Source organism: Pieris napi, chromosome 16, assembly GCF_905475465.1.
Source record: "Pieris napi chromosome 16, ilPieNapi1.2, whole genome shotgun sequence".
In the NCBI taxonomy this organism is placed as follows: Eukaryota; Metazoa; Arthropoda; class Insecta; order Lepidoptera; family Pieridae; genus Pieris; species Pieris napi.
The window spans coordinates 9,816,986-9,938,881 of NC_062249.1; the positions used below are offsets into that span (position 1 = coordinate 9,816,986).

General features: G+C 34.4%; 5 protein-coding genes and 1 long non-coding RNA gene across 17 annotated transcripts; 3 read left to right on the forward strand and 3 right to left on the reverse strand.

The window, feature by feature from the left end:
• The first annotated feature begins 35,687 nt into the window (after positions 1 to 35,687).
• On the forward strand, positions 35,688 to 75,701 carry LOC125057342 (pregnancy zone protein-like). Its single transcript, XM_047660990.1, has 29 exons — positions 35,688 to 35,884; positions 40,854 to 41,023; positions 41,378 to 41,450; positions 41,641 to 41,803; positions 45,709 to 45,879; positions 46,356 to 46,471; positions 47,319 to 47,511; positions 48,375 to 48,500; positions 49,227 to 49,412; positions 50,089 to 50,250; positions 50,761 to 51,108; positions 51,789 to 52,014; positions 52,658 to 52,821; positions 53,440 to 53,586; positions 54,847 to 54,954; positions 57,697 to 57,893; positions 58,780 to 58,862; positions 59,369 to 59,487; positions 59,945 to 60,083; positions 60,314 to 60,438; positions 61,021 to 61,143; positions 62,373 to 62,712; positions 63,638 to 63,795; positions 64,607 to 64,784; positions 65,340 to 65,497; positions 66,133 to 66,250; positions 73,741 to 73,928; positions 74,295 to 75,090; positions 75,463 to 75,701. Exons 1-29 carry the CDS (start codon positions 35,814 to 35,816, stop codon positions 75,567 to 75,569), a joined length of 5,253 nt encoding a protein of 1,750 aa, XP_047516946.1. The 5' UTR covers positions 35,688 to 35,813; the 3' UTR covers positions 75,570 to 75,701.
• Positions 75,702 to 76,705: 1,004 nt separating this feature from the next.
• LOC125057257 (F-actin-capping protein subunit alpha) lies at positions 76,706 to 78,359 on the reverse strand. The gene has a single exon (XM_047660837.1). The coding sequence runs from the start codon at positions 78,318 to 78,320 to the stop codon at positions 77,454 to 77,456; it is 867 nt and encodes a 288-aa protein (XP_047516793.1). The 5' UTR covers positions 78,321 to 78,359; the 3' UTR covers positions 76,706 to 77,453.
• Positions 78,360 to 78,854: 495 nt separating this feature from the next.
• Positions 78,855 to 80,121, forward strand: LOC125057453 (NADH dehydrogenase [ubiquinone] 1 alpha subcomplex subunit 11). Its single transcript, XM_047661160.1, has 3 exons — positions 78,855 to 79,199; positions 79,372 to 79,626; positions 79,983 to 80,121. The coding sequence occupies exons 1-3, from the start codon at positions 78,956 to 78,958 to the stop codon at positions 79,991 to 79,993; spliced, it is 510 nt and encodes a 169-aa protein (XP_047517116.1). The 5' UTR covers positions 78,855 to 78,955; the 3' UTR covers positions 79,994 to 80,121.
• A 713-nt stretch (positions 80,122 to 80,834) lies between these two features.
• On the reverse strand, positions 80,835 to 121,496 carry LOC125057451 (eukaryotic translation initiation factor 5B). Of its 12 annotated transcripts, XM_047661158.1 has the most exons (14): positions 120,943 to 121,493; positions 119,918 to 120,226; positions 105,210 to 105,367; positions 90,965 to 91,102; positions 90,144 to 90,249; positions 89,656 to 89,676; positions 88,636 to 88,727; positions 86,076 to 86,217; positions 84,808 to 85,055; positions 84,612 to 84,695; positions 83,306 to 83,431; positions 82,756 to 82,828; positions 82,378 to 82,433; positions 80,835 to 81,511 (listed from the first exon to the last, which is right to left on the reverse strand). In XM_047661158.1, the coding sequence occupies exons 1-14, from the start codon at positions 121,097 to 121,099 to the stop codon at positions 81,407 to 81,409; spliced, it is 1,815 nt and encodes a 604-aa protein (XP_047517114.1). In that variant the 5' UTR covers positions 121,100 to 121,493; the 3' UTR covers positions 80,835 to 81,406. The 12 variants fall into 12 exon arrangements, with proteins under 12 accessions (XP_047517114.1, XP_047517102.1, XP_047517106.1 ...); XM_047661146.1 differs by having other exon boundaries at positions 84,808 to 86,217; positions 120,943 to 121,489; XM_047661150.1 differs by having other exon boundaries at positions 84,808 to 86,217; positions 105,246 to 105,367; positions 120,943 to 121,488.
• Positions 98,206 to 100,074, forward strand: LOC125057454. The gene is made up of 2 exons (XR_007118205.1): positions 98,206 to 98,343; positions 99,096 to 100,074. It is a non-coding gene; the product is annotated as an uncharacterized LOC125057454 (long non-coding RNA).
• On the reverse strand, positions 98,343 to 100,532 carry LOC125057452 (myosin tail region-interacting protein MTI1-like). Its single transcript, XM_047661159.1, has 3 exons — positions 100,161 to 100,532; positions 99,930 to 100,033; positions 98,343 to 99,057 (listed from the first exon to the last, which is right to left on the reverse strand). The coding sequence occupies exons 1-3, from the start codon at positions 100,390 to 100,392 to the stop codon at positions 98,434 to 98,436; spliced, it is 960 nt and encodes a 319-aa protein (XP_047517115.1). The 5' UTR covers positions 100,393 to 100,532; the 3' UTR covers positions 98,343 to 98,433.
• Positions 121,497 to 121,896: the final 400 nt, after the last annotated feature.

A 121,896-nucleotide genomic window follows, 5' to 3' on the forward strand; every position in this document is an offset into this window, starting at 1 on the left:
TATAAAATAATCAAATCAAATCAAATCAAAATACGTTTATTCAATTTAGATGCTTCTTAGAGCATGCTTATGAATGTCAACAACGTTTACAAAATTCACGAAAGAGCAGGACTACGCCATCCGTTCGCAAAACTACCAGGAGGCCTTGTTCTGAGAAGAACGGGCAAGAAACTCAGCAAGTTTTGCCCTCCCTTTACATTACAATTATTCAAAGGAAAATGTCATAAACCACAACGTCATCAAAGTTACATAAGTAAAAAAAAATAAAAATCTGTTCTGTGATTTACCACATTCACCATTACACACATATTCATACACAATTAGAACTATTGCCAAGCATTTTTATCTTCCAGGTAGTCATTGACTGTGTAGTAACCTTTACACATTAAGGTTTTTTTGATATGTGTTTTGAATCTGTTTAAAGGCAGTTCCAATATTTCACTAGGAATCATGTTATAGCAGCGTATACTTAGGCCCATAAATGAAGTATTTATTTTCTGCAACCTGTAAGACGGCTGGAAAAGTTTTCCCTTATTTCTTGTATTCCTATTGTGAATGTCGCTGTTCTTTAAAAGAGAACTAATATTACTACGCACAAAAATGATACAGTTGTAAATATATTGGGAAGGTACCGTCAAAATATCGATTTTCTTGAACAAATTTCTAAGTGAAGTGCCTGGTTTCAAGCAATAAATTGACCTAATAGCACGTTTTTGCAAGATAAAAATAGATTGTATATCTGCTGCTTTGCCCCATAAAAGAATTCCATACGACATAACGCTGTGAAAGTAACTAAAATATACTATTCTGGCAGTTTCCTCGTCTGTGAGTTGCCTAATTTTCCTAATAGCGTATGCCGCAGAACTAAGCTTGTCAGAAAGTTTAGTGATATGCTGACTCCATTGAAGTTTTTGGTCTATTGTAATGCCCAGAAATACCGTAGAATCAACTAAATTTAGTTTTTCATTGTTCAATTTAAGCTCTATAGTTGTAGTTTTAACATTAGGTAAAATAAATCTTATGCATTTTGTTTTTGTGGCATTTAATTGTAAATTATTTGCAGAAAACCAGCACACTATTTCAGAAAGTGCATTGTTCACATCGTCAAAATTTGTCTTATATCTATTTACTTTAAAAATCAAGGACGTGTCATCAGCAAACAATACAATATCACATAATGGCTTTGCATAAGAAGGCAAATCGTTAATATATATAAGAAATAAAAATGGTCCCAATATTGATCCTTGCGGGACTCCCATTTTAATGTGTGATCCCGATATTTTTTAAAGCTATATTCCCGTCCTGTTATAGACCCGTCTTTTAAAGATTGCCTCGTGGTTAAACGAGTGTAGTGCGGTCCAACCCTGACTGTCCACATATGGATTGTTTTAATGTGACATTAAATTTTTTACTACAGTGACGTAAACTACAGTGAGAAAATGCCTCAAAGATTTTAGGCAGGTACAGAAGGCTGGTAATTTTCCAACGAAGAAAATTTACCTATAGTTCTACCTACCATTCATTTCTTTTGATTACATTATCTCTAGAAAATTTACATATTTTACATTGCAATCATTCGTTATAAAAATAAATCAGTGGCGCTACAACCTTTTTAGGTCTTGGCCTCAGATTTCTGAATCTGTTTCGTGATCATTTTTAAATCTAATAGGCAAGTAGGTGATCAGCCTCCACAGCCTGACACACACCGTCTACTTTTTGAGTCTAAGACATGTCGGTTTCCTCACGATGTTTTCCTTCACCGTTCGAGCAAATGTTAAATGCACACAGAGAAAGAAAATCCAAGGGTGCACAGCCGGGATCGAACCTACGACCTCAGGTTTGAGAGTCGCACGCTGAAGCCACTAGGCCAACACTGCTCATTAGTAATCATTCGTTAGACCCGCACAATGTTTATATATAAAGTACTCACTTAATTTGTTCAACTTTCAACTATCGGCAAACGAAAAGGAGGCTCTGAACTGAGACTCCAGGTTATATTAGAGGTCAAACATTTGTAAGTTAATGTCATTGCTTTATACAATTTATAACAATTAAAAAACTTGTATTGTAACAATTTAAAATTAAGAACTCTTGTCCATGTAACAAGCTACAAGGACGCAAGGAACGATGAATGTATCAAATAGACACTTCGTCCTTGCGTTTATCCTTCTGTGTAACATTATTGTTTAGCTTATAAGCTCATCCAAAACTCAAACGCCACTTTGAATCACACAATGCCAGAAAGCTCACGAGTGCGTGGCCGTCATTTTAAGAAAGCTCTCCTTGAATAATATATATAATTTATTAAAGTGTGAATGAATTGTAAATGCGATCACATCATAGTATCTAAACAATAGAAACTTCAAACACACGGATATAACTGTCAACAGGAACCTATTATTGTCAACTGCAGAGAAATAGATGGTTCTATCTCAGTAGAAACGAGGCAATTTATATAATGCAACTAGCTGACCCAGCAAACGTCGTTTTGCAATGTATATCATTTATAATAAAAAAATAGGGGTTGATCGTAGAGGGGTGAAAGTTAGGGTTTGTATGTATTTTTTATTGCTGTATCATAAAAAAATAAAAATAGAAAAAAATATCTAAAAATAAAAAAAAAATGTAGGGGTGGACTACCCTTAACATTTAGGGGGATGAAATAGATGTTGTCCGATTCTCAGACATGCCCAATATGCACAAAAAATTTCATCAAAATCGGTCAAGCCGTTTCGGAGGAGTATGGCAACGAAAACTGTGACACGAGAATTTTATATATTAGGTATATGTATAAACGCATACATATACAGAACATAGTTGATGTTTACAAGACAGTTAGTTTTATATAATTATTTATAATAAATTAATTATTAGGTTAGTTAAATAGTCACTCCAGAATCTGCCACTTTTCATCACCGCGTAATTGTTTTTTAAATATAAAAGAGGGGTCAAACGGCCATGGATACTCTCAATGCAAGAGTGCGTTGCAGACTTTTAAGAATTGGTACGCTCTTTTCTTGAAGGACCCTAAGTCGAATTGGTTCGGAAATACTTCAGTGGGCAGCTGGTTCCACATAGTGGTTGTGCGCGGCAAGAACTGCCTTGAAAAACGCTCAGTTGTGGAACGGCGGACGTCGAGGTGATACGGGTGGAATTTCATATTCTGCCTCGACGTCCGATGATGAAACTCAGCTGCAGGTATTAATCCTAACAACACAAAAAGCAGTGGAATAAGAATAGCTTTATTTATGAACCCCCATATAACGAGTTTATAGTAGTACATAGTATATCCAAATGCCTTTTGGTAATAAATATATGTTGAATTTTTTTTTAAATCGGTCCAGTAGTTTTTGATATTACCTTACATACATAATGTTTTCCTCTTTGTAATATTAAAATTGAAAAGAAAGTCCAATTGTTTCTGTTATCAAATTTCATTTTGATGTATCTTAGGTAATATCATCATAATCACCTCGAGTTCTGTGATTAGGTTATTCAAACAAAGACATTTCAATTTGAAATCAATGCTATTCAATCACTTTAAGGGGCCGGAAGTGAAGCTCTGTCTAGTTAACGATCCGTAAATCTACTATTCCAAATTTCGTTAAAAGAAAAGGTCGAAATCCAATTTTGATATGTAGGCTAATCTATACTTCTTTGTTATTGAGTGCGTTCATATCAGGAAATACTCGTTTGGATTGAGAAAGCGTATCTAAATTTATATTTCAACGTCCTGTGACCGATGCCTAGCCAAGCAAAAAAACTAACATTTTACTTTAGGCAGTCTTTATATCTAATTTTTGCTGAATACAATTTGTAATGAGAAACACCAATTATAGTTGGATTAGTTGGATAAGGCCGGGGGAGGTCCTGTGTACAAACTGAGGAAACGAGAGTTGAGACTTAGTGCTAAATGTACTCGTTTTTGAAGTTATACTTCTTTAGGCGCGTTATAAAAAATTGATGAGAGTGAAATTTTACGATGCGCGCGCACCTGAGACACAACATTGTCAGTGTGATTATAGCCGGCGCGAGCGAGATGGGAATAAGACAATCTGCAAGTAAAAAGAAATCGAATATGCGTGAAGTTAGCAGCTCTGCCAAGAATTTTGAATGACCATAATGACATTTACCTTTTAAACAAATAAAGTTGTTTTAATTATTTTTTAAATGGTGTCACATTTTATATCTCCCGTCTTACGACCGTACCATAACCTTTGGTAAAGATTCAGGTCATCAAGACCTACTTCAAAATGTCACGTTATAGTTCAAATCAGTGGGTGTATCATGCATTGAGGAAGGATGCTTTACATATAATGATGGCTTTACTTTGATAGCCTGAATTTGAAGCCCAAATAGTTATTTTTTTTTTATAGAACTGGGGGTAAACGGGCAGGAGGCTCACCTGATGTTAAGTGATACCGCCGCCCATGGACACTCAATGCCAGAGGGCTCGCGAGTGCGTTGCCGGCCTTTGTTAATACCAATGATGAAACCACAGACGTTAAGAACAAAAATAATTATTAAAATCCTCTTCGAAAAAACTTGACATAAGTTTCATTGACACATTTATATACATATTAACATTAAAAATATATATTTAATTAATTATCGTTGGCTAATTGAAATACATTTATGAACTGCCGAGATAGCATCTATAATTAAATTGTAGCTTTAAATTTTACATTAATTACACACATTGTACAATATTAATTGCGAGGATATAAAAATCAATCGCCATAGATTATTATCGACGTAATTTTAAAGTTTAAAAATGGCCGTAAAAATATTATAATTTAAAATTGGTAATTTTTCCTTACTAAGATTGCCTACAAGAGGTCTCTTGTACGGTCGACCTCATTATGAAAATTTCCAGATCACTTTTATTAATGCATAATATGCAGCGAAGTGTTAAAAACGTATATGTGAAAAACAAATTCTATATTCTATAAAAGGATACCTTTGGTTAATTTTTTGAATAAAAAAATGATATAGTGTTTACTAAAAACCTGAAAATGGTCATTTGTTTTATTTGGACCATAAAATTAGGACCAACACAAATAAATTGACGTATGTATATGCAAATATAAGAAAAGCGGTGCCGTTCCTACAACATGCGGACGCGACCAGCGAAATCAATTACAAAAAAAATTAATATAGTATTGTCTTTGATTAACATAACTCTTATTACACATTTAAAGAAAAACGCTTTTACCGGATTAAAGTATAACATAACTTTAATCCGGTAAAAAGCGTTTTTCTTTAAAAATTAATATATTTTTCGTCTATCGAGCAACCCACGCTTTTTCACAATAAAGCCAGTATTTTTTGTTCATTACCATTTTCAGCCTAAATTAGGAATTATTTTTCACTTTTTAGTTTGATGTGCTTTAAAAGCGTGTTTTATAGTTTTTTTTAAACTATATTTATTTTCCACTTTTTAGTCCTAGCAGCAATACGTGTTGTCTCAATTTAATCGTATTGCTTTGTGGACTTAAAAAAAATTCATTATTTTTTCGAGATAAACCTATGAAATTATTATATTGTCGCTGATTCTTTATAAGTGTACAAAGTTTGAATTAAATCTGTCCGTTTAAAGTGGGTCAAAATCGAGTCCGAAGGAGTCGGTTACATACAGGTGAAGCTAATATAAAGCGTGTAAAAACAATGATATTACAAATAACTATAAAAACTGTACAAAATAAATCAACTAATTTGTCTTTACATAAATCCTTGAAAAAAATACTTATCTGATAATGTTTATTTTAACTTTGTTAGATGCTGCAAAGTATTTGAGTGTACGACCAACCAGGCTCCAAGAAAAACCACTCCTTATATGGAAATTGTAATCGTTTTTACAACAAAGTCCGAAGCGAAATTAGAGAATTATCGCTAAATAAATTCAAAGCCCTCGTTATACGTAAATTAATCAATAAAGCTTTTTATAAATTTCACGAATACTTAAATGATCCTAATCCTTGGGTTTGATTTGCTCCAGTTTAAATAATTTTGTATGATAATACTTGGCGATTAAAAAGAGTGGCGGAAAGTTTTTTGCCAGTTCTCTACGCCCTTGACTTGCGAACTGGAAGTAAATGTAAATTTACAATTAATTTAACTTCTTTTTGACGATTCATAAGTGTACTTGTTTGCCTATATGAATAAAGATATTTTGAGTTTGAGTTTATTGAATTATTTAAACCTACATAATCTACGTTATATGTGCTAAGAATTGTGTTGTTTTTACTGAAGTACAAGTGACGTGATACTACGTAATAAATATATAATAAAACAGCAACTGTATCGAACTCGACATAACTAAATTATTTCTCTGACGACGCCGGAATTATGTTAATATCACCCGGGTACATTTGCAAACAATATCGCGAACACATGCCTCGGTAAATTTTAATAATGGCAACATTCGCTTCGCACAATCAAATACTTATTTATCTTCTGTTCTTTGCAAATATACGAGTTTTTACTGCTTTTTATTCATACGAATATACACAATACCTTCAGGTTATTTAATTTTAATGTAGACATTCAATTACAGATACATTACAGACAATTCTACTGAGGGTCTTCGACTTCAAAAAGAGCGTACCAATTCTTAAATGGCCGGCAACGCACTTGCGAGCCTTCTAACAGTGTGAGTGGCTATGGGCGGCGGCATCGCTTAACATCACATAGATCACATCTATCTACTTCCTATTCAATTTTTTTATAGAACAGGGGGCAAACGGGCAGGAGGCTCACCTGATGTTAAGTGATACCGCCGATGGACATTATCAATGCCAGAGAGCTCGCGAGTGCGTTGCCCGCCTTTTAAGAATTGGTATGTTCTTTTCTTGAAGATAACTAAGTTGATTTTTTTGTGAAATACGTCAGTGGGCAGCTGGTTCCACATAGTGGAGGTGCGTAGCAAAAACTGCCTTAAAAACGCTGAGTTGTAGAAAATTAGATGTATAGTTAACTAACATTAATTATATTTAAAGGCAGACTGTAAATATTGATCAGGCCAACATTACCAATTCAATTAAGGTCTGAAATTTATTTAACCTCGAATTTCTTGCTTACTTAAGCAAGTGCTTAAGTACTTACTTAAAATACCGTCTTTTTAAACGGCGATTAACTTGTGAAATAAATTGATTATTGTAAATGCAATTTGAGATTGATGAATGGTATTCCTAATCACACAGCATGAAACTGCAGTAGTTTTAGCCTGAGACTCCAACCCTGAGGTTAATCGTTCGAATCACGGCTGTGCAATGGATTTTACTTTCTGTACGCAATTGACCCTTCTACGGTGAAGCTTGGTGAAGCAAACATCGTGAGAAAACAGGTGTGTGTTAAAAATGTACGATGTATGTCAGAGACAGAAAACTATCAAAGAAATGGATGTTATTGACAGCCTATGTGTGCATATTGTGGCGCCACTGGATTATAATGGGTAAAATCCAGGGTAAACGGCGTGTTGGTGGAAGAAATCATGGCTTCGCAACGTTAGGGATGGGTAAGGTAGTCGATAGGTATTGCAACTGCGGAAGAGTTACTGCATCTGGCACAGGACAAGACACGCTTTAAGAGACTGACAGCCAACCTCCAGTAATGGAGAGGCACTAAAAGAAGAAGAAAATAAAGTTTCTATCATATTTTTGTCAGATTTTGTTTTTTTTTCTAATGTAAGGGGCTGTCCAATAATCACGTGATGTTTTTTAACCCCTCCCTCCCCCACCCCCCACAAAAAATCACCTGTATTTTTTAGTACCTACAAAGAAACTTAAGTTTTTTATAATATTAATTTTAAGTACTGCCGCTTTTCGGTTTAGAAATCACGCGTTTGACGAAAAAATAAGTACACGTTATATCTTACTGTACCCCCCTCCACCTTGTAATATTTCGTGATTTTTGCGACCCCCTCCCCCCGCCCCTATCTAACCTCACGTGATTAATGGACAGCCCCTAACAGACATTACAAGTGGCATCTAAAAATTCACATATCCCCAATCAAAGCCAGTATGAATTGCACGAAACTAGCAACACATGTGTTATTTATCGGTATTCCGGGAGAATATCGGCGCATGTTTTTGAAATAGCACTAGCAACACCGTGTGATTTGTGTTTCTGCATCGGGATTAGGTGTGATACATTCAATTTATTTCGATTTTGCCAAATAGCTCGCGCACTTCAAATCACTTTCTGCTTTAGAAGTATTCTCTAACCTAGCAAAAGATTTTAAACGATCCAGTTTTGATGCAGTTTAGGTCCTTAAATTGTTTCGGGTTATTCAATTTATATATTGAACAAAATGAAGGAAAGATCAACCTCTGAAGTCGTGTGAAACCCTAAACCGGCCAGTATTTCATGTGTTAGGGCTAGTTGATCTGGTTCTTAGGGTAGGAAATTAAACACTCCAATGATGACTTGATTTACTATATTTCACACACTGACCCTACGTAAAATGTATAAACACCAACTTGAACAAAGGAATTGCCTGTGCGCATGTGCTACAAGCTGTTTTATCCTTTAGTCCCCACTCTGACTCGACCTTCCCACTTCGGGCAGTTATTCGAGTCAATTCGTAACAATTCGTAAATAACCGAACGAGTCAAATGAGTAATTATTGCACATGCGCACTTGTAGCAAAAGAATATGTTTCATAAATTATTTAGAATATTATTAAATAAATAATAAAAGCTAACAGTCGGCCTTTCCTGACAATGTTTGCGTCTCGCAAAAAAAAGAAAAACAAAAACAATGCTTTGTAAATTACAACTCAAAACAGAAACAAAATTAATTCTATGTATCTTTTAACTTTCATTCTTGAATTACATCTCTTTAGTTAAATTGAACCTAAATTTAATTTATGTTTATTTATAATGGAATAAAAGATACAGGTATCACCTATTTCACGTCATTAAATATGTATCGGTAGAAATCCCTATTCATCGGCAAAGAAGACATGGGGTGTAGGCCGAGAGAAAAAGCCGGCGTAAAAAACTCTCGGTACTCTTTTAAAATATCAAGTCATCAATAATTAACAATAGTCTTATCATATCATATCTACTGTGACCTCTTCATATTCACAATAGTCTACTGTGACCTCTTTACATTCACAATAGTTTACATAATATCTAAAATCTACTGTGACCTCTTCACATTCACAATAGTCTTATTACTTATATATCCAATCTACTGTGACCTCTTTACATTCACAATAGTCGGACACATCCAAATCTACTGTGACCTCTTTACATTCACAATAGTCTTACATACATACATAACTAAATCTTTTGAGATCTTTTTATGTTCACAATATAGTTTACATGACTAAATCTTTTGAGATCTCTTTATATTTACAATATATTTTACATTAAAGTTCACATCACTAAATGCATTGTGGTCTCTTTAAATTCACCATAAAGTTTACATAACTGAATCTGTTTTGTGATCTCTTTTTATTCACAATAAAGTTTACATAAATAAATCTGTTTTATCTCTTTACATTTAAAATAAAGTTAACATAACTAAATGCATTGTGATCTTTTTAAATTCACAATAAAGTTTACATAAGTAAATCTGTTTTATCTCTTTGCATTTAAAATAAAGTTTATATTACTAAATGTATTATGATCTCATTAAATTCACAATAAAGTTTACATAAGTAAATCTGTTTTATCTCTTTACATTTAAAATAAAGTTTACGTAACTAAATGTATTGTGATCTCATTAAATTCACAATAAAGTTTACATAAGTAAATCTGTTTTATCTCTTTACATTTAAAATAAAGTTTACGTAACTAAATGTATTGTGATCTTTTTATGCATTGTGATCTTTAAAATTCACAATAAAGTTAACATAACTAAATGCATTGTGATCTCATTAAATTCACAATATAGTTTACATAAGTAAATCTGTTTTATCTATTTACATTTAAAATAAAGTTTACGTAACTAAATGTATTGTGATCTCATTAAATTCACAATAAAGTTTACATAAGTAAATCAGTTTTATCTCTTTACATTTAAAATAAAGTATACATAACTAAATGCATTGTGATCTCATTAAATTCACAATAAAGTTTACATAAGTAAATCTGTTTTATCTCTTTACATTTAAAATAAAGTTTACGTAACTAAATGTATTGTGATCTCATTAAATTCACAATAAAGTTTACATAAGTAAATCAGTTTTATCTCTTTACATTTAAAATAAAGTATACATAACTAAATGCATTGTGATATTAGATTTAGTTATGTAAACTACCCATATTCACAATAAAGTTTATATAACTATATCTATTGTGATCTCTTAATATTCACAATATAGTTTACATAACTAAATCCTTTGAGATATCTTTATATTCACAATAAAGTCCTACATAACTGAAACTACTGTGATCTTTTAAGATCACAATAAAGTTTTACCAAACTAAGTCCATTATGATCTCTTTATATTCACAATAGTGAATTTATCATGTGAAATTGATATTCGTATATGTTTTAATTGTACTTTATAATTTATATATTTTTTGTAAAACTTATGTTTACATTAATTGTCACACATTCAAGATGTAAGATTTTGTAAAATAATTAGTAGATTTAGTACTGTGTGTGATGTCGTAAGCTTATTAACTAAATAAATAAATAAATATTCTAGTCTATGTCAATTATACGAATAAATAGTGCGTAAGTACAAGGTACACATGTCAAAAGTGAAACTTCTTTGTAGATTAATTATTGAGTAATTAAGCTGACCAAATCCCATAATTTAATTTTCCCAGTCTTTCTATATTATTAAATGATACCAAGGCTAATTAAAAACCAGAGCTAAAATTAGTTAAATTAGTTCAATAATATAAGAAATTACTATCATAATTGCTAACTAATGTCCACATTTTGTAAAATAGCCAACTGGGTCTTAGCAAAAGGTCCAAACCAACAAAAAAAAAATGGTAATTTTTTCCCATAATAAAATAATAATGATATTGATATGTATTAAAAACACCATCGGTGTTCAAGTCTCAATCGCTCTCTCCCTCTTTTCTTTGACAAAAACGCTGCAGATTTTCGTGCAGACTTCAGAAAAAATACTTATCGAAAGCACAACAAATACTTGAACTATTACTACTACAACCCTACTTCTTTAGAGTATTATTTTTCATCAACATATTTCAACGCACTCAAAACTTACTTATTATATTAAGCCATCACTTTTATTAGGATACTATCACTTCTGGAGATGAATTAAATGTGAAATTACTTTATCAAATAATTTGACATTACTTTGTCAAATACAACCTCATTGGTAACCGATCAAGATGATACAATAATTTTCTTACATTATTAAATTTCATTACAACATTTAATCAATTCTGTTTTAAGATATTTTATCATCAGACATAATGAAAGTATTTCATATCCATTATTAAGACCAATAACAAAAATAAAATAAAAAAAACTAACCAAGTATTGATTGGTTTGTAGGGAATACATAATATGTTAAAAGGTCATATGTAATTTTGAATTTCTAAGCACATAGCCACAGTACACAAAAAGAACAACAGCCTTAGCAAGCAAGTTAAATTGTCGACATGACGTGACATCGAAGTTTCAGATTTGTTAATGAAATTGAGACTTATGTCTGTTTGATGCTGTATCAAAAAGCAACCCTTTGTAATATACCCAAAGTGAATTACCGCAAAAGAAATGTCATGAAAGACTAGGCTCTGCAGTATGTTAACATTCAGCAGAGTCTTACTCATTTGAAGTAAATCAAACTTCTTTATCAGCAATGCCAACTTTGAATGCTCCCATTTAACATGGTGCATGTAAAATTGACTACGGGAGGATTACTAATTCCTCCTTAAAACCTAAACTTGCGAATGCTTGCTTCTTATATATTTTAAATCTCTAAGCAGCAAAAAAAATATAATAATATTAATACCTCATAATATACAGTCTTACTGTGTCGTTGTCCTATAGAGTCATCTTACCAGGTCATCTTTTCATCTTTGCTACTCACTTGCTTGCTCTCACTTAAAACCAGAAATACCATCAGCTTTCTAATAGTACCCTGATGCGAGGCCCTGTGTAATACAACACCCATGACTGAAATATTATCCAATTGATTATTATCGATTCGCGGTAGAGGGCTCGTTTGTTGTTCTCATGTTAAGATCTAGAAAAATCAAAGCAAAATCAATTCTATTTTAACGGGCAAAATGCACAGCCTAGGACAGTGCACAAATTACCAGTCCTTCAGTTCTGGTTTTTTATTTTTCCGTTCCCAGTTTGATACTCTGTAAGGCCGTATTACGGGTAATATAATTGTCGCTTAGCTTTATCTTAATTCCTGTACAAGTTTTAAAACCAATCCCTAAAAATTATTTGAAGAATCCCTCAACAAATAAGTATCTATAGTTTCATTCCATTTCCTTATTAACGTTAATCATTAATATATTAACAAATTAACGACTATTCAACAGTAATAGCGCTTTTACTGTTATCATTCTTATTAAATTCATTTCACCATGTCAAAGCGCCAAATGGCGCCAATGTCGGCTGCCATTATCACAATATCGCATTAAGCAATCAACATCAAATTCATAACTATTAATACCTGCGGTATAAACGAAAGGTAGAGGTAAGAAAAAATAGACCGAAGCATTTTATTACTACTTCAATACCTATGAAACTGAAAAACAATCAATGTTAAACTCATCATTTGACACTCAAAACATTTTCGTTTCCTCTTGAGATTCTAGACATCAAATTTGTTCTGAATCTTTCTTTGAAGTAACGCTACATTTGTCCAATCGATTTTAAGAAATATCTTCTATGTTTGGACTAACGATCTACTAATTGTCTCGCCACGGACTTAAATTTGTAGCCTTTTCGTGAGATATACGTAAACTATCATTTAGACCGTACACCGATATTATTTTGCGTCACCTTACTTTGTAGTGGCAACGCCTGCGTAGCCACTCGATCTGCTGCAGCTTCGTGGTAAGTTTAACTTACGACTGCCCTATAGCCTGCACCTACTGCATTGGAAAGCAAGCTGCTTTAGTCTCACCAATGAAACAACCATAAGGTTCGACTTTTATATGCCTCGTCCCTAAAACGACTTCGTAACTCAGGACTAAAACCCTGGATTCTTATTGGGTCTAGTCATACTGGAAACAATCGTTACACAAAAGAAAAACATTGTACATTATTACTCCAGCCATCTTAATCTATAAGGATTGGCGTCGATTCTAAGTAACAAAGACACTCTATAAAATCAAATAATTTTTTTATTAATACATATATTTAAGATAGTTTAGAATATTATTCAACGTAGTAATAAAAAAAAAATATTGTTTGTATTGATTATATATATAAAACATTTAAGCTTTAATTACCAATAAAATATACTTCAAACAATACGTTTGTTTAAACAATTATAGTTATATGTTCAACAAATAGATGTCGCCTGTGGTTCCTTGAATCGCGGTATGTTTAAATTATTATAGTTTTATGTTGAACCAATAGATGTCGCCTGTGGTTCCTTGAATCGCGGTATCGTTATGATTCAAAAATAGTATAAGTATCTCAATTGTTTTTGTATTAAATTGTCAGGCGCCGTTGACGACATGGCGGAGTCCATGACGCGGCAACTCCAGGCGGCTCTGGCGGAAGCTACCACGACGCGTCCGCCGGAGGTCATACGCCCAGACCTCGCTCCCCACGTGCAAAGACTGATAAAACAGAAGCGCGCACTCAGGAGGCAGTGGCAGCGCAATCGCTGCCCAGTGCTGAAGGCGCAGCTGAACCGCCTCGCCGAGCGTGTCAAGGCCGAACTGGCGACACACGCGCGGCGCACGTGGGAGCACTCACTGGGAGAGGCCACTACAGAGCCTACTCGCCTCTTCCAATTATGCCGCCGTCTCTACCGGACTCCAGAGCCGAAGCGTCCACTGTATGACAGCAACGGCGTCATCACCTACAATGACACCGATCGGGCCGAAATCTTCGCCGAACACCTCCAGCGCCAATTCTCGCCGAACACCGCGACATCCCCTACGCGTGTGGCTGAGGTAGAGAGCGCTGTCGAGGCCCGGTTGTCGAGCCCGATCCCACCTGACGAAGCCGGGATCTTCTTCTCGCCATCGCAAGTGCGGAAGACGATCCGACGACTGCCGCTGAAGAAGGCCCCAGGACCGGATGGCATCACCCACCAGGCGCTGCGCCATCTGCCGATGAGGTGGATTGTCGCGCTGGCGCGCCTTTTCACGGGAATCCTCCGGACCCTCCACTTCCCGAAGACCTGGAAAGAGGGCAAGGTGATCCTAATACCGAAGCCCAGGAAGGACTCTACCCGACCTGAGAGCTACCGGCCCATCACTCTGCTCTCGACGCAGTCGAAGCTGTTCGAGAGGCTGCTGCTGCAGAGGATCCAACTTTACCTGCAGCCAAGGCCCGAACAGTTTGGCTTCCGCGGCGAGCACAGCACGACGTTGCAGCTGACGAAGGTGCTCTTCACTGCAGCCACGGCCCTGAACAAGAAGAACGCGGCCGCAGCCGTCATGCTGGACATGGAAAAGGCCTTCGACCGTGTCTGGCACGATGGCCTCGTGTTGAAGCTCGCCGAATCTCCACTGCCCCGCCGCATAGTCGCCGTACTCCGCGCCTTTCTCACTGATCGCACGTTTTTCGTAGCGACGGGAGAGGCTGCGTCGAGACCGCGACCTATCACGGCGGGTGTACCACAAGGCAGCGTGCTGTCTCCAATCTTGTATGCCACGTATACTGACGACGTCCCGTGCCCAGAAGGGTGCACCTTGGCCCTCTACGCAGACGATACGGCGTACGTGGCCACATCCCTAAATATAAAGCACGCTGCGGTTAAGCTCCAACGCGCTCTGGACCTCCTGCCAGAGTGGCTAGAAAAGTGGAGACTAGCCGCCAACCCTAACAAGACACAGGCGATTGCCTTTGGCCAGAGTAAGTTGCCGCCGCCCCTGAGATTCCTGGATCAGGACGTGCCGTGGAAGACGCCGGTCACATATTTAGGGGTCACCATAGACCGGCGACTCACAATGCGGCACCATGTCAACAGGGCAGTAGGGAGAGCCAAGGGTGCGACGTACGCGCTCTACCCCCTACTCTACGGCAACTTACCCCTCCAGACCAAGCTCGCGCTCTACAAACTGTACGTGCGCCCACACCTAACGTACGCGGCACCGGCGTGGTACTCCTACACAAAGGAGACCCACCGCCAGAGACTGCGCGCCGTACAAAACATCAACCTACGACGCGCAGTGGGGGCCCCCCGCTACGTTAGGAACACCACCATAGCGCGGGACTTGAGGATGGAGTCAATCGACGAGTTCGTCGCACGGCTCGCCAAGGGGATGTTTGATCGAGCGGACGCCTCTCAACATCCCCACCTCAAGGACATCGCGCCGTGGCACTCCAGGCCACCAGACAAATACAGGTATCCGCGTGAGCTATTCTCCGCGGATACCCCAACCACCGGACGTGACACCAGGGCAGCAACCGCGGCTACGACCGCTGGTCGCCTCGCTGGGCCTCCCCCGGGGCCACCGGGGGTCTCACCCGGCGGAGCTTGACCGCGAGCCGCGTAGCTGCCCGATACCAACCATTGAGACACCAGGGCCAAGTCGAGAATACTCCTTGGCCCCAAACCACCGGATTGACACCCCGGAATAGACCCCATCGGCTGCGCGCAGCGAGTTGAGGCCAACGTCTCCTTGCGCGCTGCAGCCCCCACCAAGAGGAGAAACCTCGACCCCGTACCGCCCTGTATTAGCAGGGCGCGAGAAGTCACACCACCCGAAGGGGGCATAGCCCCGAACGGGCTTAAACACACCCCTCTAGAGGGAGTGTGTAACAAAAGCAAACGGTATTAAATTGTCTCAGCCTGGGGATTGGTGTTTTATTTGTTCATGGTCCTTCGAGCCGGATACAGCAGTGATTGGAAACCCTAGTGTATAAAAAGTGTAAAATAAGTGATTGTGGTGTGTGTAAGTGTAAAGGTGACTAAAACTGTAAGTACTTTAAAACTTTGCCTAACAAATTGGAAGTCTAATAACGCAAGTAAAATAACTTAGAAAAGTTAAGGCAAAAGTGGTTAACCACGGGGAATCCATGCCCGATTTTGCCTAAGTCGAAATTATTAGGTACACCAAACACTTAGAAAAATTTGCGATTTGGAACTTGGAAATTTTACAAGTGTAACTTAGAAAAATCACAATGGAATCACTTGTAAGAGTACAGAAAGATATTAACAAAACATTAAAAAGGGCTTATACAAATTTTAAGAAAACACCAAAAGATAGAATTACAGGAAGTTATTTGGAAACCAGATTGGAACAATTAGAAAAACAATGGTCAACATTTGAAGAGACACACAATAAATTAATATGTAACTATGGTGAGGAAGATTATGATGAATCGGAGTACAGTTTGAAAGATGTATATGGAGAGACGGAAGATTTATATAGTGAATACAAAATTGATATAAAGGAAAAACTTACTAAATTTAAAAATAGCCCTATAGTTACGAGTGATGTAGTAAGCAACATTAACAGTGAAGTAAAATTACCTAGAATAACAATACCTACTTTTTCTGGCCACTATTCACAATGGATCACGTTTCGTGACCTGTTTAAGTCATTGATACACAGCAACAAATCGTTGCAAGCAGTCCAAAAGTTGCATTACCTAAAAAGTTACCTGACCGGTGAAGCCGAGCAGTTACTACGACATTTGCCGGTTACAAGTGAAAATTATGAACTATGTTGGAGTATGTTAGAACAACGTTTTAATAATAAGAAATTTATTACAAATAGTATTTTAAAAAGATTTTTTTCTCAAAAGAATATTGTTTCCGAATCTTCAAATGCTGTTAAAGAATTACTAGACACCACAAATGAATGTTTAAATGCATTGAAAAATATAGGAATAGTAACTGACAATTGGGATGTTATTGTTTTATATATTTTAAGTTCAAAATTAGATACTAAGTCTAGAGAGTTATGGGAAACTAAAATTTGTAATTTAACAGATGAATTGCCAACATTAAATCAGTTTTTTGAATTTTTAGAGCAAAGGTTTAGGTCACTTGAATTTTTAATAAACAAACCAGTCAAAATCACTCAATCTCATCATGTAACTTTTAAGGAAAAATCAAATTGTGTCTTTTGTTCAGATAGTACGCATAAAATAGGAAATTGTAAGAAATTTGCTAAGGGTAACCTTAAAACACGTCGTGAGTTTGTTCAAAGTTCCGCCTTATGCTTCAACTGTTTAGGCGCTAATCATTCGGTTGAGGCGTGTCGTTTGCCCACCAGGTGTAAGATTTGCAAACGAAAACACCATTCACTTTTGCATTACAACGCTAGTGTATCAACAGATAATGTATCAGCTAACAACCAATCACCAGAAGAAATCAATGTTGTTGCAACGGCAACAACATCGAGACCAGACGAGACCAACATTGAAAATATTACCACTTGTTTTACTAATACCAGAAAACAAGTTCTATTGGCAACAGCCCTCGTAAGGGCCAACAATAATTCTGGATCAAGTATGACACTGCGAGCCTTATTAGATCAGGGCTCACAGGCTTCATTTATTACGGAGTCTGCAGTCCAGTTGCTGGGGCTAAAGAAAATCAAAAGCAACAGTGTCATATCTGGAGTTGGAGGTGACGGCAATGCCCCACTTGATTCCAAATATGTAGTGCAGATTAATCTGCAATCAATTCAAGATGAATCATTTACTATTTGTGTAACAGCTCATGTTCTTAAAAAACTAACTTCATTCCTCCCTGTAAAGGAATTCGTTGTCCATCTGTGGCCAAATCTACCAAGGATGAAGTTAGCAGATCCAAATTTCAACAAACCAAGTCATATTGATATGTTGCTTGGTGCTGATGTCTATTGTCAAATCATAGCTGAGGGTCTAATGAGAGGACCACCAGGAACACCAATAGCTCAGAACACTAGGCTAGGTTGGATCTTATCTGGAAAAATTGAGAACGATCATCACGACCAACATGGTTTGGGTTGCGAAAACATATTAACAATGCACACTCAAATTAACAATGATGATTTTAACCTTAAACAATTTTGGGAACTTGAGTCTGATAACTTTAACCTTAAAAGAACTCACCTCACTCATGAAGAACAAAGATGTGAAGACATCTATAAAGAAACCACGAAGCGAGATCTATCAGGAAGTTATATCGTTAAACTCCCATTCAGAGATATCGATCCGAGCTGCAAATATGGTAATTCACGTGAGATAGCAATTAAACGATTCTTAATGTTAGAAAAGCGTTTATTGAAATCACCCGATTTAAAGAAATCATATACAGATGTAATATCAGAGTATTTGAAGTTGGGACATATGGAGTTAGTACCTATAGAAGAAATTGACAAAAAAGAAACGGTTTACTTACCTCATCACGCGGTCGTTAGAGCTGATAAATCGACGACTAAACTCAGAGTTGTTTTCGATGCATCCTGTCGAGACCAGAACGGTGTATCACTGAATAGTGATTTGATGGTCGGACCGGCGCTACAGCCTGACTTACGTCACATTGTTTTAAGATGGAGGCTACATCCTATTTGTCTGGTTGCCGACATAATCAAAATGTACCGTCAAGTGAGGGTAACAAGAGAAGATGTAGACTATCAACGTTTAGTGTGGCGCACAGATACTACAGAAGATTTACAGCATCTTCGCCTTTTACGTGTCACTTTTGGTACTGCGTCTGCTCCTTACCTTGCAGTTCGAACTCTGCAGCAGGTAGCACACGATGAAGGAGGAGAGTATCCCGTCGCATCTGAAAAAATCTTAAAGGATTTTTACATGGATGATTTGCTTACTGGGTGTGAATCAGTTTCAGAAGGAAAGCAATTATTTAACGATATTACCAACCTACTAAAGACAGGCGGCTTCGAACTCCAAAAGTGGTCAAGCAATGATGAAAATCTGCTAAAGGAAATAAATAAAGAAGGTTTAGACTTAGATATTAATGTAGAACTGAAATCAAATGAAATAGTTAAAATTTTAGGACTTACCTGGAACCGACGAAACGACGACTTCGAATACTCCGTGCAACTACCTCCAATCAGCATACCTGTAACAAAAAGAAAGGTTATATCGGATATTGCAAGGCTATACGACCCAATGGGATGGATAGCTCCAGCAATTGTGAAAGCAAAAATATTAATACAAAAATTGTGGCTTTCAGGCATCGGATGGGATCAAGAATTACCAAATAATTTACTTGATTATTGGATTACTTACCGTGAGGAACTCCTGGAACTTACCAAATTTCGACTCCCACGCTGGATAAGTACTAAAGCAGATGTCACACTGGAGCTCCATGGGTTTAGCGATGCTTCAAATGAAGCTTATGCTGCTGTAATTTATGTTCGGGTAGTTGATGGCTCTAGAAATGTTCATGTCCATCTGATAACGTCTAAAACAAGGGTAGCACCAATCAAACAAGTTTGTATTCCAAGGCTCGAACTGTGTGGAGCTGTTTTACTGGCCAAGTTGTTACAAGAAGTTGCAGAAGTTCTGCACGTACCAAAGGATAAACTTCACGCTTGGACTGATTCCACGGTTGTGCTAGCTTGGTTAAGTAGCCATCCCAGTCGATGGAAAACTTTCATTGCTAATCGTGTTTCGGAGATTTTAGACATTTTAGACGCAACTCAGTGGTCACATGTTTCATCTACCGACAATCCAGCAGATTGTGCCTCTCGGGGAGTGACACCATCAGCTTTAGTAAACATGGAAATGTGGAGAACTGGTTCCCCCTGGCTACAAAATAAAGTTATCAATTACGAAAGGAAAACCATACCAGACACTAATTTAGAAGAAAAAGGTGTGAAGGCATGCCATGTGGTGGATAGTAGTCAAAACATTTTATGGACAAATTTTTCGACTTTAAGGAAATCATTGAGAGTATTTGCTTACTGTAGAAGGTTTATAAACAAATTAAAGCGAACTGAAGAGAGTTTTCCTATATGGTTAACTAATAAAGAACTAAATCAAGCATTACATATTATTATAAAAGCATGTCAGAATGAGTACTTTTTTCTGGAAATCAATGATTTAAGAAATAATAAACCAATTTATAAGAAAAGTAAACTTACCGTATTGACTCCTTTTCTGGATCGTGAAAGTATCATGCGAGTTGGTGGTCGTCTTGAAAGAGCTGACTTCAACATAGACAAAAATCATCCAGTGATTTTGCCGTCAAAATCACATCTTACCGACTTGATCATAGCCGACGCCCATGAAAAAACTTTGCATGGCGGGCCGCAATTAATGATAAACTATATTCGGTGCAAATACTGGATTTTAGATATTAAAACTCGTACAAAGTTATTCGTTCGAAATTGTGTTCGATGTGTACGATACGCTGCACAAGCAAGAGACCAACTTATGGGACAGTTACCTCCTTAACGTGTAACTCCAATTCGTCCTTTTCATCGAAGCGGCCTGGATTATGCGGGTCCTATTTTAATAAGAACATCCAAAGGTAGAGGCCATCGAGCATACAAAGGATATGTATGTTTGTTTGTGTGTATGGCAACTAGAGCAGTACATTTGGAGGTTGCAAGCGACCTTACAGCGCAAGGATTTTTGGCCGCATTCAAGCGTTTCGTGGCCAGACGTGGGCATTGTGCTGACCTATACAGTGATAATGGTACAAATTTTGTAGGTGCCGCACGCGAACTCAAAACATTGTGGTACCAAGAAAAGTCATCATTGGCAATAGAAATTGCTGAGAGTTTGGCAACAAATGGAACAACATGGCATTTTATTCCACCTCATGCTCCACACTTCGGTGGATTATGGGAGGCTGGAATAAAATCCACCAAACACCACCTAAAACGAGTGATAGGTACTCAGACGTTGACCTTTGAAGAGATGAGCACTCTTCTGTACCAAATAGAAGCCTGTCTCAATTCCAGACCATTGTCACAATTAAGTGTGAACTCACAAGATCCTACACCTCTCACCCCAGGACATTTTCTTGTCGGCGAGCCATTGGTTTTACAAAAAATGGTTATTAGGTATTATAACGGATAAACATGCAGGTTCGGACAATATTACGAGGGTTGTTAGCCTTAAATGTAAGGATGTTATCGTTAAGCGTCCTATAACCAAATTATGTGTATTGCCTGTGACGAAGTAAGATATTTGGGTAAATCTGATGTTGTTGTTTTTTATTTTTTATTTTTTTTGTTGTTGTATAATATAATAGGTATGTTGTCGCTTCTAGCTACTGTGAAAGGCTTGTACGAACTTTTTAAACTCTATTACAGTCCACTACGATTACTTGTTCACAGTTTATTCACGGTGGGCGGAAGTGATGTACATTCTGTCCATGGTGGGCGGTATGTTTAAACAATTATAGTTATATGTTCAACAAATAGATGTCGCCTGTGGTTCCTTGAATCGCGGTATGTTTAAATTATTATAGTTTTATGTTGAACCAATAGATGTCGCCTGTGGTTCCTTGAATCGCGGTATCGTTATGATTCAAAAATAGTATAAGTATCTCAATTGTTTTTGTATTAAATTGTCTCAGCCTGGGGATTGGTGTTTTATTTGTTCAACGTTTCAATTGAATTTTCGTATAACAAAGTCATAATATGATATTAAACTAACCTTCTACGATAAATGGCGAAAATTATTGTAAAATTTATTACTTTTGTAAATACCTTAATATTAAACTAACTGAACTTCTAAAAATGAATAATTATTTTAAAGTATAAATTATATATGTAAAAACCTTATTATAATAACAGTCACTAAATAATTTCTAAAAATGGTATAAAATATATATAAAAAAAAAAATTGAAATAATTAGTTCTGTAAAAATATTATAATATTAAACAGACTTGAAACTTCTAAAAAATAATAAATTAATTAAATGTAACTTATTATAATATTCAACTTGCCAAATAATTTCAAAAATGGTAAAACATTTATAATAAAGTAGTCTGTAAAAATAAAACTTTATTAAAATATTCAACTCACCAAAGAACCTCTAAAAAAAAATGGTAAAATTATTATTATAAAAAATAAATTAGTTCTGTAAGAAACTTATTATAGTATTAAATCGGCTTGGAACTTCTAAAAATAATAAATTAATTAAATGTATCTTATTATAATATTCAAGTTGCCTAATAATTTCAAAAATGGTAAAACATTTATAATAAAGTAGTCTGTAAAAATAAAACTTTATTAAAATATTCAACTCACCAAAGAACCTCTAAAAAAAATGGTAAAATTAAAATAAATTAGTTCTGTAAGAAACTTATTATAATATTAAATCAGCTTGGAACATCTAAAAATAATAAATTAATTAAATGTATCTTATTTTAATATTCAAGTTGCCTAATAATTAAAAAAAAATGGTAAAACATTTATAATAAAGTAGTCTGTAAAAATAAAACTTTATTAAAATATTCAACTCACCAAATAACCTCTAAAAAAAAAAAATTGTTAAAATATGAGACAAAATTAAACTAATTACTTGTGTAATCTGTCGTAAATCTTAATATATAAATTACGTGTCACGTTGTTTGTCCACTATCGACTCCTGACTACCGAACCGATATCAAATATTTTGCACACCGTGTGCAGTTTGATCTAACTTAAAAGATAGGATAGCTTACATTTCAATTTATATTATTTTATTGCAAAATATTTGTTTATTATTGAACAGTCACAATTCTAACAGATGGCGCTGTGTTGAAAGTACCAACGTTTCACATAAGCTACAATTCAACGGCATAACAACCAATAAAGCATGGTGGTCCCCATGACTAGTGTTCTCCTACCGTCTCCCTTGAATAGTTTACTACTATGTAATATAAGAAAAACCTTAGCCACAGCAACGCGCTTGGCCGGTCTGCTAGTATCTTATAATAATGATTCAATTTATTTCAACTAAACCGACGGTAAGTATTATAAAAATATGTAATGTAACAGCTTTAAAATAAATAACGTTATATGTTTTACAGGACAGGTTCGGTGGCCGTCGATGCATAACTCATAGCAAAATCCCGAGTACATACCTCGCCATAATGTCTCCCTACCAGAACGTTTCTTAAACACGCACTAAACACTCACTATAAAATTCTAATTAGTGGACGTAACTACATATTATCAATTATAATTATCAAAAACTATATATACATCTAACGTAACTCGAGTAAATCTCAACAAAGACTAATAAAAACATATGAGGATCGGCCGAGTAAAAATATTTGGGATCACCCTCATCAAATATTATAAAATTATGTATTTCGAACACTCGTATAGGATTGATTTTCTTCCATTTATGTTAGGTAGGTATGAAGGACTTCAGCTGGGAAGTTTTGATTTTCATCGATATAAGACGACAAGACAGGGCCGACGGGTTATAGTTGGTAAAAAATTTAGATAACCTAAAACAGCACAGTCCCACACTTCCTACGCAATAGCACAGTCTTCCGTTAGTAAAAATACAAAACTTCATAATCGTAAGCTAGGTTTCATAACAAATGTAACTAATTTACCTTCAAAGGTGTAATAAAAATAATAAAAAAAAGAGTACCTACATCTTTAGGTTACAAAATGTAGAAAGGAAAAAAAAATCGCATACCTCGTGGGCGTTAATCCTTTACACCAAGGATATGATATACCATATCAGTTTACCTCGATGGCATCCCGCTCTTCTGATTTGTTAGGGCTAGTTGATCTGGTTCTTAGGGTAGGAAATTAAACACTCCAATGATGACTTGATTTACTATATTTCACACACTGACCCTACGTAAAATGTATAAACACCAACTTGAACAAAGGAATTGCCTGTGCGCATGTGCTACAAGCTGTTTTATCCTTTAGTCCCCACTCTGACTCGACCTTCCCACTTCGGGCAGTTATTCGAGTCAATTCGTAACAATTCGTAAATAACCGAACGAGTCAAATGAGTAATTATTGCACATGCGCACTTGTAGCAAAAGAATATGTTTCATAAATTATTTAGAATATTATTAAATAAATAATAAAAGCTAACACATGGCATAATTAAACGTCGCAGTTCAGTTAGAACATCACTTGCCTTGCAATATTTTTTCGTAAAAGGGGAGGTGAGAACAAAAACAAAAGACGATCGATTATCATGATTGGACAAACGGAATTGATATCATGAGGATGGTCATCATATTGCTATAAGCGATGCTGTTAACCAATCACAAATGAAACACTATCGTTTCCTCATTAGGGTTACTTTTTTTATATAACAGGAGGCAAAAGGGCACATATTATAATTCGGTGTATAACTCTAGTTAACGAATTACATATTTTAACGGACCTTTTTTTTGTCCGGTGAGTGAACTGACAAAAGTTATATTATTTATTATAGTGACTATAGTAGTTAGTTTATTATTTGTATTAGTTAGTTAATTTTGTAAAATTTCTTATGTTTGTTTTTTGTTTCGTGCTTAAATTTTATTCATTTCTTGTCTATTTTTGTCAATTTAGGGTTACCTGTTAAGACTGGATTGTTTTTTTATAAATAAATCACACTCACATTGTCAGAAGGCTCGCAAGTGCGTTGCATGCGTTTAAGAATTGGTACGCTCTTTTCTTGACCCTAAGAGTGGGTTCGGAAATATTTCAAATACTTTCCATTCAAACCTTTGATTGTCTGCCTTCATGTTTCAAGTGTCGTGTACCGATAGCCCTATTTAAATATTAACTTAACAAAATTATATAGGTGAATGACCCCGATATGACAAGAATGAGTAAGCGTCATTGTTGCGAGGAATAAATAAGAGTGGGGGTAGACATCATTACTGAAATAAGCGTGCCAGCCCAATTAAACATAGTACATATACTTTGCGTATATGTTGTTTAACAATTTAATGATAGAAAACAAGCTGCATCACTGGTTCAAGTCAATAATATGAGTTCCATTGTTTACCCTATTCCGTGGTTAATACAATACTGAGTTTACCTAATGTACATTGTACGCCTACGTTTGTTACAATTGATAATGATCAGTTTTAGTAGTATTTGGTTCAGCAAATCCTTCAACGTTATTTATCTATTTCGTTGTGTTAATAGGCTCTTTGACCTTAAACACGAGTCAAAATCCTACAAATTTTAAATGTAAAATAGTTTTATTTAGAGAATATTTAAAAAATGCTTCCTTTTAATTACCTTCAATTTCCAACATTTGAATAAATTAAATATTATTAATGAAATATATTCTATTACATGATTTTCAGAGAAATGAAAATCTTCACCCTACAGTTCTTATTAATGTACAGGTAATGTTTGATAGGTCAATAACTATTACTTTCTCGTAATTATAAGCGTACAAGGAACTTCAATATGCTTGTAAGTGATATTCTAGTGTTGGGTCGTTTAATATAATGGAGGCAGCATGAAAATGCATCATACGAAGCTGCCGTGTAAGCCCCAGATTCGACTATGATTTAACGCTGACCTGTGGACTTTAGGGTTTCCGCCAACTAAAGCTATGTCTCATAGTTGAACATACTAGAATTCGTTACTAAGCCGTCTTCACGATAAGATAAAACAAATTATTCATTATAAACAAATATTTCAGTTTCTTATTGGCATACATATATAAAACTAAAATTATATATATTATAATTAATTTAATAAACCTTAAAATACAGTATTTACAATTTTCTTAACCTATAAAGTAATAGTTAAAATAATTAAAAATAAATAAAATGAAAATCAAAACAAATTTAAAAAGTTTGGTCCTTGTGGCAGTGTACCTTTAACGCTGGCAGCATTTCCTCAAAAAAAAAACATTTTTCTGCCTTAACGTAACTCTCTTGACAATACACTTATTGTATGAATCACCACAAACCATCACCTGGTCATCTCTTGGTTCTGTACATCGTTTTCTTCCCGAACCAGGTCTTCTTTTGACCGAACATCTTTATTGTCTTCTCTTGATACCGGTGCCAAGTCCTCTGGACAGTTGAACGACTCACAATTAGCCGCCGAGACACGTAAGTTTGGGAACAACCTTTCTTTAAGTTGGGGTATAATTTTACCCGCCCTTATCGCTTTATCAGTCATATCTGAAAGTGGTATTTAATGTTAAAAGAATCAATTATTTAATTTGCAGAAAATATTCAAAAAGTTTTAAAGTAATTTATTTTAGCAATTCGCGTAAAGCAATTTTAGCAAGTTACAATAATCATAACTTTCCTTTTGTTAAAATCAAAAATTCGTAAGAAAAGAATCAAGCCACGATGGTGATAATTTTTTTCTCTACTTCAATGAATATTACAAGAAAGAGATTTTATTAATTTGAAGATCGTCATCAAATTATTGGTATGTTACTTGAATCATTCTGGATTTATTCTTTTCTTACGAAATTTTGAATTTTACATATACATTGGCCAGTATTGGCATTATGTAGTTTCTTGCTTCTAGAACTTTACCATATTTTTATTTATTGTTTTTCCTTATTATCGGAAAGACATCGCTTGTATGGGCTAAATGGCCTAAAGGCTAAGCAGGCATAAAACAAAGTGTTAAATATAAAAATAAAATCGCGAAGCAAAAGGTAGTGCGCAGTCCTACCGCTCCACAGTCCACGTAGCCCGTTGCATCGCAGTGACTTCGATTTCACTAACAATTTATTGTTTCCCAAGCCGTGTACTAAATACAGAACATATTCAACGTGCAACATTCAGTGTAGTGGCACTCACCCAATTTCGGCCCGGTATTTTATCGCTTACACGGATAGAAGCTTATTTTGAGCTCAGCTTTAAGCTCGAGGTGAAAGATCTGAAGTCAAGCTTTGCTTTAGTTATGTTTTAATTCTCTCTCGTAAGATATTATGCCATCAAAAACGTAACTTGTGAAAAAAAACAAATGATCACAGTTCTTCTACCGTAAAAAGTTGTAAGATCCATGCAATAGTCCTACTTAAGGGACCTTCTTTCTTAAGTTATTACGTAATTAGCTAACCTAACAACATCTTATTGTGACCATATCAATATAATCTTTATGTTTTAAATAAATACTTGACTTGGACATGGCATGGAAACTGTATCTCACAAGTAATACATATTAAGTTAGATTGTTAAAAAAAAATGATGATCGGTCAGTCGGTGAGTGAGAGACAAAGAAAGAAGAAGAAGAAATTTAACTAATAATAATTGAACTACTGGTTCAAATTGAATGAAATTTGAATTATAAAGTTGCTGCTGCTTGGTAAATCATTCAGGCTTGTAATTTTATCCCCAACGAAACTTCTTTAGGGGGTCCAAAATCGCCTGAGGGAGCGTTCAAGTATTACGTAACGCAATTTTTGGAGATTATTGGGGATTTCTGGGCGGAACATGTAGTTTTAGAAACGAAATAATTAAGATGGGCAAATCATTAGAGCAAGTTCTGTCATACTATTTCCGATTTCGTATCATATTAAAATTACTTGCAGCACGCCTAAAATCCGTCTTTATTAATGTAATAATATTTAGCTCAATCTATAGAAAATATTTATAAATAACTAATAGAGCAGTGTTGGCCTAGTGACTTCAGCGAGCGACTCTCATCCCTGAGGTCGTAGATTCGATCCTCGGCTGTTCACCAATGGACTTTCTTTGTAAATGCGCATTTTATATTCGCTCGAACGGTGAAGGAAAACATCGTGAGGCCTCCTTAGATAAATAGATAAATCCGGCTTGCCTTAGACCCAATAGGTCGACGGCGTATGTCAAGCACAGAGGGCTGATCACCTACTTGCCTATTAGATTGACAAATGATCATGAAACAGATACAGAAATCTGACGGATTAACCTAAAAGGTTGTAAACATACGTTGTGTGATATTGGTTCAAACATAAAAAATTACTACATATACATAAAGAAATAGATTTATGTATCCTAATTCAACGTTGAAGTCGCGGCTATAAAATACACCAAAAGTCCCATTATCCCATGAATTATTGTTACCGCAATGACATTTGTTCAAATCCAAGAATAAATTCAAAACTGAAATGGTGAATAACTGTAACACATGACAGCTCGACGGTACTATTTTCCAATTTTTCTCAGAGCTGTATCTATTTTGTGCAGGTGCGTTTAGACGACGTGTGGATTTGGCTTTTATACGTATATAGTACGATGTCTCCGTCGAATTGCAATAATGAAGTTTAATGCCGCATTATAATATTTGAATAAAGAACATCAAAACGATATTAAAAAAGGTTTTGCATGAATGAAGTTTTGACCAAGGAGTTTTTATTGTGGCGTCCAAGGAGATAATTGTATAGTCTATTATAAATAACAATTTTAGTTAATACTATCATTTTGGTTGCTTAGAATAATGCGTTTTTAAATTTAATGTGAATTAGATTAAATAGTGTTAGATACTGTAGTTCATACGTATTAGGTACATTAGTTTATTAAGACGGCACTTGCGTTATAATAACCCTCAGTAGTTGCAAATGATTATAATTTTATAGTTTTTGGTGATATTAGTTATTAGTTTTATACTAGCTTTAGCTTACTAACAGACGTGGTTCTGTTTTAGATATGAATATTCAATTCGAACCGACGTCTATGACTAACAACAAATATATATTTCCCGGGGCCATAGCTTATGCATATAACTCTTGAACTATCAAATGTGCGAACTGTCAAACGCGAAATTTGCCCGTAATTAAGGCGTCAATAAAAATAAATTAAGGAGTCGACGGTTTTTTTTTATATTTGACTTGTTAGTCCGTTGACCCGAAAGACTTGGTCCAGTACACGCGTGTTAAACAAAAAAAATCTAATTGTAAATCTTAACCATTCTCGAGTCCACTTGAACACACAAAAATTTCATCAAAATCGGTTATATTACAGACACACGCAACGAAGAACTATAAATTAATATTATTTTAAGATAACACCCAAAATCTTTAAATCACCACGAGTTTATGGCCATATCCAGTTAAATAAACGTTCAGTTCCCAGTTAAACAAAACGCTTTACTCGATTAAGAGACTTTAAAAATAAAACATGGTTTTCCCTAATACATACAAGGAAAACAGCAAGGGCAAGGTATAACTCCGTTTAGCTTAGAATGTTTCCCTAAAAAGATATTTTATTATTAACATTCGTAGCTCGTCTTGAAAGGAATGTCGTGATTTCATTTTAGAAATGTCACTAGATGTCGTTCCTTTTCGCTAAAAGAATTTTAATATACAACATGAGTTCTAATCTGAACACTTGCATTTGGTTTGTAAGGAAACTATTTTTCTAACGCCCGGATTTCAATAATAAAAATACTATGAGGCATTATTTATTCTATGTAAAAATGCGCTGTTATTTGCGAACTTGCTATCGAAACATCATTCATGGATTCATCGGAACTTGATTGTTTGTTTAACCCTGAGTTACGTGACTTTATTGAGGTTACTAATTTTTATTAAAGGATTTTTATTTCCAACACACAAATACAGTTATTTACAATATTCTTAGCTTCAATAGTAATAATTATATTAATTAAACATTAATAAACAGAAAGTTAAAAAAAAAGTTTGTTTTTTTGTGTATGTACTTCTTAGGTAGGTCTTATATTAGATTTTTTACAAAAATGGTATGCGAGTCTGTCATTCAGTTTCTATAATTTGTGGTAGAAATAATTCGTAAGGATAGGAAGATACTTAAAGAAAATAAATAGTAGTTATGTTCGGTTATTGAAAAAATACATATAAAGCAGTAAATAGCTTCTAAGCCTATACCGAATGACAGAAGGTAGAACATGGCCACAGATCAATCAGTCAGTAATGAGGAAAGTCGGTCTTGGTCTGGTTTGGGAGCGTGCTCACCACAGATTCGGCTCAACTCAACTGTAATTAACAGAACTAAACACTGTACCGTCAACCATAAATAGTTCGGAATTATTTTATAGTATATCAATTCATTTATTTTGTGTCTAATTATGTTTGCATTAAAAACACCACCGCTTAATATAATTTTAGAATTGTCTTGTCTAAAAAAAACAGTGGCTACCTACTCCAGGTTTTCAGACTCACAGTTTCAAAGTGGCTTCAGCGTGCGACTCTCATCCCTGAGGTCGTAGGTTCGATCCCCGGCTGTGCACCAATGGACTTTCTAATGCGCATTTAACATTCGCTCGAACGGTGAAGGAAAACATCGTGAGGAAACCTACATGTCTTAGACCCAAAAAGTCACCGACGTGTATCAGGCAAAGGAGGCGGTTCACCTACTTGCCTATTAGATTGAAAAATCATGAAACAGATTCAGAAATCTGAGGCCCCTAAAAGTTTGAAGCGCCACTGATTTATTTTATATTCTTAATAAGGTCCTACATTTTATTATCTTATTGACGTCCGTAATTCTGGTGACATTTATAACATTATGTCGACGGAAGACAAAAATGTCGGTCGCAAGCACAGATATAACAAATTTATATTCTTCAATAACATTTTTATAATTGATATTGTGTTTTGGTAATCAGATAAAATTATATTAAAATGTATGTGGCCCCATCATATAATAAAAAATATTACAAGACAGTGGGGATATGACTTATGACGGTAGACGGTTTTCTTCTATCCATACACAACTGTAGTTCACTTACTGAAATGTTTGACTAACTTGAGACTGGCGCTAACGAAGCGACTCTTCAGGATCAACAAATTGTTATAACTAAATTAATACATATTTTTATTCATAAACTACAATTTATTTTAATAATAAACACATGTATAACATATTTTAGCATTAAAAATGTATAATGTTGGAACTAAATTAATAAATTAAATATTTATTACCATTATAAATTGAAAAACAATAATTAATGTTAAATTGTCGGGAATTAATTGCAATTTATAAGAACAAAAATAAAAGCTATCAAAAAATATTCTTAAAAGGAGCATTATATATATATAGCGCTAAACAACTTGCATCATGAACACACCCTACATATCCTAACTTACACACCACCACACAACACACCCGAATTAGATATTTAATAATTTTTATTGATTTTTTCCTTTCTAAGTTTCGTAAATGTTTGAACCCTTTTGGTATATATTATATATTCCATCTATAGTATAATCGTTTTTTGATATATAATTTTAGTTAGCTGTACAAGTACGAAAGATAAATAAATAAACAATAAAATAAATATATAAAAGTATATAAAAATAATTAATTTGTAAATGTATGTATGAGCAGTAGGTCTAGTGTCTCAGCCCTGCGATTCTGTAACTCTGAAAAGGTGGAAGCTTGTAGTTTATTGTTTATTAGAATGCCAAATCATAAAATAACTGAGATAGAGCGACCGCCGATGCGAAAACCGCTGTGTGAGTTCGAAAAGTGAGTTACAGAATCGCAGGGCAGGCATGCGATTCTCATGAGGTCGTAAATGGATACCATCTCAGGCCCAGACCATAAAAGATTGTAGCGTCAATGATTTGTTTTAATAGTCACAAAAAAAGTATTACTATTTTATTGCTTTATATTAGAAATCTAGTCAAGTTCATAGACAATAACAAATTAACGTGTTTGCTTAACGCTTAATAGTACAATTCTAAAGTCTGAGGTCATGAGTTTGAAACGGGGAGGTGACCAAGCAACAACTAATGCCATTCCCAAATAATCACATAAATAGTCACGTCTTTTTTTTATGTAATAGGAGGCAAACGGACAGGAGGCTCACCTGATGTTAAGTGATACCGCCGCCCATGGACACTAACATTGCCAGAAGGCTCGCAAGTGCGTTGCCGGCCTTTCAAGAATTGGTACGCTCTTTTCTTGAAGGACCCTAAGTCGAATTAGTCAAAATACTTCAGTGGACAGCTGTCACAAAATGATGTTTCCTGAAGATCCAAATGGTTTTAGCGGTAGGTGTGTAAGTAATGACTGTTTAAAAAAACTTGGCAATTAAAAAGAGTGACGGAGAGTTTCTTGATACTTTTTCCTGTCCGTCCGCTCTTGATTTAAGAAGTGGTAGAAAATTTAGATTCACAATTTATTGACGTCCATATTAAATTAAATTAACCAATTTACCAATTTAATACCGTTACCTATTTTAATTTAAATAATTGAACGTATAAATTTCGTTTAATATGTCCACTTTCTGTATTATTAATAATATAATTAAATAAAATCCATATTTCAAAAACGCGTTGGTGTTTTTATCCCGCGACTTTTCACAAAACGTATGATATCCAATTCCATATACAGTGTAAACCATTTATTTTTTTTTTATTTTTTTTTTTTTTTAATGAAGCGCATCGTACAATCAGTCTTCTGACTATGAGCAGATGAGTTGTAGGATGGTTTGCGGGTGGAGATATTCCTCATTAGGAATATCTACCATAATAATATTAGCTCAGTCAATGCGGCTGAGCTCCAAGGTTCTTCGTCTTTTGTAAACCATTTATAACGTCTTTCGTTATAACGAAAAATATGAGTTAAATTTATTTGGTTTAGCCCAAGACCCATTCGTTAATACTCCGTATAACGAATAAAAATGCTCGGTCCCTTGAAATTCGTTATAAAGATTTTACACTGTATTTAAAACTCCATATTTGAGTGTATTAGCTTTTAAAAAACTCAATTGACGCCACAATAGCTTGTAAACTCGCTTTATATTTCATCGGAGTACAATGAACGAAGCGAAAAGGGGTGATAATTAATTTTTATTTGGCGCTTTGAGTTCAACGCTTGGAATATTGCCAGGTGAAAAAAGGCATTTCTAACAGAGTTTGAGCTTTACGATATTGAGATTATAGATTCTCATTTTTTATATATATATTTATTACTAGTCATTACCGATACCGTAACTTTGTTTTGCAGACTCTTAATGTGGTTTAAGTTTTCATTTAGTTTTGTTTATTACTGTTATTTGTTATTTACCTATCTTTTTAGTTTTAGTTTCAGTTTTTATTAAATTTGTGTTTTGTTTTATTTAATTTTTATTTTGTGGTTGTTTGTTTATTTTTTCCTTTGATATGTTCTAATGTAATTGATGTGTATGTGTGTTAAATTTATGATGTCATATTTTCTTGTATTTTTTTAGGCATACACATTGTTTTAGAATTATAAATTTATTAAAGAATATATAATTAGAATTATAAATTTATTAAAGAATATATAATTAGAATTATAAATTTATTAAAGAATATATAAATAAATAAATTTATAATTTTAAAACAATGTGTATGCCTAAAAAAAATTATTTTTATTATGAATAAATTAACACAACTATTATGGTTCTAAGCTATGTTTTCCTTTGTATATTCTTATTTTTTCCAATGTGTTAATTTAATGCTTTTTATTACTTTCTATTTTATAGATGTATCTGTTTTGTTTCCTAAATAAATAAATAGTTGGTTGGACCAGAGTGAAGTACCGTCATGCCTTGCTGAGAACACCAATTTTCTTGGAGGCTAATTTAGCCTTTTCCTCCAAATGACCGCGAAATCGAACGTCGATCGATATGCCAACGCCAACTACTCCGATGCTGCCTGTAGCTTTAAGAAGGGTGTCTTCGAAAATAAGGTGTTTTTTTTTTAATTTTAGAATTACGAAGATAATAATATTTATCATATCATATTACACGAGAATATATTTATTTTTATATAACTGCCCTCTAGGTTAAAAGATTCCTACTAACATAATATAACAGCGGTCAATGACAAACTCGCCATATTTGAAAACATACAAGGTTAGTTTTAATGTATAAAACTAGGTGTCGCTTTTATAAACAATAATTATTTAATTATTAATAAAAAAAACTTATTAGAATTGTAACATGCCAAAACAATATGAAAAAATATTTATTAACAATTTAAATGAATATAGGACAAAATTGAATAATTGTCTATTTTTGTTTCATTTGTCTGTCAGTCTAAATAATTATTATGATAAAATAAAACTTGGAAATAAGATATAAACATAAAGGTCTTTGGTTGCCTAGCAACGTGAAATTAATCGAAAACAGGGGTTAAATTAGGCAGAAAAGATTTGGAAATGCAACGCAAATTAATGATTTATAAATTTGAAACTTTTCATAGACTTACGACATTATTTGTTCTACTATGAGTTTGAGACGATTATTACGTTGGAATTAAATATTTATATGAAAACTATTATGGTAAGTCTCTTTTGCGCGTAACCATGAACCATGCGCGAAGGTAAACCAAAGTCATGGCATGGCACAGCTACTGGAAAAAATCTTAAAAACTAAAGATTTAAATAGTATTAATTAATAGTTGAATAATTATACGTTTGCTTCGGTCAACGCACGCTCTATTGACCTATTCAGAGATTGTCAACCATTTAATTAATTCATAAATAAATTAGACCACATTTAATATAATAATAACACAGGAACTTATATAAATAGAAATATAATAATTTTTACACATCGAAGTTTATACTTCAACGACATTAATACGTAAATATATTAATAAGAGTATTGTATATATAATAAATAACATCGCAACATTTATATTTTATTTTAATGTTAATTGTTGTTTACCATTAATACATTATTATATTTTAAATGGTTTTCTAAAACATTAGTAGTAGCATTTTAGATTTTCATACATTGTTTATATGAAATTCATGACGCAGAGTAAAAAGTTATTAATATATGAATTTATGAACTGTAATCACTTTTATTACAAGGCAATTTACGCTCATAAAAAATTCATTATCGTGTACCGTATGTCAGTCAATGCTAAAATTATTTGATTGTTCTAACTGTTTCTTATAGAGATATCGTGTTCATTTTAATTACTTATAGTTAATATGAAGTTATAGTTATGTATGTGATATTATAGTATGAAGTTGCATGCCTCAACGGGACTTGGGGGAGATTTTCATGTATTTATTTGAATATTATGATTAAGATTTAAACTGATACATCGTTCTCAAGTTATCTTCTCTCTACAGTAAAGCGCACTTACAAAAAGCAAATTGGTGTATAAACACTAGGCTAAAACTCCTGGTTCGACAAAATTGTTATTTTGTTTATTAAAAGATACTTAAAGATATAATCTATGGATTAATTAAATAAGTTTTTATCTATTTATAGATCTTAATTCGCGTAGAAATAGTCTTGACTGGACTTATTGTACTATAACCGCACCAGTGGGGTCCACAGTGAGTCTCTGTCGCGTTCGGTCTTCAGCCTCGTATTTCGCCTCGCTCCAAGTCTTCCCAGCTCACTTGTCCGCTTTCCTTGTGGATTCCAATCAAGTGCTCGCTGGTTTGCTGGGGGATATAATTGGAATCTCTTTGGAGTGTATGGTCTATCCATTTCCACTTGCGTCGCATGAACTGCTGGCAATTTTATTAAGGGTGTGTTACCATTACCAAATGCCAAAATTTTCTGTTTGTCACAGTTCCAGAAGAGGTTTGTGAACGACATTAACGACGCTTCAAAGACTACCAAACTTTGGGAATATCAAACATAATTTAACAGTTGTCAAAATAATTTCCTTTTTACAACACGCCAACTTATACTTAGCAGACTGTAATAGATGTATTAAAAGTAATCTGTAATGTATATTGTAGTTCATATAACTGTGATCATCTGTATAAAGCAAAAAATGTTGCAGACGACTGAACTCACACATTCGCAGCCGGAGTGGCGTTGCGACCGTTTGCGCGGACGCATCTTAATATTTAATTTTTAAATGTTTAACGTGATATTAAGTGCAAGTTATGGTTTTTGTGTATTGAAATTTTATAATGTTGTTTATTGTGATAATTTGTTTGTTTTTGACGCCTGTGTTTGCGAATTACGCTGAGAATATAACGAGGTTAGTATTTCAGTTGTTAATACAATTTCGATAAACAAAAATACTACTATTGTGTACAGTTCTATATAAACTTAATTTTTAATATAAGTTCTATAATGTATGTCTTGTAATAGTCTCCCTACAAACAGAACCTATATTATTGTACAATAATATATATTTTGATATATATTAAGTGGATTCTTCGTACATAGTAAAATCGCTTACAGTATACCTACAGCTTTCTAAATAATCAATAAAAAGTAAATCTATCTATGTTATAAAGATATTTCTAGTGTGCTTATATTATTCTTAAATAACATATTTTTAATTAATTCACAAGCTTTAATAGTTTCTTTAGGAAAAACAATTGCCAGAATTATTTTGTAACCCTTCATTTTTAATGGACTTTAAAACCCTCTAAGGTGGTTAACAATTTAACGTACATATTTGAATACATTATTATTATTTTATTTGACCATAACCAATGTTTTTTGGATTTATAATTAAATGTCATCGTAAAAAGTTTTTTATACATTTGATTTCGTTTAGGGAAACGATAATATTCAATGTATCTTCGTTCTTCTGCTTGGTTTTAAATAACTTCGAAATAATATTACATTTTTTCGAGGTAATCATAATTCAATCATAACATTACATAGCATTAGGTAGCAAGAATGACTCGGTTCTATAACTATATTTTTCCTTTGTTTTAAATAATTGCTTTGCAATCTCAATCACAAACTGATTGTTTTCCTGAGTACTGGAAGGTTGCTAGCAACAATAACCGAGTTTTAATACTAAAAACGGTTGAAGTACATTGTGCATAGATGTCACAGCCCACTAGCTTAATTAGCCGTTCAATCAACAGCCTAGCCTTTTAAGTAAACAGCTCCGTTTAACTAGCGGCCTGAAAGATATCAGCCAGTTGTTCAAACTGCTAGGCAAATGACTTGGATCGATGACGTTTCATTACTTGCCTAGCCTGTTGACTGTCAATTTAAATTTAGTTCCACTTTCTGCCACTCTCAAACTCGATACGAAATTTTTCAAACTGTCAATATGTCGTCGGCAAGCCACAACATTGATGGTGTTTTCTAAAGTTTAATGAAAAACAACAAGTACAATGTAAAAGTGCAGTGACAATAATAATGTGAATTAAGCTGTGACTGACTCAAGCAATTTAATTTTTAAATAATATTTTGTATGTCAGATGTTTCATCTCTTTTATTTCTGATGATCACTCTATCGTACGAATGGCCTAAGCATTAGCCAGCCAGTTTATAAAATGTTATCAACAAACGGCTGAATATCTTTCAGGCCGCTAGTTAAACGGCGCTATTCAGTTAAAATGCAAGGCTGTTAATTGAACGGCTTATTAAGCTAGTTGGCTGCAACATAGACACTGAGATGAGTCCCTGATAATTCTATATAGTAAAAGATAAACAATTAGGTATTAAGCTGTCTCTCTGACATTGAAATATGAACAACTTAGTCTAGAAGCGAATTTTGGCCCTCAAATCATGGGGACCACCATGCTTTATTGGTGGTTATGCCATTTAATTGTAGCTTTAATGTGAAACGTTGGTACTTTCAACACAGCGCCATCTGTTAGAATTGTGACTATCAAATAATAAACAAATATTTTGCAATAAAATAATACTGCGGGTATATAATGTAAGCTATTCTATCTTTTATGTTAGATTAAACCGCACACGGTGTGCAAATTTGATTGAAATCGGTTCAGTAGTTTAGGAGTCCATAGCGGACAAACAACGTGACACGTAATTTATATATATTAAGATTTGTGATATTCAAACAAAATTTCCAAATTTTCCAGATTCCGTCACTAATTGTAATACGTTGTCAATATTATTTTACAGAGTAGACCTGCTACTCCTAAGCGGTATGTTACGATAAAACTTTTTACGTAGTTTTCCACATGTTGAACAGCGACAATATACTCTATCGATTGTACGTGTGTATGTCACTGAACTATTCTCAATCTACTTGAACTGGACCTATTTGAACCACTTTTTTGTATGCGTTTGGGTGGCGCCCTGGAAGGTTTAATTTCACAAATCAGCCCGGCAGATGGTTCTGCAGTCGGTATCTAGGTAATTAATCTGTACACCAAATAAACAGCTGGAATATATATAAATCTTCTGTGCATGTGTTAATTAAACGCCTGGACGATTTAAAAAAAAAATTGTGTGTTTAAATGGAGTCGAGAATGATTTACATTATTAATTTTTTTTTATGTAAGACGTGAGTACAGGACAACGTCTGGCGGATCTGCTAGTTTAATCGTTGGCTTAGTGTCAACTGCATAAACTGTTGCGGTCAATTTCAATTGCAAACAAAGAAACCTTATAGTCACGGATGTGATTGAATTACGTCCGTTTTCTTTATAAACATATGTATTTAGTAACATATAATAATGGATGTATATTTATATGGAAATGGAATATTAGGCAATGTAGAACATAACGAAAAAACCACCGAAACACATTAAACTTATATTTATTTATTATTATCTTCACGCTTTTTTCCCAAAGGCAAAGACCTAGGATCTCCACTTGCTGCAGTCCTAAGAAACCACTCTCATTTCATTCACATTTCACGGTTGCCTTTATATATTTAAACTATTTTTCATAATTATCTACACATGATATGTATAATATATATGGATTATTTTTTATTTGTAATAGCTAAACTCTAAAACTACTGTAATTATAAAAAAAGGTTACATCGGCTACTATATCAATGGAAAATATTGCATAATGTAATATTATTATTAACTAACTTATAATCCGCTTATAAAAAATTAAACGTAACGGAAAGTTATAAAATACAATGAAGCGCCGAAGATGATAAAAATGATACATTGTTGTTACTCACTACCATTGCCGGCTATCAATACGAAAACTTATTAATATGTACGCATGCGTAACTTCTACGTCTAATTGTCTTTGGTTCTATGTGAGATGATATTTTATTATTTATTTACAAAAAACAACCATAAATCAACAAGAACGATAATCTCATAAAAATCACAGACAACATAAACAAACTTAAAAAAAATAATTAGGAAAAACAAACTAAAGAATATTTATAAAATTAATATGTAATATTAAGTAATTACTATAGGCACTTCCTCAACGGACAATAAAAAATCCATTAACCTATGTAATTCGTTGACTAACGTAACTAATCGATTAATTACAATGGACATTCTTAGAAGCTCGATATTTATGTATAAGTTGGATATTTATTAATTTCGTTAGGTTCTCCAAACAATATATGTGACTGTTCCCAATGGTTATGGTCAGGTGTGGTAGATTATGGTTTAAAATCTGAAGAAAAACGTAGAAAATTTTAGAAGAAATGCTACCAAATTAGAGGAGCTTCAATTGGAATGTCTAAGACATCCACCGCACTCCCCGGACCTTGCTCCAACATGCTACCATGTTTTTTTCGAAATTTGGATAACTTTCTGCTAGGTAAAACATTCAACTCTGATGGGGCTGTCAGAATGGTCTTTTAGTAAAGGGATCAATGAACTATGTAGTTAAGTGCATGGATAGCAATGGTGCATACTTTGATTAATTAAATATGTATATTATATTTAAAAAGAATCTACCTTTTGGTCCTCCCATATAAAACGCCAATTGCATATGTATGTATCTCTAAGTGTAACTAATAACAAAACCTATTAAAAATAGAAACGTAGCGTAGTTTATGAAAACATACTAGATTCGATTAAGCTTGGCTTAAGCTCACATAAAATACATATTTTCCATTAGATGTTCCGTATTCTGTAGAGAACTAGTTCAATAAAAACCTTATTTTAAGTTAGATGGCAAAAAAGTGCGCAAAAAACCATATATTTTTGTTAGCTGTGTCCTCGTGACCTCAAAAGCAACCTTGTAGGTGAGCTTGAAGCGTCACTCTCTAGATGGCATTGACCCACTCTCGGCCATTTCCTTATGATGTGCGAAGATTCCTCTGTAATCTTCCGGTGTTTTATTGTATACAAGTATTTATTGGGAGTATAAAAGCTCAGTTAAATTTATTTAATTATCTATAACATATTTATATGACTGTACCACTACGGACAATTAGGGGAAAAAAGCACACAATTTTCAGTCGTAAACATAAAGGAATATTTAATACAGGAACAATGGGAAAGGTTACGATAATAATATTCTTTCTCATCAGTAGAAAGACAATAACTTACGAATACGCACAAAACACTGACGATATTGAAAAATTAAATTGAAATTGGCAAAAATCTAAACAATTACAAATGCGTCTGTCCAAACCAAAACAATAATGTGAAACAAAACGTTGGCCTTGTTAAAAAAGTATTTATAATGTGGATGCAAAAGGTTTAATATCTAACATATATTTAAATATTTATAACTTAGTATTGCAATTCTTTAGCAAACCATAATTTAAAATTACAAACAATTCCATGATAAAGTGCTTCAGTTACAATGTTGTACCGACGGATAATTTTATAGTGAGACTAAACAATTGATATGTCTAAAGAAAATCCAAGTCTAAAGTTAATAGTGTCATCCAAACATTTTTCATTTTGAGAATTACATTTTGAATATGGACGATTCAAATATTTTTTTAAACTGTGGCAACCGCTTTAGCGCAAGCGCGGTGATCTGCCTTGCGATTCTGCAACTCAAAATGACTGCTTCACGACTGATTTGAGCGCGACCTCCGCTTCGAAAACCGCTGTGCGAGTTCGAAAAGTGAGTTACAGAATCGCAAGGCTGGGCGGGGTCTTCAGATTTTTGGCGCCAACAATACTTTTAATGCCCGAATAACTTCTGTGTTTACAAGTGGTTGATAAAAGTCATTCTCTTCTTGACGTAATTTAATTTTTAATTAATCTTTAATGAATGGCATACTTTATAGAAACCTTAAAAGTAGGCGTGGACGTGTAAATTTTAGAAATATTGTCACATTTTTTCAGCAATCCATGTACAGATCAGAACCACTTGGTGCTGGTCCCAGGAGTATTGACAGGTGGAGGCAGTAGCCGCGCATGTGTCTCTCGCTTCTACCCAGATGGGCCGGCCAGGTTACTACTGACTTTGAATGTTAATGGCGAAACCGTTACATCTACAAGGCAACTGAATCCAGGTGAGAATCTTTAAAAAGACTATCACCAGGTACTTAGGCTGAAAATAGTATTTTTGTTTGAAAAGGGATGTTATGTGACAAATTTTTTTAGTTAACTAATAATTTTATAGTTAGCTATAAGCTGAATTTGGCTTAGAGGCGGTATTACCTAGATTTAATTTTTTACTTTACAAAAGGTGTAGGTACAATACAAATAATCAACATATTTTATAAGAATTTATATAAATATATGTCGTCATAAAATCAAATAGTATTGGACAGAAAAAAAATTGCGTCGTTTTTTATCTAATTATTCTAATTTGTCGATTTTCTATTTACCTTATGTAATGAAAAATATCATAAAAATGTTTTCAGGTGACGGAGGCTGTTTAGACATCTCGGTGCCGCTTCAGCCTAATACTAAAGCAGAATTAAGTGTAAATATCAGGTAAGATATTCTGTATAGACAAAAACAATTTTTCATTTATTTCTTCGAACTAAAAATATTAGATTTGTCACCATAATTCGCATATTCACCTCTCAATTTTCAGTCGCATCAGCAATTTTGTAATCAAATTTAAACAAAATTTTTGTTAAGTAAGAATATAAATATAGGTATAAAATTTAATATTAAACAGATATCCAGAAGTCGGTTGCACCTGGGAGCGTCACTTGCCAATCCGAATTTCCAGCGGTAAACTGTTGGTCATTCATTCTGAGCGTGCCCGCTACAGACCTGGAGATTCTGTGAGATTTCGTCTCCTGGCTTTAAAAGCAGACTTGACGCCGGCACACACTACTGTAAGTAGCACCTATATAATAATATTTACACGTATATAATATATATTTGCCCCCGAACTTCGTTTCGCCAACATTGAAAGATTTTGCTATGCTACCCCATAGAGATTGTTAACTTTTTCGGAATAAAAACGTGTTTTTAGGTTTTTCCGTGCAATTTTCCAAATAAATCTCAACATAAAAAAACCTTCCTCAGAGTTTAAATAAATAAAAATTACTCGAATTTGTCCAGCCATCTTTGAGTATTGCGCCTAGCAACATATTTTGTGATAACTTTTTATTTATATAGATTAACAATCAGTACACAATAATATCATGAAAACATATTTACTATATTACATATAAAATAATAGTAAACTTTTTGAAGTGAAACTTCTTTAGGCGCATGAGGGTAAAAATTTTACGGATGAAACGCAATAATAATATTAGCGTCACGAACATGTGCAGCGTTTTTGTCGAAGAAAAGGGAGAGAGCGATTGAGATAGCGTGAGAAGGGCGAATTACCATATAGAAATTCTATTTTTAAAATTAAAATTTCGTAAAGAGAATTTATGAAGTATTAGTATTTTATATTTTATGCAAAATAATTTATTGAAATCTCAAATGACGAATTGTAAACGCAGATTTTTATTTTTTTATATTATCATTAGCACGTATATAGTGTGAATATAGATTTACAAAAACATGGTGTGATCATATACTGGTACATGATCATCTATTTTACCTAAGTAATAATTAATTTACAAAGAAGTTTCACTTCTGACATGTGTACTTTGTACGCACGCACTTTTTTTTATTTTACATCAGTTTTATAATATTAAGTACATATATTTAAATTAGACTTTTTGAAAACGCGATACTTAGATTTAAATTTCTTTAATAAACCTCTTTGATTTTAGTACGGACTATTTAAACTCCAAGGACTGCAAGGACACAGGTCCAATGCGCGATAACTTATCTCGTTAGACGACATTCTTTTATATTAATAAACACTAAATTAACTGGATATATGGCTTAATTCTTCAAATGAAAATAGCGTTAACTCAGACAAATAGTTTAGTACAATCATTCATTCTTCGTGACACAAATGGTTGTAAAAATTTTGTTTTATTTACTTTATTCTAAGTTTATATTACAATGGTATTCAGTTATAGTTGTATGGAGAATATTTATTAATAAGATCTCGATGAAGTATGGGCAGTGGCGTAACAATAGGGTGGCAGGGCTGGCAAAAAGCCACGGTCCCCCGACCCAAGAGGGCCCCTGCCCAAGAGATATTGTTTTCTATGGATGAATGTGAAGTGTCCAATACGCATTGGGATAGCGTAGGGACTACAGACCATTCCCTCTCGCCTTAGTCAGGAGGCCTATGGCAATTAGTGGAACATATACAACGTTTAATTGAGTACGCTGAAAATCTCGAAGTTTAGATGTTAAAATTAAACTGACTGAGTAAAACGTGACGATTTTTACTGACAGGGCCCCATCAAAAGAATTGCCACGAAAGAAGATTTGCCACGGGCCCCAGATGGTATAGTTACGCCACTGAGTATGGGGCGGACATTTTGTGCGTTACATTGATATAAGTCAATTTTTAAACGATCTTTGAGATTCGCAAGTTAAATTAGATTAAATATATCTTCAGTAAAAAAAATGTTTTTAAATATATGTACCTACTTTAGTTATATGTTTATCCGTTTTGAATTATTATTAGTACTATATAGCTTAAGAATATTGTAAATACCCTATATAATATGTGTTATTAAATATTAAAAAAATAGTACATATCTTGTAAAAAATATATACTCAAAACGAACATTAAGCATATAGTATTATATTATACAGTTTTTAAATTTCAAATTTAAAAACAAGAAAACTGACCTTTTTAATTTTAAGAGAAATTAAAATAAACATTGAAAAGAGAGTTTAACTGTTCATTAGAGTCACAACTCGTATTAACAGTATATCCATTATTTGAAAAGCCTTCCAACCGGTCCTGCGGTTGTATTCATGTTGCCGTCAAATGTTATGACTTTCATAAAATAACTAAATATTGTACGGATTTTGTTAGGAATAACATGTGTTTGTTAACCCTCATTATACGACACTAGATTGTACATAAAACTTTTAATTTTCCCTTCATGTCTCAATAAATTTCATGTCCAAAACCTTTATATGCTATTAATTGAAAAAGAAATGTATACCGTCTTTTGTTTTTCTTTTCTTGTTTTGTCTTTTGTTTTGAGCGATTAACTTATTCCCTTATAAATTTGGTATACACCAACATACATATGTATTTGCGTAGGATAATTTCAATTCACTCAGAACATGGCACGCGAGTTAGTAAGATTTCGCCATGGAAGGAAACTTTTTTTTAGTAGAAGATACTTAAAAATCAGAAACAAGACTATCACCACTGTATGTCAAAATCGGATACGTTTTTGATATGCCAACTAAATATCTTTATATTATCTTGAAATACAGGCGTTACCGTGCACTATACTTTATTAATTAATTAATCAACGCAACAACTGTTAAGTTTACATTTCTTATTATATTATTTTAGAACGTATAACTAATACATACTACGATAACACATTAAGATATGTAAACACGATATGTACGTGAACATATTAAGATATGTAAACTGCAACTTAGTGGACCCAAAATATGCCCATTTGCTCATGCTCTTATTTTCGAGATCTTTGTAAAAGGCCGGCTTCAAGTTTGACTACAGCATATTTATAAAAGTCTGCGTCACACTGACACAGTTTAGAACACGCTCTGCACGTATGCAAATAATTTGTTTACTTAATTGATCACAAGTATTATTTATTGCAACGTTTTAATATGTCAGCCAATACATTTCCTCGAACTTTCTAATAGGAAAAATATCATACATAAAATATACTTCCGGGTGCATACTATTGTCGTAAATCTTTGTAAAAAGTTAAAATTAACACGAACGAGTAATATGGTTAAATATTCAACTAAAACAGGATCTAATCGATGATTGAGTTTTGAAACATTAACAGGAGTTCTTTGGGTATTCAGAAACGAGATTTAATAATAATAATAATAATAATCCTTTATTTGCCAAGATTGTGGTATAAAATAAGAAAAAATCGAACAACAAGAAAAATCCGCACAATCAGCCATAATAGGCATGCAAATGTCATAATAAGAAGCTAAGTCATTTATAAGTAATTGTCAAATTTATGTTCTAAATATTCGGTAATCGGTCACGCTATAAAATCACCTTGACTTTAAAAACCTAATGACCTTCCCCTTGAAAACATTACATGGTAGCGATCTATAACTTTTGCCATGACTATTCAAAGTATATTTTTGACACATACAGAATCGAACTCTTAGCGCGCTTACGTCCTTAGAGTCATCCATTAAAGGCCGCTTTCTATACTCGATCTATAATCTAAAATTATTTCCAAATCAGATTTTCGCAAATTTAGATTAATAAATGTCAGAATTCGAACTGTCGAGTTTAAAGATATTTTACAAAAACGGTTATTGAAAAGTATTTTTTGCGAAATGGATTGAAATATCAATCTCTAGCAGTAAAATTGGGATGAGTACAGAAAGCGGCCGTAATTTAACAGAGGCAAATTTTGTGTAGATGTTTCAATATTTTAAAAATAAATTTAGCTTTTGTTACTTAGAGTTCTTATGGTGAAATAATTTTTGGCATCTGTCAAGCCATGACATCTCAGCTGGGGCTGTGTGAAGAGCGTAACTCTGCCGCGAATAGTACAAGGGCGTTTCCGGCTTTCCTATTTGGTCCGTGGGGGGAGACTTGCCTGAAGGGCAGGAATCTAACTGGAATGAGCGAAAAAAATCCGTTCTAAAGGAGTTATGAAGAAATATTTCAACATATCTGGGAAATTTTCAGCTTGATGAAGTATGGTTGGAAGGTCCTCGTGGTGCTTGGGAGGGTTCGAGACTAGCTCAGTGGTCACATGTGAGGACTCGGCTCGGAGTGGCTCAACTTCAGTATCAATTAGACGAGCTGTCACCAACAGGGAAGTGGACTTTGAGAGGCAGACTAGCTGATGGGACTCAGGTTAGCATTAAAATCTTTTAAAATTACTTACCAATATAAATAAACATATTTTATGTATATACAAGTACTATTATTATTATGCATAGCTAAATTATAATGAATCTTTTACAAACTTAAAAACTACTATGCAATCTTTTGCCTAGCTAAAGATAAAAGTATATAAAAAAGAAAAGAATTTTGAAGATAATCTTGACAAATTTCGTATCCAAGATCTGATAATAAATATCAAAATCTATAAAATATTTTTTTAATACAGTGAACTATTAAAGCAAATCGTTTAAAAAATCATTACTGTTTATGATGTAACAAATTCCAGAGACAAAAAATATAAAGATTTGATTTGTCTATGTTTAACCTCTCGAAAAAATATCTACGCGAAACAACCATCTAGCAAAGCTATCATTTTTATTTATAACACATTATATTTTTATATATAAAATTAACTTAACTCAATATTTAAAACCTTATTATTTCAGGGATCAGCCGTTTTTTCAGTAGGAAACTATGATTTACCGCCATTTCAGTTGACGGTTCGACACGCGCCAAGAATACTCCGAACAAGCGAACGGCTTGTATGGACGGTCTGTGTGAGGTAAAGTAATTTAAATTTTATATATGACAAAATATGGCGTAATAAAAACTCCAAGAGCCTGTGTTTAGTATTATATATTTTATACTTCTACGTAAAACTATATTAAAAAGAGAAAATATCAAATTAAGAAAAATATATAAATTTGATTAAAGTAACAGAAAAAAAATGTGTAAACCTTTAAGATATCACCAGAAACACTTAATTTTAATTTCAAACACTTAATTTAAGTTTCGAGAAAAAAATTAAAAACCATTAAAGTAATAATGAAACTATTAAACAAATTTAAGATATTCTTTCCTTCTTTTTACCAAGAAGGTTTCATCATCTATAGCAAATTCCAAATTTAACTTATCTGTGGCAGCGCCGACTTTGCGCATGCGCTGTGCCATACTGGATTATGGCGCTATTTACGTTTTGATTAGAGGAAAATTGCGGACCAGTTTCGCGAGGCCGTTGAATTATTAACATTTTGCTAAATATTTTTGTGCCACGCAGAATTTTGCAGAATAATATATAAAAATATTTGGCTGTGCAATCTATACAGTCCTGACCGGAATTCGAAAAATAATAATAAAAGTATTTATATTATTATTTATTTACAATTAATTAATAATTAATAACAAAAAAAAACAGTAACCAACCTTAAAATATAATAACTAAAATATATTATTAGAAGGAGGCCCTTTTGGCAAGGTTCTGAAGATACTGGCAGCATTCCTCGTTTGAATAGCTAAACATTATTTAATTAAGGCTATAATAAATTTGACGCAAAATATATTTACGTAAAAATGTCTGATAGTATTGGCGATTAAAGAGCTCGCGTAATTTATACTAAACGTGGTTTAAGATATCCCTGGTCCGAAGCAGTAGAAGGAATGCTGGTAATCCGAATCCGTGGAGCGGGGTCATCGGGCGGTATCCGAACAGCGACCCGTATCCGCGCACCAAGGGCCTGCCACCGACATGCGGCCGCCGCCCGACGCATCGGCCTATTAGGCGACAACCCACCAGACGTCATTGTAGCAGATTTTTCTTTTCAGGTAATAGTTAAGAGTAAAGCCAGTTCCAAATTTGCCCATGGAGAGCTCAAGTTTTCCATACTTTTAATTACTGTTCTATTATTGAAACAATTTGAACTATTACTAAAACTTCAATAACAGATATAAACGCGCATTTATTTCTTTGTTAAGGGTTTGCTATAGCTAGTTAATTATAATAGTTAATATAATAATAATAATTTTTTCTGACAAAAATCTTAGCAGCAGTTGGTAAATGTTCAAATAAAATCTGAACATCACTGAATTAAATCGGAACCAGCTGCCAACTGAAGTATTTCCGAACCAGTTAGATTTAGGGTCCTTAGGGTTAAGAAATGAGCGTACCAATTCAAAAAAGGCCGTCAGCGCGCTTGCGAGCTGGCAGTGTAAGTGTCCATCACATCAGGTGAGCCTTCTGACGGTTCGCATTCTGTAACATATAAAAAATTATAATATACATACATTATTTCTGACACACGATCGTACGAATGGCCTAAGCATGAGCCAGCCAGTTTATTAAATGTTTTAACAAATGCTACGTCTGAATATAATTCATCTTTCAGTTTAGGAAAGACGCTAGGCTGTTGATTGAACGGCTAATTAAGCTAGTTGGCTGCGACATAGCGACACCTACAATCTGCGCTTATAAATCATTGCGCTGACGTCATACCCTGAAACGCGGTAAAAGAAGGCGGTTAAAGATTACGTATAACTTCTCTTAGACACTAGGGCCTTCGCGCCAGGGTAAAAATATATCAAAATTATTACTGTCGAACTTTAATGACGTAATAGCGTTACAACCTAGAATACCACGGTTCCCTTTCCGTATAGATTTAAAGAAATAAAAATTGTTTTTAATATTTTAGGAAGAAGGTACTAGGGTCTGGCAGAATACGACTGTGGTTTCTGAAGTTGTTGATAATCCCGTCACATTGGAGTTTCTGACCAGGCAGAGGACGGTCATATCTTCAGGGTTACCTTATAAATTAAAAGTAAGTGATTTTACACTGGCATAATAAAACAAGTGCGTGCGTACAAAGTACACATGTCAGAAGTGAAACTTTTTTGGCAAACTAATTTTTAAGTATTGTTCATATTTATACAAATCTAAAAAACTCCGATACTTAGAGGGAGGGAAAAAGGAAGATATGTTAGGAATTTAATTTATTTAATTGTCATTAAAATATTAAAAGTTTTGGAAATTAATACAAATAATAAATTTATTTTTTTAAATTAGTTCTTCGATAATAAAAACACGTGGCATTATAATTTACAATTCGTCATTTGAGATTTCAACAAATTATTTTGCATAAAATATAGAATACTAATATTTCACAAATTCTCTTTACGAAATTTTAATTTTAAAAATATCATTTCTATATGGTAATTCTATACTCACTCTCTCTCAATCGCTCTCAATCGCTCTCTCCCTTTTCTTCGACAAAAACGCTGCACATCTTCGTGACGTAACCGTAAAAAATTTACCCTCATGCGTATAGAAGTTTCACTTCAAAATATCATTCAATTCATCTTACATCCATAATTATTTCTACAGATTAAATCATAACTCATTATTCACTCAGATATAATAGTGTATACGTAGTGTATTTAAACTTTCCTAAGTATGAAATTTTGCTAAACGAATATCACTTATAGCTGTAATGGTAACACTTTATTCATATAAAGCTGTAAATATAAATTAAAATTATCTATATTAGGTAAAAGCCATTCGTTGGGATGATAAACCAGCTTCAAACGAGAATATACGAATCTGCAAATCAGCGGCTAAATCTCTAGAAAAATTCATAGTGGATAATTCCTCTTGCATAGAGTCACTTACAGATGATAAAGGCATCACGAGAGTTATGTTTACGGCAAATGGAGGTCCGTACTACGTATTTCAGGTATGTGCTATACATTTTCTAAAAGTATGAATACTTACCAATATTGGAATAGGTTTTCGGAAAGTGAAATGAATTTGAACTTTAAACTCTTTTAAAAACAGGTTGGACAATTTCTTAAGATCCGCAGACACGCGCGCATCAGCTTTTTAAGCTGCTTGTGTGTTTATCTACTTAATAATATTAATAATATATGTTCATTAATATATTTCTTTGTTTTGCTTCGTATTTTATAAGATCAGATATAGTCCAATAAACACAAGGAAAAATCAATTCGAACCTTTTTAGGGCCTTCATTCAAGCTACAATGTTACGTAACGTGTTAAAAATATAGTATATTGTCGTGTTCAGATGGGATAGATAGGATTTATTTCGTATTAAAAAGCATCGACAAAGTTGAAAGTAAATTATTATTGATTGTCAAAATAAATGTATAAGTTAATGTTAATGTTAAGTAAAGTTAAGTAAATGGAATGTTAATGTTCTAGCCTAAAATTTTATAACTGATTTGCCATTCTTTAGTCTTCACTCAACATGAACCATTCATAAAATCTAAATCAATTTTTGTCTCTTTCTTTTAAATCGTGTTACACTGTGTACTTAAATTACAATCGTCCTATGGGACTGATTTATTTTTTATCATCGAGGATAATATACAACATTTTTGGCACATTTTTAGGCTTCATGTAAAAATGCATCAACAAGCCTGCAGTTGATAGTAGGTTCGAGTACTGGTCGCGCGGCCTTAGGTCCGTTGCGCGCGCAATCTTCGGCCAAAACCTTAGTGCCTCTATACGTCAATCTAGACAACGTCGTACAACCACTCACTGTACACTTCGTGGTAAGTACAAATACGTTTTATACAATTTTAGTTGTGAATGTGTTTCATAACACTTTAAAAATAAATTCACGGAAAAAAACTAATGATTGATTTAGTTATTGCTATAAGCAGGGTAACTATGCAAAATCAAAATTTTCAATGATCGATTCAATAAATAGCTGGAAAAGTGTTTGTGCATGTTAAGATATTTTTCATAACACATTAAAAATTAAGTTAAAAAAAATATTATTTTAATAATTGCTATAAGCAGGGTTACTCTGTAAAATCTAAATTTTCAATGACTGATTCAATAACTGGCTGATATGTAAACGTTTAGATATTTTTTATAACACTTAAAAAATAAATTCAGTAATTCAGAATAATTATTTAAAGTTATGCTATGAGCACGGTTACTCTGTAAAATCAGTCTCAACTGAACAATATTCAGTATTCATACTGAAATCGAAATCCCTATTAATGGATTTAGCTTAAGAAAAGTGTACAATTCATCAAAACCCATATTACCAATAGGTAATCACCCGTGGAGGCATAATCTACCGTTGGGGTGCCACAACACAATGCCCATCCAGCTCCGACGAAATTCTTACCGCAAACAGAAACTCCAACTGCGAGAACCTTCGCAACAAACCTGGCAACATTGGCAAAAACTTTGACAGCTTCCAAAATTTAGTCGTTGGGTCTAATACAACAGATGCAATGGACTCCCTTCTAGATGGGAAATTGTTAAAGATAATGCTACCAATAAAAGTAACACATCAAATGTGCCCAGACAGCCATTTGGTTGCGTACTTTTATTATAATAATGAATTAATAAGTGCCAGCAAACATCTTGAGATGGACGAGTGTTTTGCTAATAAGGTATGTATGAGGAAATTAAAGTTATATTTCTGTTTTCAAAGAAGTATCAAAGACAATACGTAATTGTGGTTAGATTTCAGAAAAACCATTCAAATTGTTAAATTCTAGTGACCTTAAACGTGGATTAAAGTTAGGACATTGTTAGTTACCATGGTTACCATTCATTTGATTCAGGACGTTAAGGTTCGTAAAATTGAAAATCAAAATGGCGTGCATATTTTTGGTTACAAATTTAAAATTTCAAGCAATACCTGACCAGAGATTTTACACTTGATTAATAAATTTTCTGAAAGAATTCGTCGTACAAGGCATTCAAAGTTCCGTATAAACCCTTTGATGAGTTGATACGGTATTTTTTTAAAGGACCTTATGTTATTTTAAATCGGTGGTAGCTTCCAGTCTTTGTTTTTACCAAATAAAATATTACACTTCTAATTTTAGTTTTTTCTAGTAAGGTTTTTTTTAAATCTATCTAATATGTCAAACTAGTATTGTAACTAAGTATTGTTTTTTCTGTTGTATTCGACTCAGAGGCTCCGAATCAGAGGGGCCTGAACTCATAGGTAGGTTTATAGTGTTGTCAGAATTCTTCCCTCTTATAAACTTGAACTACCCGCTATTATGTAACTGAAAACAATTGAATTTGACAAAACAACAGTGAAGACTAATGAATACTTTAGGTGGAAGCAACCTGGTCGAATCGTCAAACTGCACCAGGATCTATGGCAAGCCTTCATCTATCAACTCCAGGACCGGCGCTTTGTGCCCTTTCGGTACTGGATACCGCATCAAAATGGATTCAGCCAGGAGAGACTATTCGGGACCTCATCATGAAGAGCCTTAGAAAATTGATTGACGGACACAGAAATATGACTGAATATGACGCAGCGGGGGAATGTTTCTTTTGTGAGTTATTTCGATAGAATATGGACATTTTTTTAGTATGAAACTTAATTAGAGTATTTACTGACTTATGTAGGTGACATGTTACGGAGCAGTGTTGGCCTAGTGGCTTCAGCGTGTGACTCTCATCCCTGAGTTCGTAGGTTCGATCCCCAGCTGTGTACCAATGGACTTACTTTCTATATGCGCATTTAACATTCGCTCGCACGGTGAAGGAATACCTAATATGACGACTCATTGGTCTAGTGGTCAGTACCCCTGATTGCGAATCCATGGGTTCCGGGTTCGATCCCCGGCTGAGACGAACATCGATGTGATGAGCATTTGGTGTTGTGCTTAGGTCTTGGGTGTTTAAATATGTATTTATATGTCTATCTATCTATAATATATCCGTTGCCTAGTACCCATAACACAAGCTTCACCAGCTTAGCATGGGACTAGGTCAATTGGTGTGAATTGTCTTTAAAAAAAAAAATAACCCAAAAACTCGACGGCGTATGTCAGGCTTAGGAGGAAGATCACCAAATTGCCTATTAGATTGACAAATGATGATGAAACAGATACAGAAATCAGAGGCCCATGTGAAATGGCCCGATGATGAAACTCAGCTGCAGGTATTAATCCGAACAACTATAATTGTTTTCAGCTTCTGAAGAACTGTCCCAACTGTCCAGCAGTAACTTAGCCGAGATGTGGTTAAGTAATGCCGGAGTAAGACTTTTGGGAGGAAAATCCTTCCGGAAGCAGTGTGACACTCCACCAGCCTTACTTACAGCCGATGACAATCTGCTTAGGAGTGACTTCTCTGAGGTACAGTGCTTAGGTTTTGAGAGTCTTCTGAGCGCATAGTATGTCTCCCGTATTTCAACAGCGTGTATACGCTGTTGTGCCATATGGCATTCATAATATATAGTTTTCAAAGAGACTTAGAACGCACAATGGCTCACACTCAGTCCCTAAGACAATAAATTGAGAAATTTGGGGAATATTCGATTTATTAAAAAATGAACATTTTAGCTTGAAACAAGCAATTAATTCGTAAAGATAATATTTTGGTTTTGGAGGCGTAGTATAAATCCTGCTTGATTTTTCAGCGGAATAATTTCCATGAAATTCTAATTAGCATTGCAAGAAATTTTTGCCAACCTGATTTCTGTGCTCATGCGATCATGTCATATCACGTCTTCCTGATTCTCTCATTACAATGAAATATAAATAAAGTAATATCTGGACATGTTTTTGAACTACCCTCATTTTCAATATCCGAGTTAAGATTTAATGCTGAATACATTTCTAACATTTAAAAACCTATCTCTACCGAAAATTTTAAAAATGTACTCCATTACCCTCCGTTTTAAATTTTCGATGGGTAGTTACAAAAATTTCCTCAAAAAAGATTGTCATCTAGTGGTACAAAAATAATTTCAGTCGTGGCTATGGAAGCTTGTGATGGTAGGCGCTAATGGTTCCGTGCTTGCGACAGCTCGTGCTCCAGACTCAATTACACGGTTCGAAGCTTCCGCCTTCTGTGTTTCCAAAACCGGGGTCGCAATATCACAGCCTGCTGTTTTACAAGTAAGTATACCTTTTTTATTTTCTGATATTATATAATATACTAGCGACTCGCTTTCGCACGGGAAACGGTGTACCGTAAACCTTAGAAATTATATACCTAAAAATAAACCCTCCTCTTGAGTCGTTTTAGATATTGGTAAGAACCATAATAAATTCCGTGCAGTAGTTGAGTTTATAGCGAACAAACAGATAGATATATGTGACATTATCAGACTTTTAATGAAAAAACTTAACAATTATTTAACATAATTTTAAATTTATCCGACGTTTCGCGTGCTTTACAGCGTGCGTGGTCACGGTGACTGAAGACCAAAGGTGTTAAATGTCAAAAAGTGTCACAGCTGTAGAAAAAGTTGCATTATCTGTATTTGTTTCCCCGGAGCTGGTATCGACTAAAAGATGGAGGGTTTTGGCAGAAATGGCTCACGGTGTCCTCTATCTAGTTTTTTCTTTAAATGTGGAAAGGTTATGTCAATAAAAGACAATATTATCAGGCTTTACTTTTCTTTAGAACTCAATTATATATCTCTCATTGTTAAGGCAGCCTTCGTAAACGTTTTCGTTCGATCGTTTTTTCTTCGACTACTTTGCAAATCCGACTGCCTTTTTGCCTTTCTGACGCATAAATAACATTGGTAAAAAACACTATTGGTACAAAAAGTTTCAAAGACATCAGTAGATTCTGAGATTACCCTCTACACAGTACACACTCACAAACTACTTAACTTTACCTCTTTATATACGGCAGGACATGTTTTTTTATAAATTCTCAAAGAACTTTCTAAACCGGTTCAGTAATCTTCCAGTAATCTTTTTTTCTTTATACAACAATAAAACTAGCGAACTGTTGATCGAAGAGGGTCTTCCCTGGGAGATACGACCTCCAATTGTTTAAAAAAAGGGTATACTCCTTCCTCAAAGGCCGGCAGTGCACCCACTAAAATTTCCCCCTATCCTATAAAAAAATCTAATACATATATAAAATTCTCGTTTCACAATGTTCGTTCCCATACTCCTCCGAAAGGGATTGACCGACTCTTATGAATTTATGCATATTTAGTAAGTCTTTCGTGATAAGGGGTGTCGTCCCCAAAAAAAAGTCTTTTTTATTTTTTCGACAAATTTTTTGGTTTTTATTTTTTTATGATACATCACTTAATTTTCTCCCTTATACGATCAACCCCTATTTTTTATTATTGATAGTAATTTTATTGAATTTAATAATAATGAAATTTAGTTATTTAGAAAATGTTTTTTTAGGTATTTCGCGAGTTCTTCATTCATGCGGACGCATCGCGCAAACTGCGTAGCGGAGACGAGACTGTTTTACGATACCGACTCTTTAATTACCTCTACCAGCCTCTTAGTGTGAGTACATATCGTTATTACCAGTAATAAATTAATATTGTAATTTTATATCGAATAATCTCTACAAAATTTTCGTTGTGTCCTAATAGTTTATGCAACTATCATATAATGTTTGCTTTGTGATAATTATAGACCACAAGCCCATGAACAAAAAATACCTGTGAAATGACCCAACCTGAATTACGCTTAGAAGGCTGTTACTATATCTGAAAATAGCTCTGAGCACTATGCCGTCATTTCTGAGCGGTACATGTGAGTACGTGAGTGAATGGACTTTCTCATGTACAATGGGGGAATTTCGACTAATTATTAATGTACGGCTTTGTTATAAGTGTATAGATGTTTAAAAATAAATGTCGAAAAACCTAGTGCCGTACAAAAGTGATGGTGCCGGAAGTCGGTGCAAATTTTTAATTCGACGACAGTTGCAGAAGCAATATAGGTCATTTATTACTGTACGGCATTTGTGTGATTCCTTTTGGACACATATACAGATACTTTACCCGTAAACGCCGTACATATTTCCAACGGAGCGGTCGAGAGCCAAGGGTCGGAACCCTACCCCTACACCCATATACCCTAAGGTCATTGTAAAATGTACGGCAACATGTTCAAAATATTATTTAACACGGACAATAATGTTTTATAATTATGCCGTCCAAATATTATAGTTAATGTTTGTGTAATTAAATATTTATCGAAATTTCAGGATTTACCAAGTTCTTACTGCTGTAAGATCAGAGAATAATGTACGGCAACTTGTTTTTTTACTTAATGTTACTAAATATTACCGTTGTACATTATAGCCGTTCTTTATAAATGGTAACAAATAAAAATATTATGATAAAAAATATATGAAATTTCCGAAATTTAGACGACTTTTCAAATGCTCCTAGAGTAATATGGGGAGTAATATTTTCAAAGATTATTGTTATTTTATATGTAACAAATATAAATAAACAAAAAAAACCAGATGCCGTACATTTTACTCCAGATTATTCTTTACAGCTGATAAAAACTTCGACGACGTTTGAGGTGTCCCTTAAGGTCATTAATAACTGTACATATCTGAGTATACTACCATAAGGCTGTAAAGTATATTTACAGCCTTATCGTACCAGCAGAGAGAGGTAAAGGAAAAATATTTTTAACAAAAATATATATAATACAGGGCGTCCCAAAGTTATGAGACATGAAGGGAAAGTACCTTAAATATCGCAGATAGGGTATTTTACTAAAAGAAGACTTTATGTTATTTATAAAAGTTAGTAATTCTGCATTCAAAGATTTTTTAAAAACTACTTGCCTCGTCTGGAAATCGAACCGGCTTAAATTAAAAAAAAAACACCCCTACTTTTATGATGCCAATCGAAAGAATGGCCAAAACCTAATAACTTTTCTAAAGTAACAGACTCGTAGGGGATTTTTTTAGGCCGAATACGATAGATAAAGTTTTTAATTTGATTAAAAAGATATATTCACGCTGTTCCTTTCTTTTAAAATACTATGTTACTTAAGAAGAGTTATTAGTTTTTGGCCATTCTTTCGATTGGCATCATAAAAGTAGGGGTGTTTTTTTTTACATTTAAGTCAGTTCGATTCCCAGACGAGGCAAGTAATTTTAAAAAAATATTTGAATGCAGAATTAATAACTTTTAAAAATAACATAAAGTCTTCTTTTAGTAAAATACCCTATCTACGATATTTAAGGTACTTTCCCTTCATTTCCCATAACTTTGGGACGCCCTGTATTGGTAGGCGGTGGTAGCGGACTATCGAAAGTGTACGGCATTTATCTTTTATTGAAGATTGTCTAAAGTATTGATAACCTGTGTTATTGCCGTACAGATAAAAGTCACCGGAAAATGACTCTTTTCTGAGAAAAGAAATTTACCCCATACACCTATGTGTTCCACAAAAAATGTACGGCATGCTGGAAAATGTTATCTATTTGTGAAGTACTCTCAAGATCATTTAATTTTATGTTGATTCATATCATCATCACCTATATGCTAATCAGACATATGTTGCGACCCTTGGCTTTCGACCGCTCCGCTGGGAATATGTACGGCGTTTACGGGTAAAGTATCTGTATATGTGTCCAAAAGGAATCACACAAATGCCGTACAGTAATAAATGACCTATATTGCTTCTGCAACTGTCGTCGAATTAAAAATTTGCACCGACTTCCGGCACCATCAATTTTGTACGGCACTAGGTTTTTCGACATTTATTTTTAATCATCTACACACTTATAACAAAGCCGTACATTAATAATTAGTCGAAATTCCCCCATTGTACCTGAGAAAGTCCATTCACTCACGTACTCACATGTACCGCACAGAAATGACGGCATAGTGCTCAGAGCTATTTTCAGACATAGTGACAGCCTTCTAAGCGTAATTCACGTTGGGTCATTTCACAGGTATTTTTTGTTCATGGGCTTGTGGTCTATTACGTATATAGTAATAATACTCTTTGACTATATTTGGGTTTTATTAAGAAAATGTATGAACGTAAAAGAATGAGTAAAAGCGTTCACTTTTAAATTATTTACCGCTTTTTTGTATGTTTAATAATAAAACCTAAAAACATATTAATTTGAATCGTTTCATCTTAAATTTTAACTAAAACCACTTTTTGAGATTTTTAAAAATGATATAATATCTCCTAAATACAAAAGCAAAGTTTTTCATGGCCTAAAAGTAAAATTTTGTGTTGACGTGTAATCAACATCTCCAGGTCCAAGTGGAGATCATAACAGACCCTCACCTGGAAGCCATCAACGAGGACCCTAAACCCACTTGCATCCAAGGTCGTAGCTCCATTGGGAGGAGGGTCAAAGTCATCGCCAAGAGTCCTGGCGCAGCCTTCCTCAGTATTCGCGCGTCTACCGCCCAATCCTGTAATGAGACGAGGTTCACCTATAAACAAATTAGGTATGTTTGTGGGGCATGGCATTCATAACCTATGTAAAATAAAATAAATAAATAAGTGGCGCTACAAACTTTTTAGGTCTGGGCCTCAGATTTCTGTATCTGTTTCTTGATCATTTGTCGATTTAATAGGCAAGTAGGTGATCAGCCTTCTGTGCCTGACACACGCCGTCGACTTTTTGGATCTAAGGCAAGCCGGTTTCCTCACGATCTTTCCCTTCACCGTTCGAGCGCACATAGAAAGAAAGTCCATTGGTGCACAGCTGGGGATCGAACCTACGACCTCAGCGATGAAAGTCGCACGCTGAAGCCACTAGGCCAACACTGCTCTATTCATAACCTATATAGTAATATTAATAATTAAAAATTGATATTAGTTTTTTTATTTCCTTTTTTAGAAACTTAAAATTTTGTTGCTTACTCAAATATTGACTTTTTTATTATGACTCAGTATGACTTTGCTGTGGAATGGAAGCCTGGTCATCCATATCACAGGTTCTTACCTAGTTTGGAAACCAGTCTCCCAATACCTTCTTAATTGTAAACTGTTTGTTTCAAATGTTATATGGGAGAATATAAAGAATTATTATTACGAAAAAATTATTATTTTGAAACTACTTGACATTTTATAAAAAAACAATAAACCAATACTAGTATGGTTTAAGCTTGCGCGTTCATTCGAGTTGTAGAATACATAAATTTTCATTCTATGTACGCATTTAACATTCGCGTATAGAGAAAAACGTAATGAGAAAATCGGTATGAAGCTGATTTATTTGCTTATTAAAAAAATATCACGACCTCAGATTTTTGTGTACAAAAATATTAAATGTTTTTTATATGATTAGCAATATGTATGGTATATTAAATTGTATTAATATACTTTCAGCGACGAAGTCGTGGTACAGATTCAAGTGGACCCGGAAGGAGTACCTATACAAGAACATAAGTCTATCATGCTCTGTGATAGAGGTGAGATTTTTTTAAGTAAAAAAAGTAATTAAGGTAAACCTTATGTTTCAAGTAATTTGATTTGATAAAAGTTTTGTTATTGTCGTAGATTTTTTGAAATTATCAATGAATCCAGATCAAATTAATAAATTATGTATATTATATTAATACTTTGTATATTATTAATTTGAGTTGTATTTGATATAACTGTTATATATACACAAAGACTTCAATATATACAATATTTGTCATATATAATAATGCGCAAATGGGTATGAGACACTTCCGCCCATGGGCATACACTACCAACGCTGCCGATCTATTAAAAATCTGTACAATGTTTTTGAAGAATCATCAGTCAAATTCATTAATTATTTTTTTGGAGTAATCAAAATTACTAAAGCATATAAATTTAATTAGTCTAATTGCTATTAACTAAAGTATTTCCGTCTCTTTCTGTCATATTTAAGCTGTGATAGAAAGAGATGGAGGACTTTAGTTAAAAGCACTACGATCAAAATTTTCAGACGTACCTGGGTCGGTAAAGTCCAAAGTCCATTGGAATTGGTCAAGAGTGGATGTTGTACCGGGAACAGAATCGGTGACTGTATGGGCTGCGAGTGATATTACTGGACCTCTTCTGGCTGTAAGATTTTTTTTTAAAACTATTATTATGAATAGGTACGATTTTATTGTGTGTTAGTTAGCGCCAAAACTTTTTTTTATATATAGTCCAGCCATTAATTCTGTTACAAATGAAAATTCATATTTTTAATGTAGTAATTTAATATTATTAAAATTTAACCTACATATTTATTAAAGTCTCAGCAAAAAATTAAAATATATTCTATTCAAAATGGCCACCTTTGGCTTTTATACAGGCCACTGGCCAGGGGTCTTAGTCAAGATGCCTTAACAGTAGTGTATGTAGAAAGTCAAAAACTAAATTTGTATGAAAATGAGTTGGTGTCGAAAAGTTTTCATAAGATTTTAGTTTTCGACTTTCTACATACACTACTGTTTACGTAAATTGCATTATCAACCTTAGAAAACCAATAGATATAGCGATATAGCCATCGTAATTTATATTCGTCGTTAAATAGGACGCCGACGCATTAGTACTCTTGCCTCGTGGCTGTGGTGAGCAGAACATGGCTCGTCTCGCGACCAACTTGCTTGCGCTTGCGCAACTCCATCCCAATTCACCTGCTGCGTACACCGCAAAAGATCACGTCGCAAGAGGTCAGTATATTATATTATAATTATACATCACCTTTTTTTGAAGAAAAGAGAAGAATCTTCGTTATTTTTTTTTATTACTACGCGAATATTTCAATTCAATTTACAATTTATTAAATATTTTAAAAAAAACGTTCAAAAGTATTTTACATTTCTTTTAAAATTCTGATAAAAATGAAAAAAAATTTTTTTTTTTATTGTTTCCAGTATTACTTAAATAATGTTATTTCCAGGTTTCGCTCGTCAGCTCCAATATGTGCATACCTCTGGAGGCTTCAGTGCCTTCGGGTCTTCCGACCTTCTATCTTCCACCTGGCTTACAGCTTTCTCTGTGCGATATCTTAGAAGAGCACATCAAGTATGATTCATTTGTAACAAATAAAAATTACACTGAAAAAACCGCGTATAGAAAAAACTACTTAACCTATTTGATAAAACTCTCTGATTGTTCTCTATAATAAAATAAATACATCAGTGGCGCTACAACCTTTTTTTTTGAGGTCTGGATCTCAGATTTCTGTATCTGTTTCATTATAATTTGTCAATCTAATAGGCAAGTAGGTGATCAGCCTCCTGTGACTGACACACGCCGTCGACTTTTTGTGTCTAAGGCAATCCGGTTTCCTCACGATGTTTTCCTTCACCGTTCGAGTGAATGTCAAATGCGCACATAGACAGTCCATTGGTGAACAGCCGAGGATCGAACCTACAACCTCAGGGATGAGAGTCGCACGCTGAAGCCACTAGGCCAATACTGCTCCGTTGGTCTTGGATATACTTTTTAGTTTTTGAGAAATTTGTGGACATACATAAATACACTTACGAAATTAAGTGTCAAATTAATTAAGGGATTGGGGATAGTCAACTTATGTACAAAAAAAATACAATTCTAATACTTTTTAGTAAATTTTCTATCTATATATATTTTTATCTATCTTAGGTAATATCTCCAGGACAGCCCATACCCCGAGCAGTGGAGACCGCAGAAAAGTGGTTGTTATCTCAACAAATGGAGAATGGCTGCTTCCGGAATGAGGGTCAAGTTTTCCACAGAGAACTCAAGGTAACCTTTAATAGGAGAGAGAAAAATAGGTTCAGAACTTTAACTTGATATTCTTCATATATGGTTGACATTGATCTTTTATAATTCCACCATCTTATCAAAGATCAAGGAGTACATAGATCTGACCTCCCCTAGCTAGTCAGGTTCACACACACACACAGGTCGCAAATTTTAAATGATTTTGTTAAATCGCTATTCTTTTTTAAATAGAACAGAGGGCAAACGGGCAGCAGGCTGAGTGATAGTGGTTTAGTGATACCACCGCTCATGGACACTCTCAAAGCCGGTCTCGTGAGTGCGTTGCCGGCCTGTTAAGAATTGGTACGCTCATTTCTTGAAGGACCCTAAGTCGAATCGGTTCTGAAATACTTATGTGGGTAGTTCCACATAATGGTGGCTGCAAAAACTGCCTTAAAAACTCTCAGTTGTGAAACGACGGACGTCGAGGTCGATACAGACTATAAAAACAAACCAAATCGCTCATTTTTTTTTGACGCGATTTCTAGATCCGCCCTTTCATGATATCGTTAAAATTATTAACTGCATTACAATAATTCAATGCTTTAACATGAATGAGGAGCATAATGATTGCAGCAGCTCCTTACAAATGTTTAATTACCCTCAAAACCTTTTACCTTTTAAAAATACTTGGTGTTTTAAGAGTGACGAAGAGTTTATTGCCAGTTCTTCTTTCGTTCAACGTGATTTGAGAAATGGCAGTAAATGTTAGTTTAGGAATATTTACTTTAAATTAAATTCTTTCACACACTTTTAGACATATTCACACACCCACAACCACTCATTGTTATATTTTATTTTGTCTATTAGTTTAGTCATAGTATGTAGTACGTTTTTGTATATTTTCGGTCCGCGATGGAAGGCCGGACCAATTACCACAGGACTTCTATAGTAATATTATAGGCACAAGCTGCTCACAAAGATATCAATATCTGCAGCATGTAAATAAATGCATAAACAAATGTTCAGCAAATTAACATTTCAATGGACTAAAAGCTAAATGCATGTATTTATTTTATTATTATTATTTATCTACACAAATAAATGATATTTTCATTAATCATTTAAAATATATGTTTATTATTATGGAACATAAGATACATTCATACATATTTTCATTAATGATATCATATGATCTAAATTCTCGACCAATAAAATACGGGATACCAAGCTTGTCTGTACTGAATCTAAACATTTTATTTCCATATCAGGGTGGCCTCAACGAAGACGGAGAAATTGCAAGTGTTACCCTTACCGCTTACGTCATAACGTCTCTAATAGAGAGTACAATCCCAATTCCCCATAAAGTCATACAGAACTCCCTCTCTTGCCTCAGAGCAATGCCTCCTAAGAAGAATCCCTCTAGAGCATACGCGTATAGCATAATAACCTATGCCTTTATGAGGTTAAGGCGGTATGACAGAGAGTTGAAGCAGAGTAATGAGGCGACGAGTTGGGGATTAGGATTGGGGATTGATGAGGAGATGAGGGAGCTGGTGGGACTATTGAAGATGGCGAAAAGGAGTAGCAACTACGTGTGGTGGGAGAGTGGTAAGTTTTGATTTCAGAAGGTTTATTAAAGTGTAAGTTTAATTCTATGGGCGCATTTAAACATTTGCTCGTATTGGAGTGTTCAAGTATTACGTAACGAATTTTGGGGGGGGGTCCTTTTGTAAAACGTTACGATGCGGGGCGGGGATTGAATTACGCGTTATTTTTAATATTATTATCGACTTTCCAGTACTTTACACCACATAATGGTAACTTTTAGGTATAAAGAGTCACTAGGTGGTCACGAAACGTTTTACTATACTTGGGTACAGAAAAACGTTACGGCGCGTTACATGGGGGGGGGGTCAATAATCTCCAAAAATTGCGTGACGTAATACTTGAACGCAAATAAAGGTGAAGGAAGTCATCATGAGGGAACCGGCATGCCTGAGACCGAAAATTCGCAGAGTGTGAGACACTCCTTCAGACTCTCATCCCCGAGGTCGTAGGTTCGAACCCCCGCACCAATGACCTTTTTAAGTGCGCGTTTATGGATACTCGTTTGAAGGAAAGCATCGTGAGAAAACCGGCATGCCTTAAACGCAAAAAGTAGACTGTCTTTCAAACTAGCTTTAAGCTGCAGAAGGTCACTCTGTCTACCACTCTGTACTCTGTCTACCACCGGTACCTAGGCCTACTGGTCTCCGACCACTAGGCCTGTGAATATTACAGCTTTAATAAAAAAAAAAATATAATAATAATGTCCAATATAAATACTGATATGTAAAGAGATAGTGTTTTCCTCGCTCAACGAATAAGTATCGCAGTACATCGAGGAAATGCTGCCAACGTCAAAGGCCACAGAAACCAAACTTTTTTAAATTTATTATTATTACTATGTAGGTCGAAAAATTTGTAAATATTGTATATTTAGTAACTTATATGTAAAATCAAATTTTATTAGTAGCACCTAATGTTAATAAAGGTAGCCTAGCGACATCTATCGAAGCGACTGGTTATGCGCTGCTTGCGCTGTCAGAGTGCGTCGCAGACTTGCGCAATACATGCGCAAGCGACGCAACTCGCGCCACCTTGTGGCTCGCTACACACACCAACGCTGCCGGCGGATTCATCTCTACACAGGTATTTAATATAAATATGTTGTACATTTTATATTTCTTAAATGTCACCGGATTTTTTGCAGGTTTTTCTGTTGAATACTTAAAAACTACTCCATGTTTCACTGGTCAACTTCTTTTACGGATTCTTTGCTTTATTGAAGACAAAACAACGAGTTTGCAGGAATCCAATGAATGTCAAGTTTGAAGAGAGAAAATGTTTGTTTTGTAAACTATTTATAGCATATAATAGGTTTTAACTAGGTTTCAATTTACAAACAATACTAAATAAAATAAAATCTTATGAAACACCACGAACATGGCATTAGCCAGGTGGTTAGTTCGCTTCCCGGAGTAATAATTTCCTAAGAAAAAGAAACAGACGCACACATGTCCCATGCCTAATGACCAGAATTGACCAGATGTCCCGTTTTGAATGGGACTGTCCCTTTTTCCAATTACGAGTCCCGGTGTCCCCGAAATAAACGGTGGGACGCAAAATTTAAGCAGCAGAATATAAAAACAAAACTTCCCTAGAGTTTCATTCCTATTTGAAATCATCACCAGATATATTAAAACAAATTTGTTCTTCTGATAAATATAAATATAATTAAACACAATACCTATATTTTGTGTAAGTCGCTTTAAAAATGTTTTTTTTTTCATTGACTATTAACCTTAATTTAACCAATGTCCCGTTTTGAGTCGAAGAAGTCCAAGAAGAAATGGTCACAAGTTTATTATTATTTTAATTTTGTTTTCTTTAAATACTACGTTTTTTTAAATAAATGCATTCCAGAGTTTTGCTTTAAAAACTTACCATACAATATTCCTAGGACACACTAGTCGCTCTAGAAGGTCTCACGGCATGGCCATCAATCGTACCCGCAAACAGCAGTCTATCAGTGAGGGTGGCAAGTGGGGTGGTCAGCAAAACCGTTGCCATCACGTCATCCAACAAACTACCAGAGGTCATCAAGCTACCAGTTGGGGATGTCGATGTAACTGTTGATGGTAAGTCATCTTCTATTAGAATATTATAAGTGGTATGTTTCGATGTGAGCAGTGTTGTCCTAGTGGCTTCAGCATGCGACTCTCATCCCTGAGGTTGTAGGATCAATCCCCGGCTGTGCACCAATTGTCTTTCTTTCTATGTGCGCATTAACATTTTCTCGAACGGTGAAGGAAAACATCATGAGGAAACCGGCTTGTCTTAGACCCAAAAAGTCGACGGCGTGTGTCGGGCACACGAGACTGATCATTCGTTTTTCCTAATCAGCCTTTTGTGCCTGACCCACGTTCCACAGGGACGACAGTCGAACGCTAAAGCCACTAGGTCTTTAGACAGATTATGCTTAAGAACTTTATTCTCATCATACATCGCGTAACCATCGAACAGTTCCGTCTATCGTCAGCCTTCTAGGCTCAAATCTATACCTTTAATGCCTTCCTAAACTTAATACAGCAAAGTTTTGAAGCAATTAAATCATCGCATATCTTAATAGTATATCTTTAAATAATTTTATTTGAGAATGATTTTTATGTAGATTTTTAACCTGTTCCGCTTAGGTACTGGATGTGCATTAATCCAAGCAACTCGTCAATATAACACTCTAAAGCCAGAAGATAAACAAAACAAATTGCTCAAAGTACAAGTGGATGTACAGACCGACGGAACGTTTAACTGCGATGGAAATAATACCTGCTTCTGTGCTGCCGTTGTGGAGGTTTGGGTTATTTCATTATTTTTGTTGTAACGAATTAATGACTTTTGACAAATTCAATAAAATATTCTTACGCAAATATTAATATATATTAATATGTTATTTATATATTTTTATAACAATATTTTTGTAGTAAATCTAGGACTTTGGATTACGTCAGTCAATCATCAAAATATCGGAGCTTTCTTAGCATCTTCCATGATCAGCGTAGTAATTATAATTGAAAATATCTATTACACCTATGTTACTGCCATATTAAATAAAACACAAGTATCTAAACGCGGGAAAGATAACATAAGCAAAAACCTGCGCAAAATGTCAAATACCATACTTTATTAGTTGAAAAAATTTAAATAATTGAAGATATGTATTAAAAATAATATGCATAATCACGTTGTTATATTATGGATTGATTGTATAACAGAAGTTCACAGTCAAACCATAACTAAAAGAACGACGTCAAAGGTCAATTCGACCAAGTAGTTTTATTATTGTTTTTGGCGCGGAAGTTCTGTACTCTGTGGTGTTTTTAAATGGCGCCATTTGTTTATTAAATTTTATGATCATTTATTAGGTGAAGTGTAAACGTGTGAAAATTTAAAACACTAGCCAATATTTTTTTTTAAATATATATGCAGGTGTGTGCAGAATGGAGCGGGGTATTCCCAGAGATGGCGCTGATAGAAGTCTCACTCCCAGGTGGCTTTGGCGCCGAGACCAAACTTCTTTATCAACAACAACTTCGTACCAATACACGTAAGTAATTAGTATTGCCTTATATTTTCTTTTACTGCATAATACAGAGTTGCTTGGAAGAGATCGCTATACAGCGATAGGACCGCACGAACGTTTTTTTTTGTTTTATATTCTGTAAATCGTCTTTGTATTGTGCAAATACACACACAATATTTATGCGAATATTAAACATTTACAAAAGAATAGTTTATTCAGTAAACTTTACTGTATTAACAAGTTTAGTGTAAATCACGTGAAATATTAGGACACTTTATATCTTAAATAAGTTATTCAAACACTTAAAATAGATAAATAAGTGGCGCTACAACCTCTTTAGGTCTTGGCCTCAGATTTCTGAATCTGTTTTATGACCATTTTTCAAATCTAATGGGCAAGTAGGTCAGCCTCCAGTGCCTGACACACGCCGTCGCCTTTTTGGTCTAAGACATGTCGGTTTCCTTCACCGTTCGAGCAAATGTTAAATGCGCACATAGAAAGAAAGTAGGTACATTGGTGCACAGCCGGGGATCGAACCTACGACCTCATTTATGAGAGTCGCACGCTGAAGCCACTAGGCCAACACTGCTCATAATAATTCAAACACTTGTGTGCTTTAAAACACTTATGTATCTGTAAAGTCGGAGAATTTAAAGTAAGTAAAATTAAAATAAAAAAATAAAAACAGCTACTATTACTACATTAGGTTAATTTAAGTCCACGTCATTATGTTTTACACTAGTACTCGAACCCCGACGAAGTAAAGGCCTTCTCCAAATTCTTCAACTTGTCTCTCTTCCTCACCACAATTTCCAATTCCACCCCGCTACCCCTTTCATTCCATCTTCCCAGGTTTCTGGTATTCAATATTCGTATTATCAATATACATGCACGAATTTTCCGTAAATGATAAAAAACATAAATCTATTTTGGTGATAACAATAATATTAAGTATCTTCCCACTGGGCCATTCCAAGTAAAAAAGCATGCAAGCAAGTACTTTATATTATTGTATTCACGAAAATATATATATATTTTTTTTTTAATGCGAACATTTATTAGCAACTAAGTCGTAAAACGAGCAATTCTCAACTGCAGTCCGGTTGAACACCAAAAATATTTGTTGTGTTCACTAACTTGTACAGTGGCGAAATACATTCGTATGGAAATCAGCAAGTTTTAGACCCAAACTTTATGTGTGTTAAGCATCACTTGTCCTGGAAAACAGACAAATTGCGTGAACCCCTTGCGCCATTTGTCCCATACAAAACTGCATGACATCTTTATAAGATACTAGCTGATCCGACAATCGTCGTATTGCCATGTATATCATTTATCATAAAAAATAGGGGTTGATCGTAGAGGAGTGAAAATTAGGGGTTGTATGTATTTTTTAATGCTGTATCATAAGAAAAATATTATCTAAAAATTAAAAATAATTTAGGGGAATGAAAAATATTGTCCGATTCCCAGACATACCGAATATGCACATGAAAAACACACATTCATGAGAATCGGTCAAGCCGTTTCGGAGGAGTTTAACAACAAACACCGCGACACGAGAATTTTATATATTAGACTAGCTGACCGGGCAAACGGCGTTTTGCCATGTATATCATTTATAATAAAAAATAGGGGTTGATCGTAGAAGGGTGAAAATTGAGGATTGTATGTATTTTTGTATGTTGTATCATAAAAAAATAGAAATTAAACATTTTGTCTAAAAAATAAAAATAAAAATGTTAGGGGTGGACTACCCTAACATTTAGGGGGATGAAAAATAGATGTTGTCCGATTCTCAGACATACCCAATATGGACACAAAATTTCATGAGAATCGGCCAAGCCGTTTTGGAGGAGTTTAACTACAAACACCGCGACACGAGAATTTTATATATTAGATATAATAATTTTAAAACCCGCATTTATTTGTACATGAATATTCAAAAACGTTGATACCGCGTGACAGGATGCACCATTGTAACGAACACAAAGGAACAATTCACAACATCCTCAATATGAAGCATTGTCGCAAAGCTTTTTGGACCGTGTTCCGTAAATACTAAATGGTGGCATTATCTTTTGGTAAACTAAAATTTATTTTTAAAAACCATACTAGTATGACCTACCTACGATTTTTACGTAGATTAACTATGCAAATTGTTGTCTAGTATAATATAATTATAAAGAGGAAAGGTTTGATTTTTTGTTTGTTTGAAATGAATAGGCTCCGAAACTACTGGACCGATTTCAAAAATTCTTTCATCGTTGGCAAGCTACACTATTCTTTGGAATGCTTACTAAAACTTGAATAATCTAACCCAAAGGGTAAAAAAATAAACAAAAAACATCCTTCAATCGTGTGCGCTGCGAAAACTATTAATAATAGAACAGAATGATGTATTATAATTTTTCAGGACACATCACTATCTATAAAAAATGTCGCGACAGCATGTCTCTATCTTTTATAGTTACGTCACAATAAGCGTCCTTTTATTCATTTTTTTAAATTAAAATACCACACCTAGAAAAGGCTCTTTATTCGTACTTAGGTATTGATCCTTATCAAAATAATTACCAACGTTTCACATAAGCTACAATTTAATGGCATAACCACCAAAAAAGCATGGTGGATTGGTGTTCTCCTGCCGTTTCTCTTGAATAGTTTACTTCTATGTAATATAATATAACAAAAATCTTAGCCACAGCAGCGCTTGGCCGAGTCTACTAGTCTAATATAATATAAAAACAGAGCATGCAGTGTGTTTTTAGCAATATTATATCTAATATATAAAATTCTCGTGTCATGCTCGTTCCTCCGATTCTTATGAGTTTTTTATGCATATTCAGTGAGTCTGAGAATCGGCTACTATCTATCTTACATACCCCTAAGTGATAAGGGGTGTCCACATCATCATCATACAAAAATATATACAACCACTAATTTTTACCCCTATACGATTAACCCCTATTTTTTATTATTGTATTTAGTTATTTTTATTGAACTAAAAAAATGTTTCCTAGAAATAATATATATGGCAAAAGAAACGTTTGCCGGGTCAGCTAGCTATGTGTAAGGTTTTTATAGTTGGTGAAATTATTTATATAAAGTCTACATATTATGAATAAGGAAAAAGGTTTTTTTAAACGTCTTTTAAAATAACTTTAAAGTCAATACGCGTAGAGTTTCGTTAGTCATATTTTGTACAAAAACCAATTTACCTTCTAAACAAGGGCATAGGAACTTTGAGTTATAAGAATTAATTAGACCGGCTCATAACCGCAACTTACGTTTTTTATTTATTTCGTACTCCTACAGCTAATTAAAATTATATATAACTAAAGCAATTACACTAAAGCTAGAGCCATAGATGGAATACATAATACTTATATACAAAAAGGTTCGAACATGTACGTAACTTTGAAAGAAAAAAATCTATAATTATAAAATACATTTAACTAAGTACAACCTAATTCAGCTGTGTTGTGTAATGGCGTGTATGTGAGGGTATGTTTATGATGATTATTTAGCGCTGGATATTATCTTAAATTGTAGTAATATTTTTTTTAAATAAAAATAAAACGGTAGCGCTACAAATGTAGCTGTACCTGTTTTATGATAATTTGTCAATGTAATAGTAGGTGATCAGCCTCCTGCGACTGACGCCGTCGATTTGTTGGATCTAAGGCAAGCCGGTTTCATCACGATGTTTTCCTTCACCGTTCGAGCGAATGTTAAATGCGCACATAGAAAGAAAGTCCATTGGTGCACAGCCGGGGATCGAACCTACGACCTCAGGTATGAGAGTCGCACGCTGAAGCCACTAGGCCAACACTGCTTGCTCTGCACTTTTAACGCGCCCAATCTAAATGGCAGTTGCCTGTTTGAAGTTTAAGATACCGCATTACTCCTTAACAAAACATAAGGACGAAATAATTACATTGCCATACTGAGGCTTTTGAGATCAGCCCTGCGATTCTGTAACTCACTTCACGAACTCACACAGCGGTTTTCGCATCGGCGGTCGCTCTCAAATCAGTCGTGAAGCAGTCATTTTATGATTTGGCATTCTGAAAAGGTGGGAGCTTGTACTTTATTGTTTATCAGAATGCCAAATCATAAAATTACTGCTTCACGACTGATTTGAGAGAGACCGCCGATGCGAAAACCGCTGTGTGAGTTCGTGAAGTGAGTTACAGAATCGCAGGGCAGTCAATGAACATAACAAAGCATCAGTTGTTAATAATTTTTCTAACTCAAAAACTTAAAGTGAAAACGTCTCTTTTATCATTCACAATTTTATATAAAAATATAATATGAAATATTTTTAATTAGCGTTTTACTCTGCGTTGTGTTCGCAGCCGTGACCGAGTGACCCGGTTGGGTTTTATATACGTCACAACTAGACTTGCGTCGAGTGGACGAGATTGCTTCTGCAAGTCTTTGTTTGTATTTTTAGGATTTCGGGGTTTTCTGTAGTTTTTTGAGTTTAGAGAAAGGACGGAAGCCGCGTTGAAAGAAAGCTAGTTTGATAGAAGTATTACGATTGACATTAAAAACATTGATAAATCTATTTTTTTTTTCAAATTATAGTTTTTCTTTTCAAGTTAGTGAATAATCAAATTCAGAAACAAAATGCTAAGTCAGACTACGCACGTCAGAATTGTATATTGACATTCGGGAGTCAAAGATCGCGCTACGTCAATCTCACCCACAGATTACCACTTTTTTTTATTGAGGAGAAAATGTGCTTACGCGGCGCCAGGGATGTTGAGCTTGATGCGGGTACTATGGGGCTGGGTCTCTCAAAGCCCTTTGCTATTCAGAGGGGTTGTGAGACCCTACCCACTAAAAACATCTCAGCCCTCCCTTAAAATGGGCACTGGGGACCCACAGATTACGAGTATGTTAGCCCAGTGTAAGCTTTATTCAACCTATCTTTGTAACATTAAACCAAATGCTGGAATAACTTTTTGTTACACTTTTTACAACGTTGTTATTGTAACCTCTCTTGATAACAAATTAGGTTAATTGATAGCTTTAGTTCGAGTGGAGTGTCATCGGAAACGGCTCTTGTAAATCTTGATAAGAAATAGAACACATATATACTGAATAAAACACTAATACACCAGTACATATTCAGAAATTTAGCTTGTAATATTGTATGTTCTTCTACTCGTGCCATCTCCTCTCGAAGGTTGGCGATCAACATGGCTACTTTAATTTTGGATGCCACGCTTCTGAAGAAACAATGAACAACATCTGGTGCTTTGACAAAAACAATGTCTAAGATTCTTCAACCAAGACGTGTGTCTGCGGCTAGGTCTCTTTTTACCTGCCACATTGCCTTGGATGATTAAGATCAAGTTTCCTTCTCTTAACCATCATAACTTCTTTGTTCTTCTGCATTCTGTCCAGAGCGACTGTCCAGACTTAATATTGTATATAGAATGCCATCCTCATCCGACAATGATATACTAACCAATTCGAAATTCTATACATACTTCAACCAAAATAATTTTAATGTTTTCATTTTTGCCTTAAGTATTTTTTTTGCCTTATATCAAATAATTATTTTAAGATAAGGTTTGCCATAGTCATAGCCAAAAAAGCGTAATTAGAAATTGTATTTATTAAATTAAAAAAATATTCTATAAAATTGAGTTTGTTATTCGATGTGTCCACACATAATTTCTCTTTCAGCATACACATATATTTTATTGTTAATTTAAATTTAATTTTTTGATGTTATAATTCTTTAGGCGCGTTATGAAAAATTAATGAGAGTGTAATTTTACGATGCACGCGCACCGTGACACAAAATTAACAGAATGAAGTTGCCCACGGGCCACGGAAGATGCTACGGCATTGGACATAATTTAAAATCAACATTCGGATAATAATAGAATTTATGTTACACTTAATGTAAGAGAATAATAATAAATATTTATTTATTTAATTATTCAAATGTAAACTGAACTTTATTGACTATAATGACTCCTTTTCCAGTCTTTGGTTATTTAATTGTAATTAATTATTTGCATGCAATCAAAAACTATTTTTAATAATGTCAAAGAAGTATAACTTCTTACGCGCGTACATAAGTACACTCACCCTTTTTTTATATTATTATTAAGTTTTTATTGCTGAAAATGACGCTTCTTACTGACAACTTAACGTAATTTTGCAAAAGCAACATGTCTATTTTGAGTGCAGGATGATGCACAGACCGACATGACGTAATCCACATTTGATGTCACATTAACCTGAATAGCTGAGCTTCGCGGTTTCTATTTCAGCTTTAGCTTTGCACATATCATTAAACTCTAGAGTCTAGATCCTTGAGTAAAGATAGCATTAATGTTAAATGCATTATATCTTTAAGCTCACATAAGATGAGCGCATTTTCTTGCTACGTTCATTTCTTTCTTCATTTGATTAAGAATTTTAATTTAATTTTATAACATCCAAGATTCACAAATCAGCCCGCCAGATGGCGCTGCAGTCGGTACTTTCATACTTTGCTTTACTAATCGCTTGAAATATCATGCAGGGTACAACGTCTGTCGGGTCCACTAGTTATTTATATAATAATTTGCGTATGAATTATTTAATGTCTAATTGATTTCATAATCAAATTTTTAAAATGCATTTTAAAGTGGATTGAAATACACCTTATCAGATAGGAATTACTGTATTTATATCTAAGCTATATGTGTAAATCGCCGATGATCCGAACCATCAAATACTTGTCTTCGATAGGTACAGGATTTGCGTTTGTTACCTTTGTGAGTTAATGGAGGGTGGCAGACCGGTTTCATTGCAGGTTTCCCACAATCCACGACTTGTGTAGTGAGATTATTAAAGCCCTTGACAAGAAGTACCGCATCCATCAATTTTAAGCTTTCTATTTAATTTTACGCTAGTTTAATTTTGCTGGAACCAATTCAAAGTAGATTGATACATCAGACAAGGGCGATGCGGCTGATATTATTAGATGGTACGAGATCTAGACCTAAGAAAAAATAATATAATTAAGTTATGACACGTGATCATTTTTTGTTTTGATCGATTTCGGTGACAATATCTTTATACGCGATCAATAACGAAGTTATATTGCAGCGACAAAGATTGACTGTATTTTACACAAATGGCCATATTGAAAATATATCGACTTCTATATATAAATTAATTGCTGTTCGTTTGTCTCGCTAAAACTCGAGAATGGCTCGACCGATTTGGCTAATTTAAAAATATCTCTGGAAATTCAGGGTAGCGGTATAATATATAATAAAAAGAAAAACAGATTTTTATTTACTCTATAAGCATCTTAAGTTTGTTATTAAAGTCTTAAACCGATTTTAATCCATTGTATGTTGGTCTTCAAATTGATTCGAGAATCGTTTAGATTTACAATTAGATGGTTTTTATTTAAGTTTTTAAAGAACTTCTGTGGGGTCCGCTAGTACTACTATGGTACTTTCATTCACTTTTAAAATTATCTTTTGTTATAGTACTCCGGCGTATAGAAGTATCGGCGAACAATGGACGTGTAACTTTATACCTGGGCTCACGAAATGAAGATACCTCAAGAGGGGGACACCAGTGCTACAAGATACACGCAGTGGGACCCAAAGCAAAGACCAAACCTGCCTACGCCAAGATACTTGATTATTATCGCCCCGAAAACAATGATATACAAGTAAGTCTAAATAATAGTATTTGATTGACGCAACAAGGGTCATGAAACCTAATAAACATTTATAATTTACTTATATCAGCTGTACTATAATTTTTATAACTTATTAGGCGCTTACGTAAAAAAGATTTCTATGAAGTGCTAGTCCTAGTTTACTTACTTATTTACCGTTTCATTTGTAAAGTACAACAAGAAAAAAACATAGCAAAATCTATTGATTAAAAAGTGAAGTCTTCATGCTGCGATTGGTCCTCGCAACGCAGTGACTTCAAATTCGCAAATTTAATAATCGTTATTAACAAAATACTGGCTATACTTTAATAATACTTTAAATTTCGTATCTAATTAAAATCCACATTCTTATTTTAGATGTACACAATCCCTGAAGAATGCCGATCCAGGATTAGTGATGATACCAAAGACATGTTACTATCGGAGAATATATTTAACAAAGCACGATCTATAAATGGAGATATCTTGATAAACTACGACTTTTCCTTCGAAGATATACCAGAAGGCTTCCCACTGGAAGATCCCCTTTACGACAATTTAACACAAAGAAAAAAAGACGAAAACAGTAACATAACAATCGACAGTGAAAATGAGATATTGGGAGCTCATGATTTAAAATACCAGAAAAAGTACACGGAAGATACACATGATAAGATCAATGAAGAAACTTTAACAAACAATGACAGCATTAATGTTCCAACTAATATGAAAATAGATACAAATAAGGGAAGAAATATTGAAAGCAAACGGGACTTATTCGACTATAATAGTCCCGAAACGGAACCGCACAACATCGAGCGATTTAATATTGATAACCAAACTGATAATAATGAAAATAAAGGCATAGCAGAAGGAATAAATGTTATGTATAACGATGGTATTGCTTCAAATGAATCTGACAAACACAATACACAAGATTCAGAAATAAAACAAGACAATTCAAATATAAAACAAAATGCGCATTTTGAAGCGATAAAATCAGAACAAGAAACAACTTCAGGTTCTGAATTCAATGAAGACAGCAACAAAGAAACTGATCCGTTTTCAAATTTCCACGTAATCGATTCGGAGAAAGATTTGGATGTTCCTACTGGAATTGAAGGACCAGTGCCCTCAATAGTACTACCGCCGGATAACTTTTTTGCAAATTCTGGTAAGTACTTGTTTGTATATATAAATATAATTGCCGCAAATGATATTTATGTAAACGTATTTAAATTTAATCTCTAAGAGACAATATTCTAGAGTCGTAGTAATTATATCGGATTACTATAAATAGCCAATGAAATACCTGTGGCTGCAGAGGAAAGCTAACAAGTGTCCGTATGACAGGAAATTCAAACTCCTTAATATACCGTTCTCCTACCTTTACAATTGAAATATATCCATAGTTATTCCAAATAAATATTATAAACTGTATTATTTTAGCTTATATTACGCGAACTATAACATATAATATTTTGAAGGAACTGGCTGCCGACCAATAAATTAGAAACACTCGGTTCACTAAGACTTTTTTTTTCAGGCCCATATCCGCAGGTTGAACAAAGACGTAAGCTATACTCAACGCCAACGTATTTTATTCACCCGTATTATAATCATCAATATTATAGAAATATAAGGACGATATAATTTAAGTTAACGAAGACTGATTTCCTTATTTTGTAACATAATTAAGGTAAACTAATTATAAATTAAAACTATTTATTGTATGTAGGCACAAGACAGCAAGGGTTGGCTGTGAATAAAAAATATTTTTAAAAATGTTATTATTTACAATATCCCTACACTTTCTTATTTATGATTTGAGTACTTCAAAGAGATAAGGTTTCTGAATTTTCATTATCTTAATCTCTTAGTAATCGATATTTTTAAAAATGTGACTAATACAAATATGGACAAGTTATTTATCGTTCTTTGTTTATTAAATATTTATCAACAAAGTCAATTAAACATTAATTAAATTAGTTGGATGTCATTTTAAACTAAACCACAAAAGAAAATTCTTTGAAAAGAGACATTTTGCTGAATGTAAGAAGTCGACAATTTTGTTTTGTCTAATTAACAAAATGATTTTCATGGTTTACGCAATCTAAGTTGGAGACATGAGCTAATGGTACAATGACCTTTGTCTGTCAAAAAATTTATTTTATTTTATTTTGACTCTGAATAATTGACTACATAAAGTTATTGTCTTAAACATAGAGTTGTTTTCATCTTATTTTAAATATGGACCATCAGATCGAATCCTTAAAAAGCGGAATACCTAACTGCCATCAATTATTATTAACGACAAGAACAAATTGATAAAGGTTGACGTCCGGTAAAGCGTGCAACATTCGAAGGGCGACTGTGACTCATCCGCATTGCCTTGAATCACGCAACATGCATCGGACATTACATAAACCAGCAGTAAAATGTTTAATAGATAGTTAAAAAATAATTTAAGTCAAATTTGCATTTTGAAACATATATACATACATACATATAAATAGAACATTGATTGTCAACTATTGTCATCATATTCATGTTAATTGCATTTAGGAAATAATACATTATTACTAAAGTTAGTAAGAAACTTAAAATTTATTTTAGGTTTTCCTTCCTGCCAATATGAGATGGTTTAATAAAAGTAATATCTTTTTGAATTGATCTAACTTTGCTAATAGTAAAGAAAACAATGTCTTAGCAACATTTTATATATACTTTTATTCAAATTAATTAAATCATACAATACAGAATACTTGAATTTTAATGTTTTTTTTTTAAATTAAAATAATTATTAATTGGGAGTTATATTGTTACTTATAAAAAAATGCTTTCAATCACTCTCAATGACAATTTATGGACATAATTTTACCCAGTGTATTTGAGCAACCATTGTAGGCATAATTTTCAAAGACAATATATTGTGCTCTCTGCCCATAAACTTGCATTAAAGCTACATGGACAATTAAAATTAACTATAATTAAATGCACCATTAGAAACCTTTTCATGTTTGGCTGACAGCGCACATATCATATGCAAGCAATATCAAATAATACTCTCCTCTGATGGATGGATTTTGAAACTGATGTACTGAAGAAAAAACTTATAATTTTTAATTGACATTCATTTACCAAAGAAATTTCAGACATTGCTTACACAAACCATTTGTAGACAAAAACAACTGAATGAAGGCTGTGCTATGGTACTGCATAAACTCTAGGAGGTTACTAATTACAATGTACAATCTTTCTATAATCTCTGCTATTGAAAACTCAAAACTGTGATGGACTCTATTGGGAACAGCACATGAAGCTGGCAATAATTAAATACTCATTATTCTTCCATACTGAGAGTAACAAAATGCAATAAAATTTAACAGTTTACAATAGCGATTCTCTATATCATAGATAAATATGCACCGGGGATGCGCCCCTCGGAGCCAGTAAACATTTGAACAAGATTTTCTCTTATATGAATATGTACAGAGGCATGGACCACGCTGCAACTCAGAGCGCAGCGGCGAGACATCATTGGCTCTTCAGCTCCTTACCAATCGTGTATGACACCAAGCGCGCCCAATCAATCTTACTGCGTGTTACTGGAAGCTGTCGTCGCAATGCCTTAAATGTTGTGTCGCTCATAGTCTTGTAATTATCCGATATTGCTGTCTGGTAGGCATTTTCCGCATCACAGACAAGTCTTACGAACTCTTTCGCAGTGGCTACTTCACCTGTCGCTACGAGAGGTGCACGGACCTCTTTTGAACTAACCAACTGTACATTACCATCCTCATAGTAATGTACTTGCACTCGTAGCATACCACGCAGTTCGGCTGCACCACTGCCCACCGTTATCGACCAGACAGATCTCCACCGCCCGTTCCAATAGTTTTTAGGCTGGAACTGGTGGTCTTCGATACAAGCAACAAGCGAAACCGATCCAGACTCTAATGCTCGTCCCACGACTAAACTAGCGCCGTGTTTGTAGTGCTCAGCGACGTAATTGGTCAACTCTACATCTAGAGCGGCCCGCCAGGGCTCCGCCACCTTGTCAGGTTCATATGGCTCGTATTCTGACGCATCCTTTCGTAGGTGATCGTATTTAAAGGACCGCTTTGAACGAGGGTCAAAGAATCGACCACCACCAAGCTCATTATGGTCTGTAATAAGCGTATGAAGTTCGGAGCCTTCAAGACGCACGGGTGTGAGTTGATCCTTGTTGTATTGCGAAAAAGCACCACTCGCACCCTCCTTGAGCAATGTGTCGTTATTCAATAATACTCTCACATCGTTGAACACTTCATTGAATTCACCCGGAGGAGAATGTAAAATAAAATCCGACACAATTCTAACTTTTTCCTGATCCGATATCACTTCGTCACCCTCCGCCGCCATTTTTGATTTTGGTACTTTTAAGTTTTTGACACTTCAATTTAACTTCGACAAATTGCGACATTCATGGGACATGGACATCACGACAATTGACAACAAGCATGTCGCTTAGAGACTGCAACATCTATAAGATGATAAGATGACAGATAAAAACAACTAAGAGATTTGAAAATACATAATACAAAACCTAGTGATTCAAATCTGAAAAAACCTTTACTTAAACAAAATTGTGAGAAAAAAACATGTATTCGAAAAATAGATTTCAATAAACTAACTTTAAATTAATGAATTTGTCAAAACCAACATGTTTTCATGGAATATAAATTATTACCAGTACATAATATAGGGTTGCCAACGTCTTCACACACCACAGCGCCGACGTTAACAATTGAAACTTAGTTTAAGCTCTTGCTTTTCATTACTATTAAAGTAAAAAGAGTGAAGAAAAACTTCTGGGGCCAACAGAGGAAAAGATACTTTAACTTTACGATGGCCACTTTTTCAGGGTGTCAGTTGTCAAATGTCAAACTACAAACGTAAATTCTTAATATAATTTCCTATGTAGCCATTGATGAAGAAGTTGTGTAACTGAAAATAAAATCATTGTACTTTTTAATTGTTAACACCTTAATTTTGATATGTCTTTGCTAACTTATAAATATTACGATACGCCGGAAGGCCAGGATATATTCAAAAAAACCTTAGTGACGACAAAATATGCAATCCTAGCAAGTTTACCTGTAGCTACTTTTGATGTGCTCCTCTATTCCCACCCCAAGGGAATCTTCCAGACTGTCATGCGGTATGGATTTTATCTTGGACCAGCGATTAGCATGGCAACAGCTTTTACTTTAACAACCAATATTGCTCAGAATGTAAGAGGTAGGTATCATAATATTCTATTAATTCCTACACTTGTTCAGTTATTACTTCTTGTTTAATCTGTTCTCTTTATGAAACCATTTTATAATCTAGAAGATTCAAAGCCTTGATACTGTTTAATACTGAATGCTATCAAAGCTATTGTTTATTAAGGACTACATTAACTCTTCAGGTAAAAATGACGAGTTCAACTACTTCTTGGGTGGAGCAGCTGCTGGAGCAGTATATGCTTCTGTGCGTAGACAGCCAGTTATTGCTGTACCTGCAGCTATCGTTCTAGGAGCTTGCGGTATAGTGAAGAAAATTGGTATAGACAATAACTTCACCTTCTTCCCTAAGCTGCATTCAGGGAAAGAATCTATAAACTCAGTAAGGAGAGATTGGACCTTTGTTAAAGATATAGATGAATTAAAGAATTGGGAAAAAGGTAATTAATCTTGCGTATTGTTATAGAGTATTATTATAATTAGAAGTGGTTGGTATTGACTTCTATTTCAGTTAGCCAGATATTAAGTTTGGAATTGGTTTCATACCTAGGTTAATAAAAAAATGATTCCAGTTGGTAATTCACACACAATAGATTACAGAGTCAGTAATTGTTTTGTGCAATTAACTATTTTTCTTCTATTTAAAATCTAATAAACAATTTCCCCAAAGTCACTTCACACAATTTCAAGTATACAGACTACTTAAGTTAATTCACTGAAATAGAGCTTAGAACATAAATTTTCTTAGTGCTAGTTTTTTCTTGCAAAAGAGAAACTAACTAACTTTCTTTTTCAGGATCCAATTAAATACCACAATGTTATGCAGGAAGTAGTGTACAGTAAAATATTATTTAAGTTATAATAAATGATCATATTTAGCTCTTCTTTATTGTATGATTACTTCAGTTGTTGCAAAATAAAAGAATTTTTTTGTTTTCAATTTATTATTACATCTAGTAAAAACAATATAACTCCATAAGCAAACTACAACATAAAACCTAGTAAAATTAACTTAATATTAGTCAAAAACTGTGCAAATAATAAAAATTCTTACAATAAAATATTTGAAAAGGAATGTTAGAGTGTATAAAAGTCCTCCCTTTTCATTCAACAGATGGCGAGCTTAATATTTTCAACTGGAAACAAACATAAATTCTGAAAGCATAGACTATATAAAAAGCAATGAGCATAGACAATGAAAACAGCTTAAATGCAATTATTTTAACATGTCAATGTAGGATATTTTGAAACCTCAACAACATATTTATTACTACAACTATATTTGAATACCATCATTAAGAACATCAAATTTAAAAACAAATCTTGGGGACGGATGGGTTTATAATTCAGAATGTGAAGCAAAGACAAAATTTATAGAAAATGACATTCAATACTCTTAGTTCTAAGGGTCTGTTTCACAATGTATGGATAAAGTACCAAATAGCTATGCAACACATAAATTATTTGGAAGATAAATTGTGCTATTTGACATTCATCGGACTCATAACTTATGGTGGACTTTATGTGACGAATAGCGCTATGTGACAGTCGTGAAACGCAACAATAGTGTTTATCCTACCAATAAGTAATAAATAGCTAATTTGGAACTTATATAGAACTTATCCGTACATTGTGAAACAGACACTAAATATACATTTAAAAATTTGGCAAACAGACACACAATATGTCACTGTAATTAAATTATTGTATTAATTTAAGTTTAACAAGCGTCAATATAACATGTAAAATTTTAAGCTATGAAAAATTTGGCACATAATGAAATACCAATTGTTCAAAAATTCAGGATAAATGTGTTTAGCTAATTAAAACACACTATTATTGCTAAATAATGTGCTAAGGACTCCAAAAAGTATCTATTTCAAATAATATATTCAAGTATACGAATTTGTCTTGTATATGAGCAAAAGATGTGCTAAAAAAGTAACAAGCTCACAAAGTACAGTTAAGTCACAGCTAATAATATGTAAACCATTTTTAAATCTCATTTCATTTCAGAGGCCAGTTATTCGCTTAAGTGCTTTGCAAACTGAAACTCTTAAGGAAAGCAAAATTGTCTGCATTATTAGAAACAAATTAATTACTTTAGTAATATTTTAAGTAAAAAAACATGACGCTCTCAAAGTACATAAGCGACATCTATCTTTGGGATTGAGTTATCACTATTTCAGTCACTGAGTCCTCAGCACGGCTAATATCTTCTCACTTTTCCTTTGTCTTTTCATCCTCTTCTTCATCACTCAATTCCTCTTCAATCTCTTCTACCTCTAACTCTTCTTCCAGCTCTTCATCTGAAAGTTCTTCTTTCTGAAATTTTAAAAATTTAATTGTATTTCACAAATCACTTAAATTGAGACTATAGTCCGGTCAATTTAGACATCCAAGGTTGCAATAATTCGCACTTGGCTGAATATTGGTAGGATTGCTTAATACACTATTATAAAGGAAATGTGAAAAGTCCTCATCGATCCGGCACGTGCAAAAAAATTTACTCCGGGTCAAAGATCACAAAAATGGGTTTTTCGCGATTTTCCGCAAAATGGTAAGTTTTATCATAAAATTAGTTTCGATAAAAATTGTAGATCAGATAATTATCTATAAAAAATGTCTAAATTTTTTTTTCCTAAGAGCCACCGTTTTTGAGATATCACGATTCAAAAAGTTGAAAGAGTTGTAATCGTCCTATGTATATTGTATACGTGGTGTAAATCGCGAAAAACCCATTTTTGTGATCTTTGACCCGGAGTAAATTTTTTTGCACGTGCCGGATCGATGAGGACTTTTCACATTTCCTTTATAATAGTGTATTAAGCAATCCTACCAATATTCAGCCAAGTGCGAATTATTGTAACCTTACCCCTATTTTTTACTCTAATTTGACCGGATTACTAGTCAATTGTGACATTATTAAACAAGTTTTTGGAGATATTTACAAAAATCATAAATTTATTCATGTTTAAATTTTTTCAAGTTTCACATTGCCAGAAGGCTCACAAGCGTTGCCAGCCTATTAAAAATTGATACGCTCTTTTCTTGAAGGACCCTATGTCTATAGTCTTGAGTGGTTAAATAAATATTATAATGATCTAATAATTATATTAATTATTGCATTGCATCATGATTGGTAAAGTCAACAACAGTCAGTTTTGGACTCAAGACTTAATTATACAGACCTCTGCCAGGGGTTGTGTCATGGCGCTTGCTGTTGTGAATTCATCCAATGTCGATTCTGAAAATTTAAGAGACGAAAAACGACATTAGTTATTAAACGTAGCTAACTCAACTGTGAGGTTGAGCGTTGCAATGTCCACTTGTTCCGTTAATATAGTGATGAATTTGAAAGACTATATGAGTCAGGCAAGTCATACTCTAAAGAAAAATTAGCAAAACATAAATGCTATGAGGATAACATCGATAACTATTGTATGATCCAACTTTAACAACTAAATTCAAGATTATAACTATTATTTCTTATATAATCGGAATTGACAAATTTTAAAACAGATGGAAGCGAAAGTCCTACTGCGCAGATATTAGAAAACAACACTTACCGGGATCTCTTTCAGGAGTGTCTCGCGGGGCGTCTTGTATCAGTGATAAAGTCATCTTACCACTTACCACCAACTGTAAAAACAATTATTTAGATAAATATCTAATGGTAATAATTACATTTAGAAAAAATCACCTTTAATACTATTCCACTATCTTTATTTACAGATTTTCCAGACACATTAAAATGATATCAAGGGCAATTTCGTGGAACATTAAGGTCCATTTTCTAACTTATGTCTCAGCTATATCTAGCACTGACAATAATTAGTGATTTAAGAAAAAAATATTTACGATATAATATGTCAATTATCAAAGATAGACATAATGTGATATTGCGAAATTTTAGGGAAAATTTGAAGATTTTTTTTCTGACGAAAACACGATTTTAACCGTTTTCAACATTTTAAAGGAATAAAGTTTTCATTTAAACTCCGCTAGAATTAGTAGAAGCGTGATTTTACATAACATTTCTCCTTCGATAAATTGCCCATTCTAATATAAAAATATTCGACATATAATATATTTATAGATAAATAAGCCTGCACGTACCGGTGCGTTCTTCATGGGTTTCTGTGTGTGCGCACGATCCTCAAAGTCAGTTATGAGCACTCGGGACTGCTGCGGGATCTCCGTCTCCAAGAATATAGATTTCACTTCTTCAGCCTGGTGTTCTTGCTGTAAATTATTTTTTATTAAATACGGGGCGAACATGCCTGCGGATCGGCCATAAAAAGGCTACTAAGGCAGCCTATAGACACCAAATTTATTAGTAAAGCATCCATCACGGTATGTAAGGGAGTACGCTATTTTTTTTTAATATCTGAAGGTCGTATCTCAATGGATATACCTCCACAGTTTCCCGCGTTCTCCGCGCAACGGGAAATGTGTTAAAGCGAACTCTGGAAGATTTCCAGCCATCAAAGTCCCCCAATGAAAAAAATTAATACAATTTTTTTTGTTAAATAGTTTTCTGTCTAAATGTCGAATTCTCTCAATAACCATGATTGGTGAAGAGCCGAAATCTCAAGTTTAATGTAATTAAGTTGCGTTTATATCATATAAAGTTTCGAGTTTAATCGAAAATAAATTGAAACGAGAGTTGAAACGAAAGTTCGTATTCATATACGTCTCATTAGCATAAGGAAAATTCTAATTGATACTGCTATGTTATAGTGTTTTTCTTAGCGGATCTTTAATTTTATCTGCCATAACAATCAATTATTTTAAAATCAGTAAATATCGAACTTACCTTTGTTACTTTTGTAGTCTTGTATGAATGAGTAGGGAAATTTAATTAACACTCAACTAGCAAACAAACACTTCTAGTGATTACAATACATAATGTGGAAAATTAGTAGGAAAAACATGTTAATACTAAATGATACTACTGAGTACTAAAGAAAATTTAATGGTGAAAAAGAAGAGACATTGAGAATTTAAAATTATTTGAATCAGTATTATTCATACAATTGGACTATTTAACTCTAGTTAAAACCGACAGTAAAAAAGATATTATTTTTGGATTTGTATTGTGTAAGTGTATTTAAAAAATAAATCGAAAGCAAAAGTAATATCAAGATAATGTTTTGAATCAAGTATCTTTAACTTAGTTAACAGTTCAAGTTTCATTAAAATTGGTTTAGTATTTTTCTAGATGTGTGATGATATAGTGACCTAGCTAAATAATATTGACATGAATTTTCTAATACATGTCGGTTTAATTTTTTGTATACTAATTTGAATAACTGTAACAATGAAGTCCAATCGTAAGGCTTCTTAATAGAGTAGAAAATCTGATATTTCCAAATTAATCGTATAATATTTGTACGATATGGACAGTATATTGAGGTCTCACCGGAGGTTTCGGGGGTGCGATGGGTCTTTCCCCCGCCCATGTGCTGCCATCTACCGCATGAGCTGTTACCTCCATACCTAATACCTATAACATTATATAATAAATCTAACTTTTGTATTGGATAAATGGATCTGAGGAAACAAAAAGCATTTTCATACTGGGTTTCATACTATTTATTTATCTTTAAGGTACTTACTTTGACAGCCGAGCCCTCGTTATCTTCATTCTTAGGTGAATCTTCCTTTAGCGCTTCAGCTAAAAGTTCTGGCGTAGATGGTCCATCTTTAGTAGCAACCTCCCTTTCCTCTTTGAGAAAATCTTCCGTTGATTTTACTGTATTGGACTCCTTTAAATTTTCTAGAACTAAATCATTTTTACCACTTTCGTTCACCACCATGTCATTTTCTTTAGACAGTTTTTCTTCAATAGCTATTGGAATGGCATCTGAAAGAGATTTAATTGGCTCTGGGGTGAGTTCTTTAGTACCTAAGATGATTAACTCTTCGTCAGATGACTCTTTGGATGATTGTGTAAATTTAGGATCAATGGAGTCAATTTTGGTCAGGGATTCATGATCAGGTGTGATACATGCTTCGGGTTCTGGTGATATAGAGACCTCCCTTTCTTCCTGGTTTAGAAGTTCAGGAATGGCATCTTCCTCTGAGGAAGATTCGTAGAGTTCTTTTAATTCTTTTTCTAAGGATGAATCTTTTATAAAGAATTCATTTTCTTCCGTCTGTTCCTTTTCATCCATTAACTCGTTTGGCTCTTTTGGATAAAGCGGTTTTGCATTGGAAGACTCTTTATCTTCAAAAGATAATTGTTTTGGTAATGATTCGCTTTCGACTATGTTGGAAGATTTAGGATATGGTTCTGTTTGGTCAAGATGGGTGTCTAAAGACTTTATAGATGAGTCCTCCAACTTCAACGACTCATCGATACCATCCAGTGTTTCTGGGGGACTTTGTTCAGATTCTACAGATGAATCTTTTTGTTCTTTAGGAGATTCCTCTAATTTAGTTGAAATATCGTTATGTTCTGGGGACGACTCTTTAAGATCTTCGAAAGTATTTTTAAACTCTGAAGATTGGTCGACGGACGTCTCAGGTTCAGGGTGAGTTTCTGTTTGATATAAGGATAGGTCTTGTTGGATAGGGATTGTTTCTTTTAGTTCCGATGAGTTATTATTATTTTCTTTTGAATATTCATTTTCTTTTTGAATTGCAGATTCATTGGATTCAGGCGATAATTCTTTTCGTTCTGTAGAAGTTTCGAATTCATTAATGATTTCCTCTGAGGCTTCAGTTACGGTAGGATTATGTTCTATGTCTGTTTCGGACTGTTCTTTCTGATTAACATTTTCTTTTATTTTAACAGTTTCTTCTTGTATGGTTGTAAGGTTTTTATTGGATGTGTGTTCTTGTGTATTATGAACGGGGTGCGACTCAGGGGATGATTCCTTACATTCTGATAAATTTTGCTTGCACTGCGCCGAATCTGTTTGTTTCTTTGGCTCTTGATATTCGCTGGTCACAATTTGAACTGGACCTGTATTTAATAGAATTGTTCCATTTGTGTATGGGCGTGTTTGGCTATCCTGGGATTCCTGGAATTTCCACAATACATTATTAATCTTGTGTAAAGTTTTTGAAGAGAGTTTATTTTGATTAGTAAATAATATAAAATTCAGATATTGAACACATATTGAGCATCTACTTAGTTTCAACAACTACAAGTATTCAAACAGTCTAAAGCTAGATAAAGAAATCAAAAACATAAGTGTCTTAGACACACATCACGCTAACTAAATCTTAACTACTTAACTCTACGACAAGGCAGAACAAGCAAGTACTGATTACTAAGTAGCGAACACTTTGACAAATCTTTTTATTGTTATTTTTATTTGAAAGAGTTAAGGTTAAATCGGGCGAGGTAGCATCGTAAACAGACAGATGGTAGACGATTAACACCACAGAAAAGAATTTAAAAACAATGGAGTGATGAAAAAAATATTTCGACGCAAGATGAAGAAATAAGGTATACCTCAGGGTAACTGTCTCGGACACAAACATTAACTTATTCATATAATTGTTAAGAATAAAAACATAAATGACTGCAAAAAGCATAAAATGGCTGATGAAAGGGGTAAACATAAAAAAGGAGATGCGTCAACACATATCCACGTCATGCAAGACCTGTCTTTGCTGGCTCGCTTCCATCTGCTGTTGCACCTCCGCTACCAGGCCAGATATGGCCGTGACAACTGTGACCAATAATTCGGACATGAGCATTCAAAAATAAAACTTCTACCGCACGTTACGTCTAGGTTGTATGCATTTGCAGATACAGATTTTCAACAAAAATTAAATCAATAAGCAATGAATTAAATTCATAAAAATCTTGTATAAAAGTAGTTAATGAATCTAAAGAATGGTTTAAGTACATTACTACTTAATTTATAAAGGTAGTCTTTATCTTGTTAATCAATTATTTATTTATTTACGTTTTCAATAATAAAGGCAAAAACGTAATTTATATCATGAAGGACATGTCTAAAATAATTGTTTCGTTGATTTAGCACGCTTGCATCCTGGAATGCGGCCAAAACTCGCTTTACGATATAATATTACCATTATTTGCGCATCATAAATCATACTTTCAATTAAAAAGTGAATTCTGTAAAAAACTATTATTAATATTACGTCTTAAAATAATGGTTACTGTTAATTGTGGGAGTTACGAAACCTTATTCGATTTCGGGGTACATATGCATTCCGACCATGTGCCTAAAAACCGCCATAACACATCGTTGACTGTTTTAGATAGGAGGTAGAAGGGAAATAATTAAATGAATACTGTATTGGCAAACATTAAAATAAGTTTCTATTAAATCCTGACTGATGTTTTGTCTATCGAAAATATTTAGGCTTTTACCAAAGAAAATAACACTTATAATTTCTATTCGATATCAGAGACATACACTCTTAATTTAAATAAGTATTAACTAATTTTTAATTCACATTCACAGTCAAAATCTGTTATAACGACATCGAAGGGTCTACACATATTTGGTCGTAAAGACCGATAGTCGTAACAGCAGATGACGTTGTTATTAAGTACCTAATACAATAGAATTCAGCCGGGACCTTTGATTTTGGTCACTGGTATGTTCTAAACGATGTCGTCGTAAACGGTTTTAACGGTATATGTTTATTATTTCCCTCCTCACCCCTTTGAACAAGCATTCAGAACCGTCACCATGCCTCAAGCATCTAAACGCCTAACCAACGAAAAATCACGCAACTCATTTCTAATATTGGACTTGGATCAATCATTCATACATTGGCAATAACTACAATTTCAAGTGTTAAATATAGACAAAATATAGGTTAACAAAATAGAATTAACAGAGGATCCAAGCCTTAGCCCGTAGCACGCAAAATATTGGAATCGATGATTTTTTGGATTACGTTGACGAAATTTCAACAGTAGGTATTTAAAGCCTAGATAATTTTCAAAGATAATATACAGATTATATTTAAAATTCAAAGACTTCTCTGTCTAAACAAATGCTAATTACGCAAAAATTATAAATTTCTATTGTGGATTACTTTCCTGAAATAAAAGACAGAACTATGGAGTTCTGATTTAGCTTATAACTTCGAGTTTTTTGGCGTCAATGATTACTTTAGACAGTATAGTAGTGTTGCAAAAGTATAGAAACAAAAGCTGAATAACCACGCATTATCCATATCTCATTCATATACGAAATCGTTTATATTTCATAACACCAAACGAGCTACTTTCGTATGCGTTAAATATAGAAATCGCCTAAATATTTACATCACAAACTGAATGAACTGATGGGAATTGATATTTGAATGAACTTCTAATTCTGAGCTAAAATACTCAATAACAATTTCTTAATTGTAACATGCTCGAAATCATCGACTCCAATATAAACATGCTAAGGGCGTACACACGAGAAAAGCGCATCGCTTTCCACCTAAGGCAGGTTTAGTACCGCATCGCGCTGTGCAAGCTGACCCATGATGCGTTGCATTGCGCGTTCTGTCTCCTCTAAACGCGCGCGCAGGGCCGCTATCTCGATATCTCCTGAATGCCAAACTCCTTTCAATAACCTTGTATGGGGAAAGCAGGGATTTCTATCTACAACTAACATTCTAGGGGCTAAGTTTAAAGTAACTTCTGTAAGGTCAATGTAGTGCCATTGGGATGTGTTAGGTATCCGGTATCTATAGACGCTAAAGTTAAACATTTTCAAGTGTATGTCACAATATTTGAAAAAGTCTGTATATTTTTGAAGTGAAACTTCTAATGCGACTTTCAACAAGGTTGCGTTAAACGTTTAACGCTCCTGGGGAGGGGAAATAGAAAGAGACAGAGCGAGAGTGAATGCGTGGTACTCGAACGCATGCGCGTAGTTTACCTGCAACGAGTAGCGTCAAATATTCGAATGCAAGAGGGAGAGAGAAAGAAAGATACACAAAGGTAGAAAGTAGGAGAGAGAGAAAGAGATTGAGTCGGTAGATCTAGATCTAGCTAGATCACATGCGCGTGGTATTGTTGCTATGTAGCGAAGTAAACAGTGTGAGCGTCGTGAAATTAGCTGAAATACTTATACAATATTGTTGTTCTATTTAAATTTTTATAAATTAAATAGAACGATAATGAATATTATTATTCATTATCGTTTCTTTTAAATTATAATTAAAAGATGCGATCAATTGTGAATTGTAAACTATGTTAATAAATTTTGTCATAAAGAAACAATATGATTTCACTAAAATTCAATTTCTACCCCTTCCTATTTTCATTTCCACATTACGAAGTTTCACTTCTTCCGCGCGGTCCCTCCACGCACTATATTTTTAATCAACGCGTGTAACATTCCTGCTTGTAGTTTATTTGCCTGTTTCGAAAATCGATTTAATCTGAGCCGAGGAAAAAATGGTACTAATTAAATATTTATCCGCATATAAAGCCCTTGCAAATGACCTAAATAAAATAATGAAATACTCACTCGTATCAGTTTCCTTGTGTCCTGAGAGCGTGTTAATTAAAATTGTGTAAATACAAACCATAATTATTTCTGATATGTCATATCACGTAGCGTATTTTATGGTTCTAATTAGGGAGCGTTCAAGTATTACGTAACGCAATTTGTGGGGGGGGGTTATTTAAACAAAGCGTTACGTAACATTTTTTATTTTAATTACAAAACTGGGGGATTAATTGGCAACCCTTTTCGTTTATGTTGTACGGGGAATCCCTTTATTGTGTTGTACGTTAATTTTATTTTTGCTTTCCTAAGTTTATGTTTCGGGGAACAGAAAAACGTTATGGTGCGTTACATGGGGGGGAGGGAGCTTCTAAAATCTTTAAAAATTGCTTTACGTAATACTTGAACGCTCCCTTACATAATGTAATGAAACATTAGAAGTCAAGACTTTTAGGTTCTAAATCATGAGCATACAACTGTGAATATGGAAGATAAACATCGTGGCTTACCTAGTTTATCAGGCGAAGTTCTAGAATCATCGCGGAACACTCGTCTTCTAAATTGAGGGTCCGGAGTGACTGGTTCGTATGGAATCGCGGTGCGTTTGAATATAATCTGAAGAATTAAACGAATTTTTATGTTTTACAACCGATAAAGCATAGTTCTTGATCAAAGACCACCGTGCTTTTATATGGGGGCAAAAAGGGGGGCTTTTTTTTGTAATAGGAGGAAAACAGGCAGTAGGCTAACTTGATGTTAAGTGATACCGCCGCCAATAGACACTCATATTGCCAGAAGGCTCGCAAGTGCGTTGCTGGCCTTTTAAGAATAAGCCTTCAGATTCGATCAGAAAATATAGTTTCACAAAATGTAGGTTTGATTCTCGGTGATTTCTCCATGCACGTATATAATAATAATATTAAAACTTCATTAATGACAGAAATATGGTTGTGACAAAATTGATCTAACGCTAGTCCCCACAGGGATCCCCTGTGTTGTGTGTAACTACAATTATTCCGTGGTATGTTTAAAACATTTTTTTTAAAGAAAAAGTAGTCTTAGTGTTACATCTAATCAAACAAAAGTCGTGTTAGATCTTAATTGTGTGTGAATGTATGAGTATATAAATGGGTGTGTGTGCGTATATCACTTGAGACTTGAGAGTGTGGTTGATGGTTAAGCGCATCGGTGTTAGTTTTTAAAACCTCACATATAACGCTTTAACAATATTTATGTGCCGAATATATGTACCGGAAGTATCAATTCCCGGTCTAATCGTGTCAAGGTCTGGTTTAATACAAAAATGTGGTCGCCACATGTTTATTCTTACCTTACTGAGCGTATACACGAAGAACACAATGATGCAGATGGTGTAGATGGGCATGACGAAGCCCATGGATGACTTGGGAGCAGTCACTGGTCCGCCTGGAGAACCAAGCGGTGGCCGCATGCCAGGAATTGGTGGAGGCTGTGGATTTAAAGAAAAAAACATTATTATTCTCTTACATTAGGTGTAACATAAATTATATTATTATTCGAATGTTGTTTTTAAATTATGTCCAATGCCGTAGCATCTTCCGTGGGCAACTTCATTTTGTCAATTTTTCGTCCTCACCTTTGAGACCAGTGAGGCATTAGTGACACATTATCAACTCTTACTTTACACTACACTAACACTATTTTTACCTTAAATAACACTTGCTATCGCAGCAGCATTTTCAAAAATGAGAAGAAATTGCCGTACTTATCAGTTTCGGAGATTCATAATCTCTCGTTTGTCAAAAGGTAATGAATATGAGATAGCGCTGTCCCGACTGATTCTTCACTTACCTTGTACACATTAGGTTTATCCATGTTCTAACAAGAAAAGCAACCAATAAATTATGATTAACGCGCGTTAGTCGATATGACGAACATCGAACTGAATTTAATTCATAAACACCGGTAGCTGTTTACGACGTCGTGGTTTGATGCTTTCCTGTTTTCTATAGACCTGGGTAAGCTTGCGACTAGTCGCATCGTTAACAAGGCATTATGTTATCTAAGGCCCTGAAATCTTTTAGCCTTATTGCAGCGTCTTTGTTTTTCTTTACTAGATGAAAAGGCTTTGCTTTAAGCAACTACTATTTATTTATTTAGAACGCTCGGAATACTGATAAATTTTGTACGAACAAACACGAAGAGAAAAAAAAAACGATTCCTAAATCTAAAAGAGAATTGATTTTATAGTGTGAGGGGAGCAACTGTGGATATCCAAACCTAGCACGTTCATCAGAATGCTCGATCTGGATATCGGTGAATTTTGGGCAAATGGGTTCTCTTGAAAGGTGGGACAAATGGGATGATGGGATGCCTGGTCTAAAGAGTACACGAAACTTAAATATAGCTAAAAGGGGCAATCAACCTGATTCTTAAATATCTTAAACGCAAACGATACATCAATTAATGTAATATTTTGTCCTTATGAAGGCTTTATCAATATGCTTTACGATATTAACTAATTAAGGCTTATAGTATTATAAACAAGAACATTAGTTGTTCCCTATAATCGAATCAAGGACCACTAATGTTTGCACTAAACTTTTAAAACAGACAGTCAAAAAGATAGAACTGCAATTTTTTTTTAAACTCATTAAAATTCTAAAAAAAATTATAAAACTAGTCGCGAATATAGGCTAAAAAGTTTTATCTGCCTGTTTAAACAGTACGTTTCGGCGAAATCATTTTGCACAATCATTTTGCACAGACGCAATGACACTCATTCAAATTCTGTTTAAGCTTTGAAGTGTCTGACTCGGATCGTACTTTTAATGAATGCCCAAAGAAAATCAATATCTGCCAACTCAAAGTACGTCTTCTAATAGCTCTATAATAGGTATATCTCTCATTTCTGTTTACGCAGGCCTGTTGAAGTTACCACCAGACAAAAAGAGTCAAAATATGTCATGTTTTGTGATATGCGAGTAATATAAAATCTTCATAATTAAAAATACACCGCAACGTTAAACAGTTATAAGCACTATAGGGTGGGGGGTTCTTAGATTTTCTTATTTAGTGGTTACGTCAACAGTAATTATTTACTTCTTACACATACCTATTACCCACACATTGTCTATACTTGAAACGAAATGCAATTTCGAGGATTCCTACAAAAAATGAATACGTATAATGTACTATTACTTTTACTTGCTTTTGCTGACAAGAGGGGGGGGGGGGATAAATGTCAGTTAATCTGCTTACGTAACACTTGAATGACCCCATAGCAGAAAAATATGAGTGAGAAGTTAATGATATCTTTTCAACCAGTTCCTTTTAACAAGTATCCAAAAATTATGTAACGTTGTATATTGGGCGATGCGCGGGAGTTGCGTCTATTTATATTGTCATGTGTGTCTAGGCCGGCAATGTGGGTCGTTACCAATGTCAGCGTCAATACAACGTGCTAGTTTCCTTAACGTCTTATCTCAAACGGGCTTTTAAACCATAGAGTTAGCTTTAGGCTTTTATTGCCATTGTTGACCTCTATTCATAGACTAGAACATGTTTAACGTAACTTTCATACAAGTACGTATGTCTTTATTCCTGTTTTCGCTTTTATCTTTTGTACCCTAGAGACCACATCAACATTATAAACTATCTTCAAGACACGATGTTTCATATACCCGATTTGTATACGAGATTATTTTCAACGACAGTGAAACTACTAGGTAGGTACTCTAGATTTTTAGGCACAGAAACGCCTCTATCAACACAATTTATTCATCATTATATTGGTCAATATAATTTACATGATTCTCAACTCAAAGAACATCTTCTAATAGACATAGATCTAAATTGGGTATATCTCTCATTTCTGTTTACGCAGCCTTCTCTTAATCTGCAGCGCCTGTTACCATCAGATGAAGAGTTAAAGCCAGTCTTATCAGCATTTCACGTAACTCTTATCAGCATTTTAATAGGAAAAAATATCATTGATATCATTTAAAAAATCTGCTTGATTCATTAACTCCGTGTATTGAATAGCACGAAAGTTGTAGATTACTACTAAATTGTTTAATTTTGTATCTCAATATTGGCCCCATAGCCTTTACTATTCTTATCTCTACCCAAATGTCCAGATGACTCAAACAAGCAGTTGGCAGGTATTCAAAGGGCGATAATAAATCGATTAGCTGACCGCTGATGCAAGTGGCACCGCCCTGCATTGTTAACTTGATACTGACTGACTTAACGAGGTCGTTTACTAGCTTTTGGATCACATTTGAATTTGGAACGAGATATTACTTAATAGCTGGCATAGAACTTGTTAAGCAAGAATAATATTTAACCATACAACGAAAGGAATTTGTAACTTCTTTCATAACAAAGTGTCACTAATTCACTATCACTGATATCTTATTAAACCTGTTCAATTGTCTCTTTTTATAGAAGAGTGGGCAAACGGGCAGGACGCTCACCTGATGTTAAGTGATGAGCCAATGGACACTCTAAATGCCAGAGGGCTCGCGAGTGCGTTGTCCTTTTAAGAATTGGTACACTCTTTTCTTGAAGGACCCTCAGAGGCCAGCTAGTTCCACTGGCTGGTTAGTAGTGGGGCGCGGCAGAAACTGCCTTAAAAAATGCTCAGTTGCGGACGTCGAGATGATACGGGTGGGTTTCGTATTCTGCCTTGAAGTCCGATGATGAAACTAAAATTGGCTATTTCTTTTTGCGTGACTGCATACGACCAATGAAATTATCAGATCTCATGTTGAACCAAACATCCTATTCTTCAAGGACTATTCAAAAACTCTATACCTTTGTCAAAATGTGACTAAGCCATTCCAAACACAAGTTAAGAGGATTAAAGAAAGTAAAGCTCCTTGGTACAGTTAGGTTACAATTCACTTGGCATTTGGCATTAACGTACCCCCACATTCAGAATTATTTATACTCCAAGTGACCGAAAAATATTCCAGCGGGTGACTCACGGAACTTAAAAAAAGTGCGTGCGTACAAAGTTCACATGTCAGAAGTGTAACTTCTTTGGCAAACTAATTTTTAAGACTTGTTCATACAAATCTAAAACTTTAGATTTTCGAGACTTAGAGGGAGGGAAAAAGGAAGGATGTTAGGAATTTAATTGTCATTAAAATATTAAGTGTCGAAAATTAATACAAATTATAAATTAAATTTCTTCTATAATAAAAACTCGTGACATTTTAATTTACAATTCGTCATTTGAGATTTCAATGAATTTCATAAAATATATAATACTAATATTTCGTAAATTCTCTTTACGAAATTATTATTTTAAAAATAGAATTTCTATAAGGTAATTCACCCTTCGAACTCTTTCTCTCAATCGTTCTCTCCCTTTTTCTTCGACAAAAGCGCTGCACATCTTCGTGTCGTTTTTTACATATTTGACCCTAAAGAAGTTTCACTTCAAAAACATCGCAGTCGTACTCTTTGTATATTATTCAAAACGTTATCTATTATCTAGGCTTTCCATAACAACAGACCACTCATTAGGGAAGCATGTGTAACACAATATAGTCATTCGGTGGACATGTCGTATTAACATGAGAATTGTGTGGGAACTGTTGCTAACGGTGCTTCCGACACGGACTTCTTGCTTATTCATGTTGTTTTACAAAGTTTTAAAAGGATTGTTAATGAGTAGAGACACCAAGTTCTTAGAAAGTTTTTCCTCAAATTTATTAATTTAGGATTTAATTTACAGGCACAAAAAAATAACCTTTGTAAATGGAGTGCGACACCGCACATATATAGGTTTATATATAGTTACTAGCAAACTCGGCGAACTCCGTCTCGCCACCAGATGAGACCTTTCCAACGTATGCAAAACCGTGGAAATCGGTTCGTGCGTTCTGGAGTTATAGCGTCAGGAAGGAAAACCCGACTTATTTTTATATAGTAGATATGTAAATATCTTTCTATCATAAAATTTGTATAGAAAGAGTATCCAGTGGTATACCTTAACAATTGGTACATTACTTTTACGAAAGCTCCGAATAACAAATACCAAAGAGAATCTGTACCGTACATAAACTAAGTGATGGAAATTATTCGTCGAGTAATATTCATCGCTTTGGCATGCGATTGATGTGGTAATTATAATTAAACTCGACTGTAATTCCAGTCGACGTTAGGTTGAAGTACACTTAACATTCCTTACTTTGTCGCTCAGTAATACACTATTTGATATTCCGTGTACACACGGCGACATATATAGCGAAATTTATCTCCTATAAGCTGGGCCGTCTTAAACTAGGATGGGGCCATTGGGCACACAAGAATTTGGGGCCCTTTTGGAAAGTAAAAAAATACAGTATCATATATTATGTCAAAATTGTCGGTCCTTAGGGGCCCCCTGAGAATGGCGGCTTAGGGTGAATACGGTATTGCCTATAAGACCTATAATAAGTTTAATACATATAAAGACGCATGTGAATATTTTAAAATTAATACTTTAGACTCTCGACGAAAACAATATGATTTATTGCTACTCCTTGACATTATTTAAATTAAATTAAATTTATTGCAGCACCCTTCTAGAAAAATTGCCCTTCCTTGTTCTTGCCTACCAGACTCGTAATCGTGCTTTGTTTCATGTTCCTCACATTAACACTAACTATGCAAAAACCTCAGTTTTATATCGCGCAGCCCGCACATACAATGACCAATATTTAAGCCTTGACTTGTTTAAGCTATCGCGGAATATGGTTTAGAGTATTAAGAATATCCATAGCGCAAAATCACCTCCATCATGAGCAAACCCCACATGCACACCTTCACGTACATACCCTCACTTTTACACCATCATACAACACAGCCAAATTAGGTACCACTTAGTTTAATGGAATAATTTTTATTGTTTGTTTCCTTTTGTAAATTTTTTGAACCTTTTTGTAGTAAAATGTACTATGTATTCCATCTCTGGCTATATTTTCAGTGTTACTGTTTGTTATTAGATATAATTTATGTTAGCTGTACGATAACGAAATAAATAAATAGCGAAAGCGAAGAGACACATTATACTCTCCTTATACAAAAAAGTAAATTCTACGAAGTTTTAAGGAATTTGACACTATATGGAGTAATCTTACATAGACTTTATTGTATATTCGTAAATGTAACTTATATTTTTGGTATTCATTAATAACTTCTATAGTAGCAGTAATAGCAGTGTTAATCTATGACTGAGGACCTTAATCCTTAGAACGCGTTGGTTCGCCGCCGTGTTTTTCTTTGTTTACAGTCAATTTATACAGATACATACAAATATGTAATAATCATTCAAATTTAATACGCTAACTCATAGTTGAACAACGACAATCTTAAAGTCGAAATATTTATATACCTTGTTGCCCAGATTTTTATCATTTAAATAATTATTTATGTTACTTAAATAATGGTTCCAAAGTCCAAGTCAAAATGTTTATTGTACAGTTTAATGCGTAAACACGAGGCTAAACTAGGAAAATATTCTAGTGAGTAAATTAGCCGTATGGAACCGAGTGACACACGAAGTAACATTGAATTGAACAATACAACGCTCCAAAAATAATGACTATGACATCATATGACCAATTCTTTGTACAAAACTCCGCACAAGACACAAGAAACGGCGTTCCACAACTGAGCGTTTTTCAAGGAAGTTTTTGCCGCGCACCACCACTTTGTGGAACCAGCTGCCCACTGAAGTATTTCCGAACCAATTCGACTTAGGGTCCTTCAAGAAAAAAGCGTACCAATTCTTAAAAGGCCGGCAACGCACTCGCGAGCCCTCTGGAATTGAGAGTGTCCATGGGCGGCGGTATCACTTAACATCAGGTGAGCCTCCTGCCCGTTTGCCCCCTGTTCTATAAAAAAAATCTAACTATTCACATTCGACTACTTCAAAATATTACTTAAGATGCTTAGATGCGCCGAAGTCTTGCGATCTTGCCAAATTCTGAGACATATTACATAGTTGATGGTTTTGGAATAGCGTATCAAAAATAGAAATTCATATCATCTTGTTTATAAATTTTAAGAATTTCTCCAAAGGGAGCGTTCAAGTATAGCCGCGTACTGACTGAGCGAGCAGCCTCGCGAAGCAGCCTCGGACGTTTGCTTCGCAACGTTTGCCGCGCGAGGCAGCCTCGGTCTGTAAGTTTTCTAATCCGAGGCTGCCTCGCGCGGCAAGTCCGAGCCATCGTGAGCATCGACGCTCAGTTTAACTTGAAGTCGAATAGAGACCGCGCGTGCCCGTATAGTTTGCCCGAGACCACCATGAGGCCGCACATTCGGAAAGCTGTCGCTACCACTGCCTTTTTAATAATTCTAAGGCTTGCAAAAAAAAGAAAACAGAAAACTAAACGTTTTTGGATTAAACTCTTATACAAAAATAGATTACAGGCTGGGAACAGATTATTTGAAGAGTTGTGCTTCGATGACGAAGAAAAAAATTTCACTCGAATGAGTAAAATCGAATTTGACAATGTGTATTCTCTCATAAACGCCAAAATAAGCAAGAAGGACACAAATTTTCGAGAAGCAATATCCGCTAGGGAAAGATTATTAGTGACGTTGAGATTTTTGGCCACAGGAGATTCTTATACCAGTCTACAGTATCTATTTCGTATATCAAAACAAAGGATATCGGTTATAGTTCCTGAAGTCTGTGATGCTATAATTGAGGTGTTAAAGGATTATGTTAAGGTAAAATAAAATTACATATTTTTATTATTTTTTTATTAATCTGATTAGAAAATTGGACAAATAATATAAGAAAATTAAACAAACAAATATTTAATGATGAGGAGCTGGAGAAGGAGGAGGGGGAGGCATCGAAATTGGTGAGATAGGAGGCATTGGTGAGGCAGCAGGCATCGGTGAAGTAGAAGGCATCGATGAGGCAGGAGGCATCGGTGAAGTAGGAGGCATCGGTGAAGTAGGAGGCATCGGTGAGGTAGAAGGCATTGGTGAGGCAGCAGGCATCGAATATGTAGATGGCGTCGATGAGGAAGAGGGATGAGACATATATCTTAAATTATCGTGTTCACCATATGATTGAGTATAATAACTATAACCACTGTATGCTCCCATGTCTGCATCAAAGATAATTTTATTTATTGCATTTTTTACGTATGCTAATGTAATTTTATCATACTTTCTCAACTCATTTCCTATATATTGGCCATACACATTATAGGGATCATTTTTTTCTGATATATTATCGCTTGCACACTGTTGTAAGAGTGTTAATGCTTCAGATATGGCGTTATCAGTAAGATCATCACTTTCGTTCATTTTGGATCTCTTTTTAGGTCTAGTTGACTTTTGTTTAGGTCCTTCCGTTGTCGTCGAGTTTGAAGTTTCATTTTTTTCTTCGTTATAACCGTCATCATTTCGAGTATTATCCAGACTTGCATTCTGTAAAGATAGAAATTATTACTTAATTTTATTTACAGATACCATCATCCGAAGAAGAGTGGCTTACCATAGCGAAAGAGTTTGAGAGCAAATGGAATTTCCCACATGTCATAGGAGCAATGGATGGGAAGCATGTTATATTACAGTCGCCGATAAATAGTGGCAATGATTATGACTGTTACAAAATGTTTCCAAGTATAGTGCTGTTTGCTTTAGTTGACGCTAACTATAAATTTCTGTACGTAGACGTTGGCAGCAAAGGACGTATATCAGATGGCGGTGTGTTTAAAAATACCAATTTATATAAAAAGGTCGAAAAGAAGGAATTGAACATTCCTTCACCAGAAATATTACAAATACCGTATAAAATTGCAGTGCCCTATTTTATTCTAGGCGATAAAGCTTTTGCTCTCAATGATTACACATTGAAACCTTATGAAGGTACTCCAGAAAGAGGTTAAATGGAAAGGATTTTCAATTACAGGCTGTCCAGAGCAAGAAGAGTTGTGGAGAATGTCTTTGACATTTTAAGCTCCGTTTTTAGAGTACTGAGGAAGCCGCTACTATTAGAACCAGAAAAAGCTACGAAAGTCGTATTGACTACCATATGCTTATATAACTACTTGCGTAGAGATTTAGCTTCCTCACAAAGGTTCACTCCCCCAGGATCATTCGATGCCGAAGTTGAAGGGACAGTAATACCCGGCCGATGGCGACAGGATACAGAAATGTCATCAATGCTATCTATTCAAGCCATACCACGGCGAGGATCAACAAATATAAAAGAAATACGTTCACATTTAGGGAGACATTTCATAACAAACGGAGCAATTTCTTGGCAGAATAATTATCAGTAAATAATAGGTACTCACTTCTTCACCTAAAGTATCTTGTGTATTTCCTGGGTGATTTCTATCTCCTAGAAAACTGAAGGCTTCATAGGCATACCAATTCGAAACATATATTTCACCACGACCTGCAGTATAAAATAAAAAAAAATAATATTAGAAATAATATTAGAAATAATATAAAAACCGATGTAACTTTGAATATAATAAAATGAATGTTGTTAACCCTAATCATAAACATTAAATAATAAATACCTGATCCTGTGATTCGGCTTTTTTTTTCTCTCGACTTTTCCCTCCTGTAAGACCCTAGTAAAGAGTCCATTTTTTTCTTTAATTCAGCTATTGGAAGGTTCATTTCCTGGCTTATTTTTCTCCATGCATCTTCCCTTAGTCCTCTATTTGTGTAATCAGGACATTGCGCATCCCAAAGTCGTCTATATTCACCATATAGTCGTATTAATTTAAGACACTGTTCTTTATCCATGACGCACAACTAACACGCAACGAATAAGCGAGGCAAAACACTACCGTCTTGAGTGAGCGCGGCAAACGTACTGAGGCGCCTTTGAACATCGACAAAAACCGACAACGTTCGGCTCGGGCCGCGGCACGCTCGGGCGAGGCAGCGCGTGCGTTTGCCTCGGGCGAGGCACGTCTTGACCGACCGAGGATTTGCCTCGCGAGGCAGCCTCGCGAGGCTGCTCGCTCAGTCAGTACGCGGCTTATTACGTAACGCAATTTTTGGAGATTATTGCCCCCCCCCCCCACATGTAACTCGCCGTAACGGTTTTCAGTACCCAAGTACAGTACTGTACCCAAGTAAAGTAAAACGTTTCGTGACCACCTAGTGAGTTAGTGACCCTTAGTTACTATTATGTGGTGTTTGTCAAAAAAAATATTAACAATAACGCGTAATTTAATCCCCGCCCCGCATCGTAACGTTTAACAAAGGAAAGAAATTCGTTACGTAATACTTGAACGCTCCCAATGTATTAAAATTGGTTTATATTTATTTATGGAGCAGTGTTGGCTTAGTTGACTTTCTTTCTATGTGCGCAGTTAACATTCGCTTGATCGATGAAGGAAAACATCGTGAGAAAACCGGCTTGCCTTAGACAGAAAAAGTCGACGGCGTGCGTCAGGCACAGGAGGCTGATCACCTACTACTTAGATTAACAAATGATCATGAAACAGATACAAAAATCTGCGAATTAAAAAGGTTGTAGCGCCATTGATTATTATTATTATACTATTAGTTAACACAAAAGATTAGAACGTGTAGGTACTTTTACACTTTTAAATTTACTGAGGGTAGGGTCCGTTCCGCACGAAGTCTCGAAATAAAAGTGAGTCAACGCCGGTTTTGCTTCGCCTTATATAAGCTTCTGGTCCAAGATGACGTCAGTCCGATAAGAATACTTTATTACACTTAACATAGGTCTATCAGGATGTTAAAGCTTCCTCTAACAATTATTAAACCGGAAAAGCTCAGAACTTGGACCATTCTCACCACGCCAACGCTAAACGGCGATGCAAGCCGTCAAACACCTTTAGTCGCTTTATTTTAAAATCACTTCACGGGGTAACTCAAGCGTGTCATACTCATACTGATTCACTTTTGAAGTTATATACTTCTTTGGGCGCATTAGGGGAAAATTATGATAATAATTTTTACGATGCGAGCGCACACCGTCACAAAAAACCGACACCCTGAAGTTAGCTATAGTCAACATTTTAGTTTTTCGCGGGTGAGGCGCGGAAAAAACGCTCAGTTGTGGAACGACGAATGTCGAGGTGTTACGGGTGGAATTTCGTATTCTGCTCGACGTCCGATGATGAAACTCAGCTGCAGGTATCTACGTTTCGGTTAACAAACATTTGTGGGACAATCATTCATTCCCCATTTTTTGTTTCAATTGCTCTTCACCGTTAAATAAAGAATAGAATATTAGAATTTATTATCCGTATAATACTTAATACAATATAACATGTAAAAGCTTTGGTGCAAATGTATTCAGTAAGATAAAGCATTATTTGCATTTTTAATACAAAACTATTCTATACTCACCATTAGTAATACACGAAGCTCTCATTGTTAAAACATTGGAAGTCCATTTTACTGGGCAATTGATAAAAATATTAAAAAACTACATTGCATAGGTATGAGTTATTATGCATAGGTATTAGTTACTTGTTTATTTTGTATCGGGAACTATGTCACGGGTGAGGCAAATATTCAAATATTAGTCATTATTTATAGATAAACATTTATAAAAATTTGAAACTTATAAACAAATTACGAAATAAACGAAACACATCTCGCAAATGCATAATTTTCTAATTAACATTTGTAAGCCTACACGTTTTTAAGCAAATAAATTATGAATAATTACTTAAGACGTATTTTTTTTAATTTTACAAGAGGCAAACGGGCAAGAGGCTCACCTGATGTTAAGTGATAAGGGATAGTTGATCTAGTTCTTAGGGTAGGAAATTAAATCCTCCCATGATGACTTGATTCACTGATTTTACGTAAACTGTATAACTTCAAACTTGAACATAGGAATTGCCAGCGCGCATGTGTTACAACCTCTTTTATCATCTATTCCCTACTCCGACCCGAAAATCCCACTTCGGGCAGTTGTTCGAGTCAATTCGTAACAATTCGTAATCAACTGAATGGGTCAAATGAGTAACTATTGCACAGGCGCACTTGTAGCAAGATTCTTAAGAATATGTTTCATAAAAAATGTTTAGAATTAAATTAAATAAATATTAAAAGCTAACACATGGCACTCACACTGTCAGAAGGTTCGCAAGCGCGCCGCCGGTATTTATACAATTGGTACGCTCTTTTGAAGGACCCTAAGTCGAATTGGTTCGGAAATACTTCAGTGGGCAGCTGCTTCCACATAATGGTGGTGCACGGCAAAAAATACCTTAAGAAACGCTCAGTTGTAAAACGATAGACGTCGAGGTGATATGGTATTTTGTATTCTGCCTTGACGTCCAATGATGGATGGCTATATGGTATTAGTCCGAATAACTCCTCTGAACACTTAACAAGTAACACGGAGTGGTATTTAGAGTAATTTCTATATAGTTATAGAAGATTTTTCTAGGAAATATAGTCTCTAGCTGATTATTAACTGACTATTATTTTTATTTTTTTTAAATAGAACCGGGCAAATGGGCAGGAAGCTCACCTGATACCGCCCATGGACACTCGTACTGCCAGAAGGCTCACAGCCGCACTATTTTAACAATATTGAATAGGCTTTTTCAACTCAATATTCATATGACTAGATAAATTATATATTGAGTAAACACAAAGGCTAGATAAAAGTAGGAGTTCATCCCACTAGATTTAAACTGCGCATGCGCATTTCAAAAGCGAGGGCGTTTAAAACAACGTCGCCATTATTAATATTTGCAACATTTCAGACATTTAGGATATATTTCGGTAGAAAAGGAATTATATTAATGCAAATATGGTGAATTTTTTTAGACCTGAAGAAGTCCAATATTGTTAATAAATAAAAAATATTGTATTAGGTAGCTATAGTCAGCATTTAAAAACGGCGTTAAAAACTTTATTTCGTTACATACTATATACTATAACCGTTTTGAAATTTAAATTCCTTTGTAAAAGTATATGTGTGTACAAAATTTTCTGTAAACAAGCCTTTCCGCTCCGCTTATAAAACAAGTTTTTGGTTTGTAATATTCATGTAGGTTTAATGCATACAATCCGAATTGGGCAATTCGGTCAAGTACACACCATCTTTGGCAGTGCAAACTGTGCCTAATCTTCATCTTACATTAGTGAAAGCAGATTATATGCGTTTACTTTTTATTACCATTTTGATATGTCATCCTATTTATGGATAAAGTACCAAATAGCTATGCAACACAAATTATTTAGAAGATCAATTGTGCTATTTGACACTTCATCGAACTCATAACTTTTGATGGACTTTATGTGACGAATAGCGCTATCTGACAGTCGTGAAACGCAACAATAGTGTTTATCCTTCCAATAAGTAATAAATAGCTAATTCGGAACTTATCCGTACATTGTGAAACAGACCCTTAATCTATTAATTTTATATAGCAATTAATAAAGAAACCCAATTACAAAAGCTAACTAACGACTATAAACAAATAATAATTTTTAATTCTGTAAATTGGCTTGTTATCAAATTGAACATTCATAATTAAAATAAGCCGCCAAATTTGACAGATTTATGATTATTTAGTTATTTTACGCTGAAACGTATTTTGAAGCTGTGTTTTATACAGATTACTCCCAATAATAATTTGTGCCGGTGTGGACTGTTTTGCTGTATTTCTGGTCTCTTCGGGCGGAGGAGCCCTAACAACACGCTGGCGGTAAAACCGGGAAGGCTGGCTTGCCCTACTATGGGTCAATGCAATGGACTGCATGTTCCCTTTTTAACGATTTAATATACTTTAAGCTAACGAACTAATACAGTATTTAGAGTGTTCAGAGGAGTTGTTCGGACTAATACCTGCAGCTGAGTTTCATCACCGTACGTCAAGGCAGAATACAAAATACCATCCGTATCACCTCGACGTCCGTCGTTCCACAACTGAGCGTTTCTTAAAGCAGGTTTTGCCGCGCACCACCACTATGTGAAACCAGCTGCCCACTATTTCCGAACCAATTCGACTTAGGGTCCTTTAAGAAAAGGGCGTACCAAGTCTTAAAAGGACGTCAAAGCTCTTGCGAGCCTTCTGGCTATGCGAGTGTCCATGGGCGGCGATATAACTTAACATCAGGTGAGCCTCCTGCCCAATTGCTTCCTATTACATAAAAAAATATATTGTAACTAACACAATAACCGTAGACTTATGATTCTCTGCGTCAATAAATAAATACTTTATTTTTATACCGTCAAATAGTTAATAATGAATTTGTTTTTGTTCTCTTGTTTAATTAGACTTGAATAGACCTTAGACAAGACCATTTAAGTGTGAAATCGCTATACTAGGAAAGTGATTTTTAAGGTGAAACGTAGTTCAAATAAGTATAGAATCAACTATACCTTTATACTCGTCTTAGTCGGTAATTTATTTTAATTCAATTAAATATATAAAATTAAATAATTACTTAGGACTCATTGAAACCGTTATGCAATACACATACAAATAATTTATCTCCAACATAATTGTCAAGTGACAATTGACATAAATTTAGAACGTCACTGTCTAACCCAGTATAATGGATTTCCGATATTATCTGCTTCACCAAGCGATTACGCACCAATCACTACTGACCTCCAGTTCGAAGTACACAGATAGAGGAGACCGTACCCTGACGTGTGGGGGCATCTGCTGTCGACTTGGTGGAGGTACACCCGGCGGAATGGCACGTCCTCGCTCTCGGAGTGCTGGGTGGGGTCCCACGCTGCGTACAGGCCGCTCTTGTTTTACTGCTGTTGAAAGAAGACTCTTTAGGAGAAGAAGGATGATAGTGTTAGGTTTTAGTTCAATAGAAAAACCAACTAGCTATATCTACGTTAGTAGTAGTTAATATTTTTGTAGAAAATCAGACTCATTCATAAACGTAGGAACTAACTTTAAAAATGTATTCAATGTTTTCTCCTTATCACACCTTACTAAAAACCAAAGAAATAAAAGTGATAAAAGATATTTAATAAACAACTAAGAGATTGATATGTTTATGAACAAGATCAAAGATTTTTTACAGTAGGTACAAACGATATGTTAATTTTGAACTTTTGGGTTAAATTACGTAAAAAAACATTCAGTTTCAATATGTTTTTATTAATGGCGCGTCTAAACGGGCCATGTTTTGCTGCAATTGATGGCTGCACTGTTGGCCACTAATTGCCCGGCCATTACAAACATATTTTAATGCAGCTGATGGCCGAACAATCTATGGCTGGGCAATGTGTTGCAATATGTCTGCAATAGTATGGCCCATGATGCAGACTCCTAAACGGGCCACACAAACCGGCAACAATGGCTGACGAAATCACACTTGTCGCAGCAGCTTATATTGTTTTAAAAAAGAAACAGAAAAAGAAGAGATTGTGGATTCGACCTTACTTAAATAGGCGTGAAACTGTAGACAATTTGAGTCTAGAAATAAGTCTTGATAATAAATTATTCAAGAACTAGAATGTCAAAAGTAGTCATTTTTACATATTAATCTAACGTCAAATACAGCTGATCGCAAAACACAGAATAAAGCACAAAACACTTCACTCAAAGCAAACGTCATGTCGCGTAGAAAAGGAAACACTATGCCATAACAAAGGGAGTGACTGAAACAACAAGATAACTGGCTGTGCAATATTGCAGTTGAATTCGATAGCCTAGCGATCGTCCGGCCACCCATCGGGGCAACATCGGCCATATGTGGCTATACAAAACATGTTTGGCTATATGGCCGGGACATTACTGCAATATTGCATAGTGTGGCTGCTATTGTTTGCAATGTTGCCGGCCACAGTGTTGCAGCCATCAATTGCAGCAAAACATGGCCCGTTTAGACGCGCCATTAATACAATCACATGCTTATATCATAGTAACAACAAGACTAGCTTTTGTAAGACAATTTCATCAAAAATCCTTATACCCTTATTATTAAAAAAAAACAGTCTAATGGGGACCCGTAATGGTTTTATGTTATAAATGCAGTTTTATAGTCCTTGAGAAACTGAAACATAAGGTGTAAAAAATTTTGTTCTACGACCAAAACTGACAAAGTTATGGCCAAAATACCAAACAAGGTTTACTGACCGCGCGAACGCAAGCGATGACGTCACAATATCTCAACGCTTGCCGCTGAACCACAGCGCGCCCCGCGCTGTTTATTCTGTTCGCGATACTCGTCCAACACGGAGCGTAACGTCATCAGTTTATACCCAATCGATTAATAAGTGATTTGATTTGTTTAATATTAGAAGGTTTTATTATAATATAAAAAATCAGTGGTAGAAATAAGGTAGATATCGGTTTTGAGCAAGCGCAATCCGATAATCTACCTAAATGGTATTTGTTTATCTTAGTAATCATTTAAACTACACAAGCGCTGAAATTCGTGGTTGGAAACTTCAGAGGTAAGCAAATCTCATTGTCAACCTAATCAAAACAGCAGGATAATAAGTAGGTCAGGAATACAGGGTCGTATTCAGGCCCGGGAAAATTCCCAGTAAGGTTTATGGATATTAACATGTTACCGGGAATATTCTTCTCAATGTTTCTGGGTGCATTGCGAGTCAGAAATCTTATTGGGAGTTAGTTCCTAGTATTGTTAGTAGGCAACGGACGGCATTGCTGGTAGGTAAGTAAGAAAAGTGCCCGACGAAATGATTAATTTTATTTCAATCTCATTGACTTGCGTATTGTTGTCGTCTAGTTTTTTCAGTGCAAATGAATATAAGAAACAAAGTAAAGGGTAGGTATACTTTATTCGTTTACCTTAGATTGTTTGAACAAGCAATCCTAATGAGATCGCTAATGTATACGTATTCTAAACGCTTACGATATTTTTTTTCAGGTCAGGGCGTGAATCATATGGTGATGTAGCTGTGGGATTTGTTCAAGTGCAAAAAACAGGAGATATATCACACACATATATAGCACAGTCAAAGCAAAAAATACACCAGAACATAAAATAAAGGGTAAAGCTTATTGCTGCATTTACTTGTGATGAAACACAAGAAATAATACTAAACATTGAGTGTCATGATTGTGCTGCTCAACTGGGAGGTTGTAAGCACTGTGTAGCATTTCTTATGTGGCTTCACAGACGAAGCGAGAAACTATCCCCAACAGAAAAAAATGTTATTGGACTAAGCCTAAATTAGCTATAGTGGGCACCACTTTAAAATTTATAAAGGCTAAAGATATGGGATCAGGCACACCAAAAAATCAAGATGACAGTTACGTCAAAGGTCAATTTGTAGAAACTGTAAAAAAAACGGTACCAGAAAAATCTATATATATATCATAACCAGCTGGCAGCCTATTGCGTACCACAAAGCGCGTTAAAAAAATGTCATTACATGTATTAATAAGTGAGTTTAGAAAAGAGGGTATAGATATAAACGATGCAGCTCATTTTATTGACTTCTGCTCAAGTCGGATGACTATAGATGACTGTAGCAAAGCAGAAGAAGCAACATTATCGCAAGCTGATTCATCATTATGGAGGGAACTAAGATACTGCAGAGTAACGGCGTCAAAAATTCACGAAACTGCAAACTGCAAGACTGATGGTGTTTTAGTTGAACAGATTTTCAGGGCATCCATACAGGAGACAGTCGCTATGGAAAGAGGAAAACGTCTTGTAAAAATATTCGCAGAGTTTTAAAAAAAAGGCGTAAAATACGTCTAGCGGTTTTCGCGTGAAAAGCGTTCAACAGACAGACAAGAAATTCAAAAACAATATTTTTGGTTTCTATTGCGTGTATAGAGCTCTCATAACTTGATTATTCAAAAAAATATTCAATGTATAGAATTCACTTTGGCTACAGTTTTATTACCTACAGATAGATATTCCCCAAAGCGGGAATGTTCCCCTTTGTTCCGGCATTGGGAAATATTCCCGGGAACGGCACATTTCATTTAGTTGAGCCTCAGTACGACCCTGGGTTTTACCAGACTACTGAGGAAGGGTTATTAGAAACTTCACTACTTACACTTTTTATCATTTATTTATTCATTGAAATATACCTAGTATGACCCTGTATTTTTCTTTAACATTCGTAAACAAGTTTTACTAAGATACTGTTTACCACATGAGTAATGTAAGGTGTACTGTCACCCCTCTTCATGACAGTACACCATTTTTTGCGCACTTTCAGGTCCCTTGGCACATTAAAAAACAGTTTTTCAGATGTACTAGTTGAAGTATTAGTACATTTCGGTACTATACAGTACTAGACCACAAGCCCATGAACAAAAAATACCTGTGAAATGACCCAACCGGAATTACGCTTAGAAGGCTGTTACTATATCTGAAAATAGCTCTGAGCACTATGCCGTCATTTCTGAGCGGTACATGTGAGTACGTGAGTGAATGGACTTTCTCAAGTACAATGGGGGAATTTCGACTAATTATTAATGTACGGCTTTGTTATAAGTGTATAGATGATTAAAAATAAATGTCGAAAAACCTAGTGCCGTACAAAAGTGATGGTGCCGGAAGTCGGTGCAAATTTTTAATTCGACGACAGTTGCAGAAGCAATATAGGTCATTTATTACTGTACGGCATTTGTGTGATTCCTTTTGGACACATATACAGATACTTTACCCGTAAACGCCGTACATATTCCCAGCGGAGCGGTCGAAAGCCAAGGGTCGCAACATATGTCTGATTAGCATATAGGTGATGATGATATGAAACAACATAAAATTAAATGATCTTGAGAGTACTTCACAAATAGATAACATTTTCCAGCATGCCGTACATTTTTTGTGGAACACATAGGTGTATGGGGTAAAATACTTTCCTCAGAAAAGAGTCATTTTCCGGTGACTTTTATCTGTACGGCAATAACACAGGTTATTAATACTTTAGACAATCTTCAATAAAAGATAAATGCCGTACACTTTCGATAGTCCGCTACCACCGCCTACCAATACAGGGCGTCCCAAAGTTATGGAAAATGAAGGGAAAGTACCTTAAATATCGTAGATAGGGTATTTTACTAAAAGAAGACTTTATGTTATTTTTAAAAGTTATTAATTCTGCATTCAAAGATTTTTTTAAAATTACTTGCCTCGTCTGGGAATCGAACCGACTTAAATGTAAAAAAAAAACACCCCTACTTTTATGATGCCAATCGAAAGAATGGCCAAAAACTAATAACTCTTCTTAAGTAACATAGTATTTTAAAAGAAAGTAACAGCGTGAATATATCTTTTTAATCAAATTAAAAACATCTATCGTATTCGGCCTAAAAAAATCTCCTACGAGTCTGTTACTTTAGAAAAGTTATTAGGCTTTGGCCATTCTTTCGATTGGCATCATAAAAGTAGAGGTGTTTTTTTTTTTAATTTAAGCCGGTTCTTTTTCCAGACGAGGCAAGTAGTTTTTAAAAAATCTTTGAATGCAGAATTACTAACTTTTAAAAATAACATAAAGTCTTCTTTTAGTAAAATACCCTATCTGCGATATTTAAGGTACTTTCCCTTCATGTCTCATAACTTTGGGACGCCCTGTATTATATTTTTATTTTTGTTAAAAATATTTTTCCTTTACCTCTCTCTGCTGGTACGATAAGGCTGTAAATATACTTTACAGCCTTATGGTAGTATACTCAGATATGTACAGTTATTAATGACCTTAAGGGACACCTCAAACGTCGTCGAAGTTTTTATCAGCTGTAAAGAATAATCTGGAGTAACATGTACGGCATCTGGTTTTTTTTGTTTATTTATATTTATTACATATAAAATAACAATAATCTTTGAAAATATTACTCCCCATATTACTCTAGGAGCATTTGAAAAGTCATCTAAATTTCGGAAATTTCATATATTTTTTTTCATAATATTTTTATTTGTTACCATTTATAATGAACGGCTATAATGTACAACGGTAATATTTAGTAACATTATGTAAAAAAACAAGTTGCCGTACATTATTCTCTGATCTTACAGCAGTAAGAACTTGGTAAATCCTGAAATTTCGATAAATATTTAATTACACAAATATTAACTATAATATTTGGACGGCATAATTATAAAACATTATTGTCCGTGTTAAATAATATTTTGAACATGTTGCCGTACATTTTACAATGACCTTAGGGTATATGGGTGTAGGGGTAGGGTTCCGACCCTTGGCTTTCGACCGCTCCGCTGGAAATATGTACGGCGTTTACGGGTAAAGTATCTGTATATGTGTCCAAAAGGAATCACACAAATGCCGTACAGTAATAAATGACCTATATTGCTTCTGCAACTGTCGTCGAATTAAAAATTTGCACCGACTTCCGGTACCATCACTTTTGTACGGCACTAGGTTTTTCGACATTTATTTTTAATCATCTATACACTTATAACAAAGCCGTACATTAATAATTAGTCGAAATTCCCCCATTGTACTTGAGAAAGTCCATTCACTCACGTACTCACATGTACCGCTCAGAAATGACGGCATAGTGCTCAGAGCTATTTTCAGATATAGTAACAGCCTTCTAAGCGTAATTCAGGTTGGGTCATTTCACAGGTATTTTTTGTTCATGGGCTTGTGGTCTATACTTATAATGCGGCATATTTTCACATAAAAACCACAAAACCACAACACGACCCTCGCAGATCGAGTGAACTTTAATAAATGAATGGCGGAGAGCGAGCGCGCGTACGGTAGGGAAATCGTGACGTCACATGAGCATTTCGGCCGCGCCGCGGTTGGCTTGTACAAAATGTGTAATATCTTCGCAACCAATTTACCGATTTCAATGATTTAAAAAGTATTGTACCTAATCGAGTAAAAGGAACACCATTATATAGATAATATATGCATTTTCCGACTTGTTACGGGGACCCATTGCACTGTTAGTTGTCTTTCATTTATTTTTAACAAACTATGCTAAGATGAACGAGACAAACTATTTCATGAATCTTTATAAATATACAAGAACCCGTACAGATATCACGAACATTATTTAATCAATCTTGAAATATATTTTCTCTTGATATGTAATTTACGTTCTCCAAGAAAAGCAACATAAGGAAATGTTCTATCGCCATATTTGATTAATTAATGGCATACATTGCGTATATACAATACAAAACACAATACAATACTTCAATTATGAAAATTAAAAAAGTAGTGTTTCTTGCCAGTTCGTCTCGACCGTTCTACGCTCTGGCAGTAAATTTGTGAAGACATTTGATTCTTTGAAGTCCATAATAAATATACAAAACCTTCATGAAGTAATATTTCATTTAATTTAGGGCCTCCACCGTGAGGCTATGCATTCCCGTCCCTCTCCGCTTAGCTTCTCTCTTCTTCCTTTAAATCTTTAATGTACAAGCATTGCCTATCCACATCGGTACCTTAACTATCGTACTAACTAAAATTCTCTTTTATCTTCCATATATTATGTCATATTGTTTTCTTAAATTCTTTTGTCTAAGTTTTGTGTTCCAAAGAATTTCCCTGGAAGTAAACGCTCGTAAACAATAAGGCCTTTTACTTGAAACTGGCATAAAGTTGAAGCTGTTGCCATAATATTAAAAAAAAAAAAAAAAAAACAATAAGGCCGCCCATTGCCCTCCTCATTATTTAAATATTTTAATTGTACTATATTTCTTCCAATGAAGTGTAAAATAAATAATGTTTTCTATAATATTTTGTCCATTTCGTGAATTTTATCTATTATTTAATTTCGCTGCACATAATATTTTCAAGATCAACCCCAACTGCTAGTCACGTAATATACAAACCATTTGCAGTATCGATTTATAAGCATATAGACCATATGGGATTACAAGGTCTGTGTAGATTTCACGACTGTTAGTGTTCTATAGAATATTTTTAAATTGCAAAAAAAAAGTAAAAAAATAATTTAATCATATAGGTAACATAATGTACACTTATGACTAGTCAGTAAAGAAATACATATTAATGCTTCTAATTTTACGTTTACTGCCAGTTCTCATATCAAGGGCGTAGAACGGAAGACAAGAACTGGCAATAAACTCTCCGCCACTCTTATTCATCGCAATTTTTTTACACAACTTTGTAAGGAGCTGCAACCATTACACCATGTTCCACATGACATATGAAGTTATTAATAATAATATAAATTAAAAACAAAGATTTGTCCTCTATCAGCAGGAGGCATGGTGAAATAGGAGCACGCACTTACATTCTCGTGGGAACAACACGCAAACACATAGTCGAAATATTTAATATATTACACTTTAAAAGCAGCGTTAAGCCTAACGTCTTCCATTTAAATCCTGGTAGTGTATTTTTCTCTCCATGTGCGTAATTAAAGTACGATGAAGGCAGAGTTAAATATTTTTGAACCAACAGTCTACTTCAGCGGAATGCTTAATTAACTACTCGTGTAATCTGAGGCCAAGACAAGGAGACTTTTTTTAGCTTTCGTTATAACATTACAAGTTTATTATTCAGCGTCTTTTGGTACATGTAAACAACTAAGTTTTCTTAAACTACCAAAAAAATTTTTATCTATTCAATATATATGTTTTTATTGTACTTTGATTGCGTAATAAAACTAAAAGCCATCTAAATTGAGATACACAAACACCAGAAAAAGTTATACAGAAATAAAAAACTACAAAAAATAGGAAACAATGTTAAGTTTAAAAACTGTTGTATTGTTTCATGAAAGGTTGTCATACGGACGTCGTTCTAGATTGGAGGACAAATCCAACCTCGTAGCTACTCTACACTCCTTTATTTTGCATTTTTTAGTTTGACTGAAAAATATGTTTAAATGAAATTTATTCACTTAACTTAACTTTTATTGCTTTTTGAACATCAGTACCTATGTTAAACTTAGTAAAGAAAAGTCGCTTCCCGCCTTTTGTACGCTTAGATATTATCTACTACGCAAAGAATTTAAATGCCATTTATCATTGAGAGTATGTACGCTGTGGGAGATTTATTAATCTACAAATTAACAGAATTAAATAGTAGGTAAGGAAATTATTTACTAAGAGGTTTAAAAAAAACAAAAATTTAAAGCGAACGATAATTATCGATCGCTTTAAATTTTTGGTAGTGGGCTGATCAATAAAAATCTAATCCGCATTGTGAAGCAATTTGTTTTTTTTTGTACAATTGTAAAAAAAAAAAAAATAGATTGTAACATATACTGTAGAAAACGCATAATATATGATGTGTACTTTAATAAATAAATATCGTTCTCAAATAACTGTTGATACTTGAATAGCGTTTACGACTTCTAGAAAGCGTTCTGTTCTGAAAACGCCTAAAACATCTCGGTAATGAAAGTCCATCAAATTCTATTTGAATGTCCATATCGTTACGAAAGGTTTAACGTTTGTCAACTTCATTTACTTTCGCCATTCATGTACCGCATCGCAAACACTAAACACATCCGTGACACTTTCATAATTGGAATGCCGAAAGAGACGGATAATACAACACGACCACAGATTATTTCATTTAGAAATTATTTAGTTATTAACCTATTTAATTTGACGATAGGTTCAATTTGACAACAATACGGTTGTCGAAATTGTAGTTTTCAAATATAAATAGCTATAATCATTATTGTTCCTAAAGCTTTGAATTTAATCAATAATATATCTAATATATAAAATTCTCGTGTCACAATGTTCGTTCCCAGACTACTATGAAACGGCTCGACAAATTCTTATGAAATTTTTATGCAGTAAGTCTGAGAATCGGCTACTCTCTATATTTCAAACCCCTAAGTGATAAGAGGATAAAAAAAAAATATTATTTAAAAATACATACAACCCGTAATGTTCATCCCTCTACGATCAACCCCTATTTTTTATTATTGTAGATAGTTATTTTTATTTAGCTAAAAAAATGTTTGATAGAAATAATACACATGGCAAAACAACGTTTGCCGGGTCAGCTATTTAATAAAATTATGCATGTTTACGTAAAGTGAATTGTTGCTATCAAATATTTCATGTACGGGTGATTCTCTTATAAGAGGTAACTATGGTGGCAATCTATTTAAAAGTGGTTTTTTTATATATATGTTGCTATTTTGTGCAATGAATCACTTCTCTTAAATGTCCTTTATTAAATAACATTATAATTAAATGTCTCATTAAAGCATATTTTTGTAAAACTCGTTATATAGTCTAAAAAAGTCTCTACCCTGGCCTGTCCCCTTACCGGTTTCAGCCCAACTAGCATACAATACATACAATATTTGTATTATTTGCTAAAACAAACTATGTTTACCACAAACGTAATTAAATATACTTTAATATTATTAAAGAGAAATTGAAAAATATTTGCTTATTTTCAATAATTTTTAAAACTTAATTGTTGTCCCGCTTTTTTTGTGTATCTACCCTGGCAATATTCGCACGCTGCTACAATATAAAATATAAGACGGCCACATTACCGAACTCGCTCATTGACAATTAACAACGTGAAGTTCGCAATACTAAGCACAGAAGCGGTTAGATCGACGCAATTTGCCAGTTTTTGTGTCACGTCCGTGCGATGTAACGGTTTCGCAAGGTCATTGTGTCTCTCCACTGGTAAGTAATAAAAGTTATAATAATCATTTTATTTATTTGCAATTCCTGTCGTAATTTAGTAATACTGTAATAGTCAAAGCTTGCTTTATTATTCATTGAAAACTTTCTTGGATAAACCAAAATAATGTATTATGTTATGAAAACGTCTTTCCCCTGGCGTCTTTCCCCTGGTAAGATTACTATCAGGGGAGATACTTACTGACCAGGGGAGATATGTATCATAGTAATTGTGCCACCTATTTAATGTCTGTGTGTTGCACACGCCAATGTGGATCTGATTCTTACGGCACTATTCCAAGCCAAAGTTACATCAATATCAAACCATCAAAATCTTCTTCAAATTGGTTTTAATAGGTGTAACGAACAGTGTCTATCGCGAGATTGCATTGTAAAAATAATTATCTACGTGATTTGATTATACAGTTAGAAGACAACTTGGAGTATTTTCTTCACCATGAACTGAATATAGTCCACCAACATTCTGCTTTTAAAATTAATAAGACAAATTTGACAGTAAGAGAAGCTGTGATTCACGTGAACCTTAGTGACTTTAAACAAAATACGCAGAAGAAATTCCATTTTGGAGGTGCACGTCAACAGATAAGTCTGTACACAGTTGTAACTTACACGAAAGAAGAGGCATCAGGTGAAGTAAAGACAACATGCTATTGTTCGATGTCACAGATTTTGTTACATACGCCTCCAGCTATATGGGCACACTTACAGCCAATTTTGAACAGCTTGCCACCAGAAGTAGAGATCCTCCATTTTTGGAGCGATGGACACAATATCGCACTAATTTAATAGAAGTTTACCCAGCTCTTACAGACTTTACCTGGAATTACCATGAAGCTGGACACGGTAAGGGAGCTTCAGATGGTGTTGATGCTGTTTGCAAAAGATCAGCCGACCTATTGGTAGCTAGTGGCAAAGATATAGCATGTCTGAGCGATTTGTCAGATGCTATTCAGAAAAACTGTCCTGGCATTAATGTTTTCGTTATGACAAAGATATTTTAGACAAAGACGCTTTGCTTGCTAGTGCTAAAACACTCATAAAAACTTTTGCTGGTACTTTGCGCGTCCATCAGGTGTCATGGAACATTGAAGATCCGACAACATTGAAAATGAAGTCTTTAAGCTGCTTTTGCAATGAAGATATACATTGCGATCATTCTAAGCTTGGTGTCATGACATACTCGTCTAATAAAAAATCTCGTCTCCGAGTCGAAGATGTTTACGTCCCTGATTCAGAGTCCGAAAACGAGACTCCTTTTGACATTGAACAAATAATAACTTCAAAAGATCGCAAGCACCAAATAAAAAATATTCAACAACCGTTGACATCCAAAGAAACGCTTAAAAACGGCGCATTAATAATAAATATGATAAAAAAATGTTGCCTGATTATAAATTTCAAGAACAATCTTTGATAAAAGTTGATTATTTCAATTGTATTCTTTGTTTTATTGCTTCTAATTATCTCCCCTGGTCAAATACGTATCTACCCTTATCTTCATGTCTCTACCCTGCCTGATGTATTTACCCTGGCCCTCTAAAAAGTGACAAAATATGTTTTAAGTAACTTGCCCTTACGTGAGTAGATACACAAACGAGCCAAAAATCATAATATATATCTATAATGGATAAACTCCAACTTTTATCCTTGGCCGTCTCCTCCATACACGAAAAACCTCTTATATAAGAACTACCCGTACATTATATTAAAGAGGAGAGCTTTGATTACTTGTTTATTAGTCATGAATTTTTAAAACTACAGGACAGCTTTATTTATTTTTTATTTTATTTTTCATAGGCTATTTTTTTCATACAGTGTAAATTCTTTATGACGAATTTCAAGGGTCCGAGCATTTTTATTCGTTATAGAGAGGTATCGTTATAGGGAGGGAAGAATTAATGTATGTGTATTGGGTATTCCGTTATAACAACAGACGTTACAAATATGTAGTCAAAAGTTTAAACTGTACTTATAAAACGTTCAGTCGTGTTTTATAATTTGCTGTTAATGTATGAAGTTATAGCGGAACATTAATTAATAATTAAATATATGTATCAAACAATTTACTTTAAAACAATGCATATGGAAGTAGAAAGTACATGTACTTGAAATAGCTGACCTAACCGGGTGCTTTCGTCACAGTGAACAGTGTCACCTCACTTAGAATATTTAGTACCTACTCGTTAGCACATCGCGCTCAACGTGAATTAAAACTAACTACTCTTGCAATGTTGCCTTACGTGGTCACTGGGCACGAACAAGAATGTTCGATGTTTCAAACCGTCCATGTTATAAAATAAAACGTTTGTTATTTAGATGAACGCTCTGATGACACCCTTCATGTATGTAGTGTGTGGTCTCAGTTTCCGCACTGAGTGGCCCATTTGGACCGTTGTGCGTAGTCTTGGTTAATTAAGCCAGCCTAGCCACAGCATATAAAAATAATATAAATCAATCTAATTGCACTCTATTAACTATGGTAGTGTGATGTCTCTTTCTGTCCAATTGTGTTTACGCGTGATCAATAGAGACAGATAATTTAGAACAGTCTAATTGCGTTTGAATTAAAGAACAGTTTAATTCAAACGCAATTAGACGCATTAGAGCGCGGCCACACGATGCGTTAACGGTGCGGTGCTGCGCCGGAGCGGTGCCGCAACGTCATCCTACATACAAATTACTATACCATGTCACACGCCGGACTTGTGACCTGCGGGACGAGGCGGGGAGGTGTAAAATATATTGCCACACCGCAACGCCCGTGTACATCCTATAGCTCAAAGTAATTGCGGTGCGGTGCCGCACCGCACCGTTACCGCATCTTGTGACCGCGCTCTTAGGAAGGTCTTTACCGAAACCGACGGCCGGGAAATAAGAACACCTAAAAGTAAAATAATTGCCAATCTTTCAAATACATCATTGTGGGCTAAGTATGTATGTTTTAAAAGTAGTAAAACTCGCTAACTCTTATGACTTAATCTTCACCGTTAGCTGACCTTAAGTGACAATAGGACAATACCACTTTGTTCTTGTTCGACCGTTTAAGCTCAACTACAAGGCCCACAATCAAAACTTGAGTGACAAAACTGCTGCAATAAAAACATGAATACAAATAAAGAAACATGATACGCCCGAATTGGATCAATCAATCAAGAACCGCAAAAAAGTCAGGGGAATATAGAGAACAAAATTTTAAAATGATATATCTTCCCGCAAATTAAACGCTCTGAAAAAAGACTGAGATAAAACAAAATATGAATCAAATTATATAAGATTTGGTATAATAAATAAAACTACTATCCTAATTTAATTTTATAAATTAATCTACTAATATCATAAAATTGTACACCATTAAATCAAAATTCGATATATAGATATTTTTTTCGATTTGTTGTAAATCAGATAATAGAATCATGTGGGCCACGCGTGCCTTACCACTTAGCACATACTGCATTAAAACAGGTTTTTATATCAACAAACGACACGTAAAAGTTATTTGTATTTCAACACATTAGACGATCGTCAATGACGAATAAAATTATCGAACAAATGCCATGTTTATTGTATTGGCTAATCATTTAATAAGTACCTACACAAATATAATTATAATACTCAGTACAATATGCATACTAGTTTTATATCAGAAAATCTTAGATAATCACTCACTACCTCAATCTTTTAAAATGATTGGTGTGTGATGGAACTACGTAATTTTGTATGACAATTAAGGTTTACAATTATTTACCAAAATAATTAAAACATCTTCAGACTAGAGTCTTTAAAAAGCGACTTGGTGTATTACTTTTGGAAAAAATGTATTATTCAATAAGTGATTATTTGCGTGAGACACTGTAGTTGATATAAATTTAATTACGTATGATATGTATGATACAAATAATATAAGAATTGACCAATTCATATGACTAATAATGTAAAATTCCTTTTAAGACAAATTTGCGCGCCATTCTGTGTGGCAGAATATGCGTTTTACATTACATTTTTGTGCCATATTCTTGCAATAAATTATTATTATGTGTAAGTTGTACATTCCGTCAATAATAAAGGTCCCGTGTTGTCGATTAAAATGCAATAAATGAGATTTATCCTGTGTTAAAACAATTCTGTCCATACTTTAAGTGACTTTTTATACAGAAATAAGTCTATTGATTACGAGGCGGTAATTGAAATCTTTGTCCTGAAATATCAGAATACCACATGTATAAACAAGACTTGTGTAATATGGACATCTGTTGTACTTGTCTAAACATTCTTAACACATGACCTAAGTAGGTGCCATATTGGTTGTAAATAAAAATATGAACATTTTAAATGCCGTGCAATATACTATTTTTTTTTAAGTTTTTTTTCATCCCCAGTATTGATTTATTAGTGCTAACCTATGATTTTAGAGCAATAGGAAGCCCCTCAAAATATTATAAAATTAAAACATGTCCATTGTTCATTTATATCTAATACTCATCCTGTTAATAAATTGTCGTAGAAGTAATTCTAAAATTAGGAATTGTTAGCTAAAAATATGTTTTTGTTATAAATAATATTTTTATATAAGATTTGGTCTATAAAGATTAGGTTAGATAAATTAAATATATAAAGCTTTGGTTAGTGCACAACAAATCCACATATATATATGTATTAAAAATCTTTTAAGTTATAGATTAGTTAAAAAATGTCAATTCTTCATGCCTGTTACTTTAAATTAAAAATCACTAACAATCTTGCAGAGTCCATGAGTTGGCTGGTGAATGTGGAGATAAGCTGTAGATAGGCACACCAAAATGCTCTCTCAAACATGAGCTGTTTGTATTCTTCATAGCTTGAACCAGCATTTTTGTAGATTTTCCAACATTTTCACCCTTTTTGAGAAATGTGGCAATATCTACACCGCAACTTTCATTGACTGCTTTTCTACATTCAATTGCGGATTGTGGTGACATTTTTTCAACTCCAAGAGCTGAATTACATACTTCATTTACTAGTTCTAGTACAGCAACATCAGTTTGAAAAATTACTTCACAGCAGCCTAGTTTTGAAAAAAACATTTTAGAAATATATTTATGTCAATACTACAAGCTAATGAGCTTGGTAATTGTTTAATGACCTATCTTATTTCACTTATATTCATCTTGGAATATGAATCCTGAAAAATTAAAACTTTTACAAGGACTAATGGATTTTCCATTGGAAAGAAATTTATAACAAAAAACTAATTAAAAAAATACTTCAATACCTTTTATGGTTTAATATTTATGCTGAATGTAGTGCTTGACCTTAATAAAGTATGTTTATTGTTAAATATGTATAGAAGTATTCTTCTGGTCCAGTATTGATCTCTGGTCCCAAATCTTCTCAATAATACAAATAATATGGTTTTATATAATCTTATGATAATATCCTTTCAAGTACTTCTACTCTTCTTTAGTATTGAAGCTTAATATAATTTTATTGTTATACAATTATCTAGCACATTCCTATCAGACTGAATGTAAACAATTAAACATTTGCTTAAAGTCAACAAGTTACTGGACTGAGAAATATTTGCATTAGAATATCTATCCCTAAGAAAACTTTACTTAGATAATCTCAGTAACCTATGTAATAGCTTAAAAACAGCATTTAAATTGTTTAATAATGCCTTCAAAACCAATTTATAGGACAAAAAACGTATAATTAGCGCTGCTAACGCGCTTCTAGGTCGCACTATTGACATTGAGCTAAGAGTTAAAAATACTTATTTACCTGCCTCCCGGTCGAATTTGTTCGGTTTTAGTTGCTCCTGTGTGTGACCCACGATCAAAGGAGACAGAATCCTGGGCCACAACACTGCGAAACATCCCACAACAATCACTAAAACCAACATCGTTTTTCGCGGACCTAACACCTCGTCGATGGCCATTGTTTCGTCGTGTTTTTCGTATCGTTATCGATAATTCACGCACAGCCGGTTGCACTCTACGGGAACATATTCGTGTGTGATATAAATAAAGTTTTCCTCAATTTTATTGCGCGACGAGAAAGCAGTCTCTAGAATGACAGCTCACAGCTGTCAGTTGGCAACCCTTCAGCCTCCACCCCGCGTTACGGGAGCGATCGGAAAGTCGTACAATCAACGGTGCGTTTATCTTCTTTTCTTCTTGAATCTTCTAATGATGACCGCCGATGGATTGAGCTGGCTCGATGTGACACAGCCGTATATCATAGTCAATCAGCTATGCCGACATCTTGCCTTCCCAGCCACCGGCTTTTAGTGTGATATCTATAGTCACTAAATAAGTTTCAAATATTGACTTAATAATTATCAAGTAGAAGCGAGCGTGCGGCGCTCTGGAGCCTCGGTACAATATGCCTGGGCGCGGAGGCGGCGCTGGCTAATAACCCTTCCCCACCGCGGTATGGTCTACGCGCGCAAGATGAATACCAATTAGCCGCTTGTAGGCATTTGTTATTAGATGGTAGCTTATGGTCGGGTACCCGTACATCTAACTTTGATGTACTTTTCCACAAAGCTCCACGTGAGCTGTAAAATTGTATTGATATGGAATGTTACTGTCACACCCATGAGTGTAACCTCATAACTGATGAAACATGACGAACATACACGGTAGTGTGCTTCCGTGTACGTTCAATCCATTTAAACATTAATTGTTATAACGTTCCTACAAGCTATACTGAGACTAAATCGCCTTACCGCGG

Bases quoted from the DNA above. Each gene is read 5' to 3' on its own strand.
- LOC125057342 (XM_047660990.1), top strand. From the start codon at position 35,814: ATGTTGTTTATTGTGATAATTTGTTTGTTTTTGACGCCTGTGTTTGCG. The intron at 41,024-41,377 runs GTGAGAATCTTT...AAATGTTTTCAG, and splicing joins TACAAGGCAACTGAATCCAG to GTGACGGAGGCTGTTTAGAC. The intron at 41,451-41,640 runs GTAAGATATTCT...AATATTAAACAG, and splicing joins GAATTAAGTGTAAATATCAG to ATATCCAGAAGTCGGTTGCA.
- LOC125057257 (XM_047660837.1), bottom strand. From the start codon at position 78,320: ATGGCGGCGGAGGGTGACGAAGTGATATCGGATCAGGAAAAAGTTAGA.
- LOC125057453 (XM_047661160.1), top strand. From the start codon at position 78,956: ATGTCTTTGCTAACTTATAAATATTACGATACGCCGGAAGGCCAGGAT. The intron at 79,200-79,371 runs GTAGGTATCATA...TTAACTCTTCAG, and splicing joins TATTGCTCAGAATGTAAGAG to GTAAAAATGACGAGTTCAAC.
- LOC125057452 (XM_047661159.1), bottom strand. From the start codon at position 100,392: ATGGATAAAGAACAGTGTCTTAAATTAATACGACTATATGGTGAATAT. The intron at 100,034-100,160 runs GTATTTATTATT...TTTATACTGCAG, and splicing joins AAGCCGAATCACAGGATCAG to GTCGTGGTGAAATATATGTT. The intron at 99,058-99,929 runs GTGAGTACCTAT...CTATCTTTACAG, and splicing joins AAGATACTTTAGGTGAAGAA to AATGCAAGTCTGGATAATAC.
- LOC125057451 (XM_047661146.1), bottom strand. From the start codon at position 121,099: ATGGCCATCGACGAGGTGTTAGGTCCGCGAAAAACGATGTTGGTTTTA. The intron at 90,250-90,964 runs GTAAGAATAAAC...TTAATTCTTCAG, and splicing joins TCGTGTATACGCTCAGTAAG to ATTATATTCAAACGCACCGC. The intron at 81,512-82,377 runs GTCTGTATAATT...TTAAAATTTCAG, and splicing joins TGACACAACCCCTGGCAGAG to AAAGAAGAACTTTCAGATGA.